Below are 141,531 nucleotides of genomic sequence, written 5' to 3' on the forward strand. Positions count from 1 at the left end.
ATATTATATATTATATATTATATATTATATATTATATATTATATATTATATATTATGTATTATATATTATATACTAGATATTAGATATTAGATATTCGATATTCGATATTAGATATGAGATATGAGATATGAGATATGAGATATTGTACATTGTATAATATATATTTTACATACATATCTTATATCTTATATCTTATCATAATATATAATATATAATATATAATATATAATATATAATATATAATATATAATATATAATATATAATATATAATATATAATATATAATATATAATATATAATATATAATATATAATATATAATTTAATATATAGGTAATACATATCATATATTATTCATTGTATATTCTATATTATACTTTGTATATTCTATATTCTACATCCATATATATATATATATAAACCATATAACTGTTAATTATATGTGTGTTAGCAGCTGTAGGATTTTCCACAGGAAAATGCAATTCCACAGCCTGCATTCCAAGCAGAAATCTCTTTTGTCAGAATAATCCTCCAGAGAAAAATGAGGATCGTTCTGGCTCTCTGTAAAATCAGATTTGATCTAATGCAGCCAAAATTTGGGGAATCCCTGGCTCCTCCCTCACCCAAATCAATACAAATTAATAAATGAAAAATAAAAAGGAAAGGGAAAACACAAAATCAGAAAGAAAGTGGCTGAGAAAAGCCCCGAGGCCCAAGGTCTGTGCTCAGTTTGGTTTTGAGTCCTGGGGAGTCGAGTGATGAGAACTGGGATCAGCTCCAGCCTCTCTCTGCTGGAAAATCAGGAGGTTTCTGGAAATGTCCCAGCTTTTTGTTTCACTCTTGTGGTTTTTCTCCTTTTCAATCAACAGAAATTGAATTTTTTGGCTTCGTTTTGGCCCAGGGAAGTGAAGGACATCCCGATTTCCAGGTAAGGATGGTGGGAATCACACTGTGCTTGGAGGGAAATGAGGTTTGGGGATGTTCCCTCCCAGCTGGGGGATGCTGTTTCTCCTGGAATTTGGATTTGATGGATTTTCTCATTGGAAATGAGCTTTAGGGATGTTCCCTCCCAGCTGGGGGATGCTGTTTCTCCTGGAATTTGGATTTGATGGATTTTCTCATTGGAAATGAGCTTTAGGGATGTTCCCTCCCAGCTGGGGGATGCTGTTTCTCCTGGAATTTGGAATTTGATGGATTTTCCTCATTCACAGGCTCCAAACCCTTTGGGAAGCTCACGGAGTCACTCGTGGCATCCTCGGTGGGAAGGGTTTGGATCTTTGTAAGGCTGCCATGGTCATCAGCAATCATTTTCTATCTCTAATTAAACAGTAATCACAGAAAAATATCAATTAAAGCCAGAGGATGATTAAATCCCACCCAGGCTGACTGTGAGCTGCAGACAGAGATCACTGCCCCACTAAAAAAATGGGAATAAATGCCTGGATTGGGATTTCTGGATGCAGGAAATGAAATCTGTTGGATCCTGTTTGCCACTCACAGAACTTTTGGAATATTGAATCTTTTTTTTTTGCTTCTGGATCATTTTTTGGGAAGATCCAAGGTCAGATTTATCCCCAGAAGGGCCTCACTGACAGAAGTTGTTTCTGATTGGGGTTGGGATCTGTTTGCTCCATAAAATACGGGGGAAAAGGGTCAGGAGAAACATTCCTGGTGGTTTTTTATGGCTGTTGGTTCTGATTCCTTGTGGAATTCCCTGAAATTCCTAATCCCAAACCTCTGCTTTTGCTGGCATTTCATCAGGGGGTGATGAAATGGTTTCTGAAGCTTTCCTGGGGTGCTGGAACCTCCAAAATCCTGGCTCAGGATGCTCACCTGCATCTCTTGGCTCTTCTTTATTCCAGTTGCCACCGGAATTCCCGAGGTTTTCCCCACGATCCGTGCTGGATCCCGGCTCTTGCACTCCAGGGATCCCAGCCTTGGGATCCCCAAATCCAGAGGTCATTCCTTGCTCCAATCCCCTCTCCAGGGTGAGGGATTCATCCCGGGAAAGGGATGGAGCTTGGGATTCCCTCCCTCCACAGGGGGAATTTTGGGCAGGGAATTTCTCCCACTGAGCTGGGAGGAGAAGATATCAGGGAGAGATTCTTCCCTGGGAGGGTGGGGTGGCCCCAGGCCAGAGGAACTGTGGATTCCCAGAGGAATTGTGGATTCCCAGAGGAACTGTGGATTCCCAGAGGAATTGTGGATTCCCAGAGGAACTGTGGATTCCCAGGAGAATTGTGGATTCCCAGAGGAACTGTGGATTCCCAGAGGAATTGTGGATTCCCAGAGGAACTGTGGATTCCCAGAGGAATTGTGGATTCCCCATCCCTGGAAGTGCCCAAGGCCAGGCTGGATGGGGCCTGCAGCACCCTGGGACCGTGGAAGGTGGAACTGGATGAGCTTTGAGGGCCCTTCCAACCCAAAAACCCAAACCATTCCATGATTTTTATGATTCTATGGAATAAACACAAAGGAACATTGCAGCCCAGCCCACAGATTTGGAATTATTCCCAAATCTGGAATTATTCCCATTCCCTGCCCATGGAACTGGCATTTAAGGTCCCTTCCCAACCCAAACCATTCCTGGATTTTATGACCCTGTGTGGGGTTTGTTTTAAATCTCCCCAGAGTTCATTGGAATTAAAACCTTCAGGAAGCAGCAGCAGGGGCTGGAGGGGGGAGCTGCATCCCCTGGAATTTTGGGGATGCTGTGAGCTCACGCTGGCTGTGTGGGTGCTGCCAGCTGTGCCCGTGGTTTCCTGGCACTTTCGGGGAGCTCTTTCTCTCTCACTTTCAGTTTTCACCCTTGACAGAATTTCTCAGCTCCGGGTGCTTTCTCTGCTCTTTATCCCAATCTTTATAAACATTTCCCCGCTGGGAAGGAGCTGAGGGAAGGGCTGATCCCAGCCAAGGGCCGGATTTCAGCTGATTTGATCCCAGCTGGAGAATTCCTGGCTGCTGGGAATTCCTGGGGGTGCTCAGGATGCCCCAGGCCAGCCCTGGGCACCAGACTTTCCTTTGCTTTATGGGAAGAGGGAAGAGAAACTGGCTGGGAAGAGGCCTGGGATGTGTCAGGGGGGTGGGAGGGAGGTCAGCTCCAGCCTCCCCCGGCCTGAAGGGTGGCTTTGCTTCGGGGAGGGAAAATCTGGGAGCCCTTCACCTTCCCTGGCAGGGTGTGAGGCAGCAGGGATGTCCTGGAGCGGGCTGGGGAGATCCCAAAATGTCTCAGCTGAGCCTTCCTGCTCAGCAGTTCATCATTGGAGGGTGGGAAAGAAGAGGAAAGGGCCGTGAGTGTGGTTTTTATGGAATGAAATGGAATTTATGGAAGTTTGGGGTTGGGAGGGACATTAAAAATCATCTCATGCCAGCCCTGCCATGGCAGGGACACCTCCCAATGTCCCCAGGCTGCTCCAGTGTCCAAGCTGGCACTTCTAGGGATGGAGCAGCCAGGATTTCCCTTCCTTTCCCTCTCCCACTCTGTGTCCGGGGAGATCCTGCTCAGCACACCCAGGAGCCAAGAGAAGAACCCAAAGTCCCAAAAAGGGGAAGCCAAAGCGTGCAGCTGGCTCAGGGAGCTCATCCCAGCTCCCAAGGGAGAGGAATCCACCCCAGCAGGACCTGGCCTCAGCCACGGGGATGATTTGGGGGTGTTGTTTATTTGATTTATTTCAGGGTTTTCAGGTGGGTTTGGGATGAGAATTCAAACTCTTGAGGAATGTTGTGGTTTGAGACCAGCTGGAAAACAATTCCCAGCCTGGCATCCTGTGGGAGATGCTCCATGCTTTTTTTGGGAATCAAAACCCACCCAGGAGGATTCAGGAGGCTCCAAGTGCGAGCCAGGAGTGAGACACAAACCCAAAATCTTGCTCAGAAACCACAGCAGATCCTTGTCTTTTAGAAATATCCTTTAATCCATCAATTCCAGCATTGCCATCATCCACAGCACCCCTCGGGACACCCAGCCAAGGACACCCAGAACAGGATTTTTTCCTGGAAAAACCCAAATCCCCCCAGGACAGGAGGGGGAAACCAGGGGTGGGTGAGTGGAATCACAAATTCTCTCCAGCAAATCAAAGGCACTTGGCAAGGGAATGGAATTCCAGCTTTTCCAGGCTGCCCCATCCCGCTGCTCCAGAGCTGGATGGGGCTGGGGGGAGCTCTGGGATTCCCCAGGGGCTTTCTTGCTTTTATTTTTCTATTTTTTTTCCTTAAAACTGAGAGGAAATTTTGTGTATTTGGGGCTTTTTTCTTTTTTTGCTTTAAATACAGCAGGAGGCAGCTCCTTCCCGAGCCCCAGAGCTGCTTCCCACGGAGAGGTTTTGGGGTCAGAGACTGCAAATTTGGGGGTTTGGAGGGAAAATTTCACCTTTGGAGGGAGAATTTGAACCCAGCAGCTCTGCCCACGTGCAGGCAGCCACCCAAGAGCTGCAGGGAAATCAACACCCCGATATTTCTCTGTATTTTCTGCAGAGATTTAAAAATAAGGAAGGGTTGTTTTATCCCTGGGCTGCAGGTGAGGGCTCCTGATCCATCCAATTGCTCCCCAAATTAAACCAAACCCCATCCCAGCCCCCAAACCCCTCCAAGGGCTCTTTCCAACCCTGCCCTTCCTGCAAAAACATAAAAAAGGGAGAAAAAAAATCTCATTTAATAAAAAAAAAGAGCTTTAATAAAAGCCATTCCTGGCAGGAGATGAAATTTTAATGCAGCTGAGGCTTTTTGCAAACACCCTGAATAAGTCATCAGGCAGAGCCCTGGCTGGGATGGATTTGCCCCCAAGGAAATGAGAATTAAAAGGTAAAAAGCTGCTGGGAGCACCAGGCTGGGCTGGCTGGGCTCTTCCAGCCTTAAATCCAATAAAAGAGGGATGGAGACAAATTTCTTTTGTCCCAGTGTCCCCTCCCCTACAGCCAGCACTCAGCTCTGAGCCTCTCCTGAAGGCAGGGGGAGGAATTCCAGATTTAATCCATTTAATTTGCTGCCAGTTTTTCACCACAGATTATTCTTTTCATTTCTAAAATTTCATTGAAATGTTCAGCCAGGACAAGGAAATATTAAAAAGCCCACCTGGGGTGTTGTGTTTGCTGCTTCCAACCATCACAAATAAAGATAAAGTGATAAAGAAGAATCTTTGAAGTCCATGTGAAACAGAATTAGGAACTTACAAATAAATTACTCCACAAACTCCCTCTCTTCTCTCAGTTTCGTGTGATCAGCAAGGCAAAAAAAAAAAACCCCAAAAAAAACCCCCCCAAAAAAAGGCTCTTTCTGGTGATGATAAATGACACATTCAGCTGGGAGGATTCACCCCCTTGGCAACAAACAGACGTGTCATAGGAAACAATGGTGGTAATTTTTATTTTACAGCTTTTTACAGAAAAAACTTCCAACTCTCTGCGCCCCAGCTCGTGTTAATAGCACACCTAAAAACGAATGTCAGGGAGAAAACATCCCCCAAAACGCTGAGAACTGAGGAAAATGTACAAATTACTGAAAGCTACGACGTCACTACGAGGCAGGCATGGATTTTTTTGTTGTTGTTGACTTGTATAGCACCGTCAAGAACAGGTTTTTTTATTTGAAAACTACAGTGAGGAATAAAAAAGTAGTCAATGGTAAAATATCATCCAACCCCCCCCAAAAAAAAAAAATCCTCTAAACAACCAAAAAAATAAAGTTAAACTACCCTCTCTTCTCACCCATGATTTATAATGTTATAAGTACTGTACAATTCTCTTTGTTTCTGGAATAATAATAACATTATTATTATTATTATTAATTAAAACGCCTGATATTTAGTGGCACGAGTAAAAAAATTAAAATAAATTAAGAAGCAAGAGGCCAATCACCAGACAGAAAGCTTCAGACATGGTCAATGAGCAGGAGTGGGACTCTGGAATTCCCTGGGCAGAGGCAGAGGAGGGATTCACTTGGCTGGCATCTTCTCTGCCAGGTGCTTCTGCTGGCTCTCGGCGTGCCTGGGGTGGGAAAGAAGGGCTTGTGAGAAAACAGCTTCACAGATTTTCTTTTTATAGAATTTAAAAGTTTAATTAAAAAGACAATTAGGAGATAAAAATAAAGTTTATAGATATGGCTGGGTGTCTCTGCATTCACCTCACTAACAAAGGATTGTCCCTTAAAAACAGACCCTTACTACATATCCATAAATTCTCATACATATTCAAACATTCTTCTTAAATTTTGGATGTTTCTTTGTTTAGTTTTTGACTCTCCCCCTTCCCAATAAATCAATCTTCTTGGATCCACCGAGTTTTACATTCCCTGATCACAGAAATGCAATAAATTCCTCCCCCAAAGCTCTGGTCATTGCTGTCCTCATCTGGATAAAATAATCTGAGAATGCAGGGAGGTCTCTAATTATCTTTTCCAGTCTTTGGGTTAAAAAAACAAAAATAGTTTTTATTTTAATACTATGTCATAGCTTAACATATGTATATTATACCACAAAGTTTCACCAATAACAGAAATAGAAGGAACTATATTAATACAGCAAAATTTTCCAATCTTATACATATCACATTCATTTTAATATTTGTGAAAAGCCAACAATATGGTATGTATCTATAACAGGATGTTATTCCCTGGGAAAAGATGGAAAACCCAACCCACCTGCCCCAGGAGGAGCTGGGAATTGTGTTTTCCCAGGGAAAAATGAGGTTTTTGTGGATCTCCTCCTGGCAGGAGGGCGGGTGAAAGGCCAGGGAAGCTCCTTTGGGCTTTCTCTAAACCCTGCAGTGGCTTGGAGAGAGAAAATCTGAGCTTTCCCCTCCTTTCCCACAGGGATGGCCAGCACTTTTACCCCCAGCATTCCCAAAAAATGCCATTTTATGGAGCTGCCAGGAACTGCAGGGAGGAAATCAAGCACTTCCCAGGGCAAAGGAGGAGAAGCTGGGGCAGGAGGTGGCACTGCCAGCTCCAGCTCCCATCCCAAACTTCCCCCTCTCCACTTGATCCTGGTTAATGCTTTGGTTTGGAGTCACAGTCCTGACAGACCCTGACAGCACCCAGGGCCTCTCCAGCTCCCCTCATCCCCAATCTTTACATTTCTGAATGAAATATTCAGAATATTTCTCAACATTTTCTATTTCTGAAGCCCATCCCTAATTATCCCAAAGGAAAATTCCTCCTGGGCCTCGCTGCCGGGGGATGGAGCCCTCAAGGGAACCTCCCTGGATCCTGCAGAGCTTTTTGTTTTATCAGACATCAAATATTAACATCCCAAAGCTCTCCTCCTTCTCCAGCCCTCCTGATGGCAAAGATCCCTCTCCAAGCTGGCCCTGGGCACTTCCAGCTGCTCTGGGAATTCCATTCCAGAGCCTCCCCACCCTCCCAGGGAACAATTCCTTCCCAATATCCCGGATGGCAAAAGCTTTATTCCCAAAATTCTGCTGGAGGAAAACCCCCAGGTGGTGCTGCTGGCAAAAAGGGAGCTGTGAGGAGAGAGAAATTCCATCCTCACCTGGTGAGATCCTCGATGTCCACCAGCATGGCATCCTGCTCCGTGTGCAGCTCGTCCCGGATCAGCAGCAGCTGCACCAGCTCCTCGTTCAAGCCTGACCCAGGGAAAAATGGGATCAGTTTGGGATGTCCTGGGGAATCCCAGCTTGGGATTTTCCCCACCAGGTTCCACATCCACAGGGTTTTTAAAAATCCCTGCAGGGTTGGACACCCTTTTCCATGAGGAATATTTTTATTTATCCCAGAGAGCTGTTCTTAATTAAGGGAGACAGACCCCAGAATAATTAACCCTTAATTGTTTAACAACTGAATATTCAATAATTATTTTAATATAGAGCATTAATTTCTTTTTAGATTAATTATTAATAATAATGACATAATTTATAAATGCTTAGGCCTTAATTAATTACCACTTACTTTCTATCTGTGAGTGAAGGTCATTGACTATCACCTGTAGCTGCCCAATGGTCATGTCCCTTAGGTCGGTGGGTTTTAAACTTCTCTTCATCAGGCATTCACTTATATGAGGCAAATGTGGCAGCTGGAAAGAAATATTCAATATTTTACTGCTTAATTCCAGTATTTTACTGTTTTCTTCCAATATTTTACTGTTTCCCTCCAATATTTTTCTGTTTCCTTCCCATTATTTCTGGTTCTGAGCAGTTTGTCCTCTCAGGTTTGCATTCCCCTCTCACAATGATTCCTCCAAGCGGATTGCAGCTGTCACCACCAAACCAGGATGGGAATATTTGCTGGAATTGTGGCTGAGGGTGATGGTGGCAGCCCTGGAGCGAGGCAGGAGAGCTCCAGGATGGGATGGAGAGGCTCCAGGCCAGAGGAGGAGCAGCCTGCAGCCTCCAGCATCTCATTCCCTGCTCCCAGAGCTGCTCCCAGAGACATTCCTGGAGGCTTTCCCTATTCCCAGCCTCTCCCAGAGGCATTCCTTGTTCCCAGAGCAATTCCTGGAGGCATTCCCTGCTCCCACAGCTGCTCCAGCATCTCATTCCCTGCTCCCAGAGCCACTCCCAGAGGCATTCCTTGTTCCCAGAGCAACTCCTGGAGGCATTCCCTGCTCCAGAGCTGCTCCCAGAGCCACTCCAGCATCTCATTCCCTGCTCCCAGAGCCATTCCCTGCTCCAGAGCTGCTCCCAGAGCCACTCCAGCATCTCATTCCCTGCTCCCAGAGCCATTCCCTGCTCCAGAGCTGCTCCCAGAGCCACTCCAGCATCTCATTCCCTGCTCCCAGAGCCATTCCCTGCTCCAGAGCTGCTCCCAGAGCCACTCCAGCATCTCATTCCCTGCTCCCAGAGCCATTCCCTGCTCCAGAGCTGCTCCCAGAGCCACTCCAGCATCTCATTCCCTGCTCCCAGAGCCATTCCCTGCTCCAGTGGGGTCACCCCGCTGTCTGTCCCGGTCTCTCTCACCAGATCCGCTACCGGCGACTTCTTCCTGTTCTGCTTCTCCACCTCCACCTGCATCTTGGCCATGGGCTTTGCCATAGCCAGGGCCATCTTGGCCTCAGCCTGGAGCTTCTTCTGCCTGCTGAGGAAATCCATGTCCTCCAGAGACTCCGACTCCTCCTCCGTCGTGTCCCGGTCCGAGTAGGACGAGCTCTGCTTGCTCTGGGGAAGCAAAGAAGCCACAGCGGAGTTGGACCTAATCCTGTGCTTTTTATCCTACAGAAACTGGGAAGGGCATGGAGTTATTTCTGATCTTAATCCATGGGATTGTCTTGAAAAATCAGAGTGAGCTTAAAAATCAGAGAGACTTTAAAAATCAGAGTGAGTTTACAAATCAGAGAGACTTTAAAAATCAGAGTGAGTTTACAAATCAGAGAGACTTTAAAAATCAGAGTGATTCCCAGCTGGACCTCCTTTGGAGGGAGGGAAGGAGGGAAGGAGGGATCCCAGACCCACCAGGGGTGACAGGGGTGTGTCCAGGCTGGTCTCTGTCTTGCTGTCATCGCCGTCGCTGTCCTTGTCACTGCCGCTGTCGTTGACAAAGCAGATCTGCAGGTTCATCCCGCTCTGCAGCCTGGGGGGACACGGAGAGCTGGCACTGACATGTCCCAGGGCTGGCAGTGCCACCATCCCTGCAGTGTCACCATCCCTGCAGTGCCACCATCCCCTCTGTGTCACCATCCCCTCACTGTCACCATCCCCTCACTGTCACCATCCCTGCAGTGCCACCATCCCCTCAGTGCCACCATCCCTGCAGTGTCACCATCCCCTCTGTGCCACCATCCCCTCCCTGTCACCATCCCTGCAGTGCCACCATCCCCTCACTGTCACCATCCCCTCACTGTCACCATCCCCTCTGTGCCACCATCCCTGCAGTGTCACCATCCCCTCTGTGCCACCATCCCCTCTGTGCCACCATCCCCTCACTGTCACCATCCCTGCAGTGTCACCATCCCCACACTGTCACCATCCCCTCAGTGTCACCATCACCTCACTGTCACCATCCCCTCACTGTCACCATCCCCTCAGTGCCACCATCCCTGCAGTGCCACCGTCCCTGCACTGTCACCATCCCCTCAGTGCCACCACTATTTATTTTATATTTTTATTTAAAGAATAAAAAATGAAAGAGTCATGCATAAGGCTATAAATAGCATACATGTCAATATAAAATCTATAAAAAACAATAAAAGGTATGGAACATATTATATAAAAAACTATAAAAATTATTTACAGATAAAGAATAAATTGATTAACCCCAGCCACATTCCCCTCCCCAGGAATGATTTTTCTCTGGATGCAGAGAAATCCAGGACTCTGTTCCCCTGATCCAGGATCAGGGAATCCCAGTGCAGACCCTGAGAGATCCCAATCCATCCCCACATCCCGTTATTCCTCATTCCCAGTGTGGGAAACAGCCAACTCCTGTTTTCCATTGATTTCTGTGCAGTTCATTAGTTACTATTACCACAAAATAAACAGAATTAATAACTGTTTATTCACGAAGGTGATGAGATCCTGGTGAGGAAACTCCGGCTGCCACATCCCTGGAATTTTTCCAGGCCAGCCTGGGCAGGGTTTGGAGCAAACTGGGACAGTGGAACAGTCCCTGCCCGTGGAGAGGGAATTGGATGAGCTTTAAGGTCCCTCCCAAGACAAGCATTCCGTGATCCCACTCTGTAATTACAGAGAAAAACACGGAATAACGTCCTGCAAATGTTCCTGCAGGTCCCGGAACAGGGAATGCTCTTCCTGGATTATAAATATTAACAACCACCAAATCCTTCAGGCACAGCTGGCAATTTCTGGGGGCACAGCTGCCAAACCCTGATGAGCTGCGTTAATTAGAGCCGTGCTCTAATTACCAGACAGCAGCTCCTGGTTCAGCTGTAACTACACACAGCAAAGCTGTTTTCCCTTTCAAATGAGCCGCAGCTCAATTTAATTCCACAACTGCACCTCTCCCCTGGATTCCTCCTGGATTTCTGCCTCCCTAAACCTCCTTTCTTCTCCCAGTCCATGGCAACAGGTAGAGCTTCACTCCCAGCACGGGAGGTGTTTGATTCTTCCCCAGTGTGTTCCACCCAGCTGAACACAACCAGGAATTTCTGGAGTGTATTTGATGTGAAAACCTTAAAAATCCAAGGGAGGAATCCACGTGCAGCTCCAGGGATGGAGCCGTGTCTGGAATCAGAGCTCCTGGAAGTGGAGGGGAGGCAGGAAGGCACATTAAAGCTTATTTTGTCCATCCTCTGGTGCTTCCTGAGCATTAATCACTTTCCCAATCGTTAATCACAATTCCAGAATCATGGAGGTTGGAATTCCCAAATGGTTTGGGTTGGAAGGGACCTTAAAGCCCATCCATGGCAGGGACAACTCCCACTGTCCCAGGCTGCTCCAAACCCCACCCAGCCCGGCCTTGGGCACTGCCAGGGATCCAGGGGCAGCCCCAGCTGTTCCAAACCATAAATGAAAACCTGAAGGAAAACCTAACTTGGAAAACTTCCTCTCCTTTATCCCCTCAACATCCCAGGTTTGCTGCCCAGCGTTCAGGGAGTGTTTCCCCGTGCCACCGATGAACATTCACACCACACATGGGCATCAGATGTGGTTCTGAACACGGAAAATTCCGGAATATGACTGGGAGCAAAGGGTGAGGGACGATCCTGGATTGTCCCACCGGGGAGATCTCCCACTTCCCGGCTGGTTTTGGGCTCTGGCTTACCGGGAGGACAGGCTGGGCTTGCCGCTCTTGCTGCAGCTCGTGTAGAGCCCGGGGCCATCGTCGAAGAAACTGCCCAGAGCCAACTTCTGCCGGATGGACTCCCGCTCATTCTTCTGGGCCTGCAGGGACAGACAGACAGCATGAGGGTCTGGGACAGACAGACAGGAGGAGGATCCAGGATAGACAGGGAGGGATGAATTCTGGGAAGGGACAGGGATGCATGGATGGATGGATGGATGGATGGATGGATGGATGGAGGATGGATGGATGGATGGATGGATGATGGATGGATGGATGATGGATGGATGGATGGATGGATGGATGGATGGATGGACAGATGGATGATGGATGGATGGATGGATGGATGGACGGATGGATGATGGATGGATGGATGGATGGATGGATGGATGATGGATGGATGGATGATGGATGGATGATGGATGGATGGATGGATGGATGGATGGATGGATGGACAGATGGATGATGGATGGATGGATGGATGGATGGACGGATGGATGATGGATGGATGGATGGATGGATGGATGATGGATGGATGGATGATGGATGGATGATGGATGGATGGATGGATGGATGGATGATGGATGGATGGATGATGGATGGATGATGGATGGATGGATGGATGGATGGATGATGGATGGATGGATGGATGGATGGATGGATGATGGATGGATGGATGGATGGATGGATGGATGAATGGATGGATGGATGGATGGATGGATGATGGATGGATGGATGATGGATGGATGATGGATGGATGGATGGATGGATGGATGATGGATGGATGGATGGATGGATGGATGGATGGATGGATGATGGATGGATGGATGATGGATGATGGATGGATGGATGGATAGATGGATGGATGGATGGATGATGGATGGATGGATGGATGGATGGATGGATGGATGGATGGATGGATGAAGATCCAGGAAGGGACAGGGATGGATGAAGATCTGGGAAAGGACTGGGATGGATGAAGATCCAGGAAGGGACAGGCATGGATGAACTCCAGGCCAGGCACAGGAAGGGGGTTTGTCCCAGCAGCCCCACCAAGCTCAGCAGGTCCAGCGTCTCCCAAACATTCCACACCAGGGACAGGCACCGAGCACATCCCGCTGGGAATCCCCAGGCTCTCTCCACATGGAATCAGCCTGGCTTGGCCTGGAAAGGATCTCCAAGGTCATCTGCTCCCAGCCTGAACTCTGACAGACATATCCTGATATATTCCCCAATTTCTGTACCTACATCCACACACAGACACCTCCAGCAGCAGCTTCTGCCTCCCTGGGCAGCTTCCAAAAATCCCAAAAATTCCAAAATTTCCCACAAAAATCCCTCTCCTGACAGAGGGCTCAGGGATGGACCCTGAACCATTGTCATCAAATTATCCCCGGGTTTAAAAATGTAAATATAAATAAGAAAATAACTAAAATATAAATATAAATATGAACATAACAAAAATAAAAATATAAATATAAGCACAAATATAAACATAAATGTGAATATAAATATAAATATAAATATAAATATAAATATAAATATAAATATAAATATAAATATAAATATAAATATAAATATAAATATAAATATAAATATAAATGCTTTAAAATAGCAATCAACAAAACTATTTGCAATGAATCCCTGATCAGTAACTGTGTAATCAAATCTCAGATCAGAATTCAAAATCTCAGATCAGAATTCAGAATATAAGTATAAATATAAATATAAATATAAATATAAATATAAATATAAATATAAATATAAATATAAATATAAATATAAATATAAATATAAATATAAATATAAATATAAATATAAATATAAATGCTTTAAAATAGCAATCAACAAAATTATTTGCAATGAATCCCTGATCAGTAACTGTGTAATCAATGTTCAATAAATGCAAATCTCAGATCAGAATTCAAAATCTCAGATCAGAATTCAGAATATAAATATAAATATAAATATAAATATAAATTCAAATGTCAGATCTGGATTCAGAATCTCAGATCAGAATTCAGAATGTATATGTAAATAGAAATAGAAATAGAAATTCAAATGTCAGATCTGGATTCAGAATCTCCCCCAGTCTGTCACTAACGGGTCATGTGCCAATGCTGACAACAAATTCAGGATGTTATTGATGGAAGGAACACTTGGAAAGCCTCAAATTTTTAATTCTAAAATAGCACTTAATAGCCAATGCAGAGAACACAACACAAGGAAACGGAGCAGGCAAGGCTGGGCTGCTTCCATGGGGTGAATTCATGGAATTGTGCTTCCCATATCCCACCTCAGGAAAAATAAAACCCCTTTTTGTACAAGGAAGTGTGACAAAACACAAATTATTCACCCAAAATAACTAATGATTTCATTTCAGCTCCAGTACTGATTATACACATTATTACCTTGCATTTAAATTGTCAATCCCTTACCAAAACCATCCATTTATAACCTCACTCCTTTTATTTCAAATGCCATAAATAATAAAAATAAACCCCACGGCACCAAGCGGTACCGAGTTTTTGGGTTGAGCTCCAGGTTTCTCAAGTTTTCAATAATCAATACCTCAATCACGTGGAAATTTAGGATTAAAACCATCCAGAGCTGCTGGGGAAGGCAGAACAGGGAAAATAAAATAAGGAAAAATGAGCAAGGAGAGTTTTTGAATGAACTGGAAGCAGAAGGAGGGAGGTTGGTGCCAGCTCCTTGTGCCCATCCTTGCACCAATATTCCACCAAATCCTGGAAATTTCTCCTTTCCCAGCTCAGGTGATCCTGTCCCACATCTTCCCATCTAAATCTGATTTTCCTCGTGCTCCAAGTGAAATCCAGCTCCCACAGCACGTCCCCACCTCCACTGCAGCTGGGACCTCTCGTCCTCAGAGCATCCCCACCCCTCCCTGGGCACCAAAAGCTGCTCCTTTCCCATTAAACCCGGGCAGAATTAGACATTTTCCCTCCTTTCTGACCGATCTATCTCTCCAGATCTGTTTGAATTTTGCTGTTTCCCACTGCTCCCAGGCTGACACCTGCACATTTAATCAATGTGCAATTTGTTTTCTCCAGCAGGTCATTACTGAGGATTCTCAATAACTCTGCTCCCAGGACTGAGCTGGGAATATCCCATTTTCCAAGCCATAAGCCATAAAGAAATCCAGAATCCTATTTGTTATTATAAAATGGGGAGCAGTTACTAAGAAATAAAATACACCTGAGGGAGCTGGACTTCAGGTTTTGGATAAATTACCTGACAGCTGAGCTCAAAATCCAGAGCTGGGTATGGAAAAATATAAATGGAGAAGGGAAACAGCAAGGAAGGTTTGGACTATTGAATATTCTGACTTGGTATAGAAGGAATAATGGCTCATACCTCAAAATGCAAAGATAATTCCAAGGAAAACATAACCCCGTGGTACCTGAATGTGTATTTTGGCACTGACTCAAAAAATAAAAGTATTTCTGCTCTGTGCAGAGCTGAGGACAATTCAGTTCTCACAATGGTTTTAAACAAAAACTGCTGTTGATTTTTAAGGGGAAAACAAAACAATCCAGGGCGGATGTTTTCCTTCTTCCCCTTGACCTTCCCTCTCGGAAGGGCAGCAGGAGCCCGGGAATGAGAACGGTGTCCAGCCTGCCTGGGGCTGCTCCAGGGAAAAGCCAACACCTCACAGGATCCTGGAATGGTGTGGGTTGGAAGGGACCTTAAAGCTCATCCCATTCCCTAAAGCTCATCCCATTCCCTAAAGCTCATCCCATTCCCTGCAATGGGGACACTTCCCACTGTCCCAGGCTGCTCCAAGCCCCAGTGTCCAATGGCCAGGGATGCAGGGACAGCCACAGCTGCTCTGGGAATTCCATCCCAGGGAACAATTCCTGCCCAAAATCCCATCCATCCCTGCCCTCTGGCACTGGGAGCCATTCCCTGGCTCCTGTCCCTCCATCCCTTGTCCCCAGTCCCTCTCCAGCTCTCCTGGACCCCCTTCAGGCCCTGCCAGGGGCTCTGAGCTCTCCCTGGAGCTTCTCCTCTCCAGGTGAGCACCCCCAGCTCTCCCAGCCAGGCTCCAGAGGGGCTCCAGCCCTTGGAGCAGCTCCGGGGCTCCTCTGGACTCTCTCCAGCAGCTCCAGATCCTCCTGGATCTGTTCTGCTGACAGAAGCACTGAGACACTGGGAAGGATCACTGGGACACTGGGAAGGAGCACTGGGACACTGGGAAGGAGCACTGGGACACTGGGAAGGAGCACTGGGACACTGGACAGGAGCACTGGGACACTGGACAGGATCACTGGGACACTGGACAGGAGCACTGGGACACAGGGAAGGAGCACTGGGACACTGGGCAGGATCACTGGGACACTGGGAAGGAGCACTGGGACACTGGGAAGGAGCACTGGGACACTGGGAAGGAGCACTGGGACACTGGACAGGATCACTGGGACACTGGACAGGATCACTGGGACACTGGGAGGGAGCACTGGGACACTGGGAAGGATCACTGGGACACTGGGAAGGATCACTGGGACACTGGGAGGGAGCACTGGGACACTGGGAGGGAGCACTGGGACACTGGACAGGAGCACTGGGACACTGGGAGGGAGCACTGGGTCACTGGGAGGGATCACTGGGACACTGGGCAGGATCACTGGGACACTGGACAGGAGCACTGGGACACTGGACAGGATCACTGGGACACTGGACAGGAGCACTGGGACACTGGGAGGGAGCACTGGGACACTGGACAGGATCACTGGGACACTGGGAGGGAGCACTGGGACACTGGGAGGGAGCACTGGGACACTGGGCCAGGCCACCAGGGCTATTTTTGCCCGGCTCTGTCACTTCCAGCCCCAGCCCAGGACTATATTTAAATTCCCAGAGCCATTCCAGTCTCTCATTTTATCTCTGCACAACACCAGGGCTATTCTGGGATTTCCAAACCATGCAGGATCACAGAAAACGTGGATTTATCTCCTTTTTCCTTCCTGGGGTAAATGCAAACCCAAGTCAAACTTTTCGAGCCACGTCCCAAAATACCTTAAAATCCCGGGCTTTTCCAGTTAGGAGAAAGCTTTTGCAAACTTCTCCTGATGTTTTATCATGGGGAAACAGGGAAATGAGGAGCAAGGTTTGCCCTGCGGCAGCACTTTAAAAATCCCTGGATTCCCGCAGCATTCCCGCAGCATTCCCCGCTGTGCTGGCACACAAAAGCTCCTTTCTGTCCCTTTTTGTCCCTTTACCTTTTTATAGCTGGCCTCCCCGGGCGGCGGGGCCGCTTTCCCGATGATGTCACCCATTCCATCATCCCGGTCCATGTCCCCGGCTCCCGGCTCGCTCCCGGGACATCTCACTCCTCCCCTGCCTTCCCAGCCGCCACCATGGCACGGAGGGCTCGCTCCCCTTCTCCTCGCTTCCCAGCACCGGGATGCTTTCCCCGGCTGGCCCGGAGCACCTTGCTTTTCCCAAATAAAGTCAGGGATCCGCAGGGAGCCAAGGCTGGGAACCGCGTCCTTCTCCAGCCGCTGCCAGCGCCGGATAAAAATAACCCCGGGGCTCCAGCGGCTCCAAGGGCAGGAAAAATCCCGGTGTCTGATGTCAAAATCCCCGGCGGTGCTGCCGGGCAGGGAGCAAGGAGCTCTGTCCTTCCCGGGGCTGCTCCCCAGGGAAGTGTTCCCAGTGAATTCCCTGGATCCATCGCAGGAGCGCAGCAATGGGAGCTTTTACTCCACTTTTATTCCGTTCCAGATGGAATTTGATGCAAAACCCACCTGAAAGGACCGCGTGGAGCTGTTCCCTGGCTAAATCGGCTTTTCCAGGCGCAAAAAGTCCTGGATTTATTGGAATTAACCAATCCCTGTGGGTGTGGAGAGCCTGGGGATCCCCAAAAATTCCATCCTGGCTCCTGGGGGGTTCACAGCCTGCAAACCTGGAGCTTGCAGCTCCTGCCTCCAGCACTCCTGCCTGGAGACCCGGGCATCCCAAGGGCAGCGCTGACCCCTTCCCACCCAAATCCTGCTCCATCCCTGCGAGATCCCATCCCAGAGGGACAGCTTTGTCCGGATCAGCCGCAGGGAGAGGCAGAGCTCATGCCCAGGGCAGGAATTCCCAAAAGGAATCCTTGGGAAAATGGAATTATGTCACAATTTCTCCCCAAAGTCTGGCTCAACAGCAAGAAAAATCCTGATTTTTGATGCAACACCAAAAATTATTTATATTATATTATATTATATTATATTATATTATATTATATTATATTATATTATATTATATTATATTATATTATATTATATTATATTATATTATATTATATTATATTATATTATATTATATTATATTACATTACATTACATTACATTACATTACATTGTATTGTATTGTATTGTATTGTATTATATTATATCATATCATATCATATTATATCATATCATATCATATTATATCATATCATATCATATTATATCATATCATATTATATTATATTATATTACTTTACATTATATTGCATTACATTACATTACATTATATCATATTTTATCATATTTTATCATATTATATAATATTATTTCTTATTATATCATATTATATCATATTATATCATATTATTTAATATTTAAATATATTATATTTATTATAGATAAATATATTGTATTTATTATAGATAAACATATTATATTTATTATAGATAAATAATTTTAATTGCCCTATGATGTTTAATGAGATATCCAAGCCATGCCAACACCATCCCACCCCAAATGCAAATTCCAGGGAAATTCCCAGCTCTAACAACACCCAAGCATGAACCTACTCCAAATTTTCAGGGCAAAACCAGCAATAATAAAAGTTTCATCCCATTTTTGTCCTGATGGTGCTTTGCAACTGCAATTCCCAAATGAAACCAAGTCGTTCTCTGGACATTTCCTGATTTTCAGTCCCCCCCTGCCGCTGACTCATTGTGTCCTTTCCTGCTGTGCCTAAATCCACTTCCTCTCCCAGCTGAGGATGGATCCTGGCACAATAAATCCCAAATAAATCCCTCAGGCTTAATAAATAAATAAATAAATAAATATAATAGCCATTATAAAATAATAATAATAATAATAATAATAATAATAATAATAATAATAATAATAATAATAATAATAATAATAATAATAGTATTCCCAAATGAATCCCAGAGGAAGGATGTGGTGGCCAGGAGCAGGGGCTGGGGCTGAGCCTGGCGTTTGTCACCTGCCTTGTGACAATCCCTGTCCCCTCCCCGCTCCTGCAAAGTGACACCAAAGCCACCCCCGAGGGGAGGAAGTGACACAACCCTAAAAATAGAAATAAATAAATCTATTCCACCCTTGTCAGCCAGGGGTTTGAGGATGTTTTTATCCCCATCCCAGCTCTGCCCTGCCCTGCTGGGATGCTCCAGGGGCAATCCCAGAGCTGATCCCACAGAGCTGAGCCAGTCTCCAGGGAAAATCCTGCATCCAGGAGCTGTTCCAGGCCCCGGGAGAAACCCCAAACCTGGCTCAGAACACAGCTGGGAGCTGCTGGAACCATGGCTGGGCACATCTGGGGCCCTCCTCAGTGCCAGGACCTGCTCCCTTGGGATGGAAAAGGTCGCTTGAAATCCGGGATATCAAAAAGAAAATGAATTTTGGGATTGTCTCAGCACAGGAACCAAATCCTTTGGTGGTCACCCCTTCCCCAAGGGCTGCCTGACCCACAGCCACCATCAGCCTCTGCTTGGAGCATCCCAAAAAAAAGGAATCCATGCTGTCCCCAGTGCCTGAGGAACGCTGATCCCACTCCCTCTCTCCATGTGCCGGAGGGGGAAGAGCCTGATTTCCTTTTTCCAGCAGGAAGGAAAAGCTCAGAGCCCCAAAATCTGGAGCAGGTCAGCTTGGGGATCCCTGGGATGGGAGCACACGGAGCCAGCAGCACCAGGAACGCCGGGATGGGCATGGAAGTGGTGAAATCATCCCTGAGTGAGGCGAGGAAAGAGGGCACGGCGAGTTTGGGGTGCTTGGAACACCCCTCGGTGGCTCAAGGACAAGAAAGCAGCAAAATTCCCCTTTCCTGAGCTTCAAAGCATTGCTGGAGTCAGTGAAATCCCCCTCAGGGCTGGGGTGTACTCCAGAGGGAGAGGAATTCCCAGCTCCTGCTGGGATCAGCTCCCAAACACCCCTGGATCCCAAGGGAGGAGAGGATCCCCCTGAATTCCCAGCAGAGTTCAAGGAAAACCCTCCAAGCTCCCAAAATCATGGCCATGGAGCACTCTGGGGATTGAGGAAAATTCCAGGATCTTGGAATCTCAAGTTGCCAGAACTATCAGGGAGAGATTCTTTACAAGAGGATGGGGTGACAGGACAAGGGGAAACGGTTTTAAACTTGTTTAAGAGTTTAAACTTAAAAAAAAAAAAATTTAAACTGAAAAGAGAGCATGGATGGATGGGATAGAGGGAAGGAATTCCTCCCTGGGAGGGTGGGAAAGCCCTGGGATGGATCCCTGGCAGCATCCAAAGCCAGCTTGGATGGGGCTTGGAGCAGCCTGGGGTAGCAGGAGGTGTCCCTGCCCATCAGGATGGGTTTTAAGGCCCCTTTCAATCCAAATTATTTTGTCATTCCGTGATTCCACCCCACACAACGTTGTTTTTATCACAAATGTTGGAATCAACCTCTCCCACCAGTCCCTACCCAGAGCACAAGGCATTTGCAAGTCTGTAAAATTTGGGGATGAGCTGACACCAAGGCCTCCCCCTGGTGAAGCTTCCCTGAGCTTTGGCACACTCCAAGTGCTTTTCCAGAGCCTTTTTTTGGGATCTCAGTCCGAACAAGGCCTCAGAGCTCCCTGACAAAGGCTCTGGTTCATTGTCAGGGCTGTGGGACGTGTGGCAGTGGCACGGAGCCTCCTCAGCTGGGCCAGCCTGGAGCATTCTCCGTGGCCACCAGGCCTGGCCAGCAGCTCTCCAGCTTTTCCACACCGGATTTTCATGGAATTGGAGCTTTTCCCCAAGGCTTGTCCCTTGGAGTTACATTTTGCCACCAGAATTTGCACTGGAAATTAAAAAATTTAAAGGAAAAGGCGATGTCAGCTGATTTCTGGAGCCTCCAAACCCCTCTGGGATCAAACCAAAGAAATCTCCTGAAGTCTCCAGTTCATTTCATTTCTTTAAGGAGCACTTTGTATTTCGAGCTTGTGAATTTTATGGATGAATTCTGGGGTTCACTGGGATCCTGGGGGGGTTTCCAGGCTCTCCTGGTTCACCCCTGGGGCCTGACACAGGGTGTGCCAACAATTCCCTCTCAAAAACAGCCAAACCAAGCCAATCCCAACTCCTGGACACATCCCACATCCCAGAAAAACCCACAGATCCGAGCCTGTGGCTCCACCACACCCCCTGCCCCACCTCAGAGATGATTTCTAAGCCAATAAAATCTCTTTTCTCCTCAGATCTCTTTTCCTTTTTAATTTTCCTCGCACGTGTGGAGCCTGGAACCATCTCCAGAGCGACCCTGCTGCCAGCAGATAGCTCAGCCCCTGCCTGCTGCCAAAACACCCAGCCAAATCCTGTTCCCAGGGGCAACTGGGAGCCTCCTGCCTCAGCCACGGGCTGCCCCTGAATTCTCTGCTTTTCACCAGAAATTTAAATTTAAAAAAATTTAAATTTAAGAAATTTAAATTTAAAAAAATTAAATTTAAAAATCCGTGGTTTAGACGCGTCACCCGCTCGTACAGCGAGGGTAAAAAGCACGGATTAAAGCAGGAAGAGGCTGAGGATCCCAGCAGTGCTCCATGGATCTGTCAGGCCCTGCTGAAAATACAGATTTACAAAGCAAACTGAAGGCCTGTCTGAGGTTGAGGGCCAGTAAAGCCCAGCTGAACCACACAGCAGAATAAAAGCTTTATTTCCGGCCTAAAGCCTGGATTTGCACGCTGGATTTTTATTCCATGTGGGCTCAGGAGCTCACAAAACATTCCTCAGTGGGCACCAGCCACGGTTTTCCTGGTCACACTGCAGGAGGAATTGTGGAGCCCGAAATAAAATGTTTGATCTAGGGAAATAAATTGGAATAAATAAGAAAAGAAGCATAATCAAGAGAGAAATTCATGGCACAGAGAGTGCCAGCATCCAGCCTGATTCCAGGATGCACCCATGGAAAAGATGGCAGGTGCTGGGGGCCTCCAGACCGTGGAAATTCCAGCCTAAATTCAAGGAATTCACTTGCAAACCTCAGGAGCCAGGCTGCACTGACAGCCCAGTTCTGGGGGGTTTGAGGCAGGAATGGAACACGACAGGAATTTCCTCCTCTTCCTCTTCCTCCTTCCTGCCCCACTCCCAGCTCCCTCCCTGCCATGCCTTTGGTGACCTGGGCCCAGCAGAGTTTTCCTGCTGGAATTCTTCCCAACCAAACCATTCTGGAGCGTTCCCAAGCACTGATTTGTTCCTCTCTTTGATTTATTTTCAGTTTAACAGCTCCAAATAAAAAAGGGGGTGTGAGGAAGGAGCAGAGATTAAACGGTGCCACCAAAATCCCATCACTGCTGGATTCCAGCGTGATCCCAAATCCCGGGATCCACAAAAGGATTAAAACCCGGCCTTTGGGTTAATGGGGTTGGGAGGGGGCTGGGTTGTTCCTAATCTCTGCAGCGCCCTAGCAAGGTCTGGAAACAGATTTACATGGAAAATATGTTTCCCTGGATTTTTTTTTCCTTGGGATTTGCGTGGTTTCTGGCTGGTTTCCCTCTAATTTTTATGGGTTTGGAGGAGAGGAAGCGATCCATGAACAAGCAGGGGGTGGAAGCAGGGAAAGGCGGCAGAGCTGTCGCAGTAACTCCCAGGGATTTTGGCCAGGCCTGTGCCGCATCATCATCACCATCATCACCATCACCATCATCATCATCATCATCACCATCATCCCACCCCCCGGAGCCGCTTCCAGCCGGGAAACAATGCCCAACCTTTAACCCCTGAGCTCCTGAGTATGCTGGGAAAACATCCGCTGCTCCCAAACAATGGCACCATTATTTATCCCGGCTGTCCAGAGCAACAGGCTCAGAGTGCAGGGAAACCAAAAGGCTGGAGAAAAAAAAAAGAATAATAACAAAAAATAACCCAAAAAAATTTAAAAATCCACCCGGGATATTTTTATTTTTTTTTTTCCAAATGGGTTAAAAAATGGGATTTCACTTCCAGAATTGCTCAGGTGAAAATATTCCGTGGAAAATCATCTCAGCTCCTCTCTGTTTGGTATCGCCTCCCTTCGTGAGGGATTGTGCAGCTGAGATATTTTGTTGGAAAACACGGCCTGAAGTTGGAATTAAACACGGGAATGGAGGGAAAACAAGGATGGGGAGCTGGCCTGGGCAAGGCCCTGCTTGCTGAGGGTCCAGCTCTGGGAATGGTTGGGAATGAGGGATTTCCAAAACAGCCTCACTCAACGTAGGCAGAGGCATTTCTCAGCATCGCCGTGCCAGAGGGACAGATGTTGGTGCATTTAATAATCCACCGGTGCCCCTAAATGTGCCACTGAGCCCCTAAATGTGCCATCAAGCCTCTAAATGTGCCATCGAGCCCCTAAATGTGCCACTGAGCCCCTAAATGTGCCACTGAGCCCCTAAATGTGCCACTGAGCCCCTAAATGTGCCATCGAGCCCCTAAATGTGCCACTGAGCCCCTAAATGTGCCACTGAGCCCCTAAATGTGCCACTGAGCCCCTAAATGTGCCATCGAGCCCCTAAATGTGCCACTGAGCCCCTAAATGTGCCATCGAGCCCCTAAATGTGCCACTGAGCCCCTAAATGTGGCACTGAGCCCCTAAATGTGCCACTGAGCCCCTAACTGTGCCACTGAGCCCCTAAATGTGTCACCGATCCCGCAGGGAGCTGCTGCCCGTGCAGGTGCACCCACAGCGCCCATCCTCTCTTCAGAGAGAAATGAAACCCCAAACGCAGCCCAGCCCCCAATTCCTCAGGAAAACAATCCTGGTGCTCCCCAAACACGGGGACCCCCGGGGGTCCCCCCCATCCGCGCTCCCTGCGGAACCGGGAGCAGCCCGCAGCCTGGGAATCACCGGCCCGCACTCGCAGAAATGTGGGAAGCGCAGGAAATGCTCTTAAAAAAGACATCCCTGAGCTGCGGCAGCTCCGGGAAGGCGATCCCGCGGCTCTCCGGATTCCAGGGAGAGCTTTTATCCCGGCAGGAAGGCAGCGGGATGCGGGCAGAGGGATGCGGGCAGAGGGATGCGGGCAGAGGGATGCGGGCAGAGGGATGCGGGCAGGGGGATGCGGGCAGGGGGATGCGGGCAGAGGGATGCAGGCAGAGGGATGCAGGCAGAGGGATGCGGGCAGAGGGATGCAGGCAGAGGGATGCAGGCAGAGGGAGGATGCAGGCAGGGGGATGCGGGCAGAGGGATGCGGGCAGGGGGATGCGGGCAGAGGGATGCGGGCAGAGGGATGCGGGCAGCGCATCCCCGGCCCCGCTGCGCCTCCGAGCATCACATGGCGAGCACAAAAGCCCCGGGGCTGCTCTGCCTGCCGAGCCCCGGGGTGCTCAGAGCGATCCCCGGATGCTCGGAGAGAACCCCGAGATACCCGGTACGAAACCCCGGGATGCTCGGAGCGAACCCCGGGGTGCTCGGTGCGAAACCCGCGATGCTCGGTATGAACCCCGCGGTGCTCGGAGAGAACCCCCCGATGCTCGGTGCGAACCCCGGGATGCTGGTACGAACCCCGAGATGCTCGGAGCGAACCCCGGATGCTCGGAGCGGATCCCCGGATGCTCCGAGCGAACCCCGGGCTGCTCGGTGCGAAACCCCGGGATGCTCGGTACGAACCCCGCGATGCTCGGAGAGAACCCCGGGGTGCTGGTACGACCCCCGGGATGCCCGGAGCGGATCCCCGGATGCCCGGAGCGGATCCCCGGATGCTCGGAGCGAGACCGGAGCAGCGGCCCCGCGCTGCCGCAGCCGCATGGGGGGCACAGAGCGGGGCTGGGGCTGCCCGGGGCTGCCCGGGGCTGCCCGGAGCTGCCCGGGGCTGGGGGCCAGGCCGCGCTCGCCCCTTACCTGGTAGGAGCAATTTTCCTGGTGAACCATCTCGGAGCATCATCCGCTGCTGCCGCCCCGCCGGCAGCGCCCGCAGCCCCGCCGGGGGAGGAGGAGGAGGCTGGGGAGGAGGAGGCTGATGGGGAGAAGGCAGCAGCAGCAGCAGGAGGAGGAGGAGGCAGCCAGGGAAGATGGATGCGGCCGCGCTGCTCCGCCTGCGCAGCGGCCCCGGGAGCGCGGGGGGGCCGGGGCCGCCTCCGCCCGCTCCGCGCTGGGCTCCGGGCGGGGCCGCTGCGGCCGCGCTCCTCTCCAGAAGGGGGAAAAAACCCCTGGAACGCCAGGCCGGGCACGGGGAGGCTCCCCCCGTGTCCCCCTCTGCCCCGGCCAGGCTGCGGCAGCCGCAGGTCCGGGTCCCCCGAGCCCCCGGCACCGCCCGGCCGGGGATGGAGCGCGGTACCCAAAAGCTGCCAGCCCTGGAAAAACAACTCCCGACACCTTCCTTGTGCCTGCTGCCTCGGGAATCCCGAGCGGGAGTTTCTGGGAGGGGCTGTGCCCTACATTCCCGGTTATTTTTGCCTCCTGGCGGCGGCGGGGAGGGAGCGGAGCTCGGCCGGGGACGCGGGGACAGGGCCCGGCTTGGATATCCGGGAAAATTCCGGCGCTGGAGGGTGGGTTAGGCGTGGGAAGGGGCTGCCCGAGCAATCGCATCCCCGGAAAGGCTGGAGAAACGAGTGGAATGGGGAATGTGGTGCAGTGAGCGCTGGGGGATCCTGGAGCAGAGCCCGACCACAACACGAATCCCCCCGGCCTCCTTTCCCCGAGTTTCCCTGGCTGCGGCTGGAGGTGAAGACACACTAAATCCCATTTCCAGTGCTTCTTTTGTCTGGACACAGCTCATCCAAGGGGCACTAAAGCACCCAGACAGCGGCAGGCTGGGCTCACCCCATGCCCTGTGCAATCCCAGGCAGAAATTCCATGCCTTCCCTCTTTTCCTTCGGCAAACAGGGATTTATCCTGCTCCTAGGCCCAGCTGTTCAGCCATTCACATGACTGAAATGCAGGAACACTTGCTCAGGGCAGCTCGGATTTGATTCCCCCACACCAGATGTGCCTCTAGAAAAAAAAAAAAAATAAAGGGCTTTGTGGGATCATCACCCTGGCCCAGCTTTCCCAGCTTCCCACCAGCACAGACAGGCTGGAGCAGCTGGGGGAGGATGGATGGAGAATCCCTGGAGTCCCCCAGACCCTCATTCCCACTGCTTTCTCTTCCCTGCAGCGAAGAGCTTGAAAAAAAAAATAAATAAAGGTGCTTCATGAAAAAAAGAATTAAAGAATTAATATATTCTGCATAAATTTTTAAGAGAGGGTGAAGTCATCCTTGGTTTTTCCTGGATCTGCAGAGAATCCCGTTCAAGCAGACATCAGAATAAAGATTGATCCAAATAAAGCATCCCCACTCTGCCATTCCCTGTGTAACCTTGGCTTTGTTTGGAGAAGGATCTGTGGCAAGCTAAAAGCGGCTCCATGCCTTCCAGAAACTCAAATTCCATTAATCCTGAGCCTCATGAGGAAAATTCCCAATTCCCCCCCTCATTCCAGCGCTGACCCCAAAGCTCGGTGCCAACCTCCCCATTGCCAGGGCTGGAGCGGATCCCCCAGGATCCAACAGCTTTTCCCTTTGGAAAAACGATCCCAGAGAGAGCCACCTGCTCCAGGCAGGCTCTTCCCCCCAGGCCACGGAGGTGGAAAAGGCCAGGAATTATCCTCAGCCTCTGGATTTGCTCCCCTGCATTCCCCGGCAGGAACGAGGTGGGCAGGTAATGATTAAAGCTGAGAGGGATTAAACGGAGGGAAAGGCTCCTGGCACTTTTCCAGCTGGGTCAGCGGGAAGCGATGCTCTGGGATGAAGGATGAACACAGCCTGCTGCTTTCCATGGAGCCACAATCCAGTGGGAAGCTCCTGGGAGCCCCACCAGCCCCTTCCCAGCTGGGAAAAGAAATCCAGGGGGTGCTTGTCCTGCGTGGTTTGCGTTTCTTCACGAGGCACTCCCTGATTTAAGGTGTCTGACAGCACTTGGGAGATGATCCAGACAAGTTTTCCCGAAGCTTTCCCCAAAACCAGCTTTGGATTAGGAATGTGCAGCTCAGAATTCCCTGGAGAAATCTCCAGAGGGTCCCACTGGGGTGAAACCCTTCCCTCCAGACCCCTCCAGGGCCGGTCCAGAGGGATTTTGGGAAGGTGCTGCTCCGGACAGGGACTGTCCTGGAGGTGAGCTGGGCACCAGGAATGAGCCAGACCCGATTCCTGCGTGTCCACAGAACCTCAGGACACCGGGAATTCAATCCCATGGCACAGGCAGCACAGCCCTGCCCACGGACACGAACTCAGCTTTACCCAACACTCAAATTCTTCCAGGGAAACAATGGAATTTCTTTAATTATTCCTGTGCAGAAGGAGGAAACACCTGGTATCCCAAATTCTGGGGGAAAAGAGGGAATTTCTGCTTCTGGGCTTGTATTTTGAGGATTTTTTTTTTGCCCCCTGGCACATCCCAAGCCTTGTCCCTCTCCAGCTGGCAGAGAATTCCCAGGTTTTCTGCTTTCCCTGGCTGCCCCAGCTCCAAGGAAATCATTAACAGGGCGGAGGGAGGAGCACAGGGAGGTTATCGGCTCTCCCATCCTCATTCCCGCTGGGAAAAAAAAAACTCCTTCAAAGGAATAAAAGCGGGCAGGGAAGGCGATCCCTCCCATTCCCCGTGCCGGGAACCGAGGGAGGGAGGGAAGGGAAGGGAAGGATCCCGGATTATTACTCCCAGCAAAGCCACATCCAGCCTTTTTCCCGACGTTTTTGGCATTTCCCACTCTCACACACATTGATTTTTACACACTCGTGTCATGCACAAACCTTTGGAATGGGAAAAAGCAGGAGAGGCACCAAAGCAGCCCAGAATTCCTGCTGGGAACACCAGGAAATGTTTTCCTGCCCAGAGCCATTCCCAGAAGGGCCTTATCAAGTGGGAAGGTTTATTTTCCAGGCTGGTGTTGGCCAACCCACCCGGCTGATACAAAAGCCAGGCTCAATTAATGTTGGTTTTGTTTTAATCCCAAAATAAATAGGCGGCTGGAGCGCGGGGCAGGTGAAAATCAGGGAGGAGTTCAAGACTTGGGAATGTTTTGTCTCAGTTTTCAGAGAATTGAGGGATCGTGGAATGGTTTGGTTTGGAAGGAATTGAAAACCCATCCAGCCCCAGCCCTGGGCAGGGACATTTTCCCCTATTCCAGGATGCTCCAAGCCCCAGGACACTGCCAGGGATCCAGGGGAATCCTTGGGAAAATCCATTTCAGTGCGTCCCCACCCTGCCAGGGAACAATTCCTGCCCAAGATCCCATCCATCCCCGGGAGCCATTCCCTGGGTCCTGTCCCTCCATCCCTTCTGCCCAGTCCTGGAGCCCCTTCAGGCCCTGGAGGGGGCTCTGAGCTCTCCCTGGATCCTTCCCTTCTCCAGGGGAACATTCCCAGCTCTCCCTGGATCCTTCCCTTCTCCAGGGGAACATTCCCAGCTCTCCCAGCCCGGCTCCAGCCCTGGAGCAGCTCCCTGGAATCCTCAGGGAAAACCCCCAGCAGAGGGAGAGCCGGGGAACAAACCCCAGCACTCCAGGATGCTCCTGCTGGGCTCCCAAAGGCTTGGATGGAAGCAGGAATTACATCCAGCATCCCGGGATTTCAGCTCTATTTGCTGATGATTTCCTGGGAATGAGGGATTTAGCTCCTCTTTAAGCCCAGCTAAAGCTTTCCCTGCGTTTAAATCCAGCAAGAAAAATAAAGAAAAAAGCGATTATTTTTAATCAGTTAATACTCGACATCTGCTTGGAAAGGGGAGTATTTGTTTGGATTACATCCATGGATAATGCTCTGCACTATTCCTTTTTTATTGAGGGAAGATGATGCCGAGGGGTTTTCCCTCATTTTGGATGTGTTCCTCTGCTCCAGGTGGGAATAAACCCCCAACAGGTTCAGGACCCAATGTCCTTCCCTCTTCCACGCCTTTTTTCTTTCCCTGGAATTTTCTGGGAGTCCTTTACAAGCAGCACCTTTACAACCCCACCTGAAGCACCAGAGATGATTTGGGATAAAAACACACAACCCAAGCAGGATTTCCCCTTCCCAAAAACCCTGGAGCAGAAGGATACAGCAATTCCCCATCCTGATTCCTCCCATGTCAAAGCCTTCACAGGGAATTGCAGGGACTCATTTAAACCACCCAAGTATTTATAACTCTCCAGTGATATAAAAGCCACCAAACATATGGAAAACAAGCAGATTTTTCCATGGAAGCCATCCAGGAAGGCTCAGTGGTACCACACTGATTTCATTTTCAGTTGGACAATTTCTAAAGCTGGATCAGAAGTGCTCAAAAGGGAATTTTGAGGAGCTCTGATGGTGAGGTCTGAGCCCACCAAGGATTCACTGCTGGGAACGGAGAAGGGAAGGATCCAGGGAAAACTCAGAGCCCCCTCCAGGGCCTAAAGAGGCCCCAGGAGAGCTGGAGAGGGATTTGGGACAAGGGATGGAGGGACAGGACACAGGGAATGGCTCCCAGTGCCAGAGGTTAAATGGGATACTGGGAAGAAATTCTTCCCTGTGAGGATGGTGAGGCCCTGGGATGGATTTTCCCAAGGATTCACCATCTCTGGAAGCTTCCAAGCCCAGGCTGGACAGGGTTTGGAGCAATCTGGGATGGTTGGAGGTGTCCCTGTGGCAGGGATTGGGGTTGGATAACCTTTCAATTCCCTCCCACTCAAAGCATTCCCTGTCTGCAGCAATTTATCTCCAGCACTTCAGGAGTGTGAGGAGACAGCACAGAAAAGCTCCAGCTGCCTCCTTGCAATTTGATTTATTTCTATTGTTGGGAACAAACAGTTCTTCTGGAAATGCAGCATTCCCAGTGAGCAGAATCTATGGAGAACACCAGCTTTTCAGCAGGAAAAATCACTTTTTATCTGAGCATCAATAAATTCACATATTCCTCGCTCTGCAGCACAATTTGGGAGAGGATTTGTAGCAAATCCCATCAGCTCCAAACGATTTTCCCCACTTTTGGCTGGCACACACAGGCAGTGCAGACCTGACATTCCCAGAAAACACAGGGATGGGGCTGGCTGGGATCTGAACCCAAATGAAACCTCACCCAAGGCAGAGCAGGGCCAGCTGTTCCCCCAGAATTGTCATTCCCTGAGGATCACAGAGTGTCCCAGGCTGGAGCAGCTGTGCCCGAGCTCCTCCCTGTGCCAGGAGCGTCCTGGCACCGCCAGCCGGGACATCCACACGGAATTCCAGGGATCCAACTCTGCCTCCAAATCCCATTTTCTGCTCCAAGCTGGGCTGGATTGATGGATGCTGGCAGCAGCAGGATGCACCCATCCACTCCCAAAGCCAGCTGGGAAAGATTCCCTGAGTTTCAGCTGTTTCTGGGTTGATCCAGAATAAACCAAAATCACTAAAAGTGACCCATAAGTGACACCCTCATCTGATCTCTGCTAAGATTTAGGAGGAGTTTTTATCAGCCCTGCTCAAATCCATGGGAAGCATCTCCAGGTTTGTCCAGCTGAGTTTCCCTATCCCTCCTCTCCCATTCATTTGGTTCATTTTCATTTTTCCAATAAATTTATAGAATTTACAAAATTTAAAATTTTAAATTAAAAATTGAAATAATTTTGCTATATTTGAAAAGAGATTTGAAAAATACAAAATTTCCCCCTCAGCCCCATTAAAAGAGCAGCAGGGAGAGGAATTAATGGATTTTTCCAAGAGAGGAAAAATGGTCCAAACAAAGGATTTTCCCTGAGGATGAAGGACAGGGTGGGACAGCAGGAATTATTTGGAAACCTTGCTGGATTGGGAGCACAAACAGAAAATCCATGTCCCCTAATCAACACTTAAGTTACTGGTCTGGGGAATATTTCTGGATGGAATATGAAGCCCTTGGAATTGTGGCAAAATCCCTGGAATTGCAGGCTGAGGGAAGCCCAAGCTGATTTAAACCCAGGGCATTCATTAATTAATTAGTCCTGAGTGTGGCATATCCGGCGTGCTGCACCTGCATTCAGCCAGCAACAAAAATCTAGTTATTAATTATAAATAAAGCACTGAGCCAGAGGGCAAAATCTGGGAATGAGGATGGGATTATCCCACTGCTCTCACTTCCAGCCCATCCATCCTTTTCTATTCCCTTTGTGCTTTCTGGTGGGAACAGCCGAGAGGCCTCATTTCTTTATGGCTTTATTTTGTAATTTTAATTGCAAAAGAGGTGGCAAAAGCCCAGGACTGGGACTTGCAGGCTGAAAAAATAAACACAGCACGTTACAAAGTGGATGTGGAATGAAAAATTGGGTTTTTAAACACAGCCAAACATCAAAAATAGGAATATTCTGAGCCAAACAGGTGACAGCAGCGGCCTTTAAATGCCTCCTCAAAAAAGGAATGACTTTGCAGGGACAAATCTTCCTCTGAGTCATGGTCAGGACAAAAATAGAAGGGGATTTTTCCCTCAGCTCTGAAGGCTGATGCCCAGAACTCCAAAGTTTTTGGCAGAAATCCACTCTTTTGGAGGGGGCTTAATCCAAATCCGAGAGGTTCAGACCCTGCTGGGATCAGGGATTTTGGGAAGGATGGAGCAAGCACAGGTTGATTTTTTGTGGCTGGATAAACGTGGGTGCAGCGCACCAGACACACTCAGGATTAATTCATTAATGAATGCCCTGGATTTAAATCAGCTCTGTCCTCTCTGTCTGCACAGCCAGCCTGCAATTCCAGGGATTTTGCCACAATTCCAAGGGCTTCATATTCCATCCAGAAATGGCTTTTGGCCCCAGACCAGGAAGTTAATGGTTGCTAAGGAGAGGATGTGGGATTTCTCTACCTGCTCCCACCCCAGTGACATTTCCATAGAATCCCTGCTCTGGTTTCAGGCTAATTTTCAATTTCCAGCCTTTAAAAAGTGTGTGTAAAGATGATTTTTTGGAGTTTGTCTCCCGACCCCAGGGTGACTGGGAGAAAGGGAAAAAAGGAATCCTCTTGTCTGGAGCTGTCTGGGTCACAAAGGTGATTCCTCTTCACTGCCAGCTCCAAAAACAATTCCCTCAGGGATGAGAAATCCCATTCCTGCCTGCTCTGGACAAGCACTGAGGGTGCAGACTCAGTATTTCCAATAAGCCAGGGCAGACACAGCGAGCAGGAGGCTGGAAAAAGCTAAAAATAACGGGATAAGCAAGGGTGGATCCCAGCTGAGCCTCATTAGTCATGGAGCGAGGGAGCTGCTGGTGGCACAGCAGCACCATATAAGAGCAAGAAAACAAGCCTGGCCTCTTAAATCTCCTTTTTTTCTACCTCAGGCATTCTTTTCCTCTTGCTCTGGCAGCCTGCAGCTTTTCCTGCTCCTTCAGTTTTCCTGAAATCTTCCCACAGGATGGAGATCCAGGGTGGTTCATTACAGACAGGCACGGGAGGGGTTATTAGAGGTTGGATTTGGGATTTTTTTTCTCCGTTGGCACCATCAGATTGAGCCTTTGAGTTGAGCCACGGAGTTCCCGGTGGCAGGAATTCCCAGGAAAGGTGCTGCTGGCTCCCAGAGGATTCACTGGGATGGGCACCAAGGTGCAAGCTGCAGTTTTATCTTGGCGTGGAGCCACAGGAGAGCAGAGGGATTGGGAAGGAGGGGCGGCTCGGGCTGTGCTGGAGCTGAGCCTGGCTCTGGAACCACAGCTGGATTTTCAGGAGAAAGCGGAGAAAGGGAATGGGGGCACCCAATCGCCGAGGCACGGGGAGGGAAGGAGATGGCAGTGGGAAGATTGGCTGCTACAGCAGGGAATTCCAGCTCTGAGGGACAAAATAAACCTCCCTGCTGGGCTGGGCAGCACAGGAGAGCTCAGCTTCCCCAAGGAATTCTCATCTCCATGCTGGAAACAGCAGCAGCGTGTCCAAGGCACAGGGATGGCTTTCCCCAAGGAAAGTTTATTTTTCAGGAATCTTATTTCTCCAGCAGTTACATGCTTACACATTTCCCTCCATATCCATCCCTGCAACAACCAAAAATCCTCTCCTAAAGCTGCAGCCTCACTGCCACCTCATCCCTGGGGTTTCCTCGGGAATCAGGGCACGGAAAGCGGCGAGGTTGGATCCAGGCCTCAAAGCACTCCGGTTTGCTTCTGGATTTATTTGGTCCAACACAAACCCCAGAGGAGCTAAAGGACATTAACAGGGCCTTAGGAGAGGGTGGCATCCTGCAGGCAGCACTGGCTCCAAGCCCCAGCATTCCCAAAGGCCTCCAGAGTTCCCAAAGGCCTCCAGAGTTCCCAAAGGCCTCCAGAGTTCCCAAAGGCCTCCAGCATTCCCAAAGGCCTCCAGAGTTCCCAAAGGCCTCCAGAGTTCCCAAAGGCCTCCAGAGTTCCCAAAGGCCTCCAGCATTCCCAAAGGCCTCCAGAGTTCCCAAAGGCTTCCAGCATTCCAAAGGCTTCCAGAGTTCCCAAAGGCCTCCAGCACTCCCAAAGGCTTCCAGAGTTCCCAAAGGCTTCCAGCATTCCCAAAGGCTTCCAGCATTCCCAAAGGTCTCCAGCATTCCCAAAGGTCTCCAGCATTCCAAAGGCTTCCAGCATTCCAAAGGCTTCCAGAGTTCCCAAAGGCTTCCAGCATTCCCAAAGGTCTCCAGCATTCCAAAGGCTTCCAGCATTCCCAAAGGCCTCCAGCATTCCAAAGGCCTCCAGCATTCCAAAGGCTTCCAGCATTCCAAAGGCTTCCAGCATTCCCAAAGGCTTCCTGCATTCTCAAAGTCTCTCAGAATTCCCAAAAGCCTCCAGAACTCCCCTGACCAGCTGTGGAAGGCCCTGGAATTCTTTTTGGAGTTTCCAGCATCTCTCCTGAGTAGCAGCAATTCCAATTCCACATCCCAGCTGTTCCAGGAGTACGAAATGTCCGGATAACAAGGAAGGAGGGATTGGAAACGGAGCTATCCCGAAACAGCAGCACAGCTTCCTGGGAATAACACAGATTTGTGCTCCATTCCAGAGGGGTGGGATGGGGAACAGCCCAGGATCAGCACTGCCAAACTCATCTTGCAAAATATATTTATTTACATGGAATATGGCACATGGGGTATAAAATGTGGGAAACCCTCATCCATGTGATTTATGGACAGCCTGGATTGGCGTTTCCTGGGAAAAGGTATCATTCCTGCAGCTCTGAGCACCTGTTTTGAGCCATTTCAATATTATTAATATATGGAAATATTGGCCAGTTTGGTCACTTGAGGATGGATCCAAAGGAATTCCAGGAGAGCTGGGGGGTCAAGGCTGTAGGCAAGGTTTGCAGGAGCATGCCCTGATTTCCACCTTCCCAGAAACAGACACTTGGGAAAGGTCCTGGAGGTGATTTTCCAGCAGGATGTTTCCCTGCTGCTCCCAGACCAGCCTAGGGAAGTCCCAAGCTGGGAATCTTCCTCCCAGGAAAAGGCCTCTCGGATCTTTGCACGGCCCAGCTAAAAGTCACCTTTCTGCTTTTTAAAAAAGTAATAATAGATAAGAAAACAGCAGAAGAAAGTCCAGGCCAGCTGGAGTGTGCCAGGAAAAACTCCAAGAGCTTGGATATTATGCAAATACAAAACACAGAGAATTCCATATGGAAAAATGATTCCCGCAATTATTTTTTCTCGGAACTCCTAAGAACACCAAATCATCAAACACCTGCCAGGCCAAGGAGCCAGAGAAAGGAATGACCCTGCTACAGAACGTTGCTATTTCCCCAAATCCCTCTTTAATAAATCCAATCTAGGAATTACAGGGAATAAAAAGTTTGGATTCAATTTTTAATAACTCACTAAAAGCATTTGGATTCCCCACGGGCCTCACACACCAGCAGCTTTTGTGTGCATAAAGAATCCAGAGCTTTAATAGAGTTCTCTTTTCTTTTTTAACATCGCCTCTACCATAGAGAGGATTAAATCTCAGCCTGGCGCTTCTCTTCCCTTGGAAATCCCATTTCCTCTCGGATTTCCAGAGGAAGCAGCAGGAATAAAGAGCCCTGGGTGTGATTTTCTCATTAAAGGAGATCTATAGATCACGGAGCTGCGCTCCCAGATGGGGGCTATAAATAAGATCTCCCACTCTGGTGACGCAAACGACTCCACAGGGAAAGATGAGGTGCCCCAAAATGATCTGAGGGCTTGGAAAAGCTGGAAAAGCTCCAGGGGAAGAGGGATTATGGAGCACCTCATGTGAAAGGATAATTGGAAGAGGGAAAATCATTTTCCACTGAATCTACGGGGGCTCTGCTGGAGCAGGATTGATTTCAGAGCCAGAGATTTTTAATGTTTTTTAGTTCTAACTAAAGAAATTCCTACACAAAAGCAGAATTATTTGAGATTGAAGAGCATGAACACACCAAATTCTGGTTCTTCCCAGCCCCCTCAGTAGTGTTACTGTGCCCAGAATTCCACAGGAATTCCTGGATTGTGGTGTCCAGCCTTGGAAAATACTGAACTGAGCAGATGATGGGATTATTTTAAACAGCTTCCTTTTTATAAAATTCAATTAATGCCTACAGTCAGACACTGGGAGAGGCTGGGAAATCACATTTCCTCCCAGTGGGGATTACACCCAACTTTGGTGAATTACATTGGGATTTTTATATATCCTTTCAAGAGGTTTTCTCCTCCAAAAAATCCATTTTTCCCACTAAATCTGACACTCCCTTAAAGCTCCTTTGGCCTAAAGCACATCCTGAGGAGATGGGGACGCAGATTTTTGTCACTGATATTGATTTTCCTGATTTTTTTTGCTGTTAGGAGGAGCAGTAATGATGCTTAGAGCAATTTCTTCACAGTTTCTACTCAAACTTTAAAAAAAATAATCAAGTGTTGCACCTGCTTTTCCAACCAGTTAAATCCAAACCACCTTAAATCCAGGCAGAGAGGAAGAAGGAAATAAATCACAATTCCTGCTGTTCTTATCACTGCTGAGGCAATCCTGCTGCTCACAGGAACAAACTCTCCTGTTTGTGAGGGTGTGGGGGATATTTGGAGCATTCTTTAGAATATTGAAACAAATCTTTAAATATTAAATCAATATTTCAACCATTTAGAGTAATTAGAACATCTCTGAGCTCCCTGGCATTCTGGAGTCAGGACAATCCTGGTTTTTTTCCAATGCTCCTCAGCAGATCTTCGATGTGGTTGGGGTCACACTAATAAATAAATCTATAAAATAAAAATATAAAAATATAAAAATATAAAAATATAAAAATATAAAAATATAAAAATATAAAAATATAAAAATAAATATATAAGTATAAAAATATAAAAATATATAAATATAAAAAATAAAAAAATAAAAAAATAAAAAAATAAAAATAAAAATAAAGATAAAAATAAAGATAAAAATAAAGATAAAGATAAAACTAAAGATAAAAATAAAAATTAAAAAAAAAAAATAAATATAAAAATTAAAATTAAAATTAAAATTAAAATTAAAATAAATAAAAAATAAAAAAATAAAAATAAAAATAAACCCTTTTCCCTCTGGTTTTTAAATCTCCTCTGCCCAAAATTTCTCCCTCCAGGTGCACCCAGATTTTCCATAATTCCAGGTGTTCCCCACCTACAGGCAGAGCACATCCATCCTCTCCATCCATAGGGAAAATAACAGGTTTTGCACAGCACAGGGCAGTTGTGAGAATTAAAACCCCCCTGCCTTGCATTTATCCCACTTAATAAGCAAGGAATATTTGCCTAAGCACATAATTATTATCCTGGGAAATCAAAATTCCTGCTGCCTGCTGCTATTCCAACCTGAGACACGTGGGTTCAAGAGGGAATTTGAAGAATTAGGTGGGATTGCAAGGCTCCAAAATCTCCCTATTTTAAAAAAAAAAAACAAACCCAAACCACTGCTCTGAGATATTCCAAATTTTGCCTGGAATAAATGCTCACTCCTCTCCTTGGAAACCCTTTGGATTTCCTGCTTGTGATTCCCAAACACCAAAAATACTCATTTATAATAAATTTATTGGTTTCACAGAGCCAGACCCCAACAATGATCCCTTAGCGTGGCATTAAAGGGAGATTTCCTGCTGCCTGCACCACAATTAGTGCTGGAAAAATCCAACTTTTCCAGCTTTTCCACATCCCACAGGAAACATTCACTCACCAGCCGAGCTGGCTCCATCACCTGGAGGAATTCCCATTCTGGCAGCACTGGGATGGAGGGGAATCATCCACCCAGACAGAATCCAGAGGCTGTTCCCTCTTGTGTTTGGTTCTTCCTTTAAGGAAAGGCCATGGGAATCAAGTTTTTCCTCAGGATTTTTAATCCTGGGAGTTTTGCCTGGCCTGGTTTGGGAATAAACAAAGGCCCATCCCTCCAAGCTATGGAATTCCCACTGAGCAGCTTGAAAATCCCTCTGGATGTTTTCCCAAGGGAATGGCCCTGCTCTCCTGGGCAGGATCAGGAATCTCCAACCTTTGAGCTGGGTGGGAAGTGGCCAAAGTCCAGGGCTCTCCTGATCCCCCAGCAGCAGGGATGGATCATTCCTGCAGCTCATCCCGCTCCCAGAACACTGCAACAATCCCCAATTACAGCTTTTTCCACACTCCAAAGGCTGGTTTTCCATGTCAAAGCCTCCCAATGAATTGATTACCCTGGAGAAGCTCCCTGATCAGGGATTTCCCTTTTGCAGGTGCCTGGGGAGGAGCTTGGTGCTCAGATCCAGCAGGGACCGGAGCTGTTGGATGGACAGGCAAGGTCTGGCTGAGCAATGACAGAAATGGAATTTCCTGCAAGCCCCAAGCCGGATTTTGGAAAGGAGAAGTTCCCACACTGACAGCTCCTGGCTGGAAAAATTCCTTCCAGCAGGAATCCCTGGCTGTTCCCTGCTCCCAGACATCATCACATCCCTGGGGAGGAGGGAACTCGCACTTCAGGCCGGCTCCATCAAGCAGTGATCGCTTATTTTAATTCCCAGCCAATATTTGCTCCCTGGATGTTTGGGCCAGCACTCCAAAGTGGATCAAGGCTTTACACCAAAGGTCTGGGCTCGATCCCAGCCCACATTCCCAAAAATCCTGCTCCACCAATATTCCCACGTGGCTCCAACAAGCACCTGTTGGCTCCATTTCTCTCCTCCCTCTTGCCAAGCTGGTCCATGAATTTCTCCTTCCATTCTGGCTGCTCTGATCCATGAAAATCAGATCCCTGCCCATGGCAAATGATGAAATGATTCCAAGATTTTAGTCCACGCTCTGAATTAGTTTCAAGTTTTTGGAGAGACGCAGGCAAGAAAGAGTTATTCACGTGGTCCATGCCAAATTCCATCCTACAGCTTCTGGAATATCCTGGGTTAACCCTGAAGTCTTTCCATGGAATCATTAAGATTGGAAAAGCTCTCTAAGACCACTAAATCCAAAAATTAATCCACCACTGCCGTCTTTGCTGTTAAACCACGTCCCCAAGTGCCACTTCCACATTTTTTGAGCATCTCCAGGAGGTTTCCAGCTGTTTCCAAACGCAGACCTGAAGCTTTTCCACCTGCCCAAGGCGAGTTCAGGACTCTGGATGCTCCTTGCTGCCTTCCAGGGTGGCTCCGTGGGCAGCCGGACACCGATGGGACAGCTCAGAGGGAAGCAGGAGCACCATGCCCACCTCCAGAGGCTCAGGACAGCCTGGAGGACCAAAACAGCCAGAAGGACACAAATTTATCTTCCTGAAACACTGGAAATGCAGGAGTGCAAGTGTCTGGACAGATGATTCCTTGGATTCAGCGCCACAGGGATAACCGGCATCGATCCGTCTCACAGCAGGAATATTCCAGGGATGAAGAGATAAAATAGAGACTCCAACACATCCTTCCCCATCCAGAAAGCTCCTGCAGAATTCCTGGAAGCTGCAGGGATGAGTTTTTAGCAGCACTGCCTGCACTGAGCCTCGAGGGCAGCAAAATTCCTTCGGCAATTCCATCCCTCCCTCCCTGCCCAGCCGGTCACAGCCGAGTCTGCCGGAGCCGCTGCCCCTCCTGCCAGCGTTTCTTTAATTGACTCCAGAATTTGCAGGTATTTTTCCCAGCCAATCCATCCTATTGATTGTAATTATCCTCGGAGAGGTGATGGGAGGAATATTAAAGCCATTAAGGCTGATTTGGATTTGATTCGAGCCATTAGAGGCACGGCAAGTGGAGCCTCGCCGCTTCCCCGGCACCTCCACGGCTCCTGAGGGCCATAAATCATCCCATGGCACATTTGGTACCACTTTGGATGCAGACAGGAGTTGAGGAAAGGAGGAAAAATGAAAAAAAAAATGGGAGGGAGTGGTTTCCTGTAGCTGGGTGAGGAGATTGAGTCAAGCATCTCCATAGGGAACCTTCCGAGCACCGAGTGCCTTCAGGAAAGAGCTTTCTCCTCTTAGGTGGAGCCCAGAAAACTCAAGGGTCACCTGACACAGCCCATCGGGTTTGGAAGGACCTCATCCAATGAATCCAGCTCCAAAAACAGTCATCTCACCCTTCTGGGGGGAGAAAGGCAGGAATATTCTCCATTTCTAGACAGCATCAGCCCACCTGGCCCTCAGGGACCCTGCCAGGGGACACCAGGGAGCCCCAGAGCAGCGGATATGGAACAGCCAGAATGGACACAGCCATGGCCATCCCATCCCCCTGGGAACTCTCAGCAGTGCAGCTGCCAGTGCCAAGCCAAATCCTTCCCAAATTTCCTCCTAGGAGCTTCTCAGGCAGCAGCAGCACCCTTGTCTGCAACCTGAGGGAGCAGCCTTGGCCCTCACATCCCGTCTGTGCTGTGTAATCCCACTTGGAAGCTGAACAACAGCTCTTCCCTTGGCATTAATATCGTTAATATTCCCTTTTCCAGCCTTTCCAGCGACTCAGGGCAGATCTCCGCACCTACGGATGTGACCAAAGGTTCCTCATCATTTAAACCTTTCATTTAGTCCAGCTGCAGCATTCCCAACCCCTCCTTGCATTCCAGCCCAGACCCTCCTGGCTGGGGAGACCTCCTAAAACCATGCTAGAGCTTCCTTGGGAGTGGGAATTTCCTTCTCCCGAGGCTCCAGCACGACCTGTGTCCCCCAGCAGAGCCTCAGCACAGTCAGGGTGATCCCAGCACAGCCCTGGGATCAGCAGAGATCCCTGAATCCGGGCTGGGATGCTCAGGCAGGGCCAGGGAGGAGGGATGGAGCAGGCAGGGATCCAAAGGAGAGGAGCAGAGCCCCAGGGAGCAGCAAAGCTGAGGCCACATGGTCCCCTGATGGGTCACCCTGGGTGAGCCCTGCCCTGCCTTCACCTGGGGCAGGAGAAACCCCAAGAAAATCCTGACAGCAGAAAAAAACCTCAATTTTAATAATCTTAATAAAATCATCTCAATAAAACACCTCTCTGGATTCCTGGGAACAGCAACCAGCCTAGGAAACATCTCCACTCCCATCCCACCCTGATTCCCTACCCCAGCCAAGGCCTGTCCTACTGAAATTCCCTTTTTTCCTGGGGTATCCTGCAAGCAGTGGGAGCAATCCAGAGCATTTCCCTGTATTTGCTCCCTGGCTGCCTCCTCTCCATGATTCCCATGTTTACAAACACTTGGGCTTCCAGCAGGGCAAGGCAAGGGTTTGTTATAAACACTGAACCGCAGGGAAATGTCAAGGGCAGGGAAAATAAAAATAAAAAGAGGGATTTGCACTTTGGTCTGGTTCAGCCTTGAAGGTTTTGGGTCCTGGTGGGAGAGGCTGGGAGCTTCCAGACATGGCCAGGGAGGACAGGAGGTGTCATGGGGACATCAAACACCCCTTCCCAGGCAGCCAGGAGGGGAAATGTCCCTTCCCAGCAGCTTTTTCCCTTTGATCCAGGGGGGAAGTGGAACAGAGTTGGAACACCCCTTCCTCCTCCTCCTCATCCCTGGCAGCCAAGGGAAGGGGAATTGTGGAGCAAAGGTGTCTCCAGGACAGCTGGGGAGCTGAGGAAACTCTCTCCAGGGCCACAGACGCTGGGAAAATCACATCTGCAGGGTGGCAAACTCCATTTCCTGGGAGGGAAGAGACCCAGAGCTCTGTCCCAGCCATGGGAGATGCTCTCCATGCCCTGGGCTCCTCCAAGCCCAAATCCAGGTGTCTGTCCAGGCTCATTCCAGCCCCGGATCTGCCCAACTCTCCACGGGACAAGTCAGGGCGTGAGGCAGCCTGAATTCCTTCCAGGGCCTCTGTGCCTGTAGGAGGGAATGGGAGGATGGAGGAGGAAAATCCTGACAGGGGCAGAATTCCTTCGGTGACAGCTCACCTGGTTAAACTCATGCCTGGAGGCAAAGAGTTTCCAGCAGTGCCAGCAGAGCTGATCAGATAATGCTGGAGAAATCAGCTCCCAAACCACAAAAATGAGGTGGGTTTTGGTTTTTTTTCCCCTTTTTTCAGGCTGAGTTCCTGCACAAATGACTGTAATTAAAGCTGTTACCTGTCAGTTCCTCAAGGCACTGAGGCTCCAGTGTTCAGGCTTTGGAAAAACGCATCCCTGCATGGCAGCAGTCCCACTCATCCCTCAGCTTACTCATCCTGCCCAGCACCCACCCAGATTTGTCACCAATTAGTTGTAATTCAAGGATTCAGGGGGAAATCCCCACCTCCCTGAGCGAGGTGACTTCACAGGAAGTTAGGGCATGGAATGCCTTTCAAACAACAAAAAAATCATGGAAAAAAAAATCATGTGTGCCGGAGGCGAGGCCACGGGGTAGGGCTAGTGAGGCACACGGCGTTTCTCAGCCATCCAAAGGCTCCTGCAGAGCCTCCAGGAGAGGTTTGGTGGATTCCTTTGGAATTCATACATTATGGAAGAGCCTCAGCCCTGCCGTGTCACCGGCGTGTCTGCAGTGCTTGTTTCTCTCACATCACTGCAGCTCAGAAGTTCTGTGCGATTCCCAAACCACCCTAAAGGATGGGATCAGGCCACGATTCTCAGGGTTTCTGTCAAACAGCACCGGGGGGTTTGTTCTGATGGACACCAGGGCCTGGGGAAGGTTCTTCTCCCAGCAAAGGAGAGCACACAGCGCCAGCCTGGCACCGCTCCCAGCCTGGGAAAAGCTGATATTCCTTGGATTCTCCAAGGGGACCCAGCTCTGAGAAAGGCTGCTGGTGACACCTCGACACCACATCCCTGGAGCTGCAGGGAACCAGCCCCACCAGTGGTCAAGGATGCTCCGGGAAAGTTGGAGAATCATGGAATGGTTTGGGATGGAAGGGATCTTAAAGCTCATCCCATTCCCTGCCATGGGCAGCGACACCTTCCACTATCCTGGGTAGATCCAAGCTCCATCCAGCCTGGCCTTGGGCACTTCCAGGGATCCAGGGGCAGCCCCAGCTGCTCTGGGTACCCTGTGCCAGGGCCTGCCCACCCTGCCAGGAAACAATTCCTGCCCAAAATCCAGTCTAAATCTACCATCCTGCACCTTAAAGCCATTCCCTGGGTCCTGTCCCTCCATCCCTTGTCCCCAGTCCCTCTCCAGCTCTCCTGGAGCCCCTTCAGGCCCTGCAAGGGGCTCTGAGCTCTCCCTGGATCCTTCTCCTCTCCGGGTGAACATTCCCAGCTCTCCCAGCCCGGCTCCAGAGCAGAGGGGCTCCAGCCCTTGGAGCATCTCCGTGGCCTCGTCTGGCCTCTCTCCAGCACCTCCCCATCCTCCTGCTGGATCCGCCAGCCCCGGCAGCATCCCTCCGGGTGGGCTCCCGGCAGCCCAAAGCAATCCCCGCTCCCCGCTCCATCCGCCCCCCAAAGCGCTCCGCACTCACCGAGGCGGGGCTGGCCCGCGGCTTGCGCTGCTGCTCCCGGCACTGCAGCCCGGCCAGGTGCCTCTCCAGGGCTGCCCAGTCCATGGCCGGGGGCTGCGGGTCCCGGGGGGGCCTGGTCCCCGCGCTCCGCCGCCCGCCGGGCCCCGCGGCCGCTCCGCGCCGCCGCTGCGGGGGCTCCGAGCGGGGCGGGGGCCGCGGGCGGGGGCAGCGCCGGGCAGCGCCGGCCCCGGGGCCGCAGCGGCGCCCATGGGCGGCCGGGCAGCGCCCCGGGGACCCCCCGTCCTCCTCCTCTTCCTCCTCCTCCTCCGAGTCGTCCAGCGCCGCCAGGTCCAGGCTGCTGGGGGACGGCGAGGACTTGCCCTCCGAGCACGGCGTGGCTTTGCTGGAGTTGGATTCCGAGCTGGAGCGGCTGCTGCCGGCGTCGCTGCCTAAATCCATGCCATCCTCCCGGGAATCCTGGCGGAGAGAAGCGGAGGGCAGGCGTGTCAGGGATGCCCGGAGCGCTGCTGCCCGCCGGGCACGGGAAACGCCGGCCCGGGGCCGCCCCCGCGCTCCGGAGCTGCCGCCGGCCCCGGGCGGAGCGGGCGGGGGCGGAGCGGGGCCGGGCTCCGGCTCCGCCGCTCGGGAGCTGCGGGAAACGCCGGCTGCCGGCAGGGAACCGCCGCTCCGAGCGGCAGAAAATCCCATCTTCTTGGTGTTTTAGTTAATTATTCTTGTTTTGGTTTTATTATTGTTATTGGGTTTTTATAGCTTGGGTGTTAGCTGGTGGTGTTGTAACTGTTTTTTCGTTGTACGAAATAAATGGTTGTTACTCTTTATTTCAGCGGTTGTTGGGTCGGGACGATCCCAAGCGATGGCAAGCATAAATCCAGGCTGGTTAGAGGATGGATGGAATCAGCTCGGAGGGAAAGGGTTTGGGGGTGTTGGTGGAAGAGAAGCTCAGCCTGCCCCGGCCACAGGCACTGACAGCCCCAAAATCCCCCCCGTGCTGGGCTGGGCCCCAGCGAGGGCAGCAGGAGAGGGGGGATTGTGCCCCTGTGCCCCGCTCAGGCGGGACCCCACCCGCACAGCTGCCCCCACATCTGGGGGCTCCAGCAGGAGGATGTGGAGAGAGGCCGGAGGAGCCCAGGGAGATGCTCCAAGGGCTGGAGCCCTCTGGAGCCGGGCTGGGAGAGCTGGGGGTGCTCACCTGGAGAGGAGAAGGATCCAGGGAGAGCTCAGAGCCCCTTGCAGGGCCTGAAGGGGCTCCAGGAGAGCTGGAGAGGGACTGGGGACAAGGGATGGAGGGACAGGAGCCAGGGAATGGCTCCCAGTGCCAGAGGACAGGGATGGATGGGAGATTGGGAAGGGATCCCCGGCTGGGAGGATGGGGAAGGGCTGGGATGGAATTCCCAGAGCAGCTGTGGCTGCCCCTGGATCCCCGGGAGTGCCCAAGGCCAGGCTGGACATTGGGATCTACCCGGGACAGTGGGAGGTGTCCCTGCCATGGCTGGGCTGGGATGGGATGAGCTTTGAGGTCCCCTCCAACCCAAACAATTCCATGATTTTATGGCCGGCTTTGGCGAGGGGGTGGCGTGTGGGGCTGTGGGTGACTGCAGGAAGTGACAGCAGTGACATCCTCCCTCCCACGGCCCCAGGGACCACAGGGCTCAAATCCCTGCTTCCACCCTCTCCCTTTCTTTCCTTCTCTAAAAGTAATTTAAACTAACTCGTTAAGAGTCGCCTATAAATAACTCCGCTAAAAAAAACTAATCTAGTTTCTGTATTCTGGGTCACCGAAGCCAAGTTTAACACGCAAATGTTCCCATTCCCAAATCCACGGCAAGGAGACCTTTTAAGGAGGTGGGGCTGAAATGGGGAGCATCAATCACAGGGATCGGGAGATTCCACACAGGGTTTGGGAGATGTGGCAGCAGCCAGCTGCCCTCTGATCCCTGCAATCCCAACCCTCTGGATATGGAGGGGGAGAGTTCGGGGCCGGGGGAGAACCAGCAACTCTTAATTAGAATTGCATCGAAACATTGCACTGGCTCGGGAGCTGATTCTGTGGCAGGATTTTGTGTGAGAAACATCCTTGAGGTCACCCAGCGACAATCAAAACATCTCTGTGTTATCAACTCTGTCTCCAGCCCAAATCCAAAACACAATTAACTCTACCCCAAAGGCATCCCGGGGGTGTAAGAATTCCCTGTTGGGCAGAGGTGGGCATGGCACAGACCCCCGGGGCACAGCTCAGCCACAATCACCCCTTGGTGCTTCCCCACGGCCTGGGTCGGTCAGGAATTCCAAAGGGATGAGAGGGGAACATCTGCAGCCTGTTAACTGCTGGCACTTCTGAACTGCTCATCCCCAGGAGACAGAGGGGAGGGGACGGGAGGGGAGGTGAAGCCTCCTGTGCCACCTCTGACACCACATCCCCCTCCTGGGAGTACCAAAACCCACCGACATCAGATGGGAAAAACATCGGGAACAGGGCACAGACTGGGGCTGAGAGGTTTCAGTCATCCCCTCTCCTCCCTGGGATGGGAATCACCGACTCACGGGAAGGTCTGGGCTGGAAAGGAGCTTAAAACTCATCTTGTCCCTGTCCTGCCATGGCAGGGACAGCTCCCACTGTCCCAGCCTGCTCCAAGCCCCATCCAGCCTGGCCTTGGGCACTGCCAGGGATCCAGGGACAGCCCCAGCTCCTCTGGGAATTCCACCCCAGATCCTCCCCACCCTTAGAGGGAGGAATTCCTTCCCAATATCCCCGTGGCAGTGGGAAGCCATTCCCCCTTGATCTGCCACTACATACCCTGGATAAAAATCCCTTTCCAGCTTTTCTGTAGGAGACTCCAACTCCCAGGTGCAGCTTTAGGGGGATAAATGTGCTGGGATACACAGGGAATAGCACATGGCTTATTTGGGATTAACCTTTCCCTTGAGGTGTCTCCTCCAGGTGCTCAGCCTGGATTATCCCCATTTTCTCTCCTGACCCCCAGGAGCAGCTGAATCCCTCCCTTTTGCCAGCTGATCCCTGCTTCCCTCCCAGACTGCCTGCTGGCTGAAACTCCACAAAATCAGGAACTGCAAAGTGCAGTTTTAAAAATAATCCCAGCAAATGGCAGGAAGGAGCAAAATCCCGGAGATGAATTACACGGGGAAAAGGTTTCACCACAAGGTTAGGAGGGGGTGGCATTTGACACAATTTTTATGGTGCAATTCTTTATTTGGGGCTGGTTTCACGTCACCACCAGCCCCAAAAGGGATTTTTCGCTGAGCAAAGGAGGAGCTGCCTCACTGCTCCCAGGAAAATCTGATTTATAGGATCTTCACTGGGGAACTTTCTTTCCCTCAACGCCACGAGTGCACTGATAACGTTTTGTGGAGGATAAGAGCGCTTCCCTCTCCCTGAATTTCCCAGTGTGGACATCTGGAATGGCATGAAACGAGTGGCAGGCACTTCCCATTCCCAGTTTTCCTGTTTTAGTGGGATAAAGCTGTTCCAGCCTTCATTCAATTCACGCTTTAAGGTGCCAGTCCTCACAAAATCCCTCCCTGCTGCCCTGTCCTCAGACGAATTTATTTTCTTAAAAGGTTTAACACATCATAGACTTGATTTTTCCAAGTTTCTCTTGCTTTTTTTTCTTCTCACTGCAAACAGATCCAGTAATTTTAACCTCATAATAAACCCTCTCCACTTCTAATTATACACAGGGAACACATTTCTGCTCGACCCTGCACAGGAAGGACCCAGCTCTTGCTATTCCAAATGGCATTTCTCTCTCTCACAAACCCTTTTCCAAAACCATGGAAAACTTTGGATTTGTAGGGATTGTCAAAGGTGTGAACACAAACCCTTGGAGCTGAGGGAATCTGTTTTACAGCTCTTTTATTCAGTGCAAAGGAGGTTGAATACAAACAAGGCTTGTGGGGTTGATTCTGAGGCAGAAATAGAGCACAAAAATAAGATTCTTATTCTTTTCCTGGGGCTGGTTTAAAAGGCATTTTGCTGATTTTCATAAACTATTAAATAGATTTGACTTTTCTATTTTGGCACTGCTGCAACCCCATTCTAAAATGGGTTTCTTGCATTCTCTCCTGCTAAATTGCAGAAGTTTTTGGGTCAGAGAAGGAGGAAAGCAGGGAAGTCACAACCACCCTTAAAACACCATAAATCCCTAAATATGGGAACATTTCTGCCAGCTGGGTCTTTATCCCAACATCCTCATGTCCACCCAGAGATCCCCATTTGTGTTTTTACCTTAAAAATTGGGGTTTGGGTTTTTTTCTTCTACTGACACCCACACAGAGCTGAGCATTGTCCCTGCCCAGGTGGGATTTGCCAGGGAAATGATGCTGGGATAAAAATATCCCCAGGATAAAGCAGGAAAGGGAAGTTTCCTCTGAACACAAAGAATTTCCCTTTCCTGAAAAGGACTGCACTGAGATCAGGGCACATTTCCTTTTCCTTCTGCAACCCTCTGTGAATATTCCTGGGTTTTGTGATTCCATGGGCAGGAAAAAAGCTGTCAGAGTTCACCTGGGAGAGTGGGAGCTGCCCCAGCCCAGGGGATTGGACTGGATGAGCTTTAAGGTCTTTTCCAACCCAAACCATCATGGAATTCTGTGATTTGATGGTTCTGGGATAAATATTCAGGCAGAGTGGAATATTCTACAGCTTATCCACACAGAAAAGATGTCTCCTCTCCAAAAATCCCAATAACACCCTGCAGTCCCTGTGCACTCTGATTATCCCAATCCCTGCCTTTGGGATTAGGAGCACTGGGATGCTGCACTGCTCCAGGTTTTCCAGCCCTGTGCATCCCTGAGATTCCAGCAACAAACCCAACACCAACCCTGAAATGCCAAATTAAGGCAAATTCATTTAAAAACAGACACGGTGGGGACTGACCTGCAGCTCCTTGGGGTGCAGGGATAGGATCCATGCAGCTGCATTCCCCTCTGGAATGCTGAATCCTCCAGCAGGGAGCTGGAGGCCACAGGGCTGCCATGGCAAAACCCCCGTGGACATTGCTCCTGTACCCCCTGCATTTGTGGCTTTAACTCCTTAAATTTAGCAAATTCAATCTAGCCAATCAATCCTTTGCTTAATTTAGATGGGGACTGATGGGGAGGGAAATCACAGCAGGACTCAGAGCGATGGCACCGTCACCAAAGCCCTGCTGGTGGCACAGGAGGGGGACACGGGCAGCATCCCAAAACTCATCCCTCTTAGGCCACGCTCAGCATTTTGGGATCTGGCAGTCCCCAGCTCTCCAAACTGGGATTTGATGTTTGCTGGGATGGCTCCACCTCTGCCAGGCCTTTCCTGACTCCCAGAAGTTTCTCCCACATCCTAAAACACCCACAAAACCCACGCTGATTCTTTCCCTTTGGAAAAATTGGAGGTTGAAAGAGCTGCTCCTGCCCAGACTGGTTTTCCTCGAAGTTATTTGGCTCTGGGGTGAATCATAAAATCATGGGATGGGTTGGGAAGGACCTGAAAGCTCATCCCATTCCCTATCCATGGGCAGGGCCACTTTCCCCTATCCCAGATTGCTCCTGTCCAACCTGGAATAATTCCATGGCTGGAGCTGCTTCCCCTGTGCCTGTCCCAGCCCGGAAACACCGGAGGAGCAGCAAAATCCTTGGAGTAAACAAAAGGAATCTCCTTATCTGTCCAACAGCCTCTGGAATTCCTTGTAATCATCAAGGCCAGGGGGGAAAAAAATGCCTTTTAATGAAGTGCTTTGGAAGGCACGTGGGTAAGGAATGCGAGCAGGGAAATAGCTGGAATATTTCAGATGCATGAATCCACAGAGCCCTGCTGAATCTCAATATTTACGTTTCTTCCTCTAAAACACATTAACTCCTGAATTCCAGCCTGTGCACAGAAGCTTTTGCAGCATTTCTCCCCCAAAATTCCTCCTGATCCTTTGGGTAGAAAGGAACCAGCCCCTAAAGGAAGTCTCAGCTTAATTAAGGAGTGTGTTAATCACCTTGGGGTTCTCTGGTTGTCACTGGGAGTCCAACAAAAGCAGGTGGAGCGTGCTCAGCTCCAGCAGAACTCAGGAGGGTTCATCCACCTGCCTGAAACCAGGAATGTTTGGAGCAAAAACCAACATTCAGGAATTTCTCCCAAGTTTTTGTTACATCCTGGACGATCCAGCTCGCTGCCTGAGGATTGTACATTTTCTGGGAATGTAAATATTTTACAGTGAATCATTTTTTTGTCCAAATCAGTTGAAGGAGAGGCACAGAGGTCTGGAAAAATGAAGTTTGGATATTCCTCCCACAATCTGTGATCTCACCAAGATCCCCCTGATCTGAGCCCGGCTCAGGGGTTGAGTCAGGTTACAGATAATTAATCCCAGCCTAACACAGCCAAAGCCTGGAGCAAACCAGGAGAGGGGAAGGTGCAGAAGGAATTCCTGCTTCAAGGCGTGGGATCAAATCCCAGCAATCCGCTCCACTACCAGTGAATTTAGAGCCAACAGCTGCTGCTGATTCCCGGGTCCCATCAAGGACAATTCTCCTTTGCTGTTTCTGCCCCGTCAGGATCCCGTTCCCATGGGTTCAGCTCTGGCCCAGGGCATTCTGCAGCTTTGCTGTTCCCAGGTGATGCCCCAGATCCTCAATCAGCCCTTCCAAGGAGCCATGGGGGAAGCACTGCTCAATCAGAGCAAACTGTTCTGGGTCCAATTTTGGGTTTTATTCCAAATCTCAGGGCCAGGCCCAAACTCCCTGCGCTGTTTTCCTCTCATTTCTTTGCCAGAGGCAGAGCTGGGTGTGTGGGATGGTCCCTGGGATGGCCACAGCATTCCCTGGATGTGTGTGTGTGTCTTTCCTTGGCTCCTCTCCTGCTTTGGGGGATGAAAAGGTTGGATTTGATGGGCTGGGAGGGCTTTTCCAATCTTACTGATTCTGGGATTCCTTTTTATTAATGATCCTGGGATTCCTTCTCCTTCATGATCCTAGGTTTTGTTTTCCTTCATGATTCTGGAATTCTTTTTCCTTCATGATTCTGAGATTCTTGTTCCTTCATTATTCTGGGATTCTTTTCCCTTAATGATTCTGGGATTCCTTTCCTTAATGATTCTGGGAGTCCATTTCTTTAGCGATTCTGGGATTTCTTTTCCTTAATGATTCTGGAATTCCAAGAGCTGGTTTTGGGAAGGTATCACCCCTGATCCATTTCTGGTGGCTTCCTCAAGCATCTCCCTGCAGTTATGCCCCAAAGTCACAGAATTATGGAATCATTTAGGTTGGAAAAGATTCCAAGATCACCCAAGCTGGGCCTGATCCTCACCTTATCCCCAGCCCAGAGCTCTGAGTGCCACATCCAGGAATTCCTGGGACACCTCCAGGGATGGGAACTCCAAACCTCCCTGGGCAGTGTTTAACAACCTTTCCATTAGGAAATTCCTGCTGATGTCCTCCCCTGGTCTCCTCCCTCTCCTCCTGTCCCCGTTCCCTGGGATAAGATCCCAAATCCCCCCTGGCTGTCCCCTCCTGGCAGGGAGCTGTGCAGAGCCAGAAATTCCCCCTGATCCCCCTTTTCTCCAGGCTGATTCCCTTTCCCAGCTGCTCTCTCCCAGGATTTCCCAGGAGCAGCGCAGGAGCCCAGAGAGGCAGCAAAGGGTGGCAGAAGCGCAGCTGCACAGGCACAGATTCCTTTCAGACACTCCAGAATTGCTCTCCAAAATAAACAAGCGTGGAACAGCCACCTGGGAGGGGGGAATTGCTGCGGGAAACTTTCCCTCCCCCATCCCTTGGGATGCAGGCTGCAGGGAAAGATTGGGAAAGCCATCCCTGCTCTCACCCCAAACACTCTGCACCATCCAAAGGCTCTTCCCTGGCTTTTCCCTGCTTGGTTTTCCCAAATACACGGATGGCCAGACATTCCTCATGTGCCGCATCAGGAATGTGGTGCCCCGGCCCAGGGAAATATTTTTATACTCATTAATACTAAAAAAAATAAAATAAAATAAATACAACTTCAAAAAATCCTCAAACTCCTTTATGACACGCAAATCCAGGGAAAATAAAATCTGTGACAGCAGCAAATGGAGCAGCGAGGAATGAGCTCTGCTCCCTGATGAGGAATTGTGCTTCACCCACAACAGATGCAGCTCTTGATATTTGTTTTCTGCATAAATCTACATTTGAGGCTGAAAGCAACTGCTCTGGCTTTGTCTTGCTCTGTTCCATCTCTCACTGCTCTTTTCAGCTCGGTGCCTCACACAAACGGCTCCGGTTTGGGCTTTTCCAGCCCCAAATCCCAGCCAGGGAGACTCTGGCCATGGAATAACTTTGCTGCAGGATGTCCCTTTGTCCATGGTTATCAATTCCTGCCAGCAGGGATGGTCCAGCCCAGCCCCGAGCCATGGGCACAGCCAGGCAGGGATAAGGCCCAGCTTTCTAAGGAATAAAGCCTGATCCCACATTATATGGAAAGAAAAACCCAAGGCAACTCCCCAAACCAACACAGACTACATTATAAATATATTTCATGAGATATAAAGTCACTTCCAACCTCAACCATTCCATGATCCTTCCCATGACTCCATGACTTCCAGCTCATATTGCAGCCGAGGCTTTGGGAATGGCCTCGTGCTGCCGCATTTCCCCTGGAATGGGAAGTCGGGAACAGAGAGTGGATAATGCTCTTAGCAGGGCTGTGCCAGGCTCCAATTAACACCAGAGAGCTCGTTATTAATTATGGGAATGAGGGAAAATCGAGGATGGGAGAAAGGAGATGGCCCCAAATAACTGCCAGGAGGGAAAAAGGAATGCCTGGAAAGCAGCACTGGATCAGGGATGGAGGACAGAGCCCTCCGGCCACCCCGGTGTCGACAACAAATTCCCAGACCAGGGATTGGGATGTTGGGATCCCAAGCCCCACTTCCCCCTGTCCTTCTTGCTGCCCATTCCTCTGGGATTCGCCTGTAGAACTGAAAAATCAACTTTGAATTCCTTTGGCATCCAAGATCCCAGCTGAACTCTGTCCCGCCGACGGAGCCGCTTCCAAAAGAATCCCAAAATCCAGACGGTTCCTGGAGTGGCCTTAACCCTCGGGATGGAGGGAGATCTCTTCCCAAGGAAAGCAGGATGCTGCTGCCTCCAAAAAAATCCTTCCCTTCACAAGCCTCGACCTTGGCAGGGAAATCCTGTCTGCCTTGAATTATTCATCCCTCTTCCCGTGCCGCTCCAGCAGACAATTCCAAACATTAATATGCCATGACTTTCTGTCCTTTTGGGGTTATTTTTCCCCCTTTTCCAAACTCACACCATCCTGGAGGTGTTCATCAGCATTCCTGGGATTTCCCAAATCAAATCGGCATCTCCAGCCTCTCGCACGCGCTTCCCAGTGGGAATGAGCACAGGAACAGCTCTGGGAACAGGGATAGCAGGGCTGGATCCAGCTGGAGCTCCTGCTTTTGGCAGCACTTCCCGGCCTGCCTGGGCATGGAATGCAGGGGAGGCTTCCAGCTCCGCAAGGAAAAACTGCTGGGAATTCCAGGAAAAACTGTGGGATTGTCCTTTTTAAGGAGTTCAGATCCTGGCAGATCCTGGTGGTGTTGAGGGTGGTGGCCAGGTCGGGCTCTGCTCCCTGTGGTGCCTGCTGGCTGCATCCCTGTGGCTCCCGCCGGGATTTATCCCTGGAATTTCACTGGTTGTGGCAATCCCAGATGGGATTTAATCCTGGAAACGGATTAAAGTGTCCAGAGGATCCTGTTTCCTTCCTCATGGAGATCAGGTGGAATCTGGGGTGCCTGAAGCTGCTCCACAGTGGCCAAACCCCAAAATCCACTCTTTCCCTTGGAAAACCCCTTTCCATTGGGATTGGGATGAGCAATTATCTCATCACTAATGCTTCCCTCTGCTCAAACCAGAACTGGACAAGTCAGAATTCCTGCCCTGTTAGCTGAACTAAATGACATTCCAGCAGCAGGGAACTCCAGCCAATGAATTCCCAGCCTCAATTCCTTGTGTTTATTATCCTATGGATTCTTTTCCACATTTAAGGTGAGCTTGTTGCAACCTTGGACTGTGTGAGACGAGAAGGGTGAAGGGCAACCCAAGCCATCCCAGCATGGAATTCCCAGGCTCCTGCAGCTCCAATTTATCCAAAATTGGAACCCACCGATTGCAACAAAATCCCTTTTTCATGGATTTTGGAAAGAAGGGAATATTGGAAATATTTTCCCTATGGATGAGAACATGAAGCTGCACTTTGGGATGGGCTGTCCTGGGCTGGAGCAGGAGCCAACTCTGGGATTGGGAACTCTCAGAATTTAGTGGGATTTGAAAATCCCTGATTCCACCTGGGGAAAAAAAAAAATCCCTAAATCCAGCATTGCTGGGAACTGCATCCTGATCCACCTGGAGGGGTGTGTTCTGCTGTGGGGAACTGCGAGCAGCTCTTTTAGAAACAACCGGTGGGGAAGGAAATCAACCCAAATGAGGCAAAAACATCGTGCCTGAGAACCGTTTATTTGGAATGAGAAAAAAAACTTTAAAAAAAGGAGTTACCCTGCTAAAGAGGGGTAAAAAAACAGAGCGAGGGGGAGAAAAATGGGAGGGAGGGAGGGAGGGAGGGAGGGAGGGAGGGAGGGAGGGAGGGAGGGAGGGAGGGAGGGAGGGAGGGAGGGAGGGAGGGAGGGAGGGAGGGAGGGAGGGAGGGAGGAAGAGGAGGAAGAGGAGGAAGAGGAGGAAGAGGAGGAAGAGGAGGAAGAGGAGGAAGAGGAGGAAGAGGGGAAAGAGGGCGATACCAGTCCCGGCCGTGTCCCCGAGGCCGCTGCCTGGCCGGGGGTGGCTCCGGAGGCCATGGACACTCGCTGAGGGGACACCCGGGCAGGGCGGCTGCGGCCCGGCCAGGAACGGGCAGCGCTCTGCCTCGGGGGCGGGCAGGGCTGGAGCCTGGTGGCTCGGGAAGGGAGCAGGGACGGAGCAGGAGGGACACGGGGACATGGGAGAGCCGTGAGGGGTATGGGGAGGGGAGTGAGGCGTGAAGGGAGAGGGGACAGGAGTGAGGGACACGGGGAGACGGGAGAGCCGTGAGGGACACGGGGAGAGGAGTGAAGTGCACGGGGAGACGGGGAGGAGTGAGAGGCGTGAGGGACACGGAGAGATGGGAGAGGAGTGAGGGGCACGGGGAGAGTCGTGAGGGACACGGAGAGATGGGAGAGCCGTAAGGGGCACGGGACATGGGGAGAGAGGAGAGGAGATAGGAGAGCCGTGAGGGACACGGGGAGAGAGGAGAGGAGTGAGAGGAGATGGGAGGGCCATGAGGGACACGGGGAGGGGGGAGAGCCGTGAGGGACACGGGGAGGGGGGAGAGCCGTGAGGGACACGGGGAGATGGGTGAGAGGAGAGGCGTGAGGGACACGGGGAGACGGGAGAGCCGTGAGGGACATGGGAGTGAGGAGTGAGGCGTGAGGGACACGGAGACATAGGAGAGGAGACGTGAGAGCCGTGAGGGCCGGAGAGCCGAAAGGTAGGCAGAGTAAAAAGGATAAAATACGCGGGGCCGGGGTCAGGGCAAAAAGCGTAACACTCAAAATCCCTCAAAACGACGAAAGTATCAACTCCAAAAGCCCCAGAGGCAAAAAGCAAAAGGCACGAGGTCCCAAAATCCCACACCCCAAAGCCAGTTCGAAACGCCCTCAGGTTTGTGGCAGTGAGGTTTCCTGCCCCTGACTGCTCCTAAACCTCGCAGGGGAGCGGTAGCGGAGACATCGTGGTGTGATTGTGGTGTCCCTGCTGGGGACAGTGACCTGGGGACAGTGACCTGGGGACAGTGAGCTCAGTGTCCCTGCTGGGGACAGGGACCTTGGGAACAGTGACCTGGGGACAGTGAGCTCAGTGCCCCCACTGGGGACAGTGACCTGGGGACAGTGACCTCGGGGAGAGTGACCTCGGTGTCCTTGCTGGGGACAGTGACCTGGGGACAGTGACCTGGGGACAGTGACCTCGGTGTCCTTGCTGGGGACAGTGACCTGGGGACAGTGACCTGGGGACAGTGACCTCGGGGACAGTGACCTCGGTGTCCCCACTAGCTCCCTGTCCCATGCAGGACATGAACTGGTTGCCAGTGTGAGAAATGTTTTAAAATTTCAGAAGTTTAATAAGGGCTATGAAGGGACTTTCACAGCACTGGGTGGATCCGTAGGTAGATGCAAGCTGGTTAACTATAACAATTCTATTTACAAAGATATTTTTATTCCATTGATCAAATGCATATTTATAAAGATGATACATATTTAAACTTTTCTTTTTATTTCTTTTACACCTTTTGGGAATTTTTAGCTTGGTTTAACCTTTGACTCATTGTGCATTATTGTAGGTTTGATTTTTGGGAGTTGTGTATGCTGTTTTTTCCCAATGTATATGCTATCTTTTTACAACATATATGCTGGTTTTTCACAGCCATAAATGGGGAGTTATTGATAATTGAATGGTTAATGGCAGAAATGTTTTTTATGTTTTTTAATGTTATTTTTATGGGTTTTTTAATGTTATTTAATCATACAGATGGTTTTAACTATTTTTACAAACATTTTTACCATTGTTAGTTATAAAAATAAAGGTATTAGTCACTTCTGTTAAAGTTAATATTACAATGTCCCTCCCCACCTTTAGACAGTTTGTCCCTGACTCCCTCAGAACTAATTCATTAATGAACTATGATTAATGAGTGATGATTCCTTGGCTCCTTTAATTCCTCCTTTTCAATAAGGGATTAGGATTTTCCCTAATGGGTTTCTCCTTATGAGATTGGAGCACAAACAAACTTAAACCTGACTCCACCTTCCTCTTCCCATTCCCATCCCCTTGGAAAAGGACAGGGAAAGGGGGAATAGCTGACAGTGGCAGAGGGATGGCTGGGATATTGGGATGGAATTGGATTTTCCCAGGGATGTTCCATGCCTGGAAGTGTCCAAGGCCAGCTGGGAGCACCCTGGGATAGTGGGAGGTGTTATAGAAATGTAGAGATCATCCAAGAAAAGTGGGAATGTTTCTAGCAGCGAGAAATTTGCAGGAAGCTCAAAAAACAGGGATTTCCAAGCACCAAGCCTTGGAATCTGTTTGTGAACTTCTCCTTTCCACAGGCTCTCTGGATGGTGGGAAAAGGCAGGAAAAATTCCCCCTTTTTCCAAGTCAGACCACAAATAAAGCAATCCCAGACCAATATCCCAACCCTTCCAACCCTTAATTCCATTCTACCTCTTAAATTCCAACTTGTCATAATTCCCTTTTCCATTACAAAGCTTGGAAATCTCACCCCCATCAGGGGTTATTCCCTTAAATAACCTGTCCTGACTTTTAAAATTCCCTTTCTTAATGGACTAAAAGGAGCAGCTGTTGGGATGTTCTGCATCCTGACAGGAAATCCAGGCTGACATTTGGAGCGGGAGAATCCCAGGAGAGGCGTCCTCAGCTCCCTCCTTGAGCCTTGCTTTAGGTAAATTTTATTTTTTCATGGATCAGCACAGCTGGAAAATGAACACAAAGTACTCCTTGCAAGTCTCCTCCAGGAAAGGAATGATTAAAATAAAAATATATTTATTTTTCCTCGTTTTTTTCCCATTGCAGTTCTTCAGGGATGTGTTAATCCTCAGGGGATTCCTCCCAGGAAGAGCCACAAGGCAAAAAAAAAAAAAACCCTTCAAGGTTTAAAGAATAAAAAAAAAAGGTGAGGAACATTCAAGAGAGAATTTTTCATTTTCAAGGATTAAATTATGCCTGGATCAAACAAAAACTAGGAAAATAAATCCCAGGGAAAAAAGAAAAAGGGAATAAATCCCAGAATTTGGCATTCTAGGTCCATCTGCTGTTGGAAATATGGAAAGATCCTCAAGATATTTTGGCTGTAAAATACCTCCAGCAGGGGCAAATTGGGGGAAAAACCCTCCTGAGCAAACCTGGAGTGAAAAACACCCAGAGAGAATGGAAGAAAGTGCAAAAAATGGGGTGAAAAATATTAAAAAAGGAAAAAAAACCCAAAGAATCAATGGAGATGGTGGCACAGAAGGCAAAAATTGGAAGGAAAAGCCCCCAAAAAATGAGATTGAAGGGAAGAAATTGAGCAGCCAGGAAAAAAACCTGAGGAAGGTCAACGTAGGAGCACAGTGTCAGGAAAAATACAGCAAAATGCACCAAAAAGTTGGAAAAATGCTGCAAAAATTGGAAAAAATACAGGAAACGGGGAAAAAACACACCAAGAAGGGGGGAAATACACCAAGAAGTTAAAAAAATCCACAACTTTAAGTTTAAAACTGAATTTATTTCCTACTTAGGCAGTGGTGGAGCCTGAGCAGGGGTAGGATCAGCCTTGTTCCCTTTCCCTGAATCCCTGCTTGGAAAAAAAGAGATTCCAGAGCAAGTGAGGCCATTAATTATTAATTAACAGGGGAGAATTAAAATTGGAACGAAACCTTGGATAATTTAAAATCAACCCAAAGCAGAGCTGAGCTGCAGAGGGGGAGGAAGGGCTCTGGAAAAGCTGGGAAGAGCCGCTCCAGAGGGATAAATAATTCACAGGGCGTTTCATTTATTCAGCTTTCTTTACTTTCCTAATGTTCCAGAGAGGGAGGGAGGGAGGGAAGGATGGGGATGAGCGGCTCAGGCAGGAGAGGAGGGAATGTGGAGAGCCCAGCAATCCCTCTCCTGCAATTCCAGCCTTTCAGGACACCTTTCAATCCCTATTTTATGTTAAAAGTGGGATTTTCTATCCATTTATATCCATGAGATCAGCCCTCATTAATTAATTTATTCCTGGAGCCACAGGGATGTTCCACTCCTGGTGACTCTGGAATGAGCACTGGGTGTTCCAACCTCCTGAGTCTGGAATATCATGGAATGATGGGCCAGGAGGAGCTCTCTGTTTCAGAGAGGATGTGGGAGCACAGGGAATGTGGAGAGCCCAGCAGAGCTGCTGCTCTCCCTCTCCCGCAATTCCAACTCTTCAGGACACGTTTCCATCCCTTTTTTACACTAAAAGTGGGATTTTAGCTCCATTTATATCCATGAGGTGGTTGAAATCAGCCCTCGTTAATTAATTTATTCCTGGAGCCACGCTGCTCTGCCTTTCCCGGTGCCTCTGGAATGAACGCGGGTTATTCCCAACCTCCTGCTCCTAATTTATTCCCCATCCCGTATTTATTTCTCAGTCTCCCTAATCAGGAGGAAACAAGTGATTAGCGCTGATGGGAGGCTAATTAAGAGATTATCAGAGAGGACAATAAAATCAGCGCTGGGAAACAGAAGAAATCCGTCCTGGAAATGCACATTCCTTCTGGGACAGCAGTCGGATTTTGGGCTCTGGCAGAGGGATAAATTTGGGTTGGGAGTGGCTCAGATGAGCTCGGAAAAGCGGAGTCAGCTCTCATTCCATGGCTTAATTTGCATTTTTTGCAGTGACATCACCCGGCAGCGGTGACACAGCAAAATCTGGGATTTATTCATGGATTTGGGAGAGCTCTTCACTTCCTGGAGTGTGGTTTTATGGATGAGAGCGGGATGGGAATGATGGAGCAAAAGGAATCCTTGGGATTTTCCCGGTGGTAGGAGGAAAACCAGCGTCAGGAATAGCTCAGGGACCCCAGGTGCCATGGAACCATTCCCAAAACAGGAATTAATTATGGAAAATAAATCATCCCTCAAAAACCATCCCCAAAGTGCCTTTCCTGAAGGGTCTCACAGCAGCTCCCCAAATTCCCTTTGCTGCAGAGGGGCGGCTCTGATCCCAAATTCTGCTCCCTAAGCACAAATCCAACTGGGAAGAAGCAATCCCTGGCTTGGAAAGTGAGGTTTTTTTAATGACACAATAATTCCTTTGTGTCATTTTCTGCATTTCAGGTCAGGGAATGGAAGAAGTGGGTGAAATTGGTGGAGACCAGAACCAAAATGACCCCCCCAGCTTTGATCTGAGGCCAACCCTCAGCATTAAAACTGCAAATTGATCCCAAAAAGTTCTTAACTGGGGTGACACTTTTTAAATTTTAAAATTGTTTTTATTTTTTTTAATTTAAATTTTTAAATTTTCTTTAGATTTTTTTTTTTAGATTTATTTAAAGTTAAAAAAAATAAATTGAAATTTCTTTTTAATTTTTAACTTTTTTAAAAATTTATTTCCTTTTTCACCACATAAACATTGCAAACCCCTGGTCACAGGAACAAATCTATCCATGGACACCTCGAGGGTGCCCCAATCCCACACCTGGACACAGCTGGCTTGGGATAAATAAAAATCAAGGATTTCAAGGCTTCTCTCTTCCCATGAACAACAGCACCAGGGTAAATTCCCCTCCCAGGAAACAGAATAAAAATCCAGTGGCAGCACAAACTCTGGCCAGGATCTCCTGGATCCCAAAATATGAGGTGGCAGCATAGAGAATTTAATGAAGAATAAAGAACTTTTCAGAGCAGCATTGCTGAATGATTTTTTATCGCTGGAGAGGGGAAAAACAAAAAAAAAATCCAGATTTTCTTTGCTGGTTTCCATTTCTCCAACTCCTGTCAGCCAAAATAGTGAGGGGCACAAAAACCTTTCAAATGAGATCTGGCAGATTTGTGGGAAAATAAATTCATTTGAGTTTTTCATTTGACTTTTTCCCAGATCCTATTCCTGGGAAGAGGATTTGCAGCTGGATTTGCAGCTTCCCGGTGTCAGTCTTTTCTAGGAATTGTTAATAAAAGTCAGATGTCCTGGGGGCAGAGGGAGGGATTGTTATTTAATGTTTCAAATCTAGAATATTGTAATAATCCCTCATTAATTCCATCAGCTCCCTGCAGACAACTGAAGGGGGAAGGATTTAAAGGAAGATCCTGGCAAAATGATTTAACACCCAACCTCCATCGCAGAGAAATCATAACCCTGGCAAGAAAATTAATCTGAAAATTAAAGGTAAATGCCAATGGAAATCTCTTAACCCTTCATATAAATATTTTCACTCTTCCCCCCCTCTTTTTTTTGTTTTATCAACCTCTTTTTGTTTGTATTTTTTAAAAAAATGTTCATCCAGGTATTAATATTTTTTTAGGATATTTTAAATATTCCATCTTCTATTTAAATTCATTCTTTTGGAAGTGAAGCAGAGCTGAGTATTAGAGGCACCCATTAATATTTCTATTTTAGTTTAATTATTCATTATGGACAAATGCCACTGCAGGAAATTGTTGTGTCCCCACCTCTGGTTTTTAACTGTCTCCTTGGGATTCCTGTTGATTTGGGAGGAGCAGGGAATGGAGGAATTGAGAAGGAATTCATGGATCCATGGAGGGCCTAATCAGGTTGGTATAAACTCATTTACTGAATAAATCTCAGATAAGTGATAAGAACATCACAGCCAATAAATAGCTTCCCACAAAGGTTAAACTTCAGGCTGTCTCATTTGGAGAAAATCATTGTTTTCCTAAAATAAGCAACCCATTAAGGTGGGAAATAGCAGGAATAATTCCTGGAATAGCCTCCATAGCTCTCTTGAGACTGATCTTTATTGGCAGCCAGGGGAGCTTGGCCCCCTAATGGGACAATTTAAATGCATAACAGCTCCAATCAGCTCCTAAAGGGTGTCCCCACATTCCTTATGTTGATGTGGCTCTCCCAGAAAACCCTGGATAACTCAGAGGCCTTTAAAGCACAAGGAAATCTTCTCCTGCCTGTCTCAGGCTGGGCCATTACCAGTTGTGCCCTTAAAGATAGGATGGGTTGTGTGGAAGGCAAAACTCAAATTCACCTTTCCTTCTACAGGGCCCTGTTTTAAACAAACCTAAAAAAAAAACCCCAAAACTGGTTCTGTGACCACATCAGCTCCCCCAAAATAAAGCAACAGCAATCTGCAGTGATGGGCAGAAATGCAGAGTTTGGGACAGCATCTGGGAGAGGAAGAGGCAGGGATTTCATATTTTGGGAGAAAATTCCTTGGGAACAGCTCCTGTTTGTCTTATTGTTTGAAGGCCACCCAAAATTGAACAATTTGAGTGTCCAGGCTGTCTTGAACGCCAGGAGATTTCAATTTCTCCTGATCAGATTGTCCAAAACCCATTCAGTTTTTCCTGAGCCAATTGTCAAAATTTCCCTGAGGGGTTAATTAATCTGTCAGGTTAATTAGGCTCTGCTTTTACTTATTTAATTTTTTTTCCAGTTTTTATGTTGAGGTTACAATTATTTGAGATTTAACAGCACCTTCAAGTATTTGATCAGTCCCAGTCTTTCACCACTGGGATTTTGCTCCTCACAAATCTGACCTCTCAGAAAGTCCTGGCTGAAATGGCCAGTTTTTTCCTGGAAAATTAAAAAGTAGGCCCTGGCTTTGCTCAGCAGCAAGACTTGAGGTAAATTAACTTTCACTTTGGGTTTTGATGGATGTTTCATGAACCCAGCATTGTTCAGCTGGAAATCTTGGAGCTATTTTTCATCCCAAACCTCTCCTGAGCAGCTCCTTTGACAGGTTATTAAGATTTTAGTGTCACTGTGGAAACATTTTTCCAGGCATCTTGGCTGTGATCAGGAGAGGTTCACTGCTCCTTCTCCATCTGCTGATCTTCCAAACCAGCTACATTTAAAAATTAAACATTTTAAAAGAAATATTTAATAAGCATCAACTTCCAATCCTAGATTCTTCATCCTAATGACCAAGCAAGGCTCCCATGGTTTAATTGAGGTGCTGAAGGGGAGGAAGTTGAGTTATCAGTCAGTGGGAAAAGTCAGGCTGCTCTGAAAAATCCCCAAATTATGGAGGCAGGGAGAGATTCATTTAGGGACTGATCCCCCAGCATCGCTGTGCCAAGGGATCCAGGAGTTGGGATGCAGATGGATACCGGATATTTGTGTTTCACATGTGTCCATCCAGGTTTTATGGAACTGGATCATGCAATTAGAAGTTACTTCATACACAGGGATATTTATGTTAGGATACAGCTACATTTCCTGTTTACACCAAGGTGAATTCCCAAAACCTCAGGGAATTTCTGTGTTTTAAGTGAAATTCCACAGGAATTAAATTTATCTCCAGCACTGATTTAACCAAGGAAATGCGCAACGTTCTGGGACACCTTCCCCATCCCTGGAAGTGCCCAAGGACAGGCTGGGCAGGGCTTGGAGCACCCTGGGACAGTGGAAAGTGTCCCTGCCCAAGGCATGGGGTGGGATGGCATTTAAGGTCCCTTCCCACCCTAATCATCCTGGAATTCTAGGAAAACACAGGAGGAACAAAAAATCCAACACATTGGGAGTTCACTTGTAGACATCTAAGTTTCTGACGTGGATCAATCCAGAATATCCAGCCAAACCCAGCTCATTCCCACTGGTTCAGCTGCTCCATGACTGGAGAAGACACTAAAATAAACCATTAAAAGGAAAAAACACCATAAACCAATCCCACACTCAAGTGCCTGTTCAGCCCTAATTAAGTGGGAAAACCCCAACATCAGGTTATGCTAAAAATGACCTTTAATTCAACTTAAAAAAAAATATATATATAATTAGAGTTTATACTTGCACATTTAAAAAAAAATAATCCCTCTTGGAAGTGCCCCAGTTTGGGACTAAACCCAGATTTACCTGAATCAAACCTGCCCCAACCTCATTTGTTCTGTCACACTCTAAGCAAGACCCTTCTCCAACTTTCCCTCTCTTTATGCTCCTGCTATGAAACCTCTACTGAGGCTCATGTATCCCCAAAGAAATTCCATGAGTTTTTAGGACCTTTTCCACCATTGGAATCAACTTTTCCAGCAGACAAAGTTCCACTGTGTGGCAAAGGCTGGAAACAAAGGACAGTGATGTTGTAAAAAGCCAAATAAAGCCCTTCAGTGCTGCTGGAAAATGCATCCATTGACAGCCAGGAGCTCTGCAATTCCTTTTTCGTGGAGAGAGGAGTCGGTGACAGCCTCTCATTTCTTTGCCATGATTATCTCATGGTGGGCACAGCCTTTAATAAATGAAATAATTCTTTTTTTGTGTGTCAAAGAGCAGGGTTTAAAATAAAAGCATGGAAAAGATAAATCCCAAAAGCAAGGACAGCTGAAAGGACATTGCCACGGAAGGTCTGAGTTTCTGTTCCGAGGGAAATTAAGTGGGAACATTTGGAATTAAAATATCTCCTCGCTGGGCAAAAAAAGTGAATATTCTTAATTTTCTGGATCATTAAACTCCCCCTGGAAAACGAGTTAAGGAACTCTGGGATATTTTTACAGCATTTCTGATGATGTGATGAGTCAGGCTCAGACTTGCAGGGAATCAGTGCCCCCCAAAGATTTCTCCAAGAGGGAGCAAGAATCCTTAGGGAAAGGTCACAATCCAGGCCCAAAATTGTCCAATTCCCTTTATTTGGGGATAAGGAGCAGCAAAGGATCTGTTTCATTAGAAGGGAATGAAGGAGTTCCTGCAGATGGATTTAACAAAGAAGAGTATCAGGATTAAAGGCGTGGAATGGGAATTGGGACATGGAGAAGCCAGGCTGGGATTTGTACCTGCAAATTCCAAGCTCTTCAGAGCCTCAGTGTTGTCCTAGAAGAACTTTAGGGGTCAATCAAAGCTTTGGGGCTTTTTTTCCCCCCAGAAATGGGAAGGGGCAGACGAAGGTCGAGCCCTGCCCTACAACCACCCATGGAACTCCACCCCACAAAGCGAATTTAGAATTGTTTTGGAAGAAAATCCAGGAAATATTTGGCCGTCAGGAAGAGAAACATCAAAATGGGCCCCAAATGGGCAGGAAGCCACAGCAGGATCCCCAGTTTTGGGAGAGACACCAAGGCCATCATTTCATGGAATCACAGAGTCCTTAAGGTTGGAAGAGACTCCCAAGATCAAATCCAACCATCAGCCCACATTCACCACTAAATAATGTCCTCAAGTGCCACATCCACACATTTTCTGGGGCACTTCCAGGGATGCTGAATCCATGAATCCACCACTTGCCTGGACAGCCAAATTTAATTTCTCTACATCCTAAAAAACACAGCTCTGGATTAAAAACACTGAATTCTCCACGGCACCTCCGTATTCCCTTTCCACTTCCTTCAACGTGGGAAATCTATTCCTGAAATTTGGCTTTGAGGTTTCCTATTTAAGTTTGCACCCCAATTTTGCAAAATTAAACACAGGAGACGAGGTAAATCCCTAGCTTTCTGGGAAGCACAGCAGGTTTTTACAGGAGAGGGGGAAACAGCACTGCAGTGTTCATAAATAGCACAAATTCAGCATGGGAAATATTATGACATCTTCATCTAATTTACATAATTTACATAAAAATAAAATTACAGGGGAATATTCAATTCCTACATGCAAAACCTTCTTTCCCTTTCCCTCTCTGAATGAGATTCTCCTTTTGCTTCTCAGCGGATTTTATCCAATATCTGGGATTTCTGGACACTGGCATAATCAAATCTAACAATAATTTGATTTTCTCCTGAGCTCCTCAGAGCACCAAAGCGATTTTATTATTCTGTAGATGGTTTGAAAGCATCTTTATTGAAGGCCCATAAATGTCTTTAAAGCTATCTCAGTGCCAATGGATCAAGAATACTCCTGAAATTCCTTGTTATGCCTTGTACCTGAAAAATCCATTTGGAACAGCTTCTCCTGTATTGAATTCCTGTCTGGAGCAGCTGATTTAAGCAGCTGATAGAGGATGGCAAGTGGCCCATTCATTGTGTTATCATTTTATACACTCTGTCCATAAAACCCCCAGGAGAAGGATGGACTGTCTGTCCATGAGAAATAATCCACTGGCTGAGCTTTATTGGAACAGCGATGGAATTTTAAATACCTTGGAAAAGCCAAAGCGTGGCTGCTGACCTGAATGGAGCCGCGTGTTCCAAGCGCCACGTTCAGGCTCGGAATGAGAGGAATTAATGCAATTAAAGCATTGCCTTGATTAGGAACTGGAAACAAGGGTTTAGTTGGAAAAACAAGAGCTCCTAAATTTTCAAATAGTGAAGGACTGGTGTACACACAGTGTGGGGAATGTGTTATCAGAACAGCAGGAAAATGTCCAGTATAATAAACCACAGGAATATTCCACAGTTCACCTGCATCTGGTGTTCCCAGGACTGCTCAACTCCCAGAATTTTCCTGCCCTGGCCAACAGGAGGAAAAAATATTTAATTCAGTGTCAGCAAAGGGCAAAATAAGGTCAAAATTTCCAAAGTCAGCAGTGAAGGAAAATTTAAAGCGCAGTCCAAGGGATAAGGACACAAGTGGGGTATGAGGTGATCCTGGCACTGCTAAACAAAGTCTTGCTGGAGAGAAGAGCCTGAGAAACGGGAAACCCCTCCAAAATTCACTGTTACATGGGTAGGACAGAGGAACTTTGGGGAATTTGGGGGTTCACAGAAGCTGATATTTTAAAGGAAAGGGAGAAAGAGCAGCAGAAGTTGAAAAAGGGAGAGCCAAGTGATGCAATCAAACAAATTGTGGAAGTAATGAATAATCCAGAATAAACCCCAGAGTCCACTGCTGGACTTTGATCTCTTAAACACCTTTGCTAAAGGGTGGCTTTGCTAAAAATTATTGGTGTGAGAGATGGGGTTGGGAGAAAATCTGAATAACTGCAGCATGGAAATCTCCATTAACACAGGATTTAATCAGGTTTCATTGAAGAGCTGAATAATTCCAACGTGTGAATGTCCATGAAAACAGGATTTAATCAGGTTTTGTTGAAGAGCTGGATAACTCCAATGTGGGAATGTCCATTAAAACTGGATTTAGGGAGGTGTTTGTTGAGGGGCAAAGCTGCCCAACCTTCCTCCCTAAAGCACCATCTGTGGTTGGGATCAGCTCCAGGATGAGCAGAGCAGGTGGGACATGAAGCACCACCACCAGGGCACCTCCCTGCTGCTCACTTTGGGTTCTTTGTTAAAATTCAAATGCCTTTTTTTACCCCCAGTGTGAAATTTTCACTCCCTTCAAGAAATTCCCAAAGAAAACATGGCTTTTTCCTTAAATATTTCCCTAAAATGTTATTTATGACTTCCTAATGACCTTTAGCTGACCCTAAGAAGTCATTTCACAGGTGGAAAATTGCCTCCAAAAATGGAGTTATTGAAACAGAGTCAGAATCTCCCAAAAACCAGAATAATGATTATTAGTTGCCTTAATTCCAAGCAGTGAAATAGCTCAAATCATATTTATTCCCACAAAAATGTACTTTTCCGGTGTATTTACTCTGGTAATTCATTTTACGAGCAGAAATCAATACTTTGCCCTTTGGGGGAAAAAATCTGGATATATTTGGGAAGATCCACTGTCCTGTAATAGACCCCATTAAAGAGCTGCTGCCACATTTCAGTGCTGATAGAACAGCTAAAATAATTTAATGGCTCAGGATGGGACAATTTCCATTGGATTTTCCCTCCATCCCAGTAAATTTCTATTAAATGTATTTTATATATCTAATTCCTACTGCTCTAATCATGACTTTATTGTCCATTACTTAAATTTCTTACATTTTCCCATTTTATTTTGGTCCTATGAAAATAGAATCCATTCCAGCCAGTGAAGATAATTCCTTGTGGGAAACCTGTGGTTGGAAATGTTCCCATCTCAAATAATTCCATATTGGAGACTCACCAATTCCCAGTCTTTCCTTGCCATTCCAAATCCATTCCCATTTCCTGCACTGTTCCAGTATTTGACTCTGGGTTGAGCTGTTTGATCTCTGTCATTGTCAGCGCTTGGGAAGGGTGACAACAAAAGGCCTCGTAATTTTGGATTTGCCAGATCCTGATATTCCCAATAATTCCTAGGAATTATTGGTGTGCTCTGCTGTGTCCTCATCTGTGCCCAGCTCTTGAGTCACCAACACTCAAAGCTGTGATCCCAGAGGGTCTCATTGGAAATTCTACATTTAAGGATATTTTATCTGTGCATCCTAAACAGCAGGAAAATAATGGATCTTCTCCAGCCTAAGGAAATCAGTCCATTGTCATCATTCCCAAAGAATTGCAAATGCCATCAGCAAAGCTTACTGCTCAGGGCAGAGAATCATGGAATTGTTTGGTTTGGAAGGGACCTCAAAGGTCATCCAGTCCCACATTTTCCAGTGTCCCAGGCTGCTCCAAGCCCTGTCCAACCTGACCTTGGACACTTCCAGGATTCCAGGGGCAGCCACAGCTTCTCTGGGAATTCCATCCAAGTCCTTCCCCGCCCTCAGAGGGAATAATTCCTTCCCGATATCACATCCACTCCTGCCCTCTGGAAGTTCCTCAGAAAAAAGAAATTCTGGATTTTCAGTGTGTTGCCACAGGGCTGGAGAGAAACCCCCCAAGAACTTCTGTGCTGGTGCAGATCTACTCCGCACCCCCTTGTTTAATTAAGCATTAAAGTCTTCATTAATATTATTTTCATCTGGGGACCTGGCTTTGTAAAAGGAAGAAATTTGTGGAATTTCCCTGCTGTGGGAATAAATGAGATATTGTACATAGAATTAACTTAGAAAGGATTTATAAAGGATTCAGCCAAATTTCCTGAAGCAGGACATAAATAAAAATATTTTTGAGACCTCTCATCGATACCGTGAAGCTTCACAGAGCTAAACCCACCCCAGAACTCCAAGAGCTGCTCACAAATGTCTCCAACAGCCGAATATTCCCACAGAAACATCAGCAGAAATGTCTTATCAGTGATTTTATCATCAACCAAGATCATTTCTGGATTGATTTTGCTGCTGTTAAACCACAAGGACTCAAATTGGCATCAATAATCACATCAGTACCAACCTTCAATACACACAGCATAAAAAAAGAATAAATTATTGGTGTTCTGCTCCCACCAGCAGAAAGGATCGAGAGGGTCCTTTTGTATCCCAGCAGTTAAAATCCCATGGGATAATATTTGTAAGTGATTTAAACTTGGATAATCACTAGGGATGTTTATGAACACAAATAAACACAAACTCAACAACAATTCTCCATAAAAACCCATTTATATGACATATTCCACGTTAGGCAACAGCACTGTGAATTCCCTGCTCACATTTAGAGATGAGATTATCCAAAGCCAATGGGAAGGATTGAAAACAACATTTTTTTCCATGTTCCCTTCATTCCAAGTGTTATCTGACAGCCACATCAGCGTTAATGTTTCTCCCCAACCCATCAAATACTTGATTTCTAATTAAGGCCTTTTCATCTCAGTTGGATTTGTCTCCCTCATCTTTAATTATGTTTCCATCCACGCTGCTCAAGAGCAAGGATTTGCATTTTTACATTATATAGAAACCACATTGTAAATATTTATCAGATGGTTCCCACTCTGCTGCTCATGGATTTGGGAATTCAGGCTCACAGGAAAGAGGGAATGTTCCCCGAATTAACACCCCACTGCTTGTTAGGATTTCCTTGCCTCCCACACATGGATTTTCCCTCTTCCTCAACTTCCCATCTCTCCTGCAGGTGCAAAACACACCTGGGAATGTCACAGACACCAGTGGGAAAAAAGGATTTTCCTGGGAGACCAAAGAACACACAAAGGCTGCAGATAGATTTTGTTCTATTTTAGCACCAAACCTTTATAAATCGCTGGGAAAGGTCCCAGCTTTGAAGCTGCCCCATGGGGCAGGAAAGACAAACAAAGTGGAGTTTGGGACAGAGGAGTTCAATCCTGCCTCTTTCCTCCACTGGATGTTTCTGTGGCATCAACTGATGGAGAAAGGGTGGGGAAATAACCATTCCCGGTTGGAAAAGCAGCTTTTGTGTGGTTACACCTCTTAAAAAAAAACATTTCTTGGTAGGAAGTTGCCTATTGGAGCACTTGGCTCAAGCAAAAAAAATGGGAATTTTAAGGAATCAGTTCCTGCCATTCTCATGAGCATCCCAATGATTTTTAGGACAGGACGGGAGGTCAGGAGTGACAGGGTTGGGGTAAGATCCCCATTAAAGGGCAGCGAGCTGGGAGAGGAGCGGGAGAACCTGGCGCTGTCCGCGGTGCTGAGCGGGCCCGGCCCCGCCGCTGCCCGCGGTGCTGATCGGCCGAGCACCGCCAGCGCATCCCGGGTGGCTCCCGCTCCTCTCCCGGGCAGTCCAGCAGGGTGGGAGCTGGGCTAGCACATCCTCCTGGACATGGAGTTCTTCCCGAGACCCCCCCGGAATGCTGCGCCCAGATCTGGTGTCCCCACGGTAAGAAGGACATGGAACTGTTGGAGCAAGTCCAGAAGAGGCCATGATGTTGACAAGGGGACTGCTGATCTTCCCCCGTGGAGACAGGCTGGGAAAATCGTAATTTTTCAGCCTGGAGTCTTCTCCAAACAACTTGTGGAAGTTGTCTGCAGAGCTCAGAGCTCCTTCCAGAATCTGAACGGGGATACAAGGACAGAGGAGAGAGACTTCATTGGGAACTGGAGTGACAGAACAAGGGAATGGCTTCAAGCTGAAGGAATGGAAATTTAGAGGGGATAATGGGAAGGAATTGTTCCCTGGGCACAGGGTGGGCACCTCAGGGTGCCCAGAGCAGCTGTGGCTGCCCCTGGATCTCTGGAAATGTCCAAGGCCAGGTGGACATTTCCAGGGAATGGAAAAGGGGCTTGGAGCAGCCTGGGACAGCGGAAGGTGTCCCTGCCATGGCAGGGGTGGGATGAGCCTGAAGGTCCCTTTCAACCCAAACCATTCTGAGATTTTGGAGGAAAGGAAGCAGAAACCCATCTAGGAAGGGAAGTTTGGGGAAACTTCTACACAGTAACAAAATTTAAAACATTTTCAAGGAAGAACATTATTTCAAATCTGTTATACATCTGTCTTCTGATTTCCTTTTAGCAAGAATTAAGATGCAAAAGGAAAACAAAAGCAAGTGAAGACAATACAGCTCCAGGCTGTGTGCTCCTCATCCCATAATCTGATCAGTGATCAATAACAGATATTTTCCAGTTAAAACAGTTAAAAACCTCTTTGTACTACACACACACACAAACCTTTCTTCGCTACAAAGCAGCAGCCAAAAAAGAATTCTCTGTTTCTCATCTCATCCCTCAAGCTCTGACATTCCACCCGTTCCATCAGCTCTCTCCATGGGGAAGGTCCGGGGGAACCCCGTGTTCTACCCACAAACACTCGGAGATGGAGCCATCACCTTCTCCCCACAAATACAGAACTCCCAGATGCCCTTACTGAACCCGCAGACATCCCAAAAGCGTCATTTTCCAAACGAGATTCGTACTGGAGGAGCTCTGGAGCACCCGCGAGCGTCCCTGCACAGGGTACGAGGGACCTCTGGTGGAAGCAGATTCCAGTGGCAGATAAACATTTATATCCTCATCTATTCCTCTAATTAAAGGAACCAAACCCCTTTAATCCATGAAACATCAGTGTCTAACCCAATATTCCAGCCCACTTTATCCTCCTGCTCTCCAGCTCCCAACTAAATATAAAGCAGTGCCCTCAGGAATATTTTATTAAATTCTGTCAAGCACCGTGTTCCAAAATAAACCTGCTGGAACCAGCTTCGCTTTGGGCCTGGATCAACACCTGGATCAACACTGGAAAGTGTCAAATTATCCCCAAAATTCCAAGATCAGGGTTTTTATCATGGAAAAGCTGTTTGATCAGTGCCTTGGGCTTTACGAGATTAAAATCACTCCAACTTTGCAACTGAAGGTAGAATTAAATTTATTCAGCTTGCAGAACACCACTGACAATGATTCCCAGATTTTTGTAGGGATTCAGAAGACACCAAATGTTGTCCTGTGAGTGGCAACATCCACGGACAGTGAGGATCCAACCAACCTGTTCCCTCCTCAGAAGCACAAGACACTTCCTGCACCACACACCACACCAGAATTCCTGGAATTCCTGAATTATTCCATGCACTGCAGTCAGTAATTCCTTGTTCTTCCATCGCAAAGCTGAAGACAACATTTCCAGACTCCGTATTTATTTATTTATTGTCCTAAAAATCCCAATTCAGAGGCAGTCACAGAGCTGTTTGTATTCCAATAATGGGACCTGCATTTGGGGTTTATTTAGAGTCTCCTTAAAAAGAGAAATGCAGCCTCCAGCCATTGGTCGAGCCGGAATATTTATTCCAAAATCAATTTAATTTTAAACCCCTAAATCAACTTCTCCAAGTCTTTTTTAGCAAGTATAAAAATCAACCAAACAAAACCAAAAATCAGCCAAGAAAACACATTTCATTGTAGGAAAAGCACCACAGATTGAGGATTTTTTGGGAACACAATATCCTAAACACACAGGACACATGACCACTTGGAAACACCTTTTTTCCAGCAAGAACACCTCCAAAATCTGCTGGAATCCAGGTCTGATATCCACACTCACACATCCTGATGAGCCTACAAGAACAATCTCTGCCTGGAGGCCATTTGAGACACCCCAAAATCCCTTTTTAACCCATTATCAACATGGTGAACCCACATCTGAGATTCCACTTATCCCAAATCCCAGAAAAGAAGCCAGCAAAGGAAAAAGGAGGAATTCCAGCCGGACTCACGGGGGTGCTGCTGTCGGAGAAGGTGTTCATGCTGACAGACCTGCTCATCTTGCCCGAGGTCAATGACGTTGGCGACGTTGGGGACGTTGGGGACATTGTTGGTGACGTTGGTGACATTGGGGATGGGCTGTGCAGGTCCTGACGCTGCAGGTGCTCACGCCACGCTCGCTGGATGCTGAGGGAACAAAGGATTTCAGTCCAAATCCCTGGCTCAAAACATTGGGATTGGGGGGTTCCTGTGTTTAGTTTTCCTGGCTGGATGAAGATCACGTGGAGTTACCTCTGTAGGGTTTGTATAAGGCACCACTGGGATAATTTAGGGAATTTATTAAGGAGAGTCAGGGAATTCTGGAGTGGTTTGGGTTGGAAAGGATCTTAAAGTTCATCTGGTTCCAAACTCTTTCCACGTTCCTCAGGGTCCAACCCAACCCCAAAACTTATGGAAGTGATCTCAGTTGAGGCCATCCAGAAGTTGGAATCTCTCCTACATCCCATAATCAAAATAAGAATATCCATTTGTTCGTTTAAAGGAATTAACAACCTTCTACTTCCTATCCACATTTCAGATTATAATTCAGATACAACTGGAATTTGAGAGCCAGAGCAGTATCATAGAATTATGGAATCCCAGAATGGTTTAAGTTGGAAAATGTCATCTCATTCCATCCTCTGCCATGGGCAGGGACAATTTCCACTATCCCAAGTTGCTCCAAACCCCATCCAACCTGGCCTGGAACAATTCCAGCATGCACAACTTCTCTGCAGGATTAGCTCTTTGTGGGATTTTAAGAGCAATTGAGGGTTTATTCACTGGGATGACAAATATTTCTATTTCTATTTCTATTTCTATTTCTATTTCTATTTCTATTTCTATTTCTATTTCTATTTCTATTTCTATTTCTATTTCTATTTCTATATATTTATATTTATATTTATATTTATATTTATATTTATATTTATATTTATATTTATATTTATATTTATATTTATATTTATATTTATATTTATATTTATATTTATATTTATATTTATATTTATATTTATATTTATATTTATATTTATATTTACATGTATTTCTGTTTTAAAGCAGGAGAATAGACTGAGTTTAAGCCATAATTACCCTCTTAGAAAGCTCCCTGAAAATGGATTCTTTTATCTGGCTTTTTTTTTACATGACCAAAAGCTTAAAAGACACTGGGTTTTAATTTGAAACTTCATGTCCTTTTAATATCTTAATTTGCATTAATATTTGAATAGGCTGGAAGTAAGGCAGTGTTTGCTGGATGGAGGCGATTCCTCCTCCAGGGCTGGAGGATCCATGCTGGGAGACGCTCCAAAAGGAATCCTGGACTCTGATAAATATGTGGGCAAGTTTTAATTATTTAAAATCAAAACTTTTAGAATAACTGATCCCAGGAGAAACTCCATAGGATGTAATGTACAGCAAAAATTAAAATTATTCTAGAATTCCAAGGTTGATTTAGGATACGAGGAAGGATTTTTTTCCATGAGGTTGGCGAGGTGGGAGATGCCCCTTCCCTAAAACCACCCCAAGTCAGGCTGAGGAGCCCTAATTAAAGCTATCGCTGCTCAGGGCTGGAATAAAAGGTCTTTAAAGGTCCCTTCCAACCGGAACATTCCACGATTCGGTGGCATCTGGAAATTCGGGAGCTCATTCCCAAGATCATCTCATTCCCAGAGCCCCGGGATGCGCATCCCTCCCTTCCCGGCGGTGCACTAGGTGTCAGCGTGCGCCTTGGCTGAGTGCCGGCACTCCCTGCTTCCCGAGGAAATCCCGCTTTTCCCGAGCCTCGGGGCTGTGCTGCCCTGCTTCCCGAGGAAATCCCGCTTTTCCCGAGCCTCGGGGCTGTGCTGCCCTGCTTCCCGAGGAAATCCCGCTTTTCCCGAGCCTCGGGGCTGTGCTGCCCTGCCTCCCGAGGAAATCCCGATTTTCCCGAGCCTCGGGGCTGTGCTGCCCTTCTTCCCGAGGAAATCCCGCTTTTCCCGAGCCTCGGGGCTGTGCTGCCCTGCTTCCCGAGGAAATCCCGCTTTTCCCGAGCCTCGGGGCTGTGCTGCACACCCAGAGCAGGAATTCTGCACTTCCAGGGCTGCTTTTTCCAGGGGATCCCTAGAAAACTGATGGTGGATGGGAAATACGCCATGGAAAAGACTCTGTGCTGCACTTCCCTCCTCTGGCTTCTCTGCACTCATGGGAAAATCCAGCAGATTCCCAAATACTCTTTAGTTACACAGAGGAAATGACAGAATTAATGCAACACTGATGTTTAACATTTGCAGCTCGGTTCAAGGGGACTCTGTGTGGTTCTGATTCATTTCAGGATGCTTTGGGTGGGAAGGGAACGTAAATCCCATCCCATTCCCACCCCAGCCATGGCAAGGACACCTCCCACTGTCCCAGGTGCTCCAGCCCCAATGTCCAGCCTGGCCTTGGGCACTGCCAGGGATCCAGGGCAGACACAGCTTCTCTGGGAATTCCATCCTGGCCCCTCCCAGCCAGGAATTCCCAATTCCCAATATCCCATCCAGCCCTGCCCTCTGGCACTGGGAGCCATCCCCTGTGTCCTGTCCCTCCATCCCTTGTCCCCAGTCCCTCTCCAGCTCTCCTGGAGCCCCTTCAGGCTCTGCAAGGTCACAATTTGATCACCTTGGATCCTTCTCTTCTTTCCAAGTTGAACAATCCCAATTTTCTCAGCTCCACATGTTTAAACATAGAGAACTTCATTAATTTGCTAATTGGAAGCTGTTTTATGCAGTTACACAGAAATCCAGGATGGATCCAGTAGCTCAGGAATTGGACACCCTCAGCTGCATTCCAAGACAGACCCAACACTTTTCCTTACTCACATTTTCACTTTGGATTCCAAGGGCTGGAGGTCGATAGGATATTCCTGGATATTATTTTCTTCATCCATGGCGAGCTGGTGGCTATGGGAGAGGAAAGGAAATGAGTTTAACGTGTTCCCGCCTGACATTCCTGAAATCCTGTAAAAGAATTCCGGAATCTGGACAAGAACAAACAAGAGCTGCCGATCACAAGGTGTTGCTGTTTTTGAAGAAAGTTATCTGCGCTTTTGTGTCCAGCTCCCAACAAAAAAAATGGGAATTTGGATCCAGTTTTCCAGTGGGAACTTGCTTGAATCCCTGTTTTAAATCTCCCATCTGCCACAGCTCCAGGGACAGGCACAGCCAGCTAAGAGCTGCTGTAAATAATAAAAAAAACCCCACAATCCTGGCAAATCTAAGAGATATTCCTGCTAAATTAACTTCCATCCATCCCCACGGCCACACTGGAAAAGCTGGAGAGGAAAATGGAAAGGAACAATGGGAATGCTGGCAGCAAATGACTTACAGCAGCAAAAGCCACGTGGGGGGTGAAGAGTAAATGCTTTGTAATAAATGATGGCTGAGGAATTGCTGCTGGGAAATGATGGCTTGAAGAAAGCAATTTGAAAATGCTGGAATATCCAAATCCAGCATCTGGGAACACTGCCTTGGATGGGAGCAGCAGCAGGGATTGAGTGGCAGCTCTTGGCTGGGAAATCTGGGAGATCAACCTGTGGAGTTGTTTGGAGACTTTACTGGGCTCTCAATGGTGTCGTTGTCAGAAATTGTCCTCCTGTAACTGAACATAGGGATTGTCTATGGGAGAAAGGAGAAATTTGGGATATTGTCTGTGACAAAGAGGATCCCTCAGCAAAGGTTTCACACCTTGGAAAATCCATTTCACTTTCTCATGGGTGAGATATTTTGGAAAAGGTGCGTTTACCTTCGGAGCGAGTCTTTGCCATCATTGCCCTGTTCCAGGGTGTGCTGGAGCCTCCTGAGTTCTTCCTGCAAGGACAGAGAGGAAAAAAATTCAATATTTTTATGGGAAGCCCTTGGAGATTCCCTCTCAGCCTCAAGACAAATGAAATTTTGAGTCAACCCCGAAACAAAACCAATCCCTCAAGTGCCACCTGTGAGATTTTAAACCTAGAAATCCATAATAATGATAAAGAAACCGATATTTTATTGATAATCCAGCACAAGATTGAAAGGAAATATCAGAGCTACAAAAATAATACGCAGAGTAAAAGAGGGAAGTTTTCTTTCCCATCCTGGGTGTCTTTGGTTCCAGAGATGATCTTGGGAAAAGCACCAGCTCCTGCTTCTAGAATCTTTGTTCTGCAATCAAAACCTATTCAGGCTCTTAATCAAGAGATTTCCAGTCTGCACCAGTTCTTGTTCCAGCAGCAGAGGTGGCACCAGGGTAATGTGGCAGATGAGGAGCTGGGAATCCCCACATCCCTGGAAAAAACCATCCCTGGAGTTCAGCACGGAGGTTTGGCTTAAAAAATGGAATTTTTCGGAGGCACAGCTCAGTTCAGAGATAACCACACAACCTTTCCTTCTCCTGCATTTTCCCTCTGGCAGTTTTTCCAGCCTCCTCCAGAGCTGAGTACAGTAATTTAGAATGTGAAAACAATTTGCAGTTGACTTTATCCATAGCTCAGGGTGCCAAAAGCTGCCTGACTTCCATAAATCACTGCTGGTGTTTGACATCATTTTCTATTAACCCCGGGGTGAAGACTGAACACAGAGCAAAAAAGCAAAAGCCCAAATTGGTTGTGACGTTTTTGACTATTCTGAATTAAACATGGCTGGGCAGAGCCTCTAAAAGCTGGGATAAAAGCGGCTCTGGAAGGGGCACAGTGAAGTTTGCATAATTGGGAAGAGGAGGAGACAGGAAATCGATCCTAATTCCAGTTGGGCGTCATTAAGCGTGGAATATTGATCCGTGCTCCTGGCAGCGGGATTGATGGAGCTGCCCGTGGTGCTGAGCCCATGGAAAAGGGGTTGGAAAGGGGTTGGATGCTGCAGGGACACCGAGGGGACAGCGACACCCCCAGCTCCACATCCCACCCGGAGCGAGCCGCCTGCAATCTCCAGGGAATTGAATTGGAAGGGATCCACGCTCCGGTTGGAACCCAGGATGAGTTACTGTGACTCTCACTGCCCGGATAAAACAAATGTGTTTTGAAACTTCCTGGGCTTTTCTTTTCCCTCCTTCAGCTGGATCCAGACGTGGACAGGGATTGGGCAGCTCCAGACATGGAGATACTGAGGGAAAAAAAATCCAGGGAAGCTTGAGGAGCACATTCAGAGCAACCTGAGGTGTCTTTCTTAGTCCTTAACGTGCTCATTCCACTTACCCATTAATTATTTTTCAGCCTGAGCATACCCAGCACCCTGGGGTTCGTTAATTTTATATTTTTTCATATTTTTTTTATTGCTTTAATTGCACGACACACTTGAGTCTGGATTACTTTGGAGAGGAGTATGAGGAGATTGGAACGCAGGAGGGGTGAATTCCAGCACGGCAGGGAGGGGGAGGCAGGGGGAAAGCTCACATGACAGATCCATTTCTGAATTCCCAGGGGAGGGATTTTCCCCAGAAAAAGCAGGAAGCTCTTTTTATAGCTCCTGAGCCTGATAATTTTAGTGACAACAACAGAGGAGTGTTTGAAAACCGAAAGGAAATCTATTAATCCAATTTTCAGCTTTTCAGCATGGGGGAATGTCTGTAATTCTCCCAAAAGAGGGATGAAGTTTGGGAATCAGATGTTCCTGTTAAAAATAACAATCCCGTCTATGAACAAATATTATTTCTACATTATTTTCTGCCTGGGATTTTAGGAGGAAACCTGGGGAGTCTGGGGGGGTGGAGGAGAATCAGGGGAGACCTTGTGGCTCTGCACAACTCTCTGACAGGAGGGGACAGCCAGGTTGGGATTGGGATTGGGATTGGGATCTGCTCCCAGGGAACAGGGGCAGGAGGAGAGGGAACGGCCTCAGGCTGGGCCAGGGGACGCTCAGGCTGGAATCAGCAGGAATTTTATCATGGAAGGGGTGGTCAGGCCTTGGAACTGCCCAGGGAGGTTTGGGGTCCCCATCCTTGGAGGTGTCCAAGGAACTCCTGGATGTGGCACTCAGGGACAAGGTGGGAATTGGGCACTGGTTGGATCCTGGAGGGATTTTGATGATCCCGGGATTCTGGGCATGTGCACAAACCACAGCACTGGAGAGAAGAAAATCCCTGCCAAGCTTTCCAGGTGAAGCGAGCACAGATGGAAGGAGGAGGCTCCAGAGCTGCTGAGGAGCGAAATCTCCGCTCTCAGACGCCGCCGATGGCTCCGAGGATGTTTTTAATTGCGGGCGGTTGCTCGGCAACCTCATCCCGTGTGCGGCAGTGCCGCTCTTCACCTGGAGCAGGGAAACACCGGGATGGCTCCTCACAAACACCAGGATGGCTCCTCACAAACACCGGGATGGCTCCTCACAAACACCAGGATGGCTCCTCAGGGACATCGGGATTGCTCCTCAGGGACAAACATTGGGATGGCTCCACACAAACACTGGGATGGCTCCTCAGGGACATCAGGATGGTTCCTCATGGACACCAGGGTGGCTCCTCCCAAACCTGAGCAGGGCCAGGGAACAGCAACAGCATCGAGCCACGAGTGCTCCTCCTCAAGTTGTGCCTCTGGTGCCCAGCAGCAGGAAAAGCCAAGGAAACTCAGCCGCAGGTGGAACTCATCTCTCCTCCTCCTCCTTCCCACCAAACCAGTCTGGAATTCCGTGGCATGAGACTGCCCCAGTGCTCATGGGGTGAGAAGATGCTGCTCATGTTGGAGGCTGGTGGGGCATGGAACTCCAAGGAAGCCTTGGAACACACACTGGAATTCATCCCAGTTCTGGCTCTGTTTTCCCAATCCTGGATCTGTTTTCCCAATCCTATTAACACAACCAAACCTAAGCAGGCTTCAAGTGGCAGCTGAAGCAGAAGGGTTTTGAACTGGGATCTTAAATCCCATCTCATTCCATCACCTGCCACGAGCAGAGACACTTCCATGGCCTGGGATGCTCCTGCTGATCTGACACAGGGATTGGGATGCACAGAACCCTTAAAATCAACCCAGAGCTAAAATAACAAACATTTTCCCCTTGGAGGTCACACCCTGAAGTCAAAGCAGAACCACGGCACCGTTCCCAGGGTTTTTCACTCCTCAGTTATCCCCTTCCCGTTCCCACAGCTGCCTCGTGTGCTGCGGGAAGCGCTGGGCGTGGAGCACAGAGCAGGTTCTGGATGTTTGACTGACAGAATCCCCCAGCATCCAGCAGGGCTTTGGGATAAAGGGCATCCCAGGAAAACCCGAAATGCAAACAAAAAAAAACAGCACAGGAAGCCCTGAGATGGAAACGGGTCTCATTCAATCTGGGAAAGCAAAGAGCTCAACTTGATATGAATAATTCACAAACAGCCTCAGACAAATGATCTCAGGTCTAGGAGGAAATGGGAAAACCTCTGGAGGCTGCAGCTCTTTTTATTCCTGCCTGGTTCCTGCTGAATGCTGTTTTCTCTGGGGTTATTTTTCACTCTTAAAAAAAAATAAATTAAATATATATATATGTATATCTAAACAGTTAGCCTGGATGTTCAGAGAACACAGCAGACCCCAGAGAAATCTTTTCATTTTATGTTCATCTCTGGCTGGTAAATAATTCATTAACAGGGATCACGCAATGGGGGGAAAATTAAAAATCGGCAAATTAGTTTTCATTTGTTGACGTTAATTATTTAGTGTTCTTCCCTTTTATTAGAGAAAACACAGAGGGGGATTAGTCTTGTTCTGGCACTCTGAGTTTGCTCCCCAGACAACTCCCAAATCAACATTGCTGTGTCTACTTCTGTGGAAAATCCATGGGAATGTGACTCCAGTGCTGAGATGCTGGGACAGAGCTGGATTTCTGAATTCCAAAGAAACCCTTGGATATTTTTCAACAACACTTCGGAAAAAAATAGGCAGGTGGGGCTTTATTTCTAGATATCACCCCAGCCATAGAATTTATGGAGATCCCATTAATTAATCTCCCTGAGCTCAGCCACAAACATCCAAAATTCCCACCAACCTCATTCCAATAAAGAAATATCCCGATATTTAACGGGATATTTAACGGGCAGTGGAAATGGAATTGTCTCTGGAGCAATTTGCTTTGGATTTTGCAGCCTTGCTGCCCTGAAGAGCAAGAGGCAGGAGAAGTTAATCACAAATGCTGGAGGAAAACTAAAACTGAACTTTGCTTCCCAAATCTCCAGCTCTCCCTAATTCTGCTCCTCAGCTCACAGGAACTGCCAGGAGAACTCGTTCAACATCACATCCAATTTTTCTTCCTTCTGATTTCAGTGGCTACTCCATCCTGAAAAGCTGGAAAAGGTTTGATTCCTCCCTGCTTTTCTACCCAGGCAGCCACACAACTCCCAGCCTCAACACTGATTTTGTCTGGAATACTCTCCAAGTGAAACCTGCCACTCATTTATATAAATATGTATAAAATAATAATAATAAAAAAATATTAGAACGCCACCTGGTTTTGTGGGAATCCCCATTATGACCAAAAGATAACAATTTAAAGTTTTTTAACAAGTTTCTGAGACATGGAACTGCTCTTGGTGCTGCTCAGCTGAGAACAAATCATCCAGGGAAGTTTGATTCTTCAATTCCAGAGCCAAAATCCTGGTTTTCTGCAGCAGCTGGTCCTGCTCCATGGAATTTCTTTGCTGGGAAATGTGAAGGTGACCCCAGGACCTGCAGCATCCTCAGTTAATTCAGTCAGATGGGGTCAGCCTATAATGAACTGAGTGAAACAATATTGGCTTGATTGGGTTGTTAATTCTGCCCTCCCTGGCTGAGGATTTTTGTGCATCTTTACAGAGGGAAGAGACCTTTTCCCAGTCCCAGTTTCCTGCAAACACACATCCCTGGGAGGATTTCAAAGACACATCCACCAGGACAGGAAATTAAAGGTCTCAACTCCCAGACATCACAAGATCAGATCAAAAAGCAAATCAAATCCCAGAGCTCACAAACAAAACCTGGGATAATGAAAGGAGGCCCTGGCTATGGGAAGGGGGTGGAATTACATCGGCTTTGTTGCCCTTCCAGGACCTTGCTCCAAACTAAAGCAAAATGCTGCATAATTATTCAGAGTAAAAGGAGCCCCAAAAGTGATGAGAACCCCCCTTCCCTCAGTGTCTGCTCTCCCTGCAGTCTGTGCCAGGAAAGAGCCTCTGCACTGGGTTTCCAAGGCTAAAACTGAATTTGAATAAAGAGTAACGACAAAAGCCTTCCTTTGAAATGTCTCCATCCTCCCTCCATCCAAGGGGCAGAAAGGACAGAAACTCAATTCACCAGAGCTTTGAACTTTTCTGTCATCCAAAAGCAAGGCAGAGCCCTTGGGCTCCCCCATGGCAGCGTCTCACTGATTAAATCTCTTTTTTTCCAGCTGCTTTTAGAACACCTTTAATTTTCAAAGTTCACAATGACACCAAAGACCTTTCACAGCCGAGCCTGAGAATGAAACGTCCCATTTTTGCCAGGTTTAACGCTACAGGAATGTCAGGAACACCACTGAAACAACACACAAGCACTGCCAAGCTGCTCCGAGGTCACAGGAGTGAACTTTATCAACTGAAAAGCGGCAGAAAAGGTCAAACGGGCACAGGGAGTGCATCCCTGTGGATTCCGTGTGTGCGTGGAGGGGTGAGGGGGAAGCTGGAAGGAAATGTTCTGGAAATGTTCTGTTGGAAATGCTGCTTTAATGCTGTGCAGCTGCAGCATTCACGGGAGGGATCTGTCACAATCTGCTTTAAAAAAAAATAGATACAAATGTTGGTGCTGGGTGTTCTCCTGCTGCCTTTGTCAGGGATTGCTGGGGCTGGTGAAGGTCAAATCACGGGAAAGGCTTTCCAGGGAGATCAGCTCTGGCTGTGGGAAGGAAAGGAAGGAAAGGGCAGGTGGGTGATGATGATTTCTGAGCCAGGAGAATCTCCTGGGGATGGTGCAGAGGTGCTTTGGCTTCCTGGGTGTTGGGCTGTGCTCCTGTCACAGGAAGGAATTCCAGCCCTCCCATTTCTGTGCTGGGCTCGCCAGTGGGACACGGAGCTGGGATGGGGGAATTTGAAGCGCATGGTTCTCCATCCCATGTGAAACATTAAAACCACCATAAACCACGAGCCCGACATTTAGGGATTAATCCCAGGAATATCACCCTGCTCCCTGGTTCAGTGATCGCTTCCTTGTTGGAAAACCAAATTTATGGGCAGAAGAAACCAACAGAAAACATCAAAGCACCAGGACTGTGAAGCTGTGCCATCCCAATCCAAGGAACTCCTGAGAGCCAAACTCTCCTGCTGGAGAATCCCAGGATGGTTTGGGTTGGGAAGGATCTTAAAGCCCATCCAATTCCACCCAGCACACCTTCCCCTACCCCAGCATGCTCCAAGCCCTGTCCAGCCTGGCCTTGGAAACTTCCAGAGATCCAGGGGCAGCCCCAGCTTCTCTGGGAATTCCATCCCAGCCCCTCCCCACCCTCCCAGCCAGGAATTTCTTCCCAATATCCCATGGAAAGAGGAAAAGCACTCCCAGCTTAGCGATGAGGACGGTGAGCAAAAATAAACCAGCACTGAAGCGTTTCTTCCTTCATCACAGAAATAATTAGGAATACACAGGCCTATGTGATGCTTTTTAAACGGGATCTCGTGCTGCTTGTGGGAATACAATTCCATGGCAATCGTTTATCCTGGGAAGTCAGCTCAGTGGGGTTACAGCGTGCCAAGTTGAAATGGGAACCATTTGTTTTCTGTCTGCATTGCAGCACGAGCTGGAGGGGTTTTTATGGAGCATCCCTGACAGCCTCCAACTGTTATTTTTCCAAATTAACGCCGTGCCTATGGAGTTAATGGGAGTGCAGGCAGCGAGGGGTCTCTCCACAGCCCTGGCATCGTGCTCAGGATTCTTTGCAGGAGCAGAGAATAAAATGTGACAAAGCTTTCTGTAATTACTGCTCTGCCTTGCCGATGTCACCGAACCAACAAAGGACACGGCGCCGCCGCCGCTGCTCCCCCAGAATGAGGGCACAGAAAGGGCTCTGTGGACACGAGAAAGCCACGAGGTTTTCTGTTTGTGAGGGTGTGGAGAACCAAGGTCTGCCTTTCCAGGGACTTCCACAAGTCCTTGTCGCCACCAACAGCGGTTTCTGGAGAGGGCTCTGCAGAGTTTTACCTGAGAACATCCTGGGGGCACAAGGAAAGGCAATTCCTGCTCATAAAGGGAAGGGTTGCCTTGAAAATTGACCCTAGGAGGTGATGTGACCCCAAGGTGCACATTCCTCCTGCCACGGGAGCTCTGGCTTTGAGAGAGGAGGAGTCACACAAGTCTGTTCTGATGGAAAATATAAAATCCTGGAATATCCTCAGCTGGAAGGGACACAAGGGTTATCCAGTCCAGCCCTTGGCCCTGCACGGACACCCCAACAATCCCACCCTGCAGTGTTGTCCCACAGCTCCTGGAGCAGGTTTGGGAATGTGCCCATTCATTCCCTGGGGAGCCTGGGCAGTGGCCAGCACCTTCTGAGGGAAGAACCTTTCCCTGAGATCCAGCACTGGAGAGGCAGCAAATCCTGCATCCTTTAACCTCTCCAATTCCCATTGATTACAGAAATATTCCGTGGTGGATGCTCTGGATGTGCCACCCTTCCCTTGGGCTCCTCCTTTCCCTCCTAACCTGAATTTTATCCATCTTGACAAGGAATTCTTCCAGCTCCAAAGTAGCTTTAAACAATTATTTCATCCCTACTTTATTAATCTGGCTCCTATAGAACAGCGGCTTTGCCACTGGACTGGAGCAGGGGAACCAATTTTCTGGGAGCAGCTTGTTTTCATTCCATCAGCTCTCCCTTCCCAATGATCCCTCATCCCTTGCCTTGCCCCAACAGATTTTTGCATGCAGAACTTTTTCCAGATGGCAGGTTCAGTGCAGACAGCAATTTGCATAATTTAAATCTGCTTCCTGGCATAAATTATAGCACAACACACCACGGGCTTTGATTTCCAGCTCCTCACAGCCAGGCCCGGGCAGTGCCCAGGAATTGCAGCTGACTCTGGAAAAGCCTGGCTCAGCCACAGCATGGGGAAGAGCTGAAATCAGAAATATTTCCTCATGGAAATAATAATTCCCAGGGGAATGTGCTCCAAACAGCCCCATTCCACTGAACTCCAGCAGCTCAGCGGCTGCTCTGGGGTGAGGAGGTCAAGGAAAATTCCTGGTGACGAAATTGGATTTTCCCACCAGGACAAACACAACCTTGGGGGTGTTCCAAGAAGGTTGAAACGAATCCATGGTCAGTGAATCTCTTTTTCCTGACTTCCCAGTCCCCAGAAGCTGGGAGAGGGCCGGAATCGCCACTTTGGGATTCACAGCACACACATTGATCCCAAACGTGCGCGGTCACTTGGGATGCAGCCCCTCCCAAAAATGAATCATTCACCTTCCAGAGGCTCCAGTTTATCCCAAACACAAGTTTGTGTCCCAAAATACACCCAGGAGCCACTGAGAGATGGAAGCACTCAGAGCAGAAATGTGCTGGCAAACATGGAATGCAAACGGATCCCTCTTCCAGAGAACCCCGCAACAGAAGCCTGAATCCTAAAATAATCCCACTCAAACACAGACATTGCCCACTCAGACATTGCCCACTCAAACACAGACATTCCCCACTCAAGCACTGACATTCCCCACTCAAACACAGACATTCCCCACTCAAACACAGACATTCCCCACTCAAACACAGACATTCCCCATTAAAACAGACAGGATTCCCCAGATCCTGCCTTGCTTCCATCACTTTGGTGGCACCGTGGGCCATTCCCACCCTGGGCTCGTGCACTGCCCTGAGCCTGGCCAAGACCAAACATCCCTTTGTCCATTTGGCACCTGGGAGAGACCCCAAACCCCACAATCCGCAGCCATCTGGGATTCTGGGAACAGCAGTGAACTCCAAAAGCTCTGTTTTTATCTGTTAGCACCCTGAGCAAGCCAACAGCTTCAAATGTTTTTGTGTCTTACATCTCAATGAATCCCTTTTAATTCCTGCACCCAGCGTTCGCAGCCTCCTCTCCCCGTTGGAGGAACGTTCATTTTGCCACTGGTTTGGGCTCCCCGAGCCCAAATGCCAGATGTTAAATTCCTTAATTCCTTAATTCTGTTGTTTGTGGGGCTGGGACAGTCTGAGGCCACCTCATCCCCAGGCAGGGAACTCCTCCATCCCCTCATGAAGTGACCATGAAATTCCACGCAATTAAGGCCGTATTTTCAATTAAAATTTGCCTTGGAATATTCACAGTGCAGTTCCTTCCCCCCAGCCTGCTGTGGATGTGTTTGCTCTGTCCTGATGGTGAATTCCCATCAACTTTCTGCCAGGGAAAAGCCCCAGAGGTTCCTCAGTGGGAATCACATCCATCACCCTCAGGACTCTTCTCCACTTTTAATTACAGCACTCAGGATCCTTCCTTCAAATCCCAAACCCGAGGAGAAAGGAGCTTTTCATTTGCACAACATCCATGAAATTCCCTGCTCCAGTGGCTTCCATTCCCTGCTGTTCTCTGGACTAAAGGAGAGATTCCCTCTCTTTCCCTTCTTCCATGGAAGATGGCTTTGCCCAAAGCCACCGTCACTTCAAAATCAGTTGTAAATGGATAATTCAGTTTGTTTTGCCTGGGATACATTGCAGTTTGAATACGGGTTTAATTTTAATTGTACCCAATTTGGGTCTTTATTTTTAGGTGTAGGCAGATCCCGTTTTTGTGAGAACTTTGGGATGAGGAGTTTGACACAAACCAGCTGCTGAAATGCTGACCTAAAATAATCCTGAGAGGAGCTTTTAGGCTGAGCTTAAACCCCACCAGCATTCCCAGATTCCTTTGGCATCTCTCCCTTTGTGAGTGGACATTTTCCATTAGGATTCCAATCAATGGCCACCACAACAACGTCGCTTTCCGATGGAAAATTCCCGTCAGGCACTGCTGGGAATCATCGGATTCCTCGGGGAGTGAAGGAAAGGGACAGGATAAAATCTTGGGATGTTTTCTGGACAGGGAAAACAAGACAGGAGATGATTTAAAATCACCCTGAAGTTCAGGCACCTGGAAAAACGGAACGCTCCACACTTCTCATTCAATTATCAGCACATAAAAACCACTTTAAATGCTTGATAATTGAAGGAATTTAAAGGATTAACAGGAAATTAATTAATAAAAGACCCTCGTCCGTGTCTTTCTGAAAGCAGCCTCTCCACATTGTTTTAAAAGGCACCAAGTTGAACATTCTCCAACTGCTTTTTAATAAATGTAAATAATATTCCAAAGCAGGGACGAAATGCCAGCAGTTGAGGGGTGGCTGAGCCATCCATGGCATGTAAATGAATTCCCTGCCTGGATATCAGGATGTGGATGTGCAGCCTTCAGGAATTAAATGAGCTCAACTTGCACAGCTTGAAAAGAGCTTCCCAGAGCTCCCAAAAATCCCTTTAATTATTTATGTGGGAAAAGCAGAGGAGCAGCAAGGGGAAAGAGTTGCAGGTGACACCAGGATTCAGTGAAACCTGACAGAAAATGCTGGATTTTGGTGAAATTGAGGGCAAATAAATTAATCATGAACAAGGGAAATGCAAAAAACACCGGGGGTTGTAATTGGATTTACACACAAAGCTAATGGCAGCATTCCTGCAGCTGGGAGAGCAGATCCAGCTTCCTTCAGCAGGAATCATGGAATTATTGAAGGTGGGAAAGGCCTCAAGAGCATTCTGGAATCCAACAGAATGGGAAATCATCTCCCATTCCTGAGGGATGGCAGCTCTTTATTCCCAACAGCTCAGCCTGGATCACCCAGTGGGGTTCACTGGCCCAGTTCAGTGTCAGATTGGTCCTCAAATTCCCACTTTTCCACAGTTTTCCTGTTTCCACTCTGGAATCAGCTCTGTTTCCACTCCCTTGACATCCCTTTAAATGAGGGATCTGCCCAGTTCAGTCTCCAGATCTCACAGAGAGAGAGCTGAGAATTCCTTTTCCTTGTGGATATTTTCTATTTTTTCCTCAAAACCACTCTTGAACCCTTCAAAGGCTCTGACCTTGCTAAATGGAAATGTCCCCACATCAAGATCCTGCTGAAAACTTGGGATGAGCAGCCCAAACTCCAGTAAAACACCAGATTAAGATCCTTGTTTCAGGAGACATTTCCATGTTTTCTCTGGGTGATTTTACTCTCTGGAGTTCCATTCTGTATTTACACCCTGTAGTTACTCATCCCACCTGTTGTAGAGGAGTGAGTTGGAACTCAGGTCCCAGCCTGGAAATCTGGGATGACACATGGAAGTGTCCCATTTCTCCTGCCCACCTGAATCCAGGATGAGGCTCTCAGGTTTTCCAGCTGTAGAAAATATGGAATATTGGCTTTGCTGTGTTTTCCCAGCTGGAATCAGGACACTGAGAGCCACAGGTCTCTAAAAGCCCCCCTGAAACAGGAAAATTTCCCCCTCAGAGAGCTCATCCCAAGCAGTTTGTCATTGATTCCTGTGTTTTCTTTGGCATCCAGGGAAATTGCTGGAATTACAAACATTCCCTGGTGTTTGATCTCTTCCCTGTATTTCAGGTCTGTACAAGCTTCTGCACACAAAGCCAGGTTTTAGCCCTTGGGCACATAAAGAGTCTCCCTGGTTTTATTGGGATTCCAGGAACCCCCAAACTGCCAGAGCAGGAACCTGCAGGAGCCTCATGACAGAAAATCTGAGTTTTAAGAGATTTAAAGCAGGGAAAGGACTCCAATTCTGTCTGTGACTTGGAATTCTCAGGAAAAGCAGGGGACAAAAGTATTGGACACAATTCCAGAGGTTTGACAGGGCTGCATTGGGAACATGAAGTGAGTCCCAGCACCTACAGCTCAGGGAAATTCTTCTGGATTTATTTTAATTAAAAGACTCCTCTAGAGCTTCTCCAGCCTTTTGGGAAGCTGAAAAACTTGAACCAGCAAAGGCAATCCAAATAAATTCAGCTCCAGGTAAGGGAGATATTCCTAATGCAGCCTTTTTTACCCTGTGCACTTTAACAAATGAGTTTCCAGTGTTGGACAAGTTGTCCTGGAAAACAGAGAATCTTGGATTAATTCCAGCTTGGGAGAAATGAGAATTCAATATTTGCTGATTTTCAGCCACCCACTCTGAACTCAGAGCTGCAGAGGATCCATCAATCCCAAAGTGTTCAGCCTCCTCCTCCCGTGAGGAATGGGATGTGCAGGATGGATCCTCACCGGAGGGTCACCTCCCTGCCCTTGGAATTCCTGAGGAACATTCCCAAATCCCTGTGTTTCCTCCCATCTCTCTCTGTTTTATTTCCACCCTCTGGTGTTTATATCACTCCCATCCATCACATCCCCATGGGTAGCCTTGGAATGAGGTTTGGAAATCCTCGTGGGCTGTGTGTGCCCAGCGCAGAGGGGATGGAGTTTGGGATGGAAGGAACCACCCTATGGAAGCTGCTCCAGAGGGAATCTCCGCTCCAAGGTGCTGGGAAGGGATCCTGGATGCCCAATCCAGCCAGCCCTGCTACACCTGCCCCGGCAGGAACGCCAAAACCCCCGATCAATCCGGCCCCGAGGAATTATCCCAGTCCGCCAGAGCCCGGATTGGTCCCGCAGCATTCCCGGGATGACTTCATCGGGATCCAGCCCCGAGCCGGCAGCGCCGGGAGCTTTTCCACGTTGACAAACAGCTGAACTCTTGGAGCCCTGAATCGATCCAGCGGCAATTCCAGGAGCTGAAATCCCTGCGGAATTCCCAGGCTCAGAGCCTCGGGCTGTTCCCCCCGGGAAGCACAGCCACGTTTTTCCCCAGGAATTGCACAGCCAAAAGAATAAAAGGCTGTTTTGGTAAAAAGCAGGGTGAAATCCAGGGAAATTCTGCCCCAGCGGCTCAGAATCCCTGAGAATCCTCAGGCATCTTTTCCAAGCGCTGTTTGGAATTGTTATCACCCGGAGATGATTCCCCGCTTCCCGAGCACGGAGCCTTCCATTCCCTTCATAAACTCACACAGGTCAGGAATCCGCTCCAGCCTCCCCCGATCCCAAATTCCTTAAGGAATTCTGTCTGCGCATCCCACAGCGAGTCCCATCCGTGTCCCGGCGGGCATCCCACACCCCCCGCATCCCTTCCCTGGGTTATTCCCGGGGGAGGTTTGTTCACAATTCAATCCCTTACCAGCCGCATGGTGAAGTTTCCCAGGAAAAGGAGGCAGGAATGCGGCTCCTCCCGGCGCTGGCTCCCGTGGAATAGCAGGAATAGACGGGGAAGCTGCAAACCTTGGAGTTGAAAATCCTCAAAGAGAGAGGGGAAAAACCGGGAAGAGGCAGATGGGGAGCTCCCAGCCCGCAGGCAGCGAGATGAGAAACTTGTGGCACGGCTCCAGCGCAGGGATGGATCCGCTGGAATTCCCAGCCATGGGAATGAGCCAAACTTGCATTTACGGGAGGCTCTGATCCCTGCAAGGAGCGATTTCCAGGGAATCCAGCGGGGAGCGACGCTGGCTCCAAAAGGGAATGGCGGGGTGGGCGTGTGCAGCACACAGAAACACGGCAATCCCATAATCTCATTCCTATATCCTATGTTGTATATTCTATATTCTCATTTCTATATTCTATATTCTCATTTCTATATTCTATATTCTATATTCTCATTTCTATATTCTATATTCTCATTTCTATAGTCTATATTCTCTATTCTCATTTCTATATTCTATATTCTCATTTCTATATTCTATATTCTATATTCTCATTTCTATATTCTATATTCTATATTCTCATTTCTATATTCTATATTCTCATTTCTATAGTCTATATTCTCTATTCTCATTTCTATATTCTATATTCTCATTTCTATAGTCTATATTCTCTATTCTCATTTCTATATTCTATATTCTATATTCTCATTTCTATATTCTATATTCTCTATTCTCATTTCTATATTCTATATTCTATATTCTCATTTCTATAGTCTATATTCTATAGTCTCATTTCTATATTCTATTTTCTATGTTGTATATTCTATATTCTCATTTCTATATTCTATATTCTATATTCTCATTTCTATATTCTATATTCTCATTTCTATATTCTATATTCTATATTCTCATTTCTATATTCTATTTTCTATGTTGTGTATTCTATATTCTCATTTCCATATTCAGTATTTCATATTTTACTTTATATACTCTATTTTCTACCTTTTTTATCGATTATATATTGTATTTTCTACCGTTTTATATTTTATATTATACATTATATACGATATATTATATGATATCATATATGATATATATCACATATAATATATATTACATATATTACATATTACATATTATATGTTATGTTATCTATTATATGTTATATGTTATATATATATATATATTATCTTATCTTTTATATTATATATTATACCTTTTATATTATTTTATATGTTATATTTATAAACCCAGGTGCCAGCACAAACTTCAAAGAGCTCATTCCATCACCTCCTCGATGGGAATTTTATCATACACAATTCCAAACCCAATTCTGCATCCCAGTGGCTTCACTGGGGTTTATGATGCTCTTCAGGCACATCAACAAATTCTTTCGGGTTTTTTCCCTAACATTGCCAAAAATCCATTTTCCAGGGTTAATTCCAAGGATTTCAAGCATGTGGTAAAGTGTCAGTGCTCTAAGCCTAATGAAATGAAAATAAATCATTTTCCTAATGAAAGGAAAATAAATAATTACCCAAAATAGTCATAATTTCCCATTTTTCTTAGGCCAAAAGACTCTGGAAGGCTCAGACCAACAACCCTTGGTGCTCCAAACTCCAGTTTTCCATGGATGATTTGGTCTCCTGAGCTCCAGCCCCTCTTCCTCACCTCTCCCTGCAGGAAAACCCTCTCAGCCCTTCCCAGGAGCCGGGGTTGTCCTTCCCTGTGCTCCCAGGAGCTGATCCCAGGATCCCAGGATTTGATGGATGGCCTTGGGCAGATGGAACAGGAGAGGAGAGCGGGAAGGACACACAGAGCTCTGGCTGGGAAAGCAGGATCTGGGCATGTTCCTGTTCCAGTTCCCACTGGAATAATGAGAATAATTAACACTGGAATAATAATCTGGAATAATGAGCACTTCCTGCCCAACCAACGGCTTTTAAAGCAATCAAAATCCAGGAGCTCCTGCGTCCCCAGAGCTGCCTGGGAACCCTCCTGGGAACCCAGGAATTAAATCAGGAATGAAATCCACGAAGCTAAAGGGATCATTTTCCTCTCTGATCAGTGGGATCTGAGACTGTGAGGAGATCTCGGAGCTGCACTAAATACCCAGCCAGCCCCCACATTCCCTCCATGGAATTGCAGCAGCCCAGGATGGTTTCATCAGAATTTTTCTGGAGGATCAATTCCCATCTGCTGGACTTGACCACGGATTTGCTGTGATCTGGAACGGGATGCTCCAGCCAACCCCCACGTCCATCCATGGAATTTCAGAAGGGCTGGGATGGTTTAACCAGATTTTTCCAGAAATTCCCATCTCCTGGATTTAACCAAGGATTTGTTGTGTTTTAGGAGCTGTGGGGATTTGGCTCTCAGTGCTTGGTCAGGGGTGGGGTGATCCAGACACAGCAGGGAGGTCCCTCTGGAGCAGGGAGATCCCTGTGGAGCAAGGTGATCCATCTGGAACAGGACAAGCACTCTGGAATGGGATGATCCCTCCAGAGCAGGATGGTCCATCTGGATCAGAACAATCCCTCTGGAGCAGGATGGTCCCTCTGGAACAGGATGATCCCTGTGGAGCAGGACAATCCCTGTGGAGCAGGACAATCTCTCTGGAGCAGGACAATCCCTGTGGAACAGGATGATCCCTGTGGAGCAGGACAATCCCTGTGGAGCAGGACAATCCCTCTGGAGCAGGACAATCCCTTTGGAGCAGGACAATCCCTGTGGAGCAGGACAATCCCTGTGGAGCAGGACAATCCCTCTGGAGCAGGACAATCCCTGTGGAGCAGGACAATCCCTCTGGAGCAGGACAATCCCTCTGGAGCAGGACAATCCCTTTGGAGCAGGATGATCCCTGTGGAGCAGGACGGTCCCTCTGGAGCAGGATGGTCCCTCTGGAGCAAGGTGATCCATGTGGAACAGGGAGCTCCATCCAGCCCACGATGCTGCTGAACATTCCCAGCTCCCAGACACATCCCAGCCCTGTTCTCCAGGGCACAGCTCCTCCTGAGCCCCAGCCAGGCCCCGTCTGTCCCCTGTCAAAGCAGCAGCGTTGGTTTTAGGCCAGTCCTTTTGTGTCCTCAGGCCAGGCCTAAGCTCCTCGTGCTCCATCAGGATGTGCTGGGGGCGTTGTGCCACCCACCCTCACCAAACCAAGCCCAAGAGTTGAGTTATTCGAGGCTTGTGATTAAACTGGGCCTAGCGAGGGGTCTGCCACTAAAACCTGCTTTCCTGACTAAACCCACGATAAAACTGGCCCTATAAACAATGAATCATTCATGGATTTGCAGCTCCACGCTCCTGGAATGCCAATGGGAAGGAAGAGCCGAGCTGGCTCCCTCTGCTCCAATCTGCCCTCCCTGGGGAGCTCATTAGTGTGGAAACACCTGCTGGAGATTCCCATCAATCTCAGGCTGCCTCTCTTGGGGATCCCCACTCCTGGAGGGCTCCCACGGCCTCCCCAAATTTCAAGGAACAGATTCCCAGATATTTAAGAATGAAATGATTGAACTGCCTCGGTCAAATTTTGGACTAAGCTGGAGCTGGCTCATCCCGCCCACGCTGGGTCGCTTTCAGATGGATTTATCCAAGAGAAAATGAAATCCTGGATGTGGCTCCTGCTGGGGGATCTGTAGGAACCTCAAATTCCTTGTAAAATGAAGCCTAAAATGCAGATTTCCAGTAGCCATGAAGATGGGAAAACATCATTCCTGCTCTCAAAAAGGGGAAGAAGGGAAAATGCAGGGAGCTGCGGACCAGGGAGCCTCAGCTGTGTGTGCAGGTGGGATTTACATGGGAAACTGGGAAGGAATTCCTGGCTGGGAGGGTGGGCACAGATTCCCAGAGCAGCTGGGGCTGCCCCTGGATCCCTGGAAGTGCCCAAGGCCAGGAGTGCAATGGGATGGGATTTTAGTTCCTTCCATCCAAACTATTCTGTGACTCTGTGATAAGATGGGGATCCCATCTCCAATTTTCCATGGGATTGAGGGGTGGTGGATCCATAGAAACCTCACCTTTCCTGATAGGACACGATGGGCCCAGGCAGCAGAAACCCCATCCCAACATTCCCAGAGCTCACCACTTCCAGGCCTTGGATTCCTGGTCTGGATGAAAACGGGAATTCTCCATTTTCTGCACCAGATAAAAGCATTTGTGCATTGGAATAAAAACCTTATTAATTATTATTTTAATAATTTAAAACCACCAATTTACTTTCAAACTATACCATTTCAAGAATTCTAAATGATTCAATTATTTTAAAATAAAACCACGTGGAAACACTTGGAAAAAATACCGGATTTATCCTTGGAAACACCTGGAGATGGCTTTGGATGCATCCTGGGCACTTCATTTTGGTGCTGGGAAATTCCCCCTTCAGTCCTACCTTATAGGTAATGGTGATAGGTTAATGGATAAAACCCAATATCCCAAAAAAGAACTTTTTCCGCTGCAAATTCCCTGGAATTCACTGAAAATGGCTTTGCCTGAGGTTTGCTCCATGTGGGAGCTGGGCCTGAGGGATGTGCATGGAAAGATTTCCAATGCAAAGTAAGGAATGACTGATCCAAGTGGGATCTGCAGCATTTGGGGGCTTTAATGAGTTGTTGGAGAAAATTAATTTCCATGTGTAATTTATTCAGAAACTACGAGGAAATCTGGGAATTTAATTAATCACATCATAAAAATAAAAGGGGGATGGGATAGAACTGTAAGTAAATATTTCTTAATTATTCTAATTCCATGGCTAATTTAGAGGCATTTCCCTGGATACAGGTCCTGGTCCAGGCTGGGAAATATTTATTGGTCCAAGCAAAAATTCCACAGTTTTTGAAATAAATGATGGATTTTCAATGCCTCTGTTCTAAACCCCAAAAATTTAAGGCACAATCTCCCCTCCCCATCCCGAGCAGAGCTGTGGGATGCAGAGCACACATTTCCTAGGAAAAGCAGCAGGAATTATGCAGATCCCATTCATTTCTCCTTAAATTGGATGCTGTCATTCCCTCCCCTTTATTATCCCTGATTAATTGCCCTGCCCAACACCTCTTGTGTCTGTTCATCCCCTTCCCCATTTTATTGTGGATTTTGCTCTGTTTAAATCTTCCCTGAGCAAGAACCAACAGCTCTTGGAGTGAATTATGGATTTTAGGTCCTCAAATCTCTCCAAAATGTTTCTTTGGAGTGTCCTTGTGCTGTGCAAGATGAGTGGAACTCTTGGAAAATCCGTTTTTCTTCCCAGGGAGCTGCCCTTGCTCCCTTAAAACCCAATCCTGACTTCCACAGAGCTTAAATCAAATCCAGGCATTGAGAATCCATCAGCCTGAATGAATGGGAAAATTCCCAAATCCCATCCTGCTTCCTATGGACAGGACTTGTTTAAAATTTTTAATATTTAAATGTTTAAAAAATGTTTTAAAAAGGCCTTTCCAGCCTTTTCCTCCAGGAGCAGAGGGATTACAGGAGCTGAAACTCCAGGGATTTGTGAGGGATTATCTGGAGGTGAATAGTCATGATTCATTCATAAAATATTTGGGAATTTTGGTGCTGTTGAGAGAAAAATTTCTGGAAAAAACAGAGTGTATCCATTGGCTCTGGTGCTTTAGGAAAACCAGTTTTGAGCCAGAATTCATCTAGAAAAATTAATCATTGTATTTAAATATGAAATCTTTATGTTGGCCAGCAAATAGTAAAAAAATGTCAGTTTTTATTTATTCCTGCTCAGCTCTCAGGATGCAAATCCAGTGGGAAAAGCTCTTCCCATTGTCCAGGAATGGCATTCCTGCTGTTCCTCATGGGCTTGCTCCAGTTAATTATGGGCTTTAATTAGTCATGAGTGCTGCCAGGGGAATAAGATAAATGGTCTCTCCTGATTTATAACATTCCAGAGATTGCATCGGTCCAAACAAAGGAAAATTGGGAATTATCACTGATGGATGAGCCTGGCTGGGATCTGGGGGAATTCCTCCAGAAAACACCTTGGAACTGGAGCTCTGCTGGTGGATTCAGGGCATGGAAACCCCCCCAAAAAGGGAATTTTCCTGCATTCCTGAAGGCCTTGTGCTGGCAGAGCTGGGATCCTGTGTTGGATCCTGTGGGTCCCTTCCAGCCGGGGATATTCCATAATTCCAGGATCCTCGGAGCAGTTGGACCCCAAAGCCCCAATAAAGCCCCAGCCCCCCACCTTTATTCTGAAATGTCGATTTTTGCCTTCCCAACCTCCACAAAAATCAAATTTTGGGCTGCCAGAAGCCTCCAGGGCTGCTCCAAACCCACATCCCAGCAGTTAAACCCCGCTTGGAATGAACCATCGGCACATTATCCATGGAATTCCTGACTCCACTCTTCCCAGGGAGGAACCTGCCCTTTCCCGGTGCAAACACCGCTCCAGGATGGAATCCTGGCTGATTTTGGAGGATTACATTGTTATTTTCATTCTGAGATCTGTGTTCTCCTTCCCCCAGCATCCCAAAGCTGGATTATGGAGACCAAACCAGAGATGGAATCTGATTTTAGGGGCACCAAAAACCCCCCAAAAGCCAAGGACAGGGAACAAAAATCCCGTGACAAAAAGCAGGAATAATTTACTTTGGGAATTTTTAGACCATGGACATCAAACCAGAGGTAACCTGTGGCTGTAGAAAATATTGCCAGGATTTCCATGGAAGGTTTATTTCAAAATAGACATTTTATTCTGCTCAGAGCAAGCATTAAAACAGGGCTGCTAAATAACAGATTAATTCCTATATCAAAGGACATTTGGGTGGCTTCTTCAGATAATATAATATAATATAATATAATATAATATAATATAATATAATATAATATAATATAATATAATATAATATAATATAATATAATATAATATAATATAATATAATATAATATAATATTTATATAAACCATCTAAATTATATTTTAATTTAAATGAGGTGCTGCTCTGCTTTGGTGCTGCATTTTTGGTACAAAAATAATGTTAAATAACAAATTAATTCCTGTAGCAAAGGACATTTGGGTGCCTTTTTATGTTTTTTATATTTTTATTTAAACGAGGTGATGCTTTCTTTTAGTGCTGCATTTTTGGTACAAAAGAGACCTTAAATAACAAATCTATTCCAGTATCAAAGGACATTTGGGTGGCTTTTTCTGTCCTTTATATTTTAATTTAAATTAAGTGCTGCTCTCTTTCGGTGCTGCATTTTTGGTATTAAAAAAAGATGCTAAATAACAAATTAATTCCTGTATCAAAGGACATTTAGGTGCTTTTTCTTGACCTTTATATTTGAATTTAAACGAGGTGCTGCACTTTTGGTGCTGCCATTTCCTCCCTGCCCAGGGGAATCAGATCCCACCTGTGCCCCCCAGCTCTGCTTAGGAACAGCTGGGGAAAATTACATTTCACCATTTTTTCAATTTTTTTAAAAAAATTTCTTCCTCCCAGGAACTTTTCCTGCCCTTTGCAGCCTCGGGATGGGAAGGAGGTGCCGAGGAGGGAAAAGGTGCGGTTGGGATGGGGATTTTGTAGCTGTTGTGGGATTTTGTAGCTGTTGTAGGATTTTATTTGGGGTTGGGGGCATTCCTAGGGCAGGGCAGAGATCTGGGGGCTTGGCCGGGTTTGGGGGGTGGTCTTGGGGTCTGGGGGGACAGCGATGGTTTTGCGGCAGGGTTTGGGGGTACAGCGATGGTTTTGGGGGGTACAGCGATGGTTTTGGGGCAGGGTTTGGGGGGGCAGCGATGGTTTTGGGGCAGGGTTTGGGGGGTACAGCGATGGTTTTGGGGCAGGGTTTGGGGGGGCAGCGATGGTTTTGGGGCCGGGATCAGGGGGGACAGCGATGGTTTTGGGGGTACAGCGATGGTTTTGGGGCAGGGTTTGGGGGTACAGCGATGGTTTTGGGGGTACAGCGATGGTTTTGGGGCAGGGTTTGGGGGTACAGCGATGGTTTTGGGGCAGGGATCCGCTGCCAGCTCGGAGTTCTGTCCTTCACCGCCCTCCTGCCCCGGGGGAGTCTCTGCCCCCATAACTGGGAGATTTCCCACCCCACTGGGAGGGACCCCGAGCCTCTGCTGGGTGCTTTGGGGGAACCCGGGACCCCAATCCCTGATCCCTGAGCCTCTGCTTTAGGGGAAACCTGGGATTCCAGTCCCTGAGCCTCTGCTCGCTGCTTTAGGGGAAATCCAAGACCCCAACCCCCGACCCCTCTCCGGGGGAGCCTCTCCCGGCTCTGCTGCCACCCCCAGGACATCGCAAGGGACAGGTGAGAACCCGAGGAAATCCCCAAAAAATCCCAACTCCTCCTCCTCCTCCTCCCTCCCAGCCCCTGCTGCTCCCTGCTGCTGTTTTGGGGTTTTTGTTCCACTTTAACCCAAACCCCACATCCCCCCGGCCATCCCGCTCTTCCCACGGCCACACCGAAGGGGGAGAGGGTGGGAAAGGTTTTTGGGATTGCTGATGGAATTCTCTTTGCCTCGGCTGCTGTTTGTTTTCCTCATTTTATACATTCTAGTAAAGAACCGCCTTTCATTTCCCCACATTTTCTCCTGAAAATCCGTAATTTGGGAGTTTGAGAAGAGGGATTTTCCTGGTGTTTTCCATTCCAGGGAAGTTCCTGCCCTCCTGGGGAGATTCCTGTCCTTCAAACCAGGAGAAAGGGATTCATCCCTGATTCTGCAAAGGCCGGGAAGGAGGAAAATGCATGAGGGACAGAGCATCCCTGGCTGGCTGCTGACAGTGAGTGTGGGGTGTTCAATAGGGCTGGGGACAATTTCCCTCCCCCTTTTGCTCTCCCCCCAAGTTTTCCCCACATTTTCCCCCTTTCCCCGCCTTTTATCCCTCCCCCTTTTCCATTCCCCCTTTTCCATTCCCCCTTTTCCATTCCCCCTTTTCTTTCTCCCCCTTTTCCATTCCCCCTTTTCCATTCCCCCTTTTCCATTCCCCCTTTTCCATTCCCCCTTTTCCATTCCCCCTTTTCCATTCCCCCTTTTCCATTCCCCCTTTTCCATTCCCCCTTTTCCATTCCCCCTTTTCTTTCTCCCCCTTTTCCATTCCCCCTTTTCCATTCTCCCTTTTCCATTCCCCCTTTTCCATTCCCCCTTTTCCATTCCCCCTTTTCCATTCCCCCTTTTCCATTCCCCCTTTTCCATTCCCCCTTTTCTTTCTCCCCCTTTTCCATTCCCCCTTTTCCATTCCCCCTTTTCCATTCCCCCTTTTCTTTCTCCCCCTTTTCCATTCCCCCTTTTCCATTCCCCCTTTTCCATTCCCCCTTTTCCATTCTCCCTTTTCCATTCCCCCTTTTCTTTCTCCCCCTTTTTCCTCCCCCCTTTATTTCCTCCCCTCTTTTTTCTCCCCTCTTTCTTTTCCACCCCTTCCCCCCTTTTATCTCTTCCTCTTTCCCTCTCTTTCTTTTTCCCTCCCTTTCTTTTGTCCCCCTTTTCCCCTCTTTTCCCCCCTTTGTTCTCTCAATTTTTTCTCCCCTTTTCTGCCCTTGTTTCTCCACTTTCCCCCTTTTCTCTCCCACTTTTCCCCCTTTTCCCCCCTTTTTTCTCCCATTTTTTTTCTCCCCTTTTCCCCCTTTTTTCTCCCCTTTTCTCCCATTTTTTCTCCCCCTTTCCCCTTTCTTTCCCCCCAATTTTCTCTCCCTTTTCCCCTTCCTTTTTCCCTGATTTCTTGCCCCGATTTCTTTGTTCACCATTTCTTGTCCCCCGTTTTTTCCCCGATTTCCTCCCTTCCCAATTTTCCTCCCACCCTTTCCCTCTCCCTTTTTCCCTCCCTCTTTTTCTTTCCCCCCTTTTTCTTTCCCCCTTTTCTGTCCTTTTTCCCCCCTTTCCCTCCATTCTTTCCCTTCCCATTTTTTCCTCATTTCTCCCCCATTTTTTCCTTATTGTTTTCTCATTTTTTCCCCATTTTTCCCCCATTTCCCCCCCATTTTTTCATCATTGTTTTCCCATTTTTTCCCCATTTTCTCCCCATATTTTCCCCATTTCCCCCCTCATTTTTCCCCTTTTTTTTTCCCCTTTAGGAGCTGCAAGGAGGGGACCCCGATGTTCTGCTGCCAGCCCGGGCTGCCAGCCCCAAAACCACCGGGGGACTCCGGGGTCCCTGGAATGTGGGACAGGAAACCCAAAAAGGAAATTCCAGGGAGAGATCCCTGAGGAATTATTTTATTTTATTATTTTATTTTATTTTATTTTATTTTATTTTATTTTATTTTATTTTATTTTATTTTATGCAGCCTCACCCCAAGTTCTGCACCAGTGCCTCTTACAGAAGATTAAAAATAAAAATAAAAATAAAAATAAAAATAAAAATAAAAATAAAAATAAAAATAAAAATGAAGGAAATAAATTAAATGAGAATTAATTAAAGCAAAGTCAAGCTCTGAGCCCTCACTCAATTACTGGGGACTCAAATGACCTCAAGAGACCCCAAAATGACCTCAAGTAACCCCAAAATGACCCCTATGACCTCAAGTGACCCCAAAATGACCTCAACTGACCCCAAAATGACCCCTATGACCTCGAGTAACCCCAAAATGACCTCAAGTAACCCCAAAATGACCTCAGATGACCCCAAACAGGGCCTCAAATGACCTAAAGTAACCCCGTGCAGGGATCCCGAAAATCTCGAAAAACCGAAAATGACCTCGAGTGACCCCGGAGGCCTCAAACGACCCCAATGACCCCGAGTGACCCCAAAATGACCCCAAAATGACCTCGGATGACCCCAATGACCTAAAGTAACCCCAAAATGACCTCAAGTGACCCCAAAATGACCCCGCGTGACCCCGAATGACCCCCCCGGTCCCGTTAATCCCATTTTCCCCCGTTCCTGTGCTTTGGGAATTCGGGATCCTCTGGGAACTGGGGCCGCAATTCCCGCTCCAGGGACAGGCAGGGATTCACCCCCGGAATTCCTCAGCTCCGGGGATAAAACACAAACAATTCCCAGGATTCTGCTCTGGAATTGTGAGGGATTGATTATGGAATTCTGGAATTGCTGTTGGGGTTATACACACATATAAATATAAATATTTTAAATTTAAATATATCTAAATATATATATTTATTTTTATATATTTATATATATATATATTTTAATATATATAAATAGATATTTTATATATATTTATATATATTTATATATTTTAATATATATAAATAGATATTTTATATATTTTTATATATTTATATAATTATATATTTTAATATATATTTTATATATAAATATATTATTATATATAAATATATATTATATATAAAAATATATATCTAAAATATATATATTTAAATATATATCTATATATTATTATACACAATATCAAATATATAATAATATATAATGATATCTGTTAATAATATAATTTAATCGCTTAAGAATTATATAGTTTAATATTAAGTATTTATGTATAATAATAAATAATAATATAATATATATCTATACATATAAATATATATAAAATATATATTATAAATTGTATGAATAATATATAATTATAAATTATACACACACACATATACATGTATATATACATACATATGTGTGTGTATGTATATATAAAAATATATTTATTATATATTTATATATCATATTCCAAATATATTTATATTTTAAAATAATAAATATAAATATAAATATAAATATAAATATAAATAGAAATAGAAATAGAAATAGAAATAGAAATAGAAATAATTTTTAAAAATTAATTCTTTTGTTCTAGAATTGCCACCCAAGAACTCTCAGTCTCTGCAGACTCTTCCCATGAATTCCCTGGGATTCCTTTCCTGCCCTCTCATTCCTGCCGGATCTGAGCCTTTGTTCCATGGTTCAGAATTTTTTCATTATTTTAAATCTTTCCCCATCACTTCCCACGTTGGAATTCAACAGAAAATTCCCCAAATGCTTCAAAAGTGGCCCCAAAATCCGGATCCAGGAGCCCAAAATCCCAAAATGTTTCCCCCAGGTCTCGGAAGCGCAAGGGAAGAAATTGAATTTCAGCAACAAGACCAGAAACAATTATAAAAAATATTCACTTTTATTCATAGAAAAATAGTAATTCCAATAAATAACATTTGAATATAACAGTTAATAAATTAAAATATTCATCTTATACAAAATCTTTAACATTTATTCTATTTATATTATAATTATTTGTAATAGAATATTTAATACTGTTTAGATTTCTTATTTATTTAATGAAGTCTGAAATTATATTAAATATCTTAAAATTATAAATGTTATAATTTAAAAATATTAATTTTATTTATTAATTTTAATGTCAGTGTTATTATTAATAATATTATTAATTATGATAATGAACCTTAAATCTCAGCTTCTCTCTGGGAGAACATTTCCCTTCTGCTTTTCCTTCTTCCTTACCTGAAAGGATCAAAGAATTGTATAATAATCATTAATTAGTAAAAAAATTAATTGTTTTAAAAGAAATATTACATATAATTAATATAGTGATATAATTATTCTGTGTAGAGTTATATGGAATTAATATAATCCTTCTACATACAGTTGTATAGAATTAATATATCAATAGAATTATTATATATCATTATGTAGCTTATATAATTATAAATAAATTATATAGAATTATATAGAATTACTATATGCTATTTATTATATTATATTTATTGTGTAGAATTACTATATATTACATAGAATTAGTATAAATTAATTATGTATAATTATATATAATATATACAATATGCACAATATATGTAATATATAATATATAATATATATTTTTATATATAATGTATAATAATATTTTATATATATAAATACATATATAAATACATATATATTATATATAGTTTAAATATTAATAAAGCTATGCTTTTGTTTAAAAAAATAATAATATTGGGTGAAAATTTTTGCATTTTCACCTGCGGGGTTTGACAAATTTGGGTTAAAAAAGGAGCAGAAGAGGCCAAATCTCAAAGCTCCCCCTGGTACAAAGAAACAAAAACCCTGAAATAAAAAATGTTCCTCAAACGGAGCTCGGCTGCTCCAAGAGAGAACCGGGAAATTCCCACAAAAATCAATTTATAAGAGCAAGAGCCATTGAGGTAAAAATCCACTCCTGGGTAAAAACCAGCTCCAAAGGAGATTGTGCAAAAAACCTCCCAAGAAACCAAAAATCAGCTCAATTAGCTAAAGAGAGAAAAGTTGAATAAATATATTCATTAGTCATTAGCTAATGGCTTAATTACAATAAGCTGAGTTCAAATCATTTCCTTATTATTTAAAAATTTACTAATTACTGATTTCCTGTTCATCCCCAGGACCTTCAAATGCCACAGAGAAATGAGAAAAATCCAATTCCTCTACGTAAAACCCAATTACACCCAGGCATTAATTAACTAATTAACTGGTTAATTACCGAGCCCAGGGCATGCAGAGCTCCTGTGGGTGCAGAACACCCCAGGATTCCCATTCCCATCCCCCCAAAGCTGGGTCCAGCCTGGCCTTGGGCACTTCCAGGGATCCTGAGCTCCCCTGGGAACCCCATCCCAGCCTTGCCCATCCTCAGGAATCCCTTCCCAATCCCCCTGGAATCATTTCCCTCCTCAATCCTCCCAGAAATCCGGGATTTGTCCCTTTTCATCCCCAGGATTTGGAGCCAGGAGCTTCTCCTTGCTCCCAATATTCCCAGAGCATCCCAGGCTCATCCCAGCCGCATCCACAGCCCCGGGAGGAGCTGGGAGAGACAAATAAACACAAATATCGGCCAGCCCTGATATTCCCAGCAGGATAAAATTCCCAGGAATGACATTCCCCCTGCTCCGTCACTATGGAGATTCCAGCGGGACCCGAGAGTGGAGCCGGGAGATGAGGAAGAGCTCCCAGATGAGATCCTGAGCTGCGATCCTGAGATTCCAGAGCCTGGGAATCCCAATCCAAAGGCAGGAACACGACAGGGAGCGGTGGGGATCAATCACATCCCATTAACCGGGCTGCACCCCACAGCATTCCTGCTGGAATATTGGGAATGGGCAGCATGGAATTCCTGCCTCCAAGCGCATCGGAGCATCCAAACCCTGCGAGGGGCAGATCCCATCCCAGGAAATCAAGGAGCAGGGAAAAACCCCCACTGGAGCTGCCTGCTCCTCGTTTTCCAGCGGAGGGAGGTTTCCTCTGGGATTTATCCCTGGACCTCGGCTCCATGTGGATGTGCCAAGCTCCACCTGGGGCTCCATCACTTTCCATGGAGAAATCCCAGCTCCTGCTGGGAAATGAGGGATCCAAAAGCCCCAAGAGCCCAACCCTCATTCCAAACCTGCTTCCCATTCCAAGCACCACATTCCCACTTTTCATGAATTTCTTGCAGTTAATTCCTCCTTCCTTCTCCTCCCAGATTGATTTTCCAGCGCTCTCTGAGCACTCACTGATATCCAGGCCCAGGGAAGGGAGCAGCATTCCCATTCCATGGAGATGTTTATTATTTATTCCTCTTTAAGGCTCGTTAGATTAATCCATTTTAAATTACCACATGCTGCCAGGCACAATTATTGTAATTTATTGGGATCATTCCGGTGCTTTATTTCCCTCGGATGTGAGCTGGGGTTGCTTTTCCTGCACTCCCAGGAAGCTGGAGCAGCATTCCCTTCTCCAGAGGGAAAAACCTCCAGGAAATGCTAATTCCCTTTTTTTTCTCTTCCAGAGGAATCACAGAATCATGGAATATTTGGGATATCAGAGCCCATTCCCTGTGCAAGGAACCTTCTCCTTCCCAGCGTGCTCCAAGTCTCATCCAGCCTGGCCTTGGACAATTCCAGGGATTTCCAGTTTCTCTGGGCAAGGACAGAATTCCTGCCTCTATTCCCAAGCTGGGGAGAAAATTTATTTTATTTTATTTTGCTTATCCAAAGTGCTGCTGCAGGGGGAAAGAGGCAGAGGCTGCTTTGAATCCCCCCGGATTCTCCCTCCCCAAACCCTGCAAAGGCTTTGGAAGTGTGGAGTTTAATCAGGATCCCCCAGGAGGAAACACAAATTAAAGAAAAATCAGATTTTTAACAGAGGAATGAAAAAGGGGCTCTTTAGAGTAAAACAAATGATTCTCTAGCAAAGGATGGCTCTGGGACAGGGGAGGCAATGGGGAGCTTTTGATGCCACTGGGATTAATTCAGAGTTTTATCCCAATTATAAAAATCTCCCTCAGCAAGTCAGGAAATGGAATTTTGTCTCCTCTAGGAGCAGCCTCAGTTCCTTTCTCTGTGAGGTTTCAGCTCTGGAGTTTGGGAACAATTGAACAGAATTATCTCTGGGATGTGGATATTGTGCTTTTCAAACCAGGCCTTGCTGTACCAGTTATAACCAAAGAACTCCAGATATTTGACCAAATATTCCCATTTTTCTGCCATTTAGAGACTTCCCCATTCCCTCTCATCAGCAGAAGGGGAAGCTCTGGAGTCACCAGGGCCATCTCCCAACAGGGACAAAACAACAATTCAACTTTAATCCAAGCAGTTCCCCATGGCTCCCTGAGCTTTTCCAAGTTTGTGCTGCTGGGAATGGAAATATTTCACTCCCATGGACAAGGAGATTTCCAGCCCAGCTTCCCAGGGACACCCCAAAAACTTCTGCATCTGCAGCAGGTCCAGTCCCTGTGGTGAAATAACCAAAAACCAGGAGAAACCAAAATTCCAGAGCCACAGGATGGAATTCCTCACACTCCCCAAGCCTCAGACTTCCCTGGAAATCCAAATTTCTGCTTTCAGCTCCTGTTTTTTCCCCTCTGGGATATTTGGCCATATCCAATATTTCTGACACCAGGAGATCAAGGCCTTGTGTTCACAGTGAAATGACCAAAAACCATTTTGGAGAAATCAAAATTGCAGCAGTGCAGAACCAAGTGACAGAACCTCTCCTGCTCCTCAAGCTCTCAGACTTCCCTGGAAATCCAAATCTCTGCTTTCAGCTCCTGTTTTTCCCTCTGGAATGTCTCACCACAACCTTATCCAATATCCTGACACCCAGCACACTGAGGCTTTGTGTTTACCCTGAAATGACCAAAAACCAGAAGGAAACAAAATCCCAGCATGTTTGAAGCAAAGGATGGAATCCTTCACACTCCTCAAACCTCAGACTCCCCTGGAAATCCAAATTCCTGCTTTCAGCTCCTGCTTTTCCCTGTGGGCTCTTTGTCCCAGCCCATATCCAACACTGCTGACCCCTGGCACTTTGTTTATTTTAAACACATTTTCAATAAACTCCCCGAGCTGATACACTTGGAGGCCTGCAAATAAACGAGCTCATTAAACAGCGCTGGCACTTAGCAGGATCTCTGGTGGCCAATCCCAGCTCCAGCAGGGCTGGAATTTATAACTTTGATCCCCATTTAATCTGCTCATAACCATCAATCTCGGATTTTTATTGTCCTGTTCTGCAGCCTGAGCAGAAAACCTGCTCCAATTAGGGCCCCCTCCAGGAGTGACTCACAAATAAATACTGATTTTAACACCCCACAACACAATTCCTGGGATTCAGCTCTCATTTAAGCGCTGCTGGAGCTTGGGAAGAGGTTTGTGATGCCCAAAGCAGCCCCAGAGGGCTGGGGAACAGCAGGAGCTGCTCTGGGACAGCGCAGATGTCACCAGGAGGCTCCAGAGGGTGGCCCAGCATTCCCTGGAGCGTTCCAGAACTCACCTGGAAAATGCTGGGAGATCCCATTAGGCTGCAGTTGGCTCCAGGTCCTCGTTCAGCAGCAGGCTGGGATGGGATGGGATGGTTGGGAATGATGCATGGAGCAGGGCAGGCTGCCAGGAAAAAGAAATCAGAAATTAACACCTAATGATGCCAAGCTGCCATTAATTCACCCCCAGCCCCAGGAGCTGCTGAAGGAATAACAGGAATAACAGGAAAAACTAACAGGAATAACAGGAAAAAACGGAAAAACAGGAATAAAGAATTTCCTCTGGATCCCAGCCCGGCTCAGAGCTGGAATCTGCACCCACAGATCCCTTTCTGCAAGGCTCTCCTGGGAAGGATCATTTTCCCCTGGAGATGGGTCAGGGTGAATTAAGGGGAATTATCCTGGTCACTTCAAGCCTGTCCCAGTTTTCTCCCCACATTCCTGCCAGAGCCAAGGGAGAGGCTCCAGGACATGGAAATCTGCTGCTCCCAGCTTTGGACAGGATTTGCTGCCACATTTACTGCCCAAGAGTTCACTAAACAGAGAGATGATCCGTAGGGGAAAACTCGTTTTGTCTTCACTTACCACCTCTTTCCCTGGAAAAACAAATCCTGGAATATCCTGAGCTGGAAGGGACCCACAGGGATCATCCAAGTCCAACTCCAGGCCCTGCACAGGACATCCCAACATTCCCACCTGTGCCTGAAAACATTATCCAAATATTCCTGGAGCTCTGGAAGCCTTGGGACCATTCCCTGGGGAGCCTGGGAAAGAGCAGAGCAAGGAATATTCCCTGTCAGGAAAAGCTGAAATGAGCTTTCCATGTTTTTACATCAACATTCCCACAAATTCCAGAGGATTCTGACCACATGGAAAGTTTAGTGGAGACACATCCCTGGAATTGTTCAAAAAACATGGAAGTTTTCCACCTCGAGACAGAAAATCACTGAGGCTGGAAAAGCTCCAGCCCAGAGCGCTGGGGACATGGCCAGGAATTCCTTGGACACCTTCAGGAATGGTGACTCCAAACATCCCTGGGCAGCCCCTGCCAAGCCCTGACCACCCTTTCCATGGGGAAATTCCTGCTGATTCCAGCCTGAGCCTCCCCTGGAATCCAAAACCTGATGGAGAACACCAAGACTTTACCCACCTCAGAAATGATTCAGTCAAAGAGAACTGAGGGATTCCATGGAACCACAGATGGGTTTGGGCTGGAAGGACCTTAAAGGCCACCCTGCCCTGGGTGGGGACCCCTTCCCCCATCCCAGGCTGCTCCAAACCCCGTCCATCCCTGTGCCAGGAGCAGGGCTGGAAATCAGGCACCAAAACCAACCCCGGCAGCCTGGAGGGTTTCCATCCCGATTATCCAACATTCCCGAGGCAGTGCTGACCTCTAGTGAGAGATCCCTGGAAAAGGGAGGATTTCCTGGGATAAAGCTCCCTTCCCACCTGTTCCCGATTTCAGCTTCTGAAAGGCTCCTCAGGCAGCTGGGGCAGGAGCACAAAGCACATCCTGGGGAAATCGGTCCAATGAATTCCTCTTTTGGAGATGTTTTCCATCAGCGTTTCCATCAGTGAGGGTTAAAGCTCAGCCAGAGGGGCTGCAGCTCCCAGGGGGATTTGTCCCCTTTGCAGAAACCCCCCAGGACTGGAGCAGGATCCTGAAGGCTGCAGGGAATTCACAAACTGGAACTAAAGCTCAGGAAAACAGGAGCTGCAGGCTTGGATCACACAGGGAATGTCAGCCTAGAGGGAACAGCAGAGGAGCTTCTCCAAACAAAACGTGCCAGAGCTCAGGAGAAGCAGAAGAAGAGCAAAATTCAATTCAATTCTCTCCCTCCCCAAGGGAAAAACTCCTCAACCCAGCAGTGGGAGCAGCTTTGCCTTTGGATCCTCCAAGGGAAACTTCCCACAAACTCTCCCCCCTGATCAGGGAAAAAAATGCCCCAACAACCCCCAAAACAACTCCAGAGCCCCCAACAGCCACAAGCACCAGTGCCCACGGCAAGGTTTTATTTCCAAACACCCCAAATCCACAAGAGCACGAGGAAACCTCCCAGGCAAGCTCAGAGTTGCAGGAAGGAGCAGGAAAAAGCAGCAGAGCTCAAGGAGCTGCTGCTTTGGGTTCCCACATTGTCCTTCAGAAGCCACAACCTTCACCCAAAAGATCCTTCAGGAAGATGAGAAATTTCCAAGGATACCAAAGAAATCTCCACTGCAAAAAGTCTCCTTTAAAACCAACTTTAATAGTGTGAGTTCTGCTGAAATTAAAAATATTAAGGATGTTCTACATCAAATGCAACATCTTTATTCTAACAAACTCCTCTCTCTGCTGCCAAGGACACTCCAAAGGCTCCTGAGCTTTCCCTATTCCCTGGAGCCATCCCAGGAATATTCCTGGGGCTCCACAAACCTGCCCTTTAAAGCAAGATCAGCTCAGTTCAGGGAGAATTTACCCAATTACCTCTAGGGGTAATTAACCAAAGCAAAATTGACTCTGCAGGAGCTCTGGGAACTCCCTGCTCAGCACGGAGCCTCCCATCAAGCGATGGGAAAATGAGGAGTTCCACCATGGAATTCAAGGCTTTGCCCTCTGCAAGCAAAATTCAGTTCTTGCTTTAATTCTTTTTATAGTTTTTTAGGCACTAACTCTTAAAAATGAACCACTTTTCACATTATTCAGGCTTGGAGAGGTTATTGCTGTTCCTGAGCTGGGAGAAATTCCAGGGTGAGCATGTCTGGAATTGGAGATTGCTCTGAAATATTCCCTTGGGAGCTCTTCCTCACCTTTTTCTCCCAGAAAAAGGAAAGAGAGCAATGAAGGTGTCCAGGAGGAGAGGCTGGGAAAGCCCCACCTCCATCCAGGCTCATCCCAGCAATTCCAGGATGGAATTTTCCCGTTTCACAGCCAGAGATCAAACCCTGGCCCTGCCTCAGCTACTCACGGAGAACTCGAGCCAGGAGGCAGCAGCAGGCACCCAGAGCTTCCAGCAGAGCCACAATTCCAGCAGGATCCCTGGACTGCCCAGCAAGGAGGAGTTTTAGGCAGTATTTTAAATCTAGGAGCTAGGCTTGCAGCAAAGCACGGAGCATCTGCTGGGGCTGGGCTCTGTGTCCCAGGAAATTCAGTGTATTCCTGCTGCTCACAGGGCCAAGCTGCTATTTCAGCACACTTCTGTGGGCCAGGGTGGAGAAACAGGAGGAGTAATGAGCTGGGAGCTGCAAGAAAAAATAAAATCAAGACATTCCTCAACCTCTGAGCTGGGCCAGCCTTTGATTCCTTTCCTTCATTAGGTTTTTAATTACTGGGAGATTTCTTTCTGAGAACAAATCCCAGGGATTTCACTCAGAGGTGGAGTTGCTGGCTGTTAAAAACAGCCAAATTCTAATAAGCCCCTCGTTATTCTGGTTTTTAATTGTCCATGAACCCCTGTTAGTGATACCTGAGCTCCAAGTTTGGACAGGTATTTATTCCTGAAACTAAAGGCATCAGCTTTTGGCAGCAATTTTGTCAAATCATCTTCGTTCTGCCTTCTGAGCCTCTCCTGCTCTTCTGCTCTGCAAAAGAAAAGTGGCAAAAGATGTTTGCCCTGAGGGAAAACCCTGCCAAGCAGGGAATGGTTGTTGTTTCAGCATTATTTAGTATTTTAATATCGTTGTTGTTGTTTTAATACCTAGGAAATGTTTTGAGGCATCGGGTGAACCACCCTGACAGATGTGCAGGGATCAATAATTCAGTGTAAAGAAAGAGAGAGGCTGATTTCTGCAGGTTCCTTTTATTTCATTCCAAGATTTCCGTAGAAAGAGAAACCTTTTGGCTTTTCCCAGATTACAAAGTGCTCAGGGGAGCTTCTGGAACAATTTTCAATCTCTTAAACAAACTTTCATCCCTTAAAACAAACATTACAATACAAAGAGAATCGAGAAGGCAATAAAAGACTGCTCAGCAGCCTCAGAATTCAGAAACCTATTAAAAAAAAAAAGTCCATTGGAGCATCTGTGGCTCTTTTTGCAGTGATGAAAGGAAACCCAAAGCTGTAAACACATTTCCAAAGTGGTTTTTGCACGAGGACAGTGACACAGAGCTGGGAGAGCTCTGGCTGAGAACAGAAAGCTGCACCTGGGAGCTCTGGGGGTTTGTGGGGTGGCAGAGCTCAGCCAGGGCCCTCAGCCAAACCAAGGGATTTTGGAATTGTTTAAACAAAAAGCAGGAGCTGAGGCAGCGCTGGAAGGCCCCGGTGAGCGGATCCTCCAGGGAAGGGCAGGGACTGCAGCTCTGCCACTCACTCAGCTCTCCTTTCTGAAACAAACCGGACAGTTACTGCAGGCAGGGCATCCCAAATCCCTCAGAATCCATGGAATTGGGACAGTTACTGCAGGCAGGGCATCCCAAATCCCACAGAACCCCTGGAATTGGGACAGTTACTGCAGGCAGGGCATCCCAAATCCCACAGAACCCATGGAATTGGGACAGGGAACAAGGGCTGGGGCATCCCAAATCCCACAGAATCCCTGGAATTGGGACAGGAACAAATATTGGGACAGGGCATCCTAAATCCTACAGAATCCCAGGAATTGTTCCAGGGAACAAACATGGGGCTGGGGCATCCCAAATCCCAGGGAATCCCTGGAATTGTTACACATGGGTGAGGGGCAGCTCTGACTGGACACAGAATTCTGAGGTTTGGGGTGTCTGTATTAAAAAAATTGGATTAAAAATCCTTTTGGCTCAAGGAGACTCATCACAATTAAATGTGGATTTGGTTTCGTTCAGCTTTCCTCAAGATTAATGTATGGAAAAAACAAGAAAAAAACATATTAAACCCCACAAGTCACTGGATACTTTGCTCACAGGTGCCTTAGGTTTTTTGGGATTCATTTCCTTAGGTTTTTTGGGATTAATTGAAGTAGCACCACATGGACACAGCCCAGTTTTACAGGAATCCATAAATCCATTTGTAAGAAATATTAGAAATTACCTACCTGGATCAAACCTATTATAAATATAAATATTATTTTAAAAATTATAAAAAATATTTTAATATATTTTATAAAAATTATATATCTAAGGTGTGTGATGAACATCTGCAGGTGAGATGTAATTACCTATTAAAAAATTAAGAATTCCAACAAAACTAAAGGGAACTAAAGGAAAATTTAAATCCCTCCAAAGTGTGAGGGAGCAGCTGAGCTGGGTTAGGTCAGAACAGAGCATTCCAAAGGAAAAATTCCATGTTCTTCACACTGCAGCAGCTGGAATTCTGCAGGTGTGGTTTTGAAAGCTGTGGTTTGCCATAACATGGATTTATTTCTTTACACAAGAATGTTAAATTAAGAATAATTAACTGTATTTTAATTGGATGAACCAGCCTGGTCAATGGAGCTGTCCCTGCAGGGTTGGGAACTGGGTGAACTTTAGGGTCTCTCCCAATCCAAACTATTCCATCAACAGTCAAAATTTCTCCATCCCAACCATTCCTGCCACCTCAAGTGCTCCATTTCCTTTTAAAGGAACTGAATCCCATTTTATTGAAAAGTCCTGGCCCATTTTCTTACTGAAAATAAAAACTTGTGTTAGCAGGAGGATTTGTGACAGGTGTGACCCCAAACTGGGCTTTCCCAGCAGTGCTGTGATTTCCACTCAAACCACCTCATTTTCTACCCCATTTCAGCTGTGAGGCCACTGAAATAAAGGAAAACAGAGAGGAAAAGTGCCAGGAAAGAACAGCTGGATAAAGCTACCTCAAATATTGATTCACAGGAGGTAGGGATATGAAATCCTAAACCAGACTGGTAAGAAAATAAATCCAATATAAATCAGACTGGTGAAATGATCTCCTTAATCCCTCCAGGACAAACATTTCCCGAGGACTCTGACATTTCCTGGCTCTGTACTTACTCAGAAGCAGCTGCTTTTTGCAGTTTTGCCCTTTTCTTTGCAGACCAGTTGAGATCACCACCTGTAACAGCAGCAATGTGCACTCTGAGACCTTTAAAACGGGGATTATTTTTGCCTTTGGTATCAAAGCTCCCCCCAGGAGTTCTCAGAGCACTGAGAAATCAGAAGAGTGATTTTACAGAAGTAGAAATTGAGGTAAAGAGAAGCTGCAAAGACTCACCTGTGAGGTGATTCACAAAGTACAGCAGCACCACAGCTATCAGTGACACTGCAAAAAGAAAGGGACAAGAAATGAACAGCTTGAACCCACAACCAAGATTTTCATGGTAACTCAGAGGGGTTTTCTGCTTTTGGAAATCTCCCTGTGCTCACAGCATGTGGTCATTCAGAAATGATCTTAATTTTAAACTTGAAATTTATACTTGAAAAGCATTATTTGTCTACTTTCACTCCCTTTTTTAAACACTGAAACTCTTCACACCTCAGGCAAACCCCAAGCACTCCACTGGCTGTGAGTTCAACCCAGCACTGCCCCAGCTGACACCTCTAGAAGAGGAATTGTTTCTGTTTTCCAGGAAATATGAACCCCAAAAGCCCAATGAAGCTTCCTGAAGCCATTCCCAGGGCGTCCCACACTCACAGCAAACACAGGCACTGAAGAAGACCTCGAGGAACAGGTATCCCCTGGTGTCCAGGATCATTCCAGCTGCTATGGCAATCACTGCCAGGCCCAGGTTCTGGATGGACTGCATGCTGGGACACAGCAGGAACACCACTCAGTTCTTCTCTCAGCAAAATGGATTTAGTTTTGCTCAGGAAAAACTCCCCAGTGCCACTGGAGCTCATGAGAGATGCTCATTCCCCATGTTTTGAGACATGGCAGAGTCAGGGCTCAGTTGTTTCGCAGAAGTTCCTGTGCCTGTGCCTGTCCCCAGCCTCAGGCTCTGCCCAAATCCCATCCCCAAAGCAGGCAGGGATTCCTGCTCCAGACCTGGAGGAGCTGGGCACCAGGAATGGGTTGGATGTGCTCAGGTTCAGTGGCTCAAGAGTGTCAGGAGTCAGGGAATGGTTTGGGACGGGAGGGACCGTAAAGCTCACCCAGCCCCAAGGCAGGGACACCTCCCACTGCCCCAGGCTGCCCCCAGCCCCAGTGTCCATTCCTGGCACTGCCAAGGATGCTCTGGGAATCCCATCCCAGCCACTCCTCAGCCTCACAGGGAGCAATCCCTTCCCAATGTCCCAAGTCAATCTCTTCTCCTTTAGTTCAAACCATTCCCCCTTGGCCAAGGTCCCTCTCCAGCTCTCCCACAGGCTTCCTGCACTGGAATCCATCCAGCCCCTCCCAGCCAGGAATTCCTTCCCAAGATCCAGCCCTGCCATTCCCTGGGTCCTGTCCCTCCATCCCTTGTCCCCAGTCACCTGGGACAATCCCAGCCCAACCCCAGCTCCTGCTGGAGCTCTGGCCTGGCACAAATCCATGGAAATACTCACAAGCCATAGGCAGTTCCCAGCTGGTGCTCAGGGACCACAAAGGCCACCATGGGCCACAGGGCACAGGCCAGCAGGGAATAGGCCACACCCAGCAGGCACTGGGACACGGGACAACAAACAGGGTTACAGCACAGGCACACCCCAAAAATTCAGGTATTGACCCTCCCTTTCCCCAAAAGGAGCTCAAGAAACACTTTGTGCAAGGAAATTCTACATAAATATCCACACTTGGAACTGGAGTGACCCCCAAAATAAATTTTGTGTTTTGACTGAACACCCCTCAGAGCTGCACCTCACTAGAAAAATGCTTGAAAAGCAAAGTTTTTAATCCCTGCCCCATGGGTGAGCATCATAACCCTCAGCTCCAAATAGGAAATATTTCCTGAAATATTTCCTCAAATCTGCTCTCAATAATGCAAGTTTTTACTAAGGTTCAATTCAGCACATCAGAGGCAGTCTGAGTAATAGTAATAAGCTTAAGAAATAAACTGAAAGAAGAATTTTTAGGAGAAAAAGAGAGCAGTTTGAGTAATAGTAATAAGCTTAAGAAATAAACTAAAAGAAGAATTTTTAGGAGAAAAAGAGAGCAGTTTGAGTAATAGAAATAAAATTTAGAAATAAACTAAACAATTTTTAGGAGAAAAGAGAGTAGTTTGAGTAAGAGACTTCAGAAATAAATTACAAGAGGAATTTTTAGGAGAGAAGCGAGCACCTGGCACAGGAATTCAGTAATGGAGCGAGGAATCTTTTCCACCTCCCAACACACAGAATAATTCAGTGCCAAGCCCAGTGCTTGTTTTGTATTTCTGAAATCAGTATCTGACATCCTCTTTAGGTGTAAACCCCAGGACATGAGGTTACCATGGCTATCCAGGGGTTCCAGAAGGTGAAGGCCAGCAGGATGTGCGAGGCCAGCGTGGTCACCACAGCACACAGCACCCAGATGATGTTCTTGCCAACTTTATCCACCAGCAGCCCAAACACCGGGGACATGGGGGCTGAGATGATGTACACCACGCTGCACCAGAGGGAAATCAAAGATTTAACACTCACAGAGGCCTCTCTTAACTCTGAGGACAAAAGGAAAAAACATTCCCCCCCCCCCACCAAATCCCAATAATTTAGAATTTCTAAAGGTTTGAGGACATGGAAGTGCTCAGCACCCAAGGAAACAGTGACAGACTCTGAGCCCAGCAGGGGTTTTCTTGTGGGGTTTTATTGCTTTGGGGTTTGGCCACATCACAAATTCATCCTCAAATGACCAAAATTGAGTTCCTTTAGTGCTGTTATTAAACTTTTATTTTATTTATTTATTAAACCTTAATTGCTGTTATTAAACTTTTATCACTCAGCAAAGAATCACTAAATACTAAAATAAAACCCTTCAGAGCTTTTTCTTTCCAGTGGGAACATCTGTTTTTAATAAAAAACACACTCACATTTCCCAGTTATTCCTTGGGTCTTGTAAATTATTTCTCCACTTAAATGCAGCTCACAGGAGATCCCAAACATCTTCCCACCTGCCCAGAGCCCAAAAACACATCCTAAAACCTGGCAGTGTTCCTTATTAAATCAACCCCAATATACCTGTTAATTGCACTGGCTTCTTGAGGGGAAAACCGGAATTTTTCAATAAAGAAAACCCTGAGGGAAGGAAAAAAATCCATTTAGGAAAATGCAGACTTGAAGGACATGCAATCAAAATTAAGTTAGACAAAGACATGAGAATCTCATTTATGGAAAAATTAAATAGAGCTTTGCCATAAATATCCCAGATTCTCATTTATAATTAATTTAGGAGCTTGTTATCAGACTCCACAGATTTTAATTTAAGGATCATTCAAATTATATTTTGGGGAAAACATAAAAAGTTAATAATGAAAATTTAACCCAAATAGTGAGTTGTAAATTTGGAAGGAATCCTACAGGACACCAAATTCCACCCCATGTTTTAAACCTGTACCCAGTTTTAATCAGGAAATCAAACATTCCTCAGGCTCCTGAGTTCTGACAACTCAGAGTGGCAATTCCCACAAAGCTCAGCTGATAAATGTGGAGTTTTTTAAGGATTTTGGTTAAAAGCTTGGCCAGATTCCAAGGGAATTGCTGGAAGAGTGAGTGGCACTTACTTCCCCAGGCCAATGAAAGGGAAAACTGCAGCGTAGTAACAGACACAGATGACAAAGATGAGCCACAAGGACAAGGAGAAATCCTTCACATCCGTCAGCTTGATCACTTCTCCTGCAGAGGGGTGAGACACAGCATGGAATCACTCAGGATAAACAAATCTGGGATTCATCCCCACTGGAGAACACCCAGGTGATCCCAAACCCCCCTAAAGCACATCCCTGCCCCTGCCTGGAGATCAAAGGTCCCTTCCATCCCAAACCAGTCTGGGATTCCACTGGATCTCAAATTGAGTTTATTTTTAATTGGCCTGAGTTCTCCCCCATGGAAAACTCGACCCAGCACACACTGACAGGGAAGAGCTCCATGGTTCTGCATCCCTTAAGGAAATTAACTCCAAGAAAACCCAGAGCCAGTGGCAATGGCACCAAAAAATGATGATTAGAACCGTGGAGATGTTGAGCAGCAGCCCCTGAATGACCTGAAATGCAAACCTGCCCAGTGCAGGGTCAGCTCCAGCTCAGCCCCAGCACTCACCTGTTTTCCCCTGCTCCTTACAAAGCAGTTTCTCTGCTCTCCTGTCCAGGTAAGCCAGGATTAAAGCACAGCTCAGTGAGAACAGACAAGTGACTCCACCTGAAGAAGGCAACACCACGTGCTCAGCTGACAACTCGAGCAGTAATTTGATTTTTCAGCCCAATTAGCAGAGTTTTTGTTGGACACATCAAGGTACACCAGCAGCTTTAAGGCCCAAGAGCTGCACAGCTCCAAGGTTCAGGTGTAAAACTGAAGCCTGACACGTGTGGCACACACCTGCCCTGGAGCACAAACACGTACATTAATTTATTTTATTTAAAACATCACCACCACTTGCCCTCAGCATGGCCAAGCTCCTCACCTGCACCTTGCAGGAACAGAAACAAAGCCTGGCCTTATTCCCAACACCAAAATCTCCATGCCCAGGGCTCTGAGGGAAGGGAACACACCCCAAAATTGTTCAAATTTCACTTCTACAATCAGATAACCACAGGCAAGCTTGGACACGCCTCAGAAAAATTTTCAAGCCTGCCCTTTGCTCAGAGAATGTGAAATATTTCATCTCCACAAGACACAAACTTGAATTTGGCAACCCCAAAAATGCCACAGCACTTCAGGAGCTGCAGTAATCCGAGAGAAAATGAGAATATGATACAAGAGGTGCTGGAATTGCTCTTCCTATGCTCAAACAGATTTGTGCTGTTTTTAAGTGGTTAATAAATGCTTTTAAGTGGTTAATAAATGTTTTTACATGGTCAATAAATGCTATTAAGTGGTTAATAATGAACACACACGCAGATGACACAAGTCAAGCCATCACTGACCTATGAGCAGAGCCAGGCCGAGGGTGCTGGGACCAGCAGAGCCCAGGAGATCCTGAACTCTGGAGTAGATCCATCCCATGATATTCATGTTCACCGTGCTCCCCTAGGCACAGCAGAGCCATGTGAAGATCCCAGCATTTCCCAGCTCCAGGGAACACCAGGCACCAGTGTTTATCATTAAAATGCTACCCAGGGAACTTAAAGCAGGACAGAAATGATTCCCTGCTGGGCTGGTAACAAATGAATCATTGCAACATCACAAACTGAAATTTTACACAAGGCTGGGAGAGCTCTCACTTATGAGAAATGAATAAACCCACATGCACAAGCTCAGAAACGGAGCTGAATTTAACATATTTGGCCAAACAGGATTCCCAGCTGACAAGCACCAGGAAAAAAATCCCATTTTCCCCTCCTTTTGTCCCCAGAGAATGACCCATGGCTGCAATCCCAAGGCTGCCACCAGCTGAGCACTGGTGAACATCCCCCAGCCCCAGCTGGGAGCAGCTGCACTGGTTAAAAACCCCCAAAATGAGCTATGAAATGAGGAGCCCAGCTCCTCTCTCCATTCCCAGCTGTGCAAACTCACAATTCTGGCCATGCTGAGCTGCAATCCAAACACCAGGTTCAGCTCCTTGCCCTTGAACCAGCTCACTGCATACGTGTTCTGGGCCACCGCCAAGGACTCGCCCCCGATCCTGCACAACCAACCAGAACATCTCCAATGCAGCAGGCAAAGATAAAAGGTTGGGCAAGAGCAGAGTTCCAGAGGAATCTGGCTGTGCACAGGCAGATTTAATGGATGTTTATATAGACAAGGCAACAGAAAGCAAATATTTCAAAATGGAAGTGTGGTGATTGAAGAATGATTGGTGGCTCCAGTTTTTGATTCAGCAGCACCTGCAAAGTCCTGGGTTTTGTTTTCTAAGTTACACACGGAAAAGAAGGGGAGATCTTGCATTCCTCAGCTTCAGAGGTCTCAGAATCCACCACTTTTGATTCCAAGTGGCAGCTCTTCTTTAAGAGAGTTCTCTAGGGTTAGTTTTTGTAGTTACTGGATGGCCTTACCTCAAAGAGCACAAACCTTCCACACTCACCCAAATATGAATCTGCCCACTTCCATCAGCCAGAAGGTGTTGAACAGCGCTCCCAGAGCAAAAACCACCTGCAAACAGCAGCGAGGGAGAGTGAAAATTGTGCATTTCAGGTATGGAACAAAGCTGAACTGCCTGAAAACAGGAACAAAAATGCTTTTTCCCTTCCCAGAAATACTTCACAGTCCTGCTCCTTTTGGCTTTTGCTCCCTCTGCTGTTTCCATCTCCTGGCCCAGCTGGGACTGTGTCATCCTCAACCAATTTCACATCAAACACATAAAAAAGGTGGATCCTTCCCACAATTCCAGGCACATTCCAAGGTTCCCTTTCCCAGTACAACCCAGGCTTCTCCCATTCCAGCTCTCAGCTGTCTCAGGTGAAACACAAACTGCAGACCCAGATCAGCCTTCACTCCCTCCCTGGCACTCACCTGCCCAACACACACAAAGATGCTGAATATGACAGTGCCCAACCTAGAAAGAAAATAAATTAAGAATTTAATTAAATTTAAGAAATAATAATTAATATATTAATATAATATATTAATATATTATATATTGTATATATTAATATAATATATTAATATAGTATAAGAATTAATAATTAAAATAAATTAAGAATAAATAAAGAATAATATGCATTTCAAGCACAATCAGAATCCTTTTTTTATTTTTCCTACAAAGCACTATTTTAGACCTGCAGCAGGGAAACAAGGGAAGGTGGATGGGTAATTAAAAGGTCTCTGTAATAAATTATGCAGCTCAACAACTCCCATAGAAAACAGGTAGCACAAGGTGGTGGTTTTGAAATTTATTTAAAATCATAAATAACTTTATTTAAATTATAAAGGAATAGAAGCTCATCTATATTGTTAAAAAATCCTAAACTGCATGGGGGAAAAAAATAATGAAAAGGTTTATTATAACCTTGAAAAGCTTTAAAATATAAAGTTTCAACTTCACCTGCAGTTCTAGCTCATCATTCCTTGCACAAGAGGGACACAAAGATGGCACTCACCGGATCCCAAAGACTCTGTCTATCAGGAAACCTCCGAAGAAGCACAGCACCACATTGGGCCAGGAGTACCAGGCATAGAGTGCCATGAACTGGGCTGTGTTCACCTTCATGTCCTACAGAACATGGGACAATTGTAAAAAGTCATTATTCCTGAGCTAGCTGCAGGGACACAGAGTATTCAGGAAGAACCACCTAGAAACAAAGTGTATTTTCTGTAATTCACAGATGGGTTAGGGTGGAAGGGCCTTAAAGTCCATTTTGTTCCTGTGAAAAACGAGGTTCACATATCTTTTATAGAATTTAGAAGTTTAATAGAAAGACAATTAGGAGATAAAAATAAAGTTTATAGATATGGCTGGGTGTCTCTGCATTCACCTCACTAACAAAGGATTGTCCCTTAAAAACAGAACCTTACTACATATCCATAAATTCTCATACATATTCAAACATTCTTCTTAAGTTTTGGATGTTTCTTTGTTTAGTTTTTGACTCGCCCCCTTCCCAATAAATCAATCTTCTTGGATCCACCGAGTTTTACATTCCCTGATAACAGAAATGCAATAAATTCCTCCCCCAAAGCTCTGGTCACTGCTGTCCTCATCTGGATAAGATAATCTGAGAATGCAGGGAGGTCTCTAATTATCTTTTTCAGTCTTTGGGTTATACAAACAAAAGTAGTTTTGTTTTAATACTATGCCATAGCTCAACATATATGTATATTATACTACTATTTCTAAGTTTCACCAATAACAGAAATAGAATGAACTATATTAATATAACGAAGTTTTCTAACCTTATACATATAACATTCATTTTAATATTTGCAAAAACCCAACAATATATTTTTTATCTATAACAGTTCCGAGCCCACCTTCCACTATCCCGGGTTGCTCCAAATGGCCCTGGGCACTGCCAGGGATCCCGGGGCAGCCGCAGCTCCTCCGGCCCCGCTGTGCCCAGGGAACAATTCCTGCCCATTTCCCACCTCCCGCTCTGCCCCGGGTATTCCATCAGTGTCCTGCATTTCCCAGCCCCCCGGCAGAACTCACCCGCTGAACCTGTGTCTGCAGAGCGGCCGGGTTATCGTAGCAGAAGTAGCTGCCTGCGGGGAGAAGGGAACGGCTCAGGGCTCTGGCCCGCCACCCACACCCCAAACCCCACTCACGCAGCCCCCCGGCCCGCACCGAATCCCAGGAAGCACATGAGGGCCAGGACGAGCAGGCGGTGCGGGAGGCGGCGGGGGTCGCAGGCGGCAGGCAGGGCGCGGGGAGGGCCCGGGGAGCCGCCGCCATCGCCGCCATCGGAGCCCAGCAGCGCCCGCTCCTCCTCCGCCATCGCGCCCGCCTCACGTGAGCGCCCGCCACGTGACCCGCCACACGTGATCATCCACACGTGACCCTCCCCACACGTGATCATCAGACACGTGACCCTCCCCGCGTGGCGACCCCCCCGGCACGTGACCCCGTTGCCATGGCAGCGCCCCCTGAGGCCTGGCGGGGGGCCCTGGGAAACAGGAATATCAAATAAATATAGAAACTGTAAATGCAAACCTAAGTGTAAGAGTAAATGTAAGTGTAAATGGAAGTGTAAATGTAAGCGTAATTGTAAATGGAAGTGTAAATGGAAGTGTAAGAGTAAATGTAAATGTAAATGTAAGAGTACATGTAAGAGTAAATGTAAATGGGAATGTAAGAGTAAATGTAAGTGTAAGTGTAAATGTAAATGTGTGTTTGCAGGCCAGGCTGCCACCAGCCCACAATAAGCATCCAGGGAAATGTAACCGTTTATTTCCCTTTTCAAGGTGTAGAAAGCAAAGGGCTGAGTTTTACCAGATGCTGAACAAGACATTCCAGCTGCTCTGTCATGAATTTGCTAAGGAACCGTAAAAGAAAGTCAAAACAACTCCTCAAAACATGCAGGTATCGTGTTGTGAATCAGCTGCAAACCCCTCTTGGATGTGAAACGCTTCATTGCACTTGGTACATGTCTTTTCAGAGACCTGCCAAAAGAGAAATGTGTTATTAAATGAATCATGTTCAAGTGCTCTGAACTGGTTTAGATTCCTTGAAACCCGAGCATCTCAGTTTACTACAGTGCCTGTGAAAAACATGGTCTTAAATTACAAGGCTTCGGTGGAAAAGCAGTTGTGCAACAGATTGGAGAGTTTCAGTGACAAACTCAAGGATTTCAGTGACAAACTGGTGTTTTTGTAAAAAATCTGAGAGTTACAGTGACAAACTCAAGGGCTTTTGTAAAAAACTCGAGGATTTAGTGACAAACTCAAGGGGTTTTGTAAAAAACTTGAGGGTTTCTGTATCAAACTTGAGGATTCCAGTGACAAACTCGAGGATTTAGTGACAAACTCAAGGGGGTTTGTAAAAAACACGAGGATTCCAGTGACAAACTTGAGGATTCCAGTAATAAATTCCAAGATTTTATTGCCACTTGAGGGAGCTCAAAGATAATTGACTTCGCAGAGCCACTTGGAGTTTCCTAATTCCAGGGAGACCATTTCTATCCACAGCTAGAATGGATAACTTTGGAAAGCAAAGCTAAATCGAGCCTGGGTTTGTATTTCTCTTGTTCTGTGTAACATCAGAGTAATTATCAGAGTGTAAGAAATTACAGCCATGTATCCAGAATATTTAACAGGTGAAAAAGACAAGTTTTTCCCTTGTTAATTCCCAATATTTGCCTTTCTCCCCCATCACTTCCACCTTCACACCTTGGCTATGACCTTGCTGTGCCTGAGGCTCGTGGCTGTGATCTTCCTGTGGGTTCAGCCAGGGAAGTGTTTATGTCCAAGATAAATACAGTGGATTGCTCTAAAACTCAGGCTTTAGCATGTTTACTACAGATGCTGCCTCCCCATAAATCAGAGCACTTGAAGTGCCACATGATCCCAAATGCTGTGTTTAACAGCAGCAGATGGAGGAAAAGCTGTGTACAGGACTTTATAGGGGCCATAAAATCCTTCTGCCTGTGGCCTCCCCTCCTTGCACTGCCCGCATCCATCAGGTGCAGGGAGCACTCAGGACAGTAAATATTCCCAGGAAACGAGGATGAGTTTCAGGGTTCAGCTCCTCAGCGTTATTGCTGGCTTTGGGAAGGTGCTTCAACACTGCAACGAAGCAGGAGCTGTATTTCACATGGTTAAACTGACTCCACCATCATTTCCCCATTGTCCATCTTCTGAAGGAAAAATCTCATGGTTTCCTCCCAAGGGATGAAGGATCTGTCATACAGATCACATACAGTGATACAGGCACACAAACAGTTTTTAATCACTCCACGTGCTGAGGAATGGGTGATTACAAACCTCTGTCTCACTCAAATATTATTGGGAGTTTCTGCAGCATCCCAAGATGAGTGTGATTTCTTCAAATGTGATTTCTTCAAAGTGCTGGGAAGAGGCTGAGGAAGCTTTTCTGCCCCATAAATCTCTCTGAGAGCAAAGATCCTGGCCTGAGGAAGCTCCTGTGGCTGGGAGGGACCCTGTGCCAAAGCAAACAGCTCCTGCCTCTGCTGAGTCACACGAGCACTGAGCGGGGTGTGTTTGTGGCTCCTTGTTCCACACTGTTAAATGTTGTTCTGCATCCTTCCTGAAATTCACAGCTCTTCCCAAGGCTCCTTCTCCAACAGCCAGCTCAGGTAATGGAGTGAAATCACCTCCCAGGAGAGTGTTTTGCACATTAATGATGTGCAGCTTCTCAGCCAAGCCAGGACTTTCAGGAGGACTTTTTGGATGTTCCAGGCCAGGCTGGCCAGGGCCTGGAGCAGCCTGGTTCAGTGGAAGGTGTGGTATGAGGTGATTTTACGGTCCCTTCCCACCCAAACCAGTCTGGGATTCTGGGATTTCAGAGCTTCAGGCTGTGGGGACTAGAACTGAATTTCTAGGTAACACTTGAACCTGGCTCCATGCACAACTTTGTCCCTGTTTTCCTCAGGATACACAAATTCCTGGTGGATCTTAACAGTGCTAAGTTTTAAAAATCCCCAGGTGATTTGGTGGAAATACTGAACAACTACGGCTGCCTGGGAGCCACTGAAGCAAAGCATTTCTTGGAGAGATCATCTTTGAAAAGATGCATTCTCAAAACATTTAAACTTCATAAAACTCTCCTGTTTCATCCAGCGGGATGGACATGAAGGATTTCATGGCTAACCCTGGAATTTCAGGAGGAAGCTTTGATCCTGAATCAGGTGCTGGAGGTTGGTGCCACCCAGCCTCAGTGCCCTGGGAATGAAGGAAGTTCCCACCCTGGACAAGGGCTCTGCTTCCCTCCTCTGGCTGAAGGCCAAGAGAGCTCATTGTCACCAGGGCTCCTCATCCTCTGGGAACGGGAGTGATGGAAGCCAGAAATGGATGGGACAGGGAACTGCTTCCCCCTGGCTCCGTGGCAGGGCTGCAGCATCCCCTTGTACATCCATCCCCCTGTAAGCACAGAAATCATCCTGTTCCCAAAGCCAGGGCTGCTCCCAGCACCTGGCACTCCAAGGATCCGGCAGCACCTCCTCATTCCAGCCTCCTGCTGTCCCCTCTCAGCTCTGAGTTCTCTCCCTCTGCTCCTTCATTCCAAAGGCAGATCTCCTGTCAGGCTCCTGATTTCCCCCTGCCCGAGGCTGAGCATTTTCTGCACATCCAGCAGTTCCTCCTCAGGCATTTCCTCTGCCCTCCAGGGGCTGAACTTTGCTGGAGACTTTCCAAGACCTGGCTAAGGTGGGGTGGATTTCTTTCCTTCTCTCTGCTGCAGCCCAGAGAACTTTCCAAGCAAACAGCTTGGTTCAGTGGTCCCGTTGTTCCCTGAACTTTAATTCCTTTGCTGGTACACCTGATCCCTCACTTTCAAATTAATTCCTCCCCTCTGTGGAATTCCTTCTCACCAGCTCTCCCAGGCCTTGGATCTAAGGAAATTCGATTAAATTCTGTCTTTGTAGTTGACGTGGTTATGTTAAATATTCTCATTGGGTTGAGATCGTTTAAAATAAAACCAAAAATGAAAAATCACGATTATTCCAATAATCCTGAGTCATCTCCACACACCCAGCTCTGTCTCAGAGTATGGGACTTTGCTTCATAACCCAAGAAAGTGATACCATGGGGAAAAAAATTACAAAAAGCTCAAGGAAAGGAGAAAAGGGTGGGAAAGGGGGAGAATAATTATTTCCTTATAGGCAAAGAACTGGAAACAAGCTGGAGAAGGGAGGAAAAACCATTTCACAAACTGATAATTCAAATTAGAGGATAAGAAGTTCTGCCTAAGTATTTGTTAAAGGGCTGGAGAGGGAGATGAAATGCAATTTTCTTTTTTATTTCTTTCAAAGAGTGAATGAGAAATTATTTTGCACAGAAAAAAAACATTGTGATCTAATTCTGAAAATATATAATTTCCTTTAGAAGCACCTTGCTCAACACTTGATTTCCCAGTTTCACTCACAGATTACAATTCTTTGCATTTTTATATCCCTGAGCTCCCCGTCTTGTGGTTTCTAAGTGCAAACAATTTCCTCAATATTATTCATGGCCTGAGAGAAGGAAACAAGTGGGTTCACCTTGTTCCCCATAAATGACAAGTGAATAAATACAAGTCCTACAGGTGAGTGAAACATTCCCCTCACCTTTCCTGGCACCACAGCCAGCTCATCCCCACTCAGGAAATGTGAAGGGAATTTTCCCTAGGCCAGAGTTTCAAGGAAAGGTCATTCCAGATTGGAAAATTTTGGAAAATTTTGTCATTTCTTAGGGGACCTCCAGGACTCACCTTCTTCCCACGAGGCAGGACAAATCCTCAGAGCTGGTCCTGGGCTCCACATGTTCCTTGAAAAGGAGGAAAAGAACAAAATTCTTTGAAAATAACCTTATTGGAGCAGAAGGAAATGAGTAAAGCAAGCTCTCAGATTGTTTTAGTGGAAATTGTGCTGTGCTTGAAGAACCTTTCCCTCACAACTTGGTTTCTTTCTGTATTTACCTCTTCCATTTAGGCAAATCCTGAATTCCACCCACCCCTTACTACCAGCACAAGGAATGGATCCCAGAGATATGGGAAGGCCACATGGGATTTTACCTCTCCCTGCTCCCATTGGGAATAACATTCCCAATGATATTAATATTTAAATGACTGTTATTGCACATATAAACCAATTTCTCCTTGGATGGGGAAGGAAATCCCTCCATGCTGACCTGGCCATGGACATCTACTGTGGAAGCTGTTTTGGTAACACTCAGAGGAGCTGAAACCCTTTTGAACCACAACTTCTTTGTCCTTTTAGAATCATCCCAGAATCCCTGAAGCTGGAAAAAACCTCCAGGACCATCAGTCCAGCTGTTAACCCAGCACTACACCACATCCTCAGGATTTTTAAACACTTCCAGGGATGGGGACTCCATCACTCTCTGCATGGTAACCAGAAGATGAAGTCAGATTAGAAGAAATTGAAGAGAAAATAAATAAAGTTTATATTTTCTCTTATCTGGAAGGCAAATACAGCTGCCTTTTTTTTTTTCTTTTTTTTTCTGGAAATTTGAGCTCCACAACCACAAAGCATTCATAGAAAATGCAACTCCAAGTTCAAATATCTGACATCTGACAACAAGTGCCAAGGGCAAGGCTCTGGAAAGTGATAGGGAATGGAAAATGGGGAGAGAAAACTGAACTCAGGAAAGGGAACAGATAAAAATCCTGCTTTAGAGAGCCATGCCAAGTAAGAACATCCCATCCTGCAGCTGGAGTGTTTGCTTCCTTGTTCGAGTTTGCTGGCAAACTATGAACTCACACTTCTTATGTTCCACTCCAACAAGAAGTGCTTTGGGGCAGGCCTTGGCTCCAGGATCTGCAGCTGAATTCCCTGGATCCAATTTCCACCCAGCCTGCTGGGGAACGGACTCCTCTTTCCCTTGGGAATGCACCCCTCGGGCTCTGTCCGAGCCCTGGTGACCACTGGGGTGTTTTGCTTGGCTTCTCTGAGTTTACATCCCCACCAAAAGAGGGGAAACAACTGATGAGGGCTTTTCTAACTCCTTAAAATCTGATTCTTGCAGGGAATTGGAGCCAGCAGATGTGCTGGAGATAAGGGGTGGGACGAGGCACATCTGAGCCCTGCTCTGGTGGTGCTGGGCAGGAGGGATGGTGCCACAACCAAAATCCAGATCACAGCTCTCATAGCCAGGGCTCCCAAATCTGCATCCTCAGCAGTCCAGACCCTTCTTTTCCAAAGTCACTTCACCAAAGTCACGCTGCAAATTGGTCATAATTCATCAGCTTTATATCATTTTTTTGTCTAGAATTTGTTTAGCATTCCTGCCTCCAGCCCGAGCTGTCCCAACATCATTTCAGCTTCTAGTCCACACATTCCCAGCCCGTTTTCCTGCACTTTCTGCTCACCAAGCAAGAAGGAGCTTTTTATAAGCTTCTTACACTGACACCTGAAAGAGCAGTGCTGCTGTCAGCACATTCCCAGCCTTTCTTCCCTGGGAATATTTCCCAGAGCCAGCCTCACACCCTGTGTGCTCCCCTGGAAAAGTGATTTCCCTACAAGGCTGAAGGGCTGGGATTTTCAGGGAGTTCCACCCAGCAGAAAATGCCTGATAGTGGCTGTGGATGGTGTCCAGCAGCTCCTCGTGGCCAAGCAACCTTCCCTAAACAGCAAATGCTTCCAGGAAATGGGAAAGAAACACATCCCACGGGACTGGGAAGAGGGCCTGGATGAATCACTGCTCCCCACACACATCTCCAAGGAAATGAGGGAAAATAAATGGGTTCCAAACAGCACAACTGGCTCCCTGGGGGCCTCGGCTGGGGGGTTATCCTACAGCCACAGCATCCCAATCCCCATGGATGCAGCGCCTGGCTCAATCCCAGTTTGGGGCTGGAAGAAAAGCACCAGCACACAGCTCTGCTGACGCAGCAGCCTGTGGTGGATCTGTCAGAAAACCTTTGTGCTGTTGCAATGCTTTCCTCATTGCTTTGTGCACTCTGCAAACAGATTTGGCAAGCAGGCATTGTTACCCTGGGATCCTCCTCCAGGATTTATTGGGGATGTTTAATACCTGCCACAGCCATCCTGCTTTTCTCGGAGCTGGCACCAAATGCTGGCCCTGAAGTAACAATTTCTTGCTGCTTCTGTTGGCTCAGGATAAGCCACAAAGCCAAGAATGGTTATGAAAGTGCCACTCCCAAAGTGTCCCACTCCCAAAGTGTCCCAACCCCACTCCCAAAGTGTCCCACTCCCAAAGGGTCCCACTCCCAGGGTTTGGGGATGCTCCTGCTGTTTGTTCCCATCACCTCTCAGCTAAGGGATAAGCAAGAAGAAACAGGGATAAGATGTCAAATTCCTGTTCTGATCGGCAGCTGGGAAGGTGCTTTAGCCCCCAGACACTGCTGGCTCCATAACCAGGTTATCTTTGGGTTGGAATCGTGGAATGCTTTGGGATGGAAGGACTTTAAAGCTCATCCAGCCCCACCCCTGCCATGGGCAGGGACACCTTCCACTATGCCAGGCTGATCCAAGCTGGCCTTGGGCACTGCCAGGGATCCAAGAACATCCAGAGCTGCTCTGGGAATTCCATCCCAGCCCCTCCCCTGGGATTGCCTCAGAGGGAGGGATTCCTTCCCAAGATCCCATCTAAGTTTCTCCCACTTTAGTTTAAATGCATTTCCCCTTGTCCTGGCATTCCAAGGTCCCTCTCCAGCTCTTTCAGGCTCCCTCTAGGTCTTGGAAGGCCCCAATTAAATCTCCCCAGAACTTTCTCTTCTCCAGGCTGGACACCCCCAACCTGCAGCCAACAGTCTGAGAAAAGTCTCCTGCAGCCAGCTGCAGAAAAATGCAAAAATATCCAACAACTTCTTCAATTCTGCATTTTTAGTTAATTAAACAGATTGATCAGGGAAACCCAAATTGCTTTATCAGCAAGACTGACCTGAACCAGACTCTCCTAAACTCCTGTCCCTTCCTTGCTTTGCAAAGGAAACACAGTAAATGGAAAGATGGAAACAACAGCAAAAATAAAAGGAGGAAGAATTAATTTGTTTTAATTTTTGGTACTGATCTTGTACCCCCTCACATTTCTTTTAACACACAAGCTATTTCTGTTACCTTCTCCAGCTCACTGCAACCTTCTCTGATTGCAGCTATGGCACCTCCTGAGCCAGGCTTCTCTTGCTTCGTGTCAGAATTGTTTTCTGTTCCATTCATGATGAGCAATCAGATCATTCCTGCCAAAAAACCTGGGTGAGCTCAGCACAGGTGCTGTGACTCTTCCCCTGGGACTGCCAGGCATTTCCTCTCCCAACCACATGAAATATTAATGTCACTCCCCTCCCTTCCAAGGAGGTATAAATTGCCAAAAAAAGGCAATTTATACCTACACCAGATTTACTCTGCTGCCTTTCAAACCTTGCAATCACTACAAATATGGACAGTTGATCATTAGATTTAAGAAGCCTGGGAAAAATAATTAATTAAAAATAAATCTCTGACCTTTTGAGGTGTTAAATCAGTGTAACTCCCCCAGCAGCACCTTCTGAATGCACCAGGAAGGTGGATCTGGGGCCTTGGATGGGGTCCCCTTGTGCCCTTCCGATGCTGCCACTGCAATACAAGAGTTTTCCATGTTGTATTCCCTTAGGGAACAGGCTCGTGCATCCAGAGGCTGCAGCACGGCCAGAGGATTTGCCAGGGGAAGGAAAAGGGCTCTGTGGTGATGGGAGCATTTCCCATGATTGTGTTTTAAATACCCTCAGCACTCACTCCCCTCCCATTGTTCTCCTCTGGAATCGAGAGCAGCCAGGATTAAGGGAAAAAAAGGAAACCAAAATGTCAATACAGGTTGGAGCTTTCTGCAGAGAAACTCTGCAACAGCTTACACAGAAAAAAGGGAAAGTTCTCCCTTTTTCCTGTATGTAAGAATTTCCCTTAAACTTTCTGTATTTGTTTGGACAATTAAATACTCAATTAGAAATCCTTTCAGAGGGAAAGGTGGATGGTATCAGGGATTCAGCCACAGTATCACTTCAATCATGGGCTACACCTCTCTCACTATATACACATATTTATTTATAATTTATATGGATGTAGCACTGTGTTGCTTGTGAACACATGGCCAATCTAAAGAGATCTATACTTAATAAAAAATTATAGCACCAGGCTTTTAGTTGGCAGCAAATTCTTTGATCTGGGATAATTTTATTCATTTCATCCATACAAATAGTTCAGCACATTCTATAGCACCAATACCAGAAAGAATAAAATCCCACAGCTTTGAAGGCATTTTTTACTTTGGAAAAAAAAAAAAAATAAAATTAACAAACCCATCCTGGCCATGGTTTTATATTCTTAGCCAAACCCAAATGTTATAACCCAAATCCCTCCCTGGGAGGGTGGGGAGGAGCTGGGATGGAATTCCCAGAGAAGCTGTGGCTGCCCCTGGGTCCCTGGAAGTGTGCCAGGCCAGGCTGGAGCAGCCTGGGATAGTGGAAAGTGTCCCTGCCCATGGCAGGGGTTGGAATGAGAGATTTAAAGTCCCTTCCAACCCATCCATTCTGGAACTCTATGATTCTGTGAACATTTGGAGGTACCCAAGGCTCGTTTGCCAAGCCAGAACCACCATTTAGACATTAAACAGACATTTAGACATGAAACTTTCCCAATTTTCATTCGCTTTTTCTCCTACAAACTCTCAATCTACAGGAAAACCACTGAACATTAGTGCCCATTCCAGCATTTCTGATCCATTTTCCCAGTGGAACACAGGAATGGTGAGCACAGCCACGGTCACTCCCTCTCTGGGATGGGGTTGTTGATGTGTTTGATCACACAACCTCCCTCCCCTTCCCCAGGGGTGGAAGAGCTTTCTCCTTGTAGTCCCTCCAAGTGGAATTCAAGCTGCTGGGAATGACTGTGCCCCTCTCCTGCTCCTCACAAACTGTTCCTTGAGCTCAGAATGTTTGGAAGTCCTTTGGGCAGTTGATGACTGGATCAAAGCCACGCTGAGCTCACAGCTCCCGCCTGTCCCTTGGAGTTTTTACAGGATAAACACTGGTCAGGCACTGCAATACTCATGAAGAGCACCACACTGAACTTTGTAAAAACTCTAATTTCACCAGATTTTTTCATCTAAATGTTCAGCTGGACTCCCCCATCCTCCTGCTGGTTAAGACTGGAGAAATAAACACAGTGGTGCCGATACATTTCATGAGGAAACAAGGCCAGGTTTGTCAAAACACCGTGACTAATCCAGGGGAAAAAGATCGTTTTCTCACAAGTTCTGGGAACACACAGTGATGCAGAAAAGAACAAAGGAGGAGTTATTGCTAATCACAACCAAGCAAACAAGATTATTGTGAGATAATTCACTGATCAGTGAGAGGTGAGAGAAACCAAACCGTTCATCAGTATGGAAATGAGATTTTCTATACATTAACTACTTAAAGAACTGGACATAGCTGCTCTGATGTTTTAATTCCATGTCCATCTAATACTCAGGTTAAAATGTAATCCTAGTTGATTTTAAAGTCCCCAAAGTGGTGCCTACAATAATCAAATATGAACTTTGCAATACAAACAAACCACAGTGTGGATTTTGATTTGTTCTTTGAAATAACTGTAGGGGTTCCTGAAGAGTAAGCTGCATTTCCTGCTGTCAGGGTGCTCAATCTGCTTCAGTCACCTGGTTACTGGGAATCCTGCAGAAGAGTAAAACTAAAAACCTGCAAATTGTCACCACACATTCTATAGGGAGGGCTGAAAATTGAGTGATAGAATCCCAGAATCATTAAGGCATTAAGAAAAGATCCCCACACTATCAAGTTCAATGAATAATTCCATGAGTAATTAATGTATCTACTGACATAAATACAGGCTATAAGTGTGTAACTTTGAGCAAAGCTTTAAAAAACCTGAGTACAAAATTCATATGTGAAGAAAAAATGCCACATTTAAGTTAATTAAATCTTTGCAACACAAATTCTTAGAACAGAATAAACAATAAATTCCACTTGTTTTCCACTCCACATAACATCCCTATTACTCAAGAAAGGTCTCAATGAGGAATGTTTTTGTGTTTTTGTCTAAGAGATGCTAAAAATGATGAAATAAAGAATGTCAGGATCACCTTTGAGGTGTGCCCAGAGCAGTGTCAGTGCAGGGCTGTCCCCACAGGGGTTTCTGTCCCTTTTGGCTTTTGATGAAAAGAACCCCAGAGCTCAGCATCCCAGCTCCTGGAAAAGGGCACTGCAAAGGGACAGAGAGGGGACAGAGAGGGGACAGAGAGGGGACAGAGAGGGGACAGAGAGGGGACAGAGAGGGGACAGAGAGGGGACAGAGAGGGGACAGAGAGGGGGACCCAGTGAGCAGGACATGGAAAATTGCTTCCTCTCTGAGGGCTCACTCTCACCTTGCAGAGAGGTGAGACAACACTGAGGAATTTCGGTGAGAATCCCTCTCCTGTCCTCACCTTATTTCAAACATCCCTGAGCCATCACCCCCTTGTTGTGCAAATATTTAATGCCTTCTCCAAACATTGTGCAACCAAAACACCTCCCAAGGTGCTGTGCTGTCGCAACCCTCGTTTCACAGGGACATGCACTGAATCTTGACAGAATCAGTGTCAAAAAGTCAGCATTACAAGGGGATTTTTATTGCTATCAGGTAAGTAAATGTTAGCCTCAAACAAATTAAAGATTTATGGGGTGAGGGGTTGTGCCTCTACATCCATGATCTGCCAGGAATTCCATTTGAACCATGCTTTAGAGGCTTCATTTCAGATTCCCATCTTTTAGGGATCTGCCCAAACATCTCTGGAGAGACAGAACAGCTGCAAGAGCTGCCCAACAACCAAACATCCCAGCTGAGCTCCCCTGTGACAGCCATCAAGCACTCCAAAAAGCAAATATTCCCCTCAGCAGCTCAGCTCCAAAGGGCTGCTTTAATTACTGTTTGTTTTTAAACAGGCCTGAGCATGATCCCACATGCATTTGTTACAGTTTCCCGAGGCAGCAGGATGATTTCAGGTTATTAACAGGGATTATTTACTGCCCCTGTTTATTCCTGGCTCTGGGTGATGGGATCTCACTGGGCATGGAAGGGATTTGTTTGTCTGGAGAGGTTTCTCTGTTTCATAGCAGCTCCAGAATGAAATGATCCAAAAGAGGTTTGCCAAATGCTCTGTGACTCTCCAATGTCAGAATCACAGTGATCATCTGCAGTGATTGACTCCCTGTTTATAATCCATGTCCTTTCACTTTCCTGGGATTAGGTCATGGCAGATTTATTCCCATTTCCTTGCAAAACAGCATTTGGGGAAGTGCAATAAAAGAGGATCCTGTAAATGCTCACGTGCTTGGGAGTTTCTGTGCTTCTCTGTTTCACTGGGCTCACAAGGGGACTTTTCTGTGTGGGAATGTCCGACACTGCAAAATTATTGACTCAACATAAATCAATATATCAGTAAAAACACCAAATCGAATGAAATGGGGCACTGAAGGTGACTTTACACCATCAACCTTCAGGCTGGAGGAGCCTCCAAGCAGCAGGAGCAGAAGTGCTGATGGATAATTCACTGGAAAAGCAGGAACAGCAGCTAAGAGAGCTCTGAAACCTCCTGATGCTATTTCAATTGTATGGGATCTTGGCATACGTTTCAAACCCAGCATAAGAATACACAAAATAATAAAATAAAAAAATAAATCCTATCCCTGATTTAAAAATAATCAGAAGCCTTCAAACCCAAATTTTCCTGGAAAAAATGAGCCACACTAAAGCAATACCCATATTTTATTCCTGTAGGTAAGTCAGCCCAGAAATGTATTAAAAGGTGACCAATTCTTGATTTACCCAGCAAAATACCTGGAGGCTAATTGAAAATAAATTCTTGAGATTAATTATTGAGAATAAATCCCACATCAGATAAAATCAAATATCAGAACTTGTTCTTAACTACAGCAAGATGGTGAAGTTAAAACTGGAAAAGTTGCACAACCAAATAAAGTGAATTTTGTCCAAATTCACTGTATTAAATTACAGTCAGCTGGTAATGATTGTGAGCCAGTGAGGTCTGGGGTGCACAGGGGATATAGCAAAAGCCTCCAAATACGAAACAAATTCAGAAAAATTGCCCTCTAAACAAGAACTTGATGTATGAAAAAGGACAATGCAAACCTCAGAATGCTTTTTAGAGGCACCGCCTGAACCAAGCCTTGTTTCCAGTTCCAAAGGGTCCAAGTCAGCTGTGACAAAAGTGTGCAGCAAACCACCTTGGGAAGCTTCCCAGAATGTCCTGGTTCCTAAAGGAGAACGGAGAAGGGGAGAAGGAGAGAGGCTCTGGGAGATGGAACTGACACCGCACCATCCTCTCTGGGGCTGGAGCAAATTGTGTGGGATGAGAGGGAAAAATACTGTAAAGGACAAAACCTCCCTGAACCACGTTCTGATTAACCAGAATATACAGAATCATGGAATTATGGAATGGTTTGGGTTGGAAAGGACCTTAAATCCCACCCCATCCCACCCCTGCCATGACAGGGACACCTCTCACTGTCCCAGGTAGATTCAAGCCCCAATGTCCAGCCTGGCCTTGGGCACTGCCAGGGATCCAGGGGCAGCCACAGCTGCTCTGGGCAGCCTGTGCCAGGCACTGCCCACCCTGCCAGCCAGGAATTCCTGCCCAATATCCCATCCATCCCTGTCCTCTGACACTGGGAAGCAATTCCCTGTGTCCTGTCCCTCCTTCTCTTGTCAATAGTCCCCCTCCATCCTTCTTGCAGCCCCTTCAGATGAGGCCACAGTGAGGTCACCCCAAAGCTTCTCCAGGCTGAGCAATCCCAATTCTCCAGCCTTTCCTCCCAGCAGAGCTGCTCCGTCCCTTTGATCACCCTGGTGCCCCCCTCACTCCAGCAATGATACATCCCTTCAGGCCAGGTAATTCACTGCAGCTCCTTTGGTTCAGCTCTCACACTGCAGAGGATGCACTTCCAGCTTTTGAGGGTCCAAAACCCTCGGAGCTTAAAACAAATATATTTCCTAAATGTTGTGGAAGCACAAACCCTCGTGTTTGTACACATTTACAAACATCCCCCAGCATTGACCTGGACCTGTTCAGCATCTGAGCTTCTGTTTTTCCCCAAGTCAAATTGTTTTGTAAATTCAGAACAACAGCGCATGATCTCTGCAGAAGTGTAGGAAACTGCCCTGGGATAGTCTCTGCTTTGTCACGGGGGTTCAGTGCCCTTGTCACACCGACTCTCGCTTACTCACAGCCTCCTGCTTGCTCTCGGGAGGAAGGAAACTGCCCTGTCACTGGGACAGCAGGAAAAGGAGGAGAAGGCGAGGGAAAAGGAAGTGCATCCAAAGTCAGGCATGGGGGCAGCGTCTCAGGGCTGCGCTCTGAGCCTGGCAGGCTTTTTGTGACAATTTAGAGGCTTTCACTTCTTTTTTAGAAACAGCCCCACAGTCAAAGGCGTGGAAGCTGTGAGTGTGCGAGCCCTGCGCGGGGTGGGTCTCACTCCTTCCCTGAGCAGTGCGAGCAGGAGAAGCCGCTCCCACCCTGCCCGACATCCTGAACACAAATCTCCTCAGCGCCCATCCCCGCTCCACCTCGCCTTGCCACGGATCTGCGCTTCCTGCGCTCCCACGGCATCCTCGGCGCTCATCCCACGCCCAGGGTGTTGCTGGAAGGGCAGGAAGGGGACAGCAGGACACAGCTGGCACTGCCCAAACCCCGCCAGTGCCAGCCGAGGGCAATCAGCCTGCGGATTGCAGTCTGAAAGGGACATCAGCGCTGTCACCGCGGCGAGGATAAACCAGAAAAGTTTGATTTCTTCCAGAAAAATATTGGAGACGAACGTGGCACACATCCCAACAAGATAAAAATCATCCTCCAGCTAACCTTGACACCAGGCAGGGACATCTTCCACTAGTCCAGGTTGCTCCAAGCCCCCTCCAGCCTGGCCTGTGAGAAACGTGAATGTAAAGATACAAACTGTTAATTACAGAATCTATTTCAGGAGGGAAAATCATAATGAACAAATTCAGGAAAATGAGCTGGGTGGCATAAAAAAAAACTGTAATAAAGAATGATAGACCTTTACTGTAATAATTCTTTCCCTCACTTAGGAAAGCCTCAGAAATACTGAACTTTCAGTTCTGTGAAAAAGCATTCCAGTAATAAAGAGAGACTTAAAGCTCCACAGGAGACAGTTTGAGGCCTTAACCAGAGTTTTGATTTAGTTTTGATTTACTTCTCTGAGGCCCAGCCCAGAAACCTGCCCCAATATTCATGCAGAGCACAAAAACAGATTCCCAGCTGCACATACAAACCCGTCTGCTCAGATGGTAATACAGCAGGTCATTAAAAATCAGCGTTTTTAACACAGGAAGTGCTGCAGCCTTTTACATTTTACCACATCCAGTATCTCCAAAAGAGATGCTTCCAGGAGGAGCAAGGCAACAAGCCCACTTATGTCCCAAAATTCATTTTAAGGGAATCTGGCTGCTTTCTCTGACGATTTTCTTAACATTACCAAGACATGACTGTACTGGTTCCAAAAACTTCACTAAGTCAGATTTATTCCAGAGATTAATGCTTCTTGTGCATTATATTTGGAGTATTTCACCTGTGTCCCAGGCAAAGTGTGTCACGGTCTGAGCGAGGCTCTGGAGTTTTGGGAGGTGTTGAGTTGTGGTAACGCTGAGAAGGAGCTAACTGCGTTTTTCCAGCCATTCCCTGTGTTTGCTCTGATCAGTGTCAGGATTACACATCTGCCTCGAGCTGCAGGCTCCCTTCACACAAATCCTGTGACCCTCAATGTCCCTGGCTCCCCTCAGAACCCCCGGTCCTGCTTGAGTTCTAGCATCTTTCAAATCCCTGTGGCTCCCAGCCCTCCTCGGGTACCCCCAGAACCCCTCATCTCCACTCAGAACCCCTGGTCCCCCCTGAGTCCCCCTGGCTTCCCTGAGGACCCCGGCACCCCTCAAACCCCTCTGACCCCCCCAGAACCCCTGGTCCCCCTCAAGCTCCTCTGACTCCCTTTGATTCCCTCTGGCTCCCCTTAAAATCCCTGGTCTCTCTGAAGTCCCCTGGCTGCTCCCCAAATCCTCAGTCCCCCTCAAATCCACCTGGTTCATCTCAGAACCCCTGGTTCTCATCAAGTGCCCTTGGCTCCCCTCAGTACCCGACACACCTCAGCTTCCCCTGAGTCCCCTGAGAGCCCCTCAAATCCCCCTTGGTCCCCTAAGAGCCCCTCAAATCCCCCTGGCTCCTCTCAGAGCCCCTCAAATCCCCCTTGGTCCCCTAAGAGCCCCTCAAATCCCCCTGGCTCCCCTCAGAGCCCCTCAAATCCCCCTGGCTCCCCTCAGAGCCCCTCAAATCCCCCTTGGTCCCCTCAGAGCCCCTCAAATCCCCCTGGCTCCCCTCAGAGCCCCTCAAACCCCTCTGGCTCCCCTCAGAGCCCCTCAAATCCCCCTGGCTCCCCTCAGAGCCCCTGCAACCGCTCTGGCTCCCCTCAGAGCCCCTCAAATCCCCCTGGCTCCCCTCAGAGCCCCTCAAACCCCCCTGGCTCCCCTGAGAGCCCCTCAAACCCCCCTGGCTCCCCCCTCAATACCCGGGCTCCTCTCAAATCCCCTTGTCTCCCCTCAAATCCCCCCAGCATCTTTAAATCTCCGGGTCCCCATAACGTCCCGGCTCCCTTCAAGCCCCTCGGCTCCTCTCAGCCCGCAGCTCCCCTCAGCCCCCGGCCCGTGGAAGCCCCGGGGTGGGAGGGCTGATGAGGGAAGGGGAGTCGCCGCCGGGCCGGGCTCTCCGGCGGGCGCTGCCAGCGGGCGGAGGGCGGGCGGGAGCAGCGGGCCGGGCCCCGCTATTTGTACGGGAGCGGGGCCGAACCCGCCCCAGTGCCCGCCGCTGCCCGCACCATGCCGGGGCTCCGAGCCTCACCGCCCGCCTTCCTGCTGCTCCTCGCCTTCGTCTTTCCCCGTGGCAGCCCCGCTCTTGCCGTGCAGCAGCTGGAGCCCAGCAGCCGCTCGGCCGTGGCGGCGGCGAGGGTGGCCCTGCTGTACCACAACTTCCAGGCGGGATCCCTCGGCGGGCTCCGGACGCTCAGGCAGGTCCGCAAGGCTACGCTGAAGGTGAGCGGGGAGCCGGCGGGGTGTCAAGAGACGCTGGGAATGTGTAATTAACAGTAATTATAACATTAGTGTTGCTATATATATAAGTGAGCTTAGCGCGTTCCCACGCTGGGCAGCGGGCGCCTTCCCGCGTCCCTCCAGAGCAGCTGCCCCATCCTCAGGGACACCCGGGTGTCCTCAGGGACCGCTGTCCATCTGTGCCATCCTCAGGGACAGCCGGGTGTCCTCAGGGACCGCTGTCCATCTGTGCCATCCTCAGGGACACCCGGGTGTCCTCAGGGACCGCTGTCCATCTGTGCCATCCTCAGGGACAGCCGGGTGTCCTCAGGGACCGCTGTCCATCTGTGCCATCCTCAGGGACACCCGGGTGTCCTCAGGGACCGCTGTCCCACAGTCCCTCGTGAGACCCCAGGCTCTCCTCAGGAGCTGCTGTCCCGCATCCTTCCCTCATACCATGAGCTTCAGCTAAAGGCGATGCAGTTCCCAGCAGAAAACACACCTTAATCTTCCACAAATCTCGTCGAATTGAGGTGACAGAACGGGACAAGAGTCCCAGAGAGGAGCAGCTATGGGGACAGAGCCTTCTCGTCATGGGGAGCTTGCCAGGGATGCTCGAGGTGGTGCTTGGGGTACAGCCCTTCTCCTCCAGGTTTGGGGGGTTTTTTACAGCTTATTCAGTTTCTGAAAGTACAGGATCAGGCAAAAACTTCTGGGGAATGTTTGTCCCGGGCTGTAGATCCTGGAAGGAATGCATCACCTTCCTGGAGAGCTGAGGGATGGGATTTAAATCCAGCCCTGTGCTCCCGCTGCTGGGCAGCTCCTGAGAGCAAGGGCTGCTTGTTCTGCCTTCCCAGAACAACAAATTCTGGATCCTGGATTCTGCTGGGCAGCTCCCCACAGCAAGGGCTGCTTGTTCTGCCTTCCCAGAACAACAAATTCTGGATCCTGGATTCTGCTGGGCAGCTCCCCACAGCAAGGGCTGCTTGTTCTGCCTTCCCAGTCTGAGGTGCCAAAGGCAGCGTTGGATTCCACTGGATCCTTTCCAGGATCTGGAGATCTTCCACCACTCGTCCTGTACAACTCCTAAAACTGAGTCAGAGGGTGTAGTGTTAAATCCCTCCTGTTCAAAAAAGATATTCCAAACCAGCCAGAAATCCTTCAGATGCACTAATTAATGCAGCCCTTGTATTACAGAGATCACTGAGTGCTGAGCATGGAGTGTGTCCATGGGATATTTAAGTTTTCCTGTGAAATTGCTACAAACACCTATGACAGGAATTCTCTGTGTTATTTTATGCTCTCCAAAAGCACACACGTGCTCCTTCTGTATTTCCTGGGCACTTTGCATATGTCTACATGTAAATATTTCCATATATAAACACCTGTGCCTGGCTGAAGAATAATTAAATATTTGTGGGGAGGGAAAGGGGTTTTTCCACACTTTATCAGCCACCTGCCTCTGATAGAGGAAGGGAAATAATTGCCTCATTATAGAGAAGTGAAATTGTTCCTTATTTCCTCACAGTGTGCTGTAGGAGCTCCCTGGAATCACTTTCTGCAGTTTATTTCCCCTTTTTTTTTTTCTTTTTTTTTTTTGCACACTCTGTGAAAACAAGAGGAGAAATGCACTAAAAGTGGGCACTTCCTTCTTTCCTGTCCTCCCCTGGAAAAAAATGAAAAGAATTTCCTGGAAGGAATTTGTTGTATTTCGTGAAGGCAAGAGGCAGAAATGTTTGGATTGGTGTTTTTTGGTGGGTTTTTTTTAGGTTTGTCTGGTTTTTAATTACTTTTGAAAGTGGGCTAATTTCCTATTGGTTACTCTATTAGTGGATTTTTTAAAATCAGGATAATTTTTAATGAAATTTAATAACAAGCATTGTAATTTAATAGTAACTTTTTTAGCCCATGAGCTGGTGAAACTGGTAATTGGAAACAGGACTGGGAACTCTCTTAGAGGAGAAAAATCTTTCAGGTTCAGGTAAAATGAGACTTTCTTTCCTGTCAACAAAATACCAAACCTGGAATAATCCTTACCTTGCTGTTGGATGCAGATATTTTTGTTGTCCCTTCTTTTCTCTTGAGTGAGGAGCTTCTAGGAAACAGCAGCTCCTGGAGTTGTTGTCCTGCACTTTAAAATACACTTTTGATAATGAAGCATTAGTTTTTGCCAGCTGAAGATCCCAGAATTTAAAGGGAAGCTTTTGGGTGCAGTTCCCCATCCCAAACTGTCCTGGAAATCCTAATTTAAGAGTAGGGGAAAGGGAGGAGCCAGGTGACCTCGTGCAACATTTGCTCAAATTGGACTAGAAAATCCAATTTTCAAATATCCAGGTGGACATTTCACAGCCTCACCTGGACACAAACAGTGCAACACCACAGCTCTGCTCCCTAATATTAGAAGTCAATTAAAAAGGTTCTAGTAATTTCTAACAGTCAGAGCCCCATGTTTGGTGGGAAAGGCAGAATCTGTGGCAGGAGCAGCTCTGACTCCTTTTCCCAGCTTCTCCCTGCTCAGTGATCCAGGCAAAAACTGATCCCAGGGGAAAAATCCTGCTGGGAAAACAGAGGGGAAGAGATGGGAACTTCCTCAGGGCACGGGGAGAGAGGAATCCTCCCTTTCCCTGCCCATGGGGAGTGAGGGAAGTGGAAACTGATGGAAACCGATTGGAAACTGACTGGAAACTGCTTCCTTGGGGACCTACAGTGAAGTTGCTCTGAAATTGCTCTTTTGGTCTTCCCAGGACTAAAAATCTGTCAGGAAAGTTGCAGTACTTTGGAGCCCAGAAGTAAAAGAATCCCGTGACCCAGATATTGAGTGGAAAAATGAATTACTCACTTGTTTTCTGCTCCTTTTGGACACTTTTATCTTTGGCTGCTTCCCTGGGGCTTGCCAGACATCTGCTCAGCTCACACTCCGGGATTGGGTAATGGCATTTTGGGATGAGAGTGGGAAAAATAGTGGAAATTAAAGTTTTCCTTGGGGACTACAAAGACTTTTGTACAATTATTTCATGTCAAATGGAGCTTCTCCCTTCTCCCTGGTGAGCTCAGGAAGCCTCAGGTGTTCACACCAGAATAAAAGTTTGTTTTAGCTGTGTAGCATCATTTGAAAGCTGTCTAGGCAGCAGTAGTAGGGTGGTAGTACCTACTAGCAGTACTATGGGGAAGTTCTTGCAAATCAGGAGGGAATCTCTGCTCCAAAACCCAGAATTCTGTGCTCTTTTAAAAGTCCTGCTGACTATTGCAGCTTCTCTCACCTGCAGGATTGATCCTGGATCACTGGATTACATTACAGGGACTGATAACATACAGGAGTAATCCTGGGTCACTGCAAAAACCCCCAAATTTAATCAGATTAGGGGTATTGTAAACCATAGCAGTAACATCTTTTGGGTGGCTTTACAACAGTTAGAATCTTAGACTTCAATGTGGTTATTGCATGAGTTGAGGCCCTTTGAAACTTAATTTCATTGCATCCTGCATTTCAAAGTCAGTTTTCACTACTCTGCCCATGTCCCACTGTCACTTTGAGGATGATATTTGAGGCAGTACACAAAAAGGGCAGAAGGGGAGAAGGAGGATGCAGAGAAGAAAGAAATTATCAAAAGGTCTGAGCTCATCCTCTCCGTTTCCTGCATCTCTTTCATGGGGAGATTTGGCTTCACACTGGACTTGCCTCATCCTAAAGCTCCAGGAGGAGATTTTATAAAAATAGAGTGACTAAAGCTATTTTTTACCTGTAATTTTGCAGCTCTGAGTAGGTACCACAGGCAGGTGCTGAGCTGAGGATCTGCTGTGGATATGAAACTCCTCTCACCTTAAACCATTAAAAATTTCCTGGGAAAAGTGTGCTGGGAAGAGGAAGGCTCAGGGTTAGATAAATAACACACAAAAGTTTGTTTTGGGCCCTGCAAACTGCCAGAATTGTACTTAAACACCAAGGAAGACTAAAAATCAGTGATGTTGCACTCAAAACCAGGGAATTTTAGAAGGGACCTTCCCTCCTCAGAGGATCCTTGCAGCACAGAAGGATTTAATTCCACTGCTGGCTCCTTCTTCTCTCTTCCAGAACATCCCAGAGTCTGGCCACAAGTATTACCTGCAGTTCAGCACTGTGGACTACAGGACTGGGGTGAGTTCCTGCTCCTCCTCCTCACCCTGGGCATTAAATCAACTCCAGCAGCTCCAGACCAGGCACATTTGTGTCCTAAATGGGTCTACCACCATGGAAAGACCTTTCTGCTCCTCCCTGCCTTTGCCCTGAGGCTCACCTGAGTCACTGTCAGGCCTCAATCCTGAATTCTTGCTCGGGTCATTGAGGCAGCCAAAGGCCTGAGTGGAACAGTGCAGTGGCCCAAGCTTGGGGACAGTGGGACAGTGTGGGCCCCCTACCCATCTGTGCTCCCTGTTCCCCTTCCCTGCTCCCCATTCCCCCTCCCTGCTCCCCATTCCTCATCCCTGCTCCCCATTCCCCATCCCTGCACCCCATTCCCCCTCCCTGCACCCCATTCCCCCTCCCCATTCCCCATCCCTGCTCCCCGTTCCCCATCCCTGCTCCCCGTTCCCCATCCCTGCTCCCCGTTCCCCATCCCTGCTCCCCGTTCCCCATCCCTGCTCCCTGTTCCCCTTCCCTGCTCCCCGTTCCTCATCCCTGCTCCCCATCCCTGCTCCCTATTCCCCCTCCTTGCTCCCCATCCCTGCTCCCCATTCCCCATTCCTGCTGTCCACACCCCAAAACAGGAATCAGGAGTTGACAGCTCCATGTCCTTTCCAATTCCATCCCCCTCCTCCATTCTCTCTGTCCCAGCTGTCAGCAGCGTTTTCCTGTCCTCTTCCTTCACACACATTTTGTGGAATTCAGATGATTTTCAGAACTTACTGCGAAGCCTTAGATTATTTTTGTTTCAAGGCTGGCACAATGGAAGTCCCTGTTATCAATTAATGTTGTTTCTTAAGCTCTCACAAACATATTTCCAAGATGACTTAGAGCATTGTCATGCCCTGAAAGCAGGACAAGCATTAATTAAAACCTTCTGTTAAATCCCTTTAGCCTTGTGGTTTTAACCTCTTTCCTGGAAAAAAGGGAAAATAAAATCCTTCTTGTCACTTTCCTAACCCCTGAACAGCTTCATACAAAGAGTGAGTTGCTGGTAAATAAAATCTTGATTAAAATAACAGTTTTAAGCTCTCCTTTGACAGGAAGATGCTGGGAACTGCCTGGCTACAGTGCTGTATCCAAAGAAAAAGTCTCCTCCTGTTGTCAGCATCAAGTGCTCCAACACCAAAGAGAAGAAGGAAATCCAGGAAGAGGACAACAGACTTTACCAAAGGATGAGGCACCAAAGCAAACCAATAACTGGAAACAACATTCCAGGTATATTCCTCCAAATACCCACCTGTATTTCATTTGATCTCAAAGGGCATGAAGGACACAAGCATTTGAGAAGGAAACACGTTACTGACAGTAGCACCCTGAGCCCATCCTGCTGTCAAAGCAACCCCACCTCCCCAGGGATTTTTGGGAGAACAAAGCCCCTCTGGATTTACCACTGGCACTCAGCACCATCCTGTGAGGGTGGTTTGGGTTTTAAAGCAGCTCCACAGAACTTTGAAGTCAGTGCAGATTGTCCTCCAGGAATAACAAGTGCCCA

At 47.2% G+C, this 141,531-nt stretch overlaps 3 protein-coding genes and 4 long non-coding RNA genes across 16 annotated transcripts in view; 4 read left to right on the top strand and 3 right to left on the bottom strand.

Annotated features, from left to right (window-relative positions):
* Positions 1-5,337: 5,337 nt before the first annotated feature.
* LOC111933286 (schwannomin-interacting protein 1) lies at positions 5,338-88,417 on the bottom strand. Of its 5 annotated transcripts, none has more exons than XM_086843243.1 (11): positions 88,115-88,417; positions 74,757-74,821; positions 73,835-73,915; positions 70,970-71,144; positions 42,538-42,993; positions 11,668-11,786; positions 9,399-9,516; positions 8,907-9,104; positions 7,900-8,023; positions 7,484-7,577; positions 5,338-5,981 (listed from the first exon to the last, which is right to left on the bottom strand). In XM_086843243.1, the coding sequence occupies exons 1-11, from the start codon at positions 88,121-88,123 to the stop codon at positions 5,930-5,932; spliced, it is 1,491 nt and encodes a 496-aa protein (XP_086699369.1). In that variant the 5' UTR covers positions 88,124-88,417; the 3' UTR covers positions 5,338-5,929. The 5 variants fall into 5 exon arrangements, with proteins under 5 accessions (XP_086699369.1, XP_086699371.1, XP_086699370.1 ...); XM_086843245.1 differs by lacking the exon at positions 88,115-88,417 and adding an exon at positions 87,947-88,035; XM_086843244.1 differs by lacking the exon at positions 88,115-88,417 and adding an exon at positions 77,042-77,193.
* Positions 53,314-61,999, top strand: LOC147651383 (uncharacterized). The gene is made up of 4 exons (XR_015274228.1): positions 53,314-54,019; positions 56,119-56,218; positions 59,310-59,431; positions 59,697-61,999. It is a non-coding gene; the product is annotated as an uncharacterized LOC147651383 (long non-coding RNA).
* A 7,841-nt stretch (positions 88,418-96,258) lies between the features above and the next one.
* Positions 96,259-98,503, top strand: LOC111933284 (uncharacterized). Its single transcript, XR_015274229.1, has 3 exons — positions 96,259-96,391; positions 96,735-96,864; positions 98,153-98,503. It is a non-coding gene; the product is annotated as an uncharacterized LOC111933284 (long non-coding RNA).
* Positions 98,504-107,001: 8,498 nt separating this feature from the next.
* On the bottom strand, positions 107,002-119,219 carry MFSD1 (major facilitator superfamily domain containing 1). 3 transcript variants are annotated; one of them, XM_023932759.2, is made up of 17 exons: positions 118,951-119,219; positions 118,816-118,868; positions 117,767-117,879; positions 117,180-117,222; positions 116,752-116,819; positions 116,244-116,352; positions 115,655-115,757; positions 114,831-114,929; positions 114,296-114,407; positions 113,754-113,810; positions 113,028-113,184; positions 112,167-112,264; positions 111,316-111,428; positions 110,896-110,943; positions 110,676-110,736; positions 108,220-108,334; positions 107,002-107,995 (listed from the first exon to the last, which is right to left on the bottom strand). In XM_023932759.2, exons 1-17 carry the CDS (start codon positions 119,180-119,182, stop codon positions 107,936-107,938), a joined length of 1,641 nt encoding a protein of 546 aa, XP_023788527.2. In that variant the 5' UTR covers positions 119,183-119,219; the 3' UTR covers positions 107,002-107,935. The 3 variants fall into 3 exon arrangements, with proteins under 3 accessions (XP_023788527.2, XP_023788529.2, XP_023788530.2); XM_023932761.2 differs by lacking the exons at positions 107,002-107,995; positions 108,220-108,334 and adding an exon at positions 108,537-109,076 and having other exon boundaries at positions 118,951-119,212; XM_023932762.2 differs by lacking the exons at positions 107,002-107,995; positions 108,220-108,334 and adding an exon at positions 110,486-110,566 and having other exon boundaries at positions 118,951-119,173.
* On the top strand, positions 116,776-124,236 carry LOC111933283 (uncharacterized). 2 transcript variants are annotated; one of them, XR_015274501.1, is made up of 3 exons: positions 116,776-116,861; positions 119,568-119,685; positions 124,037-124,236. It is a non-coding gene; the product is annotated as an uncharacterized LOC111933283 (long non-coding RNA). The 2 variants fall into 2 exon arrangements; XR_015274502.1 differs by lacking the exons at positions 116,776-116,861; positions 124,037-124,236 and adding exons at positions 119,205-119,334; positions 120,122-122,771 and having other exon boundaries at positions 119,568-120,037.
* LOC147651384 (uncharacterized) lies at positions 119,681-138,106 on the bottom strand. Of its 3 annotated transcripts, XR_015274505.1 has the most exons (9): positions 137,915-138,106; positions 136,380-136,969; positions 135,690-135,913; positions 133,647-133,709; positions 131,921-132,045; positions 127,244-127,354; positions 126,860-126,978; positions 123,529-123,584; positions 119,681-119,765 (listed from the first exon to the last, which is right to left on the bottom strand). It is a non-coding gene; the product is annotated as an uncharacterized LOC147651384 (long non-coding RNA). The 3 variants fall into 3 exon arrangements; XR_015274503.1 differs by lacking the exons at positions 135,690-135,913; positions 136,380-136,969; positions 137,915-138,106 and adding exons at positions 129,876-129,994; positions 134,374-134,494; XR_015274504.1 differs by lacking the exons at positions 135,690-135,913; positions 136,380-136,969; positions 137,915-138,106 and adding an exon at positions 134,374-134,483.
* LOC111933280 (ovocalyxin-32-like) overlaps positions 135,557-141,531 on the top strand; it is a 7,772-nt gene continuing 1,797 nt past the window's right edge. The window contains exons 1-3 of the mRNA XM_023932756.2: positions 135,557-135,880; positions 139,950-140,012; positions 141,080-141,254. Of these exons, the coding sequence (XP_023788524.2) occupies positions 135,668-135,880; positions 139,950-140,012; positions 141,080-141,254 (451 nt within the window). The 5' untranslated portion in view covers positions 135,557-135,667. The remainder of the gene's footprint in view (positions 135,881-139,949; positions 140,013-141,079; positions 141,255-141,531) is intronic.

This window comes from Cyanistes caeruleus, chromosome 10 (genome assembly GCF_971803275.1).
Source record: "Cyanistes caeruleus chromosome 10, bCyaCae1.hap1.1, whole genome shotgun sequence".
Classification (NCBI taxonomy): domain Eukaryota; kingdom Metazoa; phylum Chordata; class Aves; order Passeriformes; family Paridae; genus Cyanistes; species Cyanistes caeruleus.

What these genes read in the sequence shown, in the direction of transcription:
- MFSD1 (XM_023932759.2), bottom strand. Translation starts at nt 119,182, where the DNA reads ATGATCACGTGTGGGGAGGGTCACGTGTGGATGATCACGTGTGGCGGG. An exon ending in TAAGGAGCAGGGGAAAACAG is followed by an intron (nt 114,408 to 114,830) that starts GTGAGTGCTGGG and finishes ACCCCTCTGCAG; the next exon opens with GAGAAGTGATCAAGCTGACG. An exon ending in CTTTGTGAATCACCTCACAG is followed by an intron (nt 110,737 to 110,895) that starts GTGAGTCTTTGC and finishes CTGCTGTTACAG; the next exon opens with GTGGTGATCTCAACTGGTCT.
- LOC111933286 (XM_086843243.1), bottom strand. An exon ending in TCTCCGACAGCAGCACCCCC is followed by an intron (nt 42,994 to 70,969) that starts GTGAGTCCGGCT and finishes TCTCTCCGCCAG; the next exon opens with GATTCCCGGGAGGATGGCAT. An exon ending in ACACACCCCTGTCACCCCTG is followed by an intron (nt 9,105 to 9,398) that starts GTGGGTCTGGGA and finishes TTGCTTCCCCAG; the next exon opens with AGCAAGCAGAGCTCGTCCTA.